The 118950-nt window shown below is 41.1% G+C and overlaps 4 protein-coding genes across 8 annotated transcripts; 2 read left to right on the forward strand and 2 right to left on the reverse strand.

Annotated features, from left to right (window-relative positions):
- Positions 1-4526: 4526 nt before the first annotated feature.
- On the reverse strand, positions 4527-7902 carry tmem167a (transmembrane protein 167A). The gene is made up of 4 exons (XM_037482954.2): positions 7777-7902; positions 6768-6877; positions 5616-5650; positions 4527-5534 (listed from the first exon to the last, which is right to left on the reverse strand). The coding sequence occupies exons 1-4, from the start codon at positions 7777-7779 to the stop codon at positions 5464-5466; spliced, it is 219 nt and encodes a 72-aa protein (XP_037338851.1). The 5' UTR covers positions 7780-7902; the 3' UTR covers positions 4527-5463.
- On the forward strand, positions 7859-35258 carry LOC119225225 (DNA repair protein XRCC4-like). Of its 5 annotated transcripts, none has more exons than XM_062562363.1 (9): positions 7918-7999; positions 9465-9648; positions 10566-10707; positions 11454-11644; positions 19290-19456; positions 19985-20134; positions 20571-20635; positions 23794-23878; positions 34431-35258. In XM_062562363.1, the coding sequence occupies exons 2-8, from the start codon at positions 9502-9504 to the stop codon at positions 23868-23870; spliced, it is 939 nt and encodes a 312-aa protein (XP_062418347.1). In that variant the 5' UTR covers positions 7918-7999; positions 9465-9501; the 3' UTR covers positions 23871-23878; positions 34431-35258. The 5 variants fall into 5 exon arrangements, with proteins under 5 accessions (XP_037338847.2, XP_062418347.1, XP_062418345.1 ...); XM_062562361.1 differs by lacking the exon at positions 34431-35258 and adding an exon at positions 24811-26653; XM_062562362.1 differs by lacking the exon at positions 34431-35258 and adding an exon at positions 25794-26653.
- Positions 35259-39448: 4190 nt separating this feature from the next.
- Positions 39449-75334, forward strand: LOC119225439 (versican core protein-like). The gene is made up of 11 exons (XM_037483302.2): positions 39449-39812; positions 40670-40844; positions 40963-41090; positions 42239-42532; positions 69028-69141; positions 69252-69365; positions 70691-70849; positions 71105-71187; positions 72942-73086; positions 73210-73392; positions 73493-75334. The coding sequence occupies exons 1-11, from the start codon at positions 39449-39451 to the stop codon at positions 73648-73650; spliced, it is 1917 nt and encodes a 638-aa protein (XP_037339199.2). The 3' UTR covers positions 73651-75334.
- Positions 75335-76990: 1656 nt separating this feature from the next.
- On the reverse strand, positions 76991-84449 carry LOC119224399 (hyaluronan and proteoglycan link protein 1-like). Its single transcript, XM_037481306.2, has 4 exons — positions 84220-84449; positions 79645-79983; positions 78510-78809; positions 76991-78338 (listed from the first exon to the last, which is right to left on the reverse strand). Exons 1-4 carry the CDS (start codon positions 84308-84310, stop codon positions 78055-78057), a joined length of 1014 nt encoding a protein of 337 aa, XP_037337203.2. The 5' UTR covers positions 84311-84449; the 3' UTR covers positions 76991-78054.
- Between the last annotated feature and the right edge of the window lie 34501 nt (positions 84450-118950).

The following is a 118950-nucleotide window of genomic DNA, read 5'->3' on the forward strand; positions in this document are numbered from 1 at the left end:
TATTTCCCTGTGTATACTCTTACAAAATGACCACAGTCCATAGGCACACTTAATATAATACTGCACAGCCTTTAGACAATTTAATAGTGCTTACAGAATGGCCCAGACGACTGTCATGATGACCTGTGACAGCAGATCCCGCCAGCAATCAAATAGAGGCAAAATAGTTTCAAAACACTAATCAGTTGTACAAACACAAACTTAAATTGCAGCCACAGTAGGATGTTTCACGTCTCCTGAATGAGCCTTTTCTTTCCCAGCCGGAACCCTCACAATCAAAATTTGACTGAGTTGATATGGTTTTAGTTGACAAAGAAGGTGCTGTGTGATCGATGAGGTGAATTCAAGCATGGTTGATGCATGTGTAAAAATCGCTGACCACAATATTTTATGCTTTTCATTCGTCCTTAGTGGACAGAGTGTGTCTTTGTTTGTGCTGTGGAACAATGCCGATTGTTGGGCTGAAGGCTCGATGCAGCAGTCTGGTGTCAGGACATTAGAGGTTCTTTGTTGTTGAGCCTAGCTCGGCCCTCCGTCCCCCATTTACAGCGCCTTCTCCCACCCCCCTCCCCCCTCCCCTCCCCCGGGGGCCAAGCATACTCCGGATCTGCCATCCCTTAGCCGTCCACCAGAGGCTCTCAGTGCAGCTCGGCCCGACATCCCCTCCCACCAACGCACCTCCTGTCATGTCCCTCATCCGTCCCTGTCCACCGCTTCACATGTCATCAAAGTCACATGTCAGCCACACTCTTTATTCCCTGTCAGGTGCTTATTGTCGCTGTGCAGTCCCTTGTTACCTGACACAGCGTCCCTTTCGGTCTCTGGAGTGAGCTATTTCACATGTCTCCTTTTGAGTCCTGAACAAGTTGCCCTACGTTGTCATTTGTGACATCTGGATGGAGGAGAGACAACAATCACTAAAGAGCTCTGTTGTTGTATTTGATCTCAACATGCCGACTCTTGTTGTTTTCTTTACTAAATCCTTGCATTACAAAGCCACGACAGTTCCCAGCATTTTCAGCCATGCAAAGTTAGGGCTGACCACATAAATGCGTCCTTGCTGTGTCTTTCGCCGTCTGATATTTCTGTTCTTCGTCAGCAGGCTCCAGCTGTACAAGAACAAGCTGCTTGTGCTGCTGCTGTGTGTGCGTTGGTCCCGTGGCAGCTCTGAGAGATGAAGTAAAGAAGTGCTCGTCCGAGCTCACGTCTGGAAGCCGGCCTGCTGGGCTCGGGTTGCCATCGGATGTGCCAAAGTGGAAACACTCCATGGTCTTCCTGGAAGTGATAGAGCAACTCAAAACAGCGGCGGACAATTCCCACTTGCGGACTCACAAATTGTAGAATGTTGAACACTAATCCAATCTCGAATCATTTTGGGAATAATGCACAAAAGAACTACTGAGTCACAAAGGACGCCTAAAAGCCTGAACATTATAAAGCTCTGAGTCTAAAGAGTCGTCAGATTTAAATAAGTGATTTTCATCTTTGTGTATTTATTCTGCTTATTCATGCTATTTCTGTTAATTCAGGCAGCAAGCCCCATAGCAATTTGTAAGTATGTCATTAAAAATACGATCAATTTTAAAGTCATTACATTAAAATGAGCTCTGTATTACGGTCTGCATCCACTTCATAAAAATAAGTAAACATCATCAGATTACTAAAGAAGACTAAAGCGATTGTTGAGATCGCCACACTTTCACGTGGATTCATGTGCCAAATGGACGTCTGTGAGTGTCAAAGACCTGCACAAATACAATGTTTGATTGTTGCCATTTTGTAACCACGGCACACTGGAACATTCAAAAGCAAATTGTCACACCAGGACAACAAAAGCTTTGTCTCATTCATTCGTGAGGCATGAAGTCAGATTTCAATGCACCGTACGTTTTTTTTTTACTCGGGTCATTAATTCAGATCATAGATTCGTCGCTCATCTCTCTGGCTTTGTGGAGCTGCCGTGTTACGCGGAGACAACTCCTGCTTGGGGCTAATGAGCATGAAGTGAGATGCCCTCTCCACAAACTGCAAAGGCCACCTTCAAAGGAGACATGCGGCGCTGCAGCTCTCGTGGCTGCAGGGAGCCGTCTGCAAAGGCTAAGTTTAATATTTTCTCATGTTACCATAAAACTTCTGGTAAAAGATTACATGTGGAAGGAGTTAGAGCATCCGAGAAGGCCGGGTCTCAGGGTGAATAGTGTACTGCGAACATGTTTAAATGATCCTGTAGGCCAGATTTGCCCCACAGGGAGGATGTTGGTGTCTTTCAGCTGGTCACACTATTCTTGTGGTTTGTTCTCTCGAAGTCTGAAAACAAAGCTTTTCTTTTCTCACTTTTCTAATGAGGTGGTATAATAAGAACTAATCCCCTCTATTCATCTGCTCTTCTCTCCTCTTTCTTTGTCTCCCTGTTGTTATCCCCTCTGTCTTTTGAATACCCTCCAAAAACAAAAAAGTGTAGTAATGCTAACAGGCTCTTCTGATCATTTAAAGAGTTGGGGTCTGTTTGGACACTGAGGTCTGCTCAGTGGGAGATGGTAGAGACTTCATTAGCCTGAATGCCTTTGAAGTCCTCCAGACAGCTACAAGAAACTCTCCTTCTTATCAAAGGAGGAAAGAGACCACCAGAAACAAATCAGACAAAATACAATCATTTGCTCCTTTGCTGCAGCGGTACGAATGGTGACATTTACAGCATAAATTGATTTTTGATGTGAGTAATTGTGGATGTTAATACAACTTACTGTGCAGAGCGGCACAATCAACAGCTAAATGTCCAATTATCTGCTGGAGGGAAATTTGCAAATGCAGTGAGCAATTCAGGAGCATTTAATGTAAATGTCTGTATCAATCATCACTGCGTGGAACAAATAACCAAAGAATCATCTTGAAATTAAACTGAATGAGTAGAAGATTGTAGAAGACTGAGGTTGACTTCTGACTTTCTGCACCAATCACATGTGCCTCTTTACGACATAGCTGACATTAGCTGGAAGTATCCATATAACCTAATGATGCGTGAAACACCACACTGTATTAGTGAGGTGTTTTGGATTAGAGGTCTACATTTCACGCCACCTAACGCTGCCACGTGTTTAGTTGGTCCTTTAATTCCTTCAAAATGAAAGGTGAAAGTGTTCATGGGCTGGAAGCAAAGTCTCTTTGTTTGACTTTGTTGTCTGCGAACATAATTTTGCATTTGCTATTTTAAATGTCATTCTATGGCAGGCAATGGTGCAAGTCTTAATAGTTTTGTAATTCATAAATTGCTACAGAGAAAAGCTTTGTGCAAATTGCAAGTTTTCATATTTGGTTAACTATTTAATTGTATTGTCTGGAAAGCTGTGTTTCAAACCCTTCTTTATAGAGTGAGGAATACACTTCTGGTGAATATTGATTTAATAATGACATCTAATACTGAATTCCAATCCACTCAGAAGCAAAGGGTCCATTTCCTTAGCTATTTGGCATCCAGTCTGATTCTGATGAGCGAACTCAAACACAGAAATCGGGACACAAATCAAGTCTCTTTTGAATCAGGAACAATCCAAATGTTCCAGAAACTGATTCACTGCCAGGTTTTGTCATCGCAATGGTGCCCACATGTGCTCAAAAAATTCACACTGATTACTAATGTTCAGGTTAGGATAATTTGTTCACTACAAATAATAATAATAACAGGGACTATCAGCTGGGATCATCAGCTGTTGTAAGTGACCTCCCTCTTCCCTACAGCTTCCCTTTCATCAGCAGGCCAATTCCTTAGGTCCTTTGCCCCAGTGATGTCTGTCCAGCAGACCAGTATCTCTGCTTCCCAAGATAGAAGAGATGACTTGAGAGCTTCTTGGTCCTTTGTCTCCTGTCTCTGCGTCACTGCCTGATAATCCAGACGTTACCGGCAGCCTTCACTTGATGCTTTATCTCAACCCTGCAGCGCCACAAATATGGGATTCACATTCCCGAACAAGGGATTGTGGGCCGGGGTGTGGGGATGTGGACACTCATCAGTGATCAGAGTATCAAAGGTGAGTGTGTCAACATGTCTGCTGCTTTATTTGATTGTGTACCACACAGACAAGGGGAATGTGTGTGGGATTGGGTTAAACATCTAATCCAAAGTGTGTATCCGAGTGATTATTCTTTAAATTACCCGGGACAAATTTAAATGCTAATGTTGTATTTCCAACGTCCTCATTCAAAGCATATCATATGATTGAAAGCAGATCAGATGATGATGTTCTTAACGTATTGTCAGAGTGTTGCATGTGGCATTTGGAATAATGTCACACTACTCGGCTTTAATGCTGCCACATGAAATAAAAAGCATTCTTCAAGTCTGCATTTAATCATGACTAACGTCTCATAAAACACCTTCCTTGAATAGATCAAATACTTTAAAGCAAAGCTCATTCCCCCTGCTCTCAATTCCGATGCAGTTTGCACTACTACATATCTGGAAGCAAATATTAGACAGGTGTAAAGCAAGGTAAAGTTGCAGGGTAAGTTCTCCCAGAAGAACCCTGTGAAGATGAGTGGTGACTAAGGTTGTCATAGAGGTTATCACAAAACCCTTCACTGTTGATCTCACGGCAGCATGAGAACATCAGATGTGACCCCAAGCAGCAATAGTTACTTTTATTTCTCCACAGCTGCAGTCATTCATTGCACGTGCAAAGTGGTCCTCAACTAGAAAAAATATAATCTCTATTCAACATGTACTTATGCATAACTGTAGTCATTAATCACACGTCAACATACTGTGTGGTATTAGCACAACATACATCAACAGGTGTGAATGGCAAGAAATGAAAAACCCCAATTTCCAAAAAGGCTCTTTTAATAAATAGCAGAAAACTGACATAAAAACATCAGCAGCTCTCTGAGGCAAATATGCACGACAATTAGCCATCTGCAGAGCTATTCTACCATTTAATTTGCTGTGGAACATCATTCTCTCTACAAACAATACAGAGAGGGCGTGGATTATTTTGAGTCACACTTCATTGCAGCTCTGTTTCAAAAATTCAAACTGGTCGATAAACATGCAGGAAGAAAAACAGCTTGAAATGTTTGGACAACTTATTAATTTGATCAGACCAAGAATATGACTTCTGTCTCTTGACTCTTAAATGGCAGATGACAGAAAGCATTTCCTTCCCCCCCCCCCCCTCATCCCCATCCGTCCACACACACACATCCGGAGTGAACATTCCACAAAAACACAAACACAAAGATAGACCTGGAAGTGCCCCGGAGGGATCGAGACACACTTTGGGGCTATCAGCGCATTCCCACCCCCACAAAAATGTTTTCTCTCTCCCCGTTGCTACGGTGAGTGGTGACAGGTCTCCATTTTTACATCTTATCATATCTAAATGACTGGAGGTCCTGTTGTGCCTCTAGGACGGTCATGTCCATGCCATGTTTTATGTTCATTTCCCATTCGCGTTTTTCTTCGGTCTGCTACTGTAGGAACAGTATACTAAAAGCCATGACGACACAGCAGCAAGCCACCCAGGGACTCTTCCGCTCACCTGGGGGGAAAAAAGAAACAGGGCAAAGTTCAGGCCTCATTGTTTAGCAAAATTTCATCGATACAAGAAAAAAAAGCTTACCTATTCTGGCACACTTCCAGAAAATTCCTAGAATCCTAAAAGAAAAAAAGAAAATATTACATGAAGAAATAATGGCCAAAAAGATAAAATGGACTTTGTTGGATAATGTGTGTGGATAGTAAAAGGTAAAAAATAACCTGGGTTTCAGGTTATATGTCTAGTTACAATAACTGTGATTCCTGTCAAAACTTTAAAAGAGGACTGCAATCACATCGCTACAAAAGCCCGGGCAGCACACCGGACGTCCAAGCCGTGTGAGGAGCGGGGGCGGAGGGCAGGGAAGTCACATTACCTCTAGGGACAGCTGAGCTAAGGCCAATGTGGCATTCCAGGCCGTCTCTTTTCTGATGATTTTGTCAGCCGGAGTGAATGTGTCCACGTGCATGTTTCGATGCAGATATTCTTCCAACTTTTAACTGAACAAAAGGTGACAGCGTCCAATTGTGACTTATTCTAATTTAATTAAGGTAGTCTTGGTTTTAGAGCTTAAAGTTAGGAAAAATATTTATTTTGCAAAAGGTACTAATGTTTTTTTGTTTGTACAAAAAAATGAAGGCTGATCCTTAGATTTGAGACCTATTCCTGCCACACAATAATCATTTGAATAATGCAGTGTACAAAATGACAGCTCATGCATTAGTCAACCAAACAATCAAGAGGGAAAATGATTAAAATGATCAAATAGTCCATCTGCCACTGTCAGTCTGATGCGTGTGTCTGGCGAGGATGTCCCTACCTGCTCTAATGAGTGTGTGTTAGAGTGCGCCAGACATGTTAGAAGTGAATCATGGAGTTTGTACATCCAAGAATAATAACAATCCAGTGATGATGAAAATGTAGGCTTTCCGCTACTTCACGCACCTCCTTGAAGAACTTATTACACACCCACTCTATTCCAATTATACACTCACGGAGTCATGTTGGTGAATTCAGTTTTCTACCACAAAAAGAAAATAAACCGCTCTCATACTGAAATACTGAACTATTTGGAATCAACTGTTGAAAGCAGAATGAACACTGATAATCTGTGTTAAACACAAATAGATTGTTTTAAGATTGGCGTATCATTGCGGTCAAAGAGGCCTCGAGGGGGTCAATAAATCATTGCTAAGACTTCAAAGGCAGCTTCGTGGCAAAGTAGTAGGATCATACCCTGTCTTGTTCTTGTCCAGCAGGCTGGGTGCTAGCGCTCTGATGTAAGCACAGGTACAGATCAGGAGAAGAATCACTGTTAACAGTGACTGGAAGTTGAAAATAGCAGACTGCAATATAAAAGAGAATTATATATTTAGAGTAGACATTTAGTGCACTTTAACAGCAACAACAGCCTGGCTTTGTGCCATGCAGCCAATTTATAAACTAAAATACAGTGTAGCACCATAGGTCAACACATCGGATTTGAGATGTTTGGTTTCATTCTTGTCACATGGTAAGCAATAAGAAACGAGTATGAAAATGAAACCATAGCTCACAGGGAAATGAGCACTATATTACTTTGAACCTTATTGAATTCAACGTATGTATTAGTAAATATGTACCATTCCATGTAGTTTACACACCTTCCTGAACTCTGTTTACTTACGGTAACATTGCATTTAATCCAGAATGCAGTTTAAATAAATTGTCTGCTTTTTAGACTTCATTTCAATAAATGATTCGGGGAATAATCAAGCTGCATACTTTATTTATGCATTTTCTTGCGAGTGCATGAAGAAAAACCTCGAAACACTAATTAATCAATAATATTTAACCGAGCCAAAGAACTATTCTGCAACTACGTGGCACACAGCTCGTAACAGTGCGACGCTCGGCAGCACTCATTAGTTTGTGGTAATGTAGCACGGTCTTTCTTATCAAACAACTCGCACTACAACGCAGCAGCAACGCACAAAGGGCTTGACCATATGTACTATTGTTATTTATGGACAGAAACATACATGTAATTAATAGGTTTCTTTTCTAAACTTTTAGCATATTTAGCTTTCCAATGCTAGCGGGCTATTTTAGCATATCATATACGTCCTGATTTACATCGAATGTTCGCTTTAGTTTTCATCACACTCGTTTTCCGACACACAGTACACTGAGAACGTGTTACGGATTATGCCTAAAATAAGCTGTAAAAGGGCAGATGCACTTCATATATGAAAAACAAGCTTACCATTTTTGTTCTGAGTCAAAACCACATCACACTTCCTGCTGGCTTGACGTACGTAACGTGACCGTAGAGGTTACGTGACGTAATGACGTACTGCATCTCTGATTGGCTGATACAGCAGCAGTCGAAGGTGGAACCTGTCAACAGCAACAATAGCGTCAGTGATTTGAGATTCATACAAAAATGCCATCGTTTGGACGCTGCAGTAGTTAAACCATACAGTACCGTAAGTGTTTTGAGAATGTTAAAACAAATCTTCTCAATGTATTCTGTCAAATAAAACTTAATTAAGCAAGTAATATCTATAACGTTACCGTAGTATTGCTGTTCCTCATGTTAGAAATAAAGTTAAGAGTAAGCTAGAGTACGCAGCACGTGTAGAACCCGGAAGTTGGTTTAATGTAAGTTATATAATGTAAATATCAATACCGTGCAGTCTGAGATAAAAGCTGTATTATACTACAAAAAGAGACTGATTGAATGATGGCCATTCTTTATTTTTAGATTTTACAATGAAGTAATTAAAATATATCCTTGACATTTCATGAAGCCTTTTGTAATATTGTTTTAGATAAGTGCTTTACAAATTGTAACATAACCCAACACGTTGTAATCACTGATATGATCAAACCTACAGCAATACTGACAAGAACATACCCTTGTTTTTGGTGATGTGACACTGACATTTTTGGGGTTCACTTTTCCCTCCCTCCAACCATACATTGCAGCGTCTTAGATTCAGTCATTAATCCCCATTGACTTCTTCCTTCACATAATTTCCTAGTTAGCTCTCCATGTGAAAAATACATTTGTTTACATAATGTTTTGCAGTTTTTTAATGACCATGCTATTGTTATTACTGATCCCTTCAAGGTCTGAGTTCACTGCTGTGTGATGTGTCTCTCTCCTGTTTGTTGCATTATCGCTGATTTATTTCCCAACAACCAGTGGAAAGGGATTTGTACTGAAATGTTTTATTGACCAAAGTAATGTTTTTTCTTTGTGGGATTTATTTATGGAAATGGAAGAGTGGCACTAGACCATCTAGCATTCTTTTTCTGTGAATGAGGACTACACCGACTCGCAGGGCCGTATAAATTCCGTTAATTTACGCTGCCAGCAGGAGCCCTGGCGCTGCTGTTCTGTTGTTCAGCTGCCGCTCCTGCATCATTTCACCCAATTTCCCCCAAAAGACTCCTTTTAATCCTGACCACAATTGCATTGGAGGAAGCATGTAGGGAAAGCCCAGTGAAAGTACAGTGAGAGGACCGGCTTAATTGTCCGAGCCCATATAAGAGACAGTTAATTACCGTGGCTATTTCTACTCTGTATGAACTCCCCATTTAGGACCCAAAATGCATAATTAGATGCTCTTTGTGACTCATTGGCCCAGTGCTTCCTGCAAAGTTACGGCTTGCAGTTTTTCATATGAGAAAATGCTGAAGAAATGACAATGAAAAGGCCCAGCGAAGAAATTACAGGGTGAGCAAGAGAACAGGATGAGGACGCCGTGTCAAAGCTCTGAGGATTTAGGCTCTGAGGATATCGGCGGTCCGGTGATCGCGTCGTGTCGATCGAGTAAATGGAAAGGAAGGCCGTCGGATTTTTTTTACTTTGAAGGTTTCACGCACCCCATTCCTGAAAGACAGCGCTGTTTATTTAATTTGAATGTCCTTCTGTCATTACCACAGGGTCAGAGTCCCTGCACAACAGATGTTACAGTAACTAATGAGTAGCTGGGCTCACTTTATTAGGTTAAAGTTGGACCCTTCAGCTCCCTCATCTCGTTTCGTCCAGCCACACCCCTTCCTGGAGCACAAAGGGTCAACTTTAATCTGCTGCGAGGGTCTTGCACGTTCACGTGCGTGTGCACTGGTGTGTGTCTTTCAAAAATCTTCTGTATTTCATTTTGAATCACCTTGGCCACCTGCTCTGTCAGCGTATTTGGATGCAAAAGCATAATACAACAAAAGTGCTGTCACGCCCTAAGTTATAGCACAGTGTCCAAAGGCGCTTATTTTCATTTTTTCAAACATGTCCAGCTTGGCAAACTGCTAATTTAGCTGTCCTTTTCCCTCCAACCTAACACATTTTGCCCTGTAGTTAAGCAGGGAAGATGTCCAACTCACTTCTCGCTTCACGTGCAAGCAGTAATCACGTGGTCTGGCCTGGAAATCCGTAATCAAGTAAAAGTTTTAGACAAAAAAGAAATGTGTTTGTAACTGATCTTTGAAACGTAGCTGCTTCTGGCAGGAGACTTGACTTGCAGCATTGAATCAATTAGCTTGAGGGCATGGTGACATTACCGAAAAAAGCTTGCTCAATGTTGTATTGGCAAATAGTGATTACCTTTCACGATAAGAGCGGGGAGCCAATTCTGCATTGGCTTTGTTATTGATGAATTAGCTTGAGATGTGTCAGGCTGTACTAACACTTATTTTCTCATACGTGATCTGCATCATTTTGTCGTGAGACATCTTTCATCTTTAGTGTAACAAGAAGTTTTACAATGTTGCATTTTCTGCCCCGTCGTGGATGTTTATATGTGTTCATACAACCGTAGATGGTTGGATAAATGTGATGGCTGACTCAAATCATATAAAGATTGTGTGTTTTTCATAATATTCTGCTATTTAAAGTTACTATGAGGCTCATCAAAAGAGGTCCAAGGACCAAACATTAACAGCAAACCATGTTGAATGCAATGCATAGAGTCCGTTGTTGGGAAAATGAATCATTAAGGCACCCTGTGATGAGTCTTTTCATTCCATTTTTTGATTTGTTTCTTGCAGGTCATGAGTGGTACAGTCAGACAGATTACTGTAACTCCTGATCCAGGCACCGCTTACTTCCTGCGAGTGGACTGGGCCTTAGACCTGGGTGCCGGCTTCACGTTAGTGCTCACTGATGGCTCCTCGGCTTGGATTGGAGAGGGTAAAGACTTCCGATATTGAAACACACAAACACAGAACAAATCAGTCACCACTCATATATGCTCGTCGCTGAGGTCTCCCGTGTTTGTCGTGCCTGGGCTCACAGTTTTCAGCTCATGTGATCCATAAAGAATCACATCTTTTGAACATTGACAGGGTTGTCACCAGATTTACAATCGATCAAACTGTGTATGCACCTGGCTGACAATATTGAAACTGTTGGTCCTTAAATCAGAGGGACAGCAGTGAACTTGTTCTCTTCTCTCTGTGCTGCAGCTTACAGGTGGTAGAGAGTAGATCCAACTCTACAAGGCTTGTCTTTGTAAGTGCAAGTCAGTGTTCTGTGTGTGTGTGTGTTCGTGTGCATGTGCATGTGTGTGTGTGTGGTTACATATGCACATGAGTACATTTTCTCTTGAAGGACACCTGGAACCATAACTGCTCCCTAGTTGTCCATCTGCAGAGTTGACAGGCAGAGATGGGGTTTGTGAGAGCTTTGTACGGGCTTCTGGGTCGTCAGGTTTTTTTTCTGTTTGATGGTTTAATTGGGACCCTTGGCCTAGTGTGAGCAGCTGTGCAACAGCTGACGACATTCCCCGTGGTTTCTGTGAATGCTTCCTTTTGAATATGCTTTCACATGCTACGTAATTAATGTTTGCCTCTGCAGTCTGCCATCGCCTCTTTAGCCTTCTCTCAGCTGTATAACTTTAAAATGATGCAACAATTAGATGCATTCCTTTTGGCCAGTTTCAGAAGATGAGGTGACAAGGGAAGCCAACAACGTGGGAGCCACAGAGGAAAGATATGTTGAGGATCTTCTCCAAGCGCTAACAGGAAGCGAAGGAGGTCCGAGAGGAGGCGACAAAGGGTTGTATTCTTTCAACATCACTCCAGATCACTGCCATCTCTCATATCAGAAGATTTGTAACGACACCTCGGTGAGCAGAAGCTTTGGTTTGATTTTACTATTATACCTATACCAGGGGCTAATTAAAAAATCATGTATATAGACCGCTGAATGCCCCATGAACTGGGCATCACTTCGGACCCGTTTTGAGGACCACAGGATCATTGAAAAGTCTGGGCTTGAAACACCTATAAATGAACTTACTAACTACTTAGTCAGTAGTTAAATATTTCCCTGTAATTGTAAATATTAGCAAATATTTTTGTGAATTAGACTGCTAATTTCATGGGGCCAAATGTATTGATGGAAATGGGCTAAATTTGTGCCAAGTACTTCCATGTTGGCTTTTTTAAAACCCATTCAAATACCCCAAGAGCATAGTCCCCAGTATGGGGCAGCTGACAAAACTGCATGTGTTTTAAAGTTGGTATACATGCACGGTTGTCTGGATAAAGTAGAATCTGACTCAACTTCAGCTGCAACGTTAACGTCGTCCCCTCTCAGCTCCCTTCTGTTTCAGGTGGATTGCTTTGTAATGTGAATGCCATTTATCTACTGTTAAAGCCTCAGAACAGTTTGGAACGAAAGGTGAACTTAATGTGTATTCCTGTGATGACGTCATACAAAGCTTCACCAACACCACCAAGTCTAAATAACTGCAACAGTTATTACCTTAAGTTACCTTTAAGTGCAGCACATCGAGATGTCTGGTGTTCTAAAGTACTTGGACATAAGTGGACATATTCCACAAAGTTTATCTGGAACCAAAGTTTTTAGAGACTGCTGTATTCCCTGGAATTGATTTGGGGGGATTGGAATCATTGTTGATGGGTACATCACTCATAGATCAATGAACCAAATATGGTAAAGCAAAGACGTGTCGAGGGATCTGTTGTTTTAAGATCCATTTGAGAGCGTTGTTATTGATTCTTTATCGTGCAGGTCTATCAGTGCCTCGCCCTTGCATTCCACACCGGACATTTCCCCCTTGTCACTTTTCCCTGAGGGCGAACACATCTAACGACATACAACAAAATAGAAAGGAAGTCTTATTCTTTACGGGGGGGCTGTTGAAAAGATAAGGATTATAGTGCCCCCACATTAAAGCAGAATCCGATTGGCTTAGTGGCCTTTAGGCCACTGAAAATAGGAGATAGGAATCACTCAGTCATCCAATGCCAACAATATAAGTCAGTCCTCTTATGGCCACAGCTCATAAACGCCACCGTGAGGTGGAGCTAGTTTGCATTAAAAGTAAACAATTAGCACATGTCTTTTTGAAATTGTGCAGCAGTGTATTAATGCATAGCACGCAGCGCTATGGCAATTCTTACACAGTTCACGGTGAGTGACAGGTTTGACTGAGTACAGGTCACATGGCTTTCAGTGGATCTCGGTGTTACTCTCCCAAACTCCGAGAGCACACTGTTGCCTCCGGGCAGCAGGTCACTTGGGGTCCTGGAACCGCTGCAGGTAGAGGAGACCAGAGGGAGAAGGCCAGGGGGTTAGGAACACTGCAGAGACCATAAAACCCTGATTTATGGGTGGGGCCGGCCCCATCCAACAATGTTGAACAACAGTTGATGAGAGCTTTTTTCTTTTCTTTCTCCAACTCCCCCAGGCTGGCTGTGTGTGTGGGTTGTGTATACAAGTGTGCATGTGTTTGTGTTCGGGGCATGTGCAGAGCCGGACCTAACAAACTAACAACATCTCATCTCCAAAAGAAATGATGATATTAAGAATTTAAATTGTGTTTTAAAGAACACCCATTTAGTCATGTTTCAAACTTCAAACACATAAAATATTTCCCAAGGTAGAGCTCAGTTTCATCGTTAATGTAAGATGCAAAATGATTTATTAGATCAACTAACATGGCCGTAGTAGAGATACTACTGGCGACATCCCAGTGGTAAAAACAATTTGATTAGGGCTTATTTTAATGGAATGATGAGTTCATTGATATTGACAATTCAATAAAATAACGTATTAAATTAAATATTAAATAAATAAATAACTGCCAAAAAGAGTAACTGGACTGCACATAATGATTGACAGTGGCCCAGTGTGCTTTTCAAAAATGTCCCCCATGCTCATATTGTTGGTGACAGTAATCATTACTGTGTGTGCAGCCTGTGTGTGGTATGCACGTATCGAATCCTTGGGGGCTATTTGCATTAAGTGCTAACTACCACCCCTGTCTAACAGCTGCTTCTTCTTCTTCTTTTTTTTTCTTTTTTCTCCCTGGTTTGCCCTTCATCCCCCAACACATCAGAGGTTTAGAAATAGAACATATTTCCCCCAGCCAGATAATTGCAGAGTTCAAAATGAGCCAAGTTCCCTTTGGGAATAAAAGAACAGGCACTAAACAGGTGTCGGACTTAACCTGACATTAATATTTTATGATTATGACCCTCAAAGTTGTAATGATGAATGTAATTTGGGTGTTCGCTGTCTAACTGCTGCTAAGCAGGTGTTTTACATGGCAAAGGCCGACATCATCTCCTCCTTAATGTGTGTTTAAATACAAATCCGTCATTGGTAGAAATATTAATGATTTACTACTGACACCTTTACTGACACTAAATGTTCTGAGGACTTTGGAGCCTCTAAGTGGAATCAACAGCTCCTGTACGTCTGTTTAAAACTGCAAGGTCCATTATTTCTTGTGTCGCCTCTCCTTTTAGCTGACCATTTTATTTAACAAAAATGACACTCACAAATTAAATGTTGTGAACTGATAGAATATGTACTTGTACATATTTAAAGCCTGCTTTTTGGCCACAATATCGATGAACAATAACACCTTTCAACCATGCACATGATCATTTATGTTTGTGTGTGTGTTGGAGGGATAAAAATAGCTTAATACATTCAATAGCCACCAGATGCTTTTAAAGGGGAGCATTCATTGGCCAGTCTTTGCCATCCCTGTCATCCTGTCATCCAAGTACACTTGATTAAGAAAAAAAACAAAACGTTTTTTGTTAATCTTGGTTTACGTTCTCATCTATTCGGTGTCTTTTTTGGTATTTTAGCAACGAATGTTGAGTTCACTGTGCATATAATTTGCCATAATATGTTAGAAAGCAACCATAGAAACTGCCTTCTGTAATTAAAAAAGAGGATAAGAGATCTCTTCATTGGGGTTTCCTTTTTGGTGATTTTGTAGGATTCCCAGTGTAAGGACGTTGTGCCTTTGATTCTCAATAATCTGTTAAGCTACTCTTTGCTGTATTGAGGCATTCAGCCACACTTTAATCTTAATTTTGTTCTGTCAATAGTCCCTTGGAAATTGTGATACTACTGTAAGCCAGATTTTTTTTTCTCTTGTCTCTCCTGCCGCCCGGACCAGGAATGTCCGTATCACAGCATTTCTCATGTGTAGTTGTAGTTTGTGTCTCTGGTTGAAAGTACACTCCAATAAGGTCTGTTTTTTGTGCTTGCAACAAAGTATTCTTGGTAGATACCTAAACATTTGTAGTTGTATCCCTCACTATCTGCATTGGTACAGTGCCACAGCCCGCCCTACGCTCATGGGAACATTCATGTTATCGGGGCTGGACTCAGTCCTCCCTCACTTCCTGCTCTTTATCTGGCCTCACGCCTCTGCATGGCGGACACGGGAGCTGATCTCCGCTCTCAGCCCACACTTCCCATATTGAGCACCCTTGCCCGACCTTAAACAGTCTCTTTGTCATCATGGACCCGGTGCCCACCCACTTGCTTCCCTGTACTGTTGGAAAAAAACAAGAAATGTTTCCCCGATTTGAGAAATAATGATAATATCAACCTGGTATTTTAAGCATGATGTGTTGTCCACAAATTACACACAGATCATTAATTTGATAATTGCAGTGATGCTAACTCACTGTTAGCATCATTAATACTTATTGATTAGTAAGGGGTTTTGCTGTCTTTTCCTCTGCAGTGATGTGTTGGACAGAGTGATAATGGAAGCTTTGTGTCCTCTTTGCCTACACCGTGTTATGGTATAATTATCACTGGAAATGTGTTCTTTTGGCTTTGTCCTCCACACCTACGTCCCCCCCCCCCCCCTTCTCCACGGGTTTGACCTTATGGTCTGGCAAGCTGTGCGGGGGACAGACACACACACACACACAAACAAACAGTCAGACCACACACACATATCAGACAATGCTGTGATGTCTGACAAACCTTTTCCTGAATCCCCCTGAATCATTTTTTTTTTTTGCATTTTAATCTCACCTTTTCTATCTGTCTGGGCTTATTATGTTTTCTGCATTATTATTTGAATGATCATTAATCCGGTTGTAATATGAAAGTCCTATGTCTAACGCTGATGAAGGCCTAACATCTTTGAATAAGTCCCTTATTGTCTGTTGGTTTATTAACACAGTAGAAAAATGTGGCAGTGGGTGCTGAATAACACACAAACAGTCTGACCTCCCACACCTTGGCAGAGGCTGGCAAATGTGTGCAGATTGACCTTTAACTTTATCTCTGTGTCTCAGGGGAGAAGCAAAAGCTCAAGAAAAGAAAGGGAGCTTTTCATCCCAATTTAGTCTTTTAACAAGCGGCTCTGTGTAAAGCTCAGCACGAGGCTTGCCATACATTTCCAGATATATATTTTGATCGGTTCATCCTTCCTTTTTCCGTGTTGCACAGTAAGCTAAAGGTAAACTTTTGGTGATGTGGAATTCACATGTTTAACCCTGAAAGAAACACAACCTTTTGGTATTTAAAACAAGGAGCAGAAGAAATAAACAGCAGCAGCTGCAGCAGTGTCATTTCCACTGTTGTCTCTGTATCTTACTTACTGTGAATGTAGGACAATGCTATGCTGTACCCAGCGTGTCAGAGTCCGGAGCCTTCACATTGCCCTTTTCTCACAGGGATGATTTAATGCCAAATTACTTTCCTCTGGAAGGTCATCAGAGATTTAGAAACAGGTAGTAAAACAGAGAGCAGGCGTCTGAGGAGGAGATGTAAGGGAGGTTTGTGGTAAGAGTTATCATGACCTCCTATCTGTGCATATAGGTTGTAATGGGTGGCCTACAAATAGTGTGCACGTGGGTATCTTTGAAGTGGACACGATGACTTAAACACGTATGACTGAGCTAAACATCAGGCGTTCTTACTGGGGGTCTTCCCTACACCCGTCTCTCCCAGTTCATTATTAATGGTGGCCCATCGTGCACAAACACTGAATCACTTTGTTAACTTACGGGGCTCAGTGTCACAAAACAATTCCTCTAAACCCCTGAGAGGAGTGCACTGTGTATGCCTGTGACATCCTGATGTAGTTACACATTTTTATGAGTTCTTGAGGATCTCATCCTCCTTTAGATCTTGGGTGGTCCCCTCTGTCTCCCCATCCTGTAAAGTTGACTTTTGTCAAATCGCTGATTTCCTTGGTTTAAACATACTGGCAGCATTGGTTCTGAAAACGCATGCCACTACTGGGTGACTTTTCTCTTAACCTTTTTCAATTTGTTGTGAATGTAATGAATGGAGTCAGTAAGGGAGTCGGTAAACTAAACATTCACCACTGACCCAGCAGATTGTTTTAATACAGCCGTCAGAAAAAAACTTGGCAGATGAAATAACACATTTTCCCTTAAAAAAGGACTGCACTGCTCGTTGCTTGTTTTGGTGAAGGAATACACCCGGATCCTGATGCAACTGATGCTAACCTCTTTAGAAGCTATGGATGAATGTTGTCCTTCTCAGTGTAGACCCACACACACCTAACAACAAGATGGATTTCTGTGCGATATGTGTACCTGTCATTCTCGCAGCTACTACGTTGCAATAATGCAGTCGTAGTGCAAGTGTAAAAAATATTGATGTACAATCCCTGCGTTTTTTTTATCTTGTAAGGATGCAAAGGCTCTCTCATTGGTTTTTATTTATTGAAAATTAGAATTATGACCTGTTGGTGGTGCTTGAAGAAAAAGTAAGATGATCATTAAGTGACATTTACTGGGTAAAAGCTGCTGGTGGCTTTCCATGAAAAACCAGGGGATCTCCAGAGCTACTAGTTGGATTTAACCCCTATTGTGGCAACAATTATTTGTTCAAAATAATTTTGGGGGGTGTGACTTAATAGAGATACTATATCCTTTTTTTGTTCCATAGATTGCACAAAGCATTGAAGATACTTTTCTATAGATTTTGTAGACAAAGGAAAAGGAAGAAAACGTACGTTTGACACAAAGAGAAAATAATACTAAGGACAAGTTAAGCTAGAGAAGCTGTGGTGTCGATTTGAAGCGAATGTCCATCTAAAAATGTTATGTTTCTTCAGTGGAGGTAAAACAGCTGCGTGGCCTGCTAGGACAGCACCGGCCCAGGTGAAAACATGACGTGACTATTTTATGAGAGCTTTTGAAGATGGTGGCTTTATTACAGTCAGGTTGCGACCTTGACAGAGCCCAGGGATGATTTAGCACCTTGTCACCTTCTGGTTTCCCAGTACATCATGAGCAGAACTTTTTTTTTGTGCGTTGTGGGGCCGTGGTGGAAATCTCCATGGTAACAAGCAGCTATTCAAATATATGTTTAAAATTGCTACTTTGATGTGCAAACTCCAGGTCAAACAGAGTTTTGCTTCCTCAGGGTATTCTGTATAGAACCATTGGCTCTAGATTTAGTACTTTTTTGCCTCTTCTTGAAAATTTGACATGTCAACTAAATGTTCAAAAACTACAGACCGTTGCCGGCTGCAAGGCCTTCGATTCACTCTGTGACTTAGTGCCACGATGATAACCAACTGAGGAATGTTTTATTAAACCTGATACCTGTCTGTGATTCCAAAAAGCCACAGACGAGAAGCAACAGAGAGGCACAGAGTGTGCTCACTTGCATATTTTACTGGTGACTTATGAATTCAGCAAATATTTCCCACAGACAGAAAAAAAATACAAATCAAAGTTTCAATATGTATCCCACTTCAAACAAAATGGGATGTAATGGTTTGTTACACCTCTTTATTGCCGTGCGTCTTCAGATGATGTTAAGGTACAAATGCATGCTAACTTTTCCTCTAAACAGGTTGGGAAGCTGCTTTACGTGCAAACGTATTGCATTAATCCATTCATTTAGGAAGCACCATTATGATTATCTCAGGATTGTTGCGCTTTTTAATGCAGCTTCTCCCCAGTTTAGCCGGGAGTTATAAAGTGAGTTGTAGCCATTCTTGCCCCCAACTCTCTGCACAGCGGAAGGTACGTTACATATCGACCAAGCTGCAGAGAGAGCACAAACTGATGACAGCCTTCTGACAACGCATTGATAGAAGCAGGTGGATGTATGAGCCTTGGGTCAAAGTTCAAGGCACCATGTAATGACAAAGAAGTGTGTCCCAGTTGTATGCCTATTGAGTGCAACAGTACTTACTTTGTAAAAGCAGCTGCGCTACTTACTGAAGGTAAAAAGAGTTGGAAGGCAGCCATAGTCTCAAACCTCAACTGTTGTCTACTCCCAGTCGGTCCCGCTCAAAGGGAGGCACTCGAAGGTCGTTCTTACCATGTTCCCTGACCTTTCTTAGCTGGCACCTGTCAAGGCAGACATTGCTGCTAAGTTATCATGAATAATGAAAGCCTGCCAGCCAGAAACGTTTATTGCCTTCGATATGAATGCTGATCTTTTCTTTTGATCTTGCGCTCTCCATTTTTTTCCCCTACTTTCTTTAGGTGCGTTTGGGTTCTGTGGAGCTGCAGCCAGCCCCAGAACCGCTAGAGCTGATCCGGGAGATGATTGGATGGTCCCTAAAGCACTCTACTTATCTGGAGTCCAAAAATTGCCAGCTGTTGGAAGAGACCCGTGCGCTGAAACGGGCGCATCAGAGAATTCTCAGAGAGTAAGAATGAGATTATGAAAGAATATGATGTGACGGAGAGCAAATGTCCTGCTTGAATGGAAAATCCTCCCCCTAATATGTTCAATGCTGCAACTTGTTTATCGGTTGTCTTGTTTGCATGCAAGCTGTCTTTTATTTATACTTCCAGCTGTTTATATGCACAGCAATCACCATGTATGACATCATCACTGGTCGCCCATTGAGAGTATGAAGGGTTCCGCCCAGTGTTACAAACTGGGCTTGTGATTTCTGGGAACTAAAATCTTTCAGTTGTACGTCTTTCATTTCATGTATAGGTTCATTTCAAATAGATAGACATTGCCAGAGACGGAGGACGTGGGTGACTAATGCCTGGACAGGGTCGAGGCCTCAGCAACATTCCTCTTGGCCTATTTATCTTGAACGGAAATCTAACAAGAAATCCTCTGCTTCTAAAACGTGCATTTGTCTTTATGTGTTTGCATGTGTACACGTCTGTCCGTGTGCATGTATGTTTTTGCACACACATTGTTTTTTTTCTCTCACCAGACTGGAACAGCAGGTTCGAGATAAAGAAATGTTGGAGGGCGATCTGTACTCGCGCTTTGTCATGGTGCTGAATGAGAAGAAGGCCAAGATCCGAGGCCTGCAGGATGCTGTCCGCCAGCTGCATCAGACAGATGAGGAAGGGAAACACAGGTCAGAACACACTGCTTGCACTGATTCTTTGATTCTCTGGCATCACTGGTCTGCCTTGCTACGATACAATTGTTTCAAGAAACCCCATTTAGCTCATTTACTGTTTTATTTGTTCACTGATACTTATGCACAAAGAGTAAATCAACTCAATGAGGTCATTGTCTCAGTTGCGCAGTTTTGTTTTAGCAGTTCAGCACAGTGCTCTGAGATCTGAGTTTACGATTGCCAAACACAAGCAGTGGCTTTTTGTTCCTTTACGAGCCTGTTCTGTATCTTCCGTCATTGAGGGCCACAGCGTGTGGATGGAAAACTTTATTGCTACCTTCCCTGTGGACAGTAATCTAAAATATTGAAAGATGATTACCCAAATATTTCCTAGCAATGCAAATCTCAAAGCTTTTTCCTTTAACCCTCCAACTTGTGTTGTTTCTTTTAGAGAGAGAAAAGAGCAGACCGTCCAGAGCATCCATCCATCTCAGGAGCCAACTATTCTCCTCCCAGGTTTGTGTGTGTGGTATTAACAGTGCAGCTGTATTGTTTCCTTTGGAGGAAAAAGCTGTTCCTAAGCCAATTCAATTAAATACTATCTCACAACTCATAATGAAAAATTAAACAAACAAAAGAAAAAATCTATTCTTTTCATTTTTGCCTGCATCGGAATATTTTGCAACAGCAATACTTGTGTTAATAACCAGAACGAAACATCTCCTTGTCCCGTTATTACGCTTTTCTCTTTGGGAAAAGCAGCTGAATCGATGCAATTCATAACAGTTGGCAAATAAGTTGTGTAGTTGTGCGTTAACATGCACAAATTTTATCTGGCAGGAATATTAAATTATTGATATCAATAGGATTATTAAAAATATATTTTCACTCACAATGTCAATAGTCAAAGTACTATTCCACATTCAGAGAGAACGGTGAAGGTTTGAAATTCTGACTTGACAAATCCGTGAATTCCATGGTCTTCGTTCTGCAGGTTACGTGTGGTAGAACGGGCAATCGATCCACTCCTCCTGTGGGATCTAAAATAGCCTTTTGTCCACCAAGAGGTTTTTCTTAAAAGGCACAAATGTTCTTTTACTAAGAACCAAGTCCCATTGGACAGCGCAGAGTGACGGCATGGGCAGATGTTCATAGTCTCAGTGACGTCATGGCTGGATGAGAAGGACTCCCTGGGGTTCCCGTGGCCCTTATCTAATGGGGCACCAGTTTTGTGACTTGAAACAGATCTCACACGGAGGTGAGACTTTGACGCCTGATGGGGTTTTGCGTGGTTTAAACCAGTTTAGGCTTTTTGAATTCCTTGAGGACCATATGGTGAAGTCCCAATAGGTGTTTGATCACAGTGTGAGCTGAAGCATCATTTGGCTTCAGGTGATAAGATTAGTCTTTCAGGGCTCCATATTTAGGCACGGTCGCAGAGCTATCAGAAAACACATGCATCAGTTAAGAGGGAATAGAAGACAGATGCAAATAGGATGCTTCAGAAGGTGATTTCAAAGTCCTTATTTGGGACTTTCCCATGGGTCCCCTGCTGTTACAACACAATATCCACTCGTTGCGGTCCAATACTGCACTCACTTACACACACTCACACACTACATGCAGAATATTTTAGTTGGGCCCATTACCGGTACTCCTTGTAATGTCAAAGGTCACAATGTGACTCAGAAATGCTGCAAACTCTTAAGTGAAACTCTTGAATTTTAGCTTTCTTTGAATTGATTTTACTCTCCCATAAACATGACAGTTTAATGTAATTGATGATGTAAGCAGGGTTTTTTAACGTAAACTTAAAAGTACACACAGGCAGAGAATATACCCTTGGGTAGCCAGGTTCTGGGAAACACTTTTCAGTGAGTCATAAACCCACCCAGCGAAGTCTGCAGTGATTGCTTCAACGTGGCCAACCGCGAGGTGGTCAGCCACTTCCTGCATCATGCAAAGCGGGCGTGATGTCACATCTGCTGAGTCATACCCCCCTGTACCACATGTTGCAATCTGCGGAGCTTTCCCACTGATCAATCTCCCCCAATCCCCCCAACCAGGCTAATACAGTTGCAAAGTATAATAATGATGACTTCAGCATGTTCCACCTTCTTAACCTAATTTTGCTAAACTTTGTTTCGTGCACTGGGTTGTAGATCACGTATATCGGTCTTGGCTCTCACCCTTTGTTTTGCAGGCCAGAAGGGTTTCACAAGGCTTTCTTGTGTTTTCAGCTTGCAAGTAAAAGTCATATCGCTTATAGTGATCTGTCTCCATGATTCTTCACCTGTATTCTCTCCGGATTCTGTGTTTTTGACATTATGGCTGTTTGTGGGATAGTTGTAGTATTTACACTTAGTCAGCTGTCCAACAAATTAGTTTCTGGGCGTTTCTCTCTTGGCCTTCACTCGGTCATGATGAAAACCAGCCATAAATCCCATTCAGTGGCTTTGTTTCAATAATGCTAATGGATTCCTAATGTACTGTTGTTCCTTCTTGTACGTCTTGTGCAGCCTTTGTCTCGTCTTCGGAATAATCTGTAGTCATAACAACCTTTTATTTAGTGTTTGTGAAATTAATATTAGCATACATTAAGTATGATGAAGTAAACCTGGTTAATTTAAGAGCCCAAGTAATCGATTATATAGCTTTATTAATCCCCAGTCCAACTAATTTGTCACCAAAAACCACTCACTCACACAACAATGGACAGACAGAAATACTCATTATAATGAATAAATAACACCATAAAAAGCATGTAGAACAGAACGATTTTCAATCCAAAACACTGGCTTTTAGGATGGACGTCAAAATAAATAATCAGTTTTCCCTGGGGAGGCTGAGCCAGCCTCTCTGATCATCTCATTGATTCTGTTTTTTATCTTCCACAAAGCACAGCATAGAAGAAGACACTACTTGAGAGTCCCTTTATTAACAGCATTAACAGGCTTTCTGCTAATGTCAAAGAAACTAAGCTTCCTCAAGAAGGAAATTGTTGAATGACCTTCACATTGGTTGTTGACCTTTTATATTAGTTATTATTAGAGTCCAGTCTCCAACCATTTGGCTGTTGTAAAGTTTGAACCAGAACACAAACTTTGTGAGACAGAGAACAGAGAATAGTAACAGTAGCAATAAGTTGACCATGCACATTACAAGTGCTATCTCCTAATCAGTATTGCGTTTGATCTAACACAACTGCTCACTCTGTCAAACGTTTTGAATGAGCTTGCAGCAGTGTTAAAGGGCAAACAGGTGTGTTTGTGTGTCAGGCGGTAAATAAACAATCGTATGACCAGGCGTGTGTGGAATGTCAGATCTCTATTCCCGATAAACGTCACAGGATTTTAGGTGTTGAGTTGTCCGGGGTCAACAGAGGTTAACTGAGGCAATGTGCCGTGACACACCAATGGAGATTTTGGAGCCCAAATCCCTTAAATCTGGAGCAAGACAGCATGCAGGTTTTAAATGCATTTGTTTAGAGCAGCTGTAAACAGGGAGACGGAACAGTGAAGGATTGTCCCGTGTTTGATTCACAGTAAGCAGGAATGCCCAAATGAACAGCTTTGAGCATTCATTAAAAAGTCATGATGTGGTGAGACCCACAGTCTCAGAGGCGGTTTACTGAACGAGTGTGTCTGTGCGTATGCGGTTCATGTTCCATGCAGGTTGCGATCTGGAGTGCCATGGCGTCTCTGTGGACCGGACCTTCTCCGATGAGGAGGACGGACAGCGGAAGGAATAAAACCTCAGGTTAGTCATAACGAATGAAGCCCATCCATCAGCGCATCCGCAAAGCCACTGCTTTCTTTAACTTACATTTTCTTCAGTTCGTATCACATACAGGACATTTCTTCAAGCTTCATTTCATGGCCTGTGAAACGTTCATTTTAACAATGCAACTTTAGAAAGACGGACTCGCCGTCAGGGCTTAAGACATCGATCAGCTTCTTTTTATTTTTTCACACTTGTCTCCTGAATGTCCGGCACATGCACACAAGGTTGTGAGGTCCTTCCACATCCAACAGCTGCATGTTTTCTCATACTGACGCTCTGCAGTCAGATGATCACGGGTCCTTGAATGTTTGCTTTTTAGGACTGCTGCCTTTTAGGGTTACACAGGGGCTCAAACCAGCATTGCGTCATGTTGGTATTCTGCTGCTGCAAGAAAATGTTCTAAAAAGCTACATTTATCACATTCGCTTGCTAAGTTTATTTAGTAACGTTAGCAGATCCACATTCAGTGATTGCATCGGGATGGTCATGTCATGTTGTCGGTCATTATTTGGTACGGACGGTAAGTTGGGCACTTATCCTACATTATTTTTTGTGACACTTTCAGATCTTCAAACCTCATAACATCCTCCCACTGCTTACATTTAGGTGTTGGCTGGCAAATAAACAACACTGAAAATGACTGCAGTGTTTAGTGTCGCTCGGTTCAAATAAGAAATGACGGCCGTAGCTTTTGAGTTGTAGAAATACATGCAATACAATACATTTTTTTAGCTTAATATTGAACTATATGTACAAATAGATCTCCATATTGAGGGATGAAATATACAAAATTTAAATGTGATTACATTTTTAATGCTGCAATAATTAGAGCAACTCTCTTTTTTCCCCTCTGCTCTGTATTTCCTCTCTTTCTTGCTGTCTTGTTTCCACCTTCCACCTCAACAAAGATATCACCCACCATGAATATGATTAAAGCCAAACATCTAAGCATCATCTTTTCTTGATCCCTCTCCGGCTATGTGGCCAGCTACTTTCAAATAGTCAGCCCTCCCCTCGATACTATCAACAAAAACAGTGGTGGGAAGGGGGCCTGGATTTGAGGCCAGACTTTGTCCCACTTTGAGAAAGCGATGGTCAGAAAGCCAGAGCATGTCACTGCCATCTGGTTTGCTTTAACTGCGACAATTATCTGCCCCTGCTTGCGTAGAGACTTGCTGCTTGTCTCTCTACTACAATAAAGACGAGCAGTGAATGACGTTATCTGTTTCCGAACACTTCAGACTGCTCGCTCCGTGCGGAGCGGCCGCAAAGACCCAAATGCGTAAGCGGCCATGTGATAATAGACACTTAACGCCCTCCAGTGCTTCCTCAGGAACTGCTAGTGTTGCTAATGATTTGGAGAACATGGTAGAGGATCTGGGACCAGCAGTATGGAAGCAATTTCGCCCTGAGCTCAAATCTGGCGGACGAGCCCCTCGACGTTGGCGCTATGCGAGACCAGAGTAACAACTACTGAGGGACAAAGGTTACACCCTGAAAATAGGGTGTCACCAAGGACGAACCAAAGCTGTGTTGTTGCTGCTTATTCATCATCTCTTGCTGATGTTTTCCTCCCTCTTTTCATTATGACAACCAACTAGAACCCATCTCTTTCATTTCCATTCTCTGAAGTAGCATTTGGACCTCCCTTGTTTCTCTTTTATTCGGTAGATGTTCTTTGGCCCAAACTTCCCGGGGGGGGGGGGGGGGGGGCTGTTAGCATTGGTTAATAGCATTGTGTTGTCTCGCTTCCTCCACCTCTGCTAGCAGCTTTAGGTCCAGAGGTCCTCACAGTGTGTCTTCACACAGACAGTAATGAACCTATGGATTCTGGATTCTTCTTTTTCAACCCTTCTACCTTTGACTTCTGGACTTTCCTGCTGTCTTTTAGGATTTTGATGATACCTCTATGTCTGCTGAAGACCACGGGTGGCCGCCTGCATAATCCCACAACACCCGCTGGTTGGTTTAGTAATCCCTAAAGGAATGTCACACTGGCTCCTCTATACATCCCTTTTGTAAGACATTTTATAAAGGGAAGCCCAGATCATTTCTGAAGGATCACTCACAGATGAGTGATGATGAGACAGTGTTATGGACGAGAGAGGAAACTACTGAACATTTCAGCTTGTTGGTTTCATTCAGCAAAGCATGCAGGATAATCTCAAACGGGTATATTTGCATAGTTCTTTTATTTTGTAATTAATCTGATAGTTTATTTTTTAAATTTAAAAAGATGTTCTAAATGTTTCCACTATCTGTTGATTTATGAATCAATCATACATTTTATTTTGGATACCACAAATGTTCCCTGTAAATGTATTAGAAATACATGAAACAGAAGGTGATACTTTGATATGTGAAACATTGTCAATGTTTTTCAGATGGGTTAATATATACATTGTGAAATGTCTCACAAGACATATTAGTAATAGTAGAACAATATATATTTTCTTGTCAGATGTATTCATTATTGGAAAGACGAACAGCATGCAGCTATGAGGAACATTTTGTTAACAAGGGTAAACATTCAAGCTGATAAATCATGACGTGCCTTTGATGGAGTTTCTGTCATGAGGTTTTATACTGTACAGTGGAAACATGTCAGGCATAAATCAACCATATGAAGATGTGTTACTATGGTTATGTACACCAACTAGTCGGTTTTATTGAGAAATTGTCAGCTTGAATAAAATTGATGCTAATAAGAATGTGATAACTACATTTTAATAAATGTTGAATTCCATTTTCTCCACATGTGAGTTGTTTTATTTATTTATTAAAGCTGTGAATTTACAAGCACACAATCTTCTTGCAAGGGCAGTCCAACCCAGTCTCCAAAAAAAGCGTGAAATGGCTACGTTGGTCCACCGTGATAAACGTAGTCATGTCACGTTTTCCCCCAAAATAACGTTACTATGTTACGTTTCTTTTGGCCCATTCATTTACATTGCTTTGCAAATAGGTCACGTGACTATCAAGTTTCCCGGTAGCAAAAAGAAAAACATGGCGGACGGTCAGCATAATCTCCGTCAAAAACACAATATTTTAAGAAAGCATCAGCATTTGTATGCATTTCGATGGCATTTCTAGCGAGAAGTATGCGTTATTCTTTCATAATCTTCTATCAGAGACTGTAGAAGACCTTCCGTTTATTCGTTTCTGCGAAGATTTGAGTGTCTCTTTGGGAAAGCGTGGCTACGCAACGCCTTTAACGGCGCATTATTAAAAAAACACTTCCAGTGGGGGCGTTATCGTAAAGAGGTGTTCAGCCTTAAAGCCACTAATCGCCAAACAAAACAAACTCAAAGCACACGAATCACATTATGACTTTTTAAACATAAATTCCCTTACTTTTATGAGTTTTCAATGAAAGAATGCATAATTTCCGGGTGTAGGCAAGCCCGGGACATCCCGAATTATGGGCAATTTTGATTTGTCCAGCTTTTTGACAGCTCCAGTCCCGACTTCCAATCACAGCCTCCTAAGTCAATGACGCGCCTTGAACTCTCGGTTGTTGTGTGAGTGCAACTTCCCCCCCCCCCGAACATTACGTCTTGTTTACATGGAAAAGGGGGGCGGGGCTTCGCCTTCAGAGCGGAGCTTCATTTCTCGCTCCACACGTCTCCTCTTTTTACTGGCCAGGAAAACGGGCGATCTATCCCACGTGGGTCTGGCTCCATTCCATTGGCTCTGACGAATCCACGGAGAGGCGGGACTTATAATTTGCCCGGCAAACGGAGAGATTTGAGCTGCATTGCTTGCCCTGTGCGTGAAGTGGCCGTGAGGCCTCCACTAAAGTCTCTCTCTATTTGTTCTGCTTTACTCAATAAAAGTAAAACCTTTACAGATATACTGTACACACACTAGGCTAACATAACGGAGATTCCAGGCTTCGTCCTTTATGTTTTATGGGGATAAAGCCTCTGTAAGTAGTTTTTTCCCAAGCAAATCTGAGTTTCTTCTGTTTTTTGTGTGTCCCATACAAATATCAAAATATATATACTGATTTTCACATCCAAACACACTCACTTATGTTCCCTTTTATCATGACAACAAGAAATTTCAAGATAAACCTTTTGCTTTCATAAATATGACAGTTTTAGTGTGTAAATGCCCAGCAGTGTACAGTCCGGGGGCCCCTATCGGGCCACTTGTTAGATGGGTTTGATGGGTTACTGACTAAAATATATGCCCCCACCCCCTAACTTGATTTAGGTCTGTTGCCTCAGGGCAACTTGTAAATATAATAGGTCAAACAAGCAATTGCATTTTGAGCACATTAACCACAAATGGATTCAAACATAAATTCAAAAATATTAAACAAAGAAATTAAATGACCAACACTGTATGTACAAAATCCACATACAAAACATGTAAACTTAAAGGGCTTGTTTGTGTCAAATTGTATGGCATACACATTCAACTGGCCTACAATAACCTGAAGAATGTCTTAAAATACTGAAGGGGGGGACATGATATCATTAGAAATGTTATGCCAGAGGGAGCACAGAATGTATTGTGGGGTGTTCAACAAGGAGGATTTTCAACCTCTACTATGTCTCCATCCTCATCTTGATCGACAGACTCACTGTCACTATCATCAGACATGCGTTATCCTAGTTTTAGTGTGTAAATGCAATTTCCAGCATGAGGCCTAAAAAACGCCTACAGGAATAAAAGGGTTAAACCAGATACAACTTGCTTGTTTGACTTATTTGACTTATTATATTTACAACTTGCCCTGAGGCAGTTAGGGGGTGGGGGCATACATTTTAGTCAGTAACCCATCCAACCCATCTTGAAACTCAGTCGAAGGAGTCTAACGCCGGAGTCACAGGGTGCAACAAAACTCTGTAGTGAAAAAAGTGAAGGCCGAGGCATGCTGGGTGAAGTGCGATCCCGGCCCTTTCGGGACAGTGTTGTGCCTGAATGCGTTCATTGAACGATAGTTCATGAACTCGTTGATATTTTGGGCGAACGTGAACTGAACGTACTGTATTAATGCCCGATGAACGTTACTGTGAACTCGTTCATTCTGGTTTCTACGGCACGTTCTTTCAGGTTAATGTCGTTCAATGGGGTGCCAGATTTCTATAGAAAACACACCGTAAACGCGCATTGATAAGTGTAGCAGAGGCGGCGTATAATAATTTTAAAGAGTTTTATGAAGTTACTGACAAGGTCGGTGAGGATGGGAGGAATCTGACCTTTCTTTGCAAACATTTGCACCTTAATGATTACTGTCCTGTTTTTCTTTTTATAATACCTTATTTAAAAAAGACCATTCAAGCAGCATGTGTTTGAGAATGTAGTGTAGGGGTGAACTCTGCAACTGCTGCTAGTGTGGAGTGAATGACAGCAACATTAAAGCAACAAAGGGGAAATGCTGTCCCCTCAATGCTAATGTAAACCCTGGTTGGATAAGGATTCAAAATTGGATATGAAGATTAAATCTGATGCATAGCTTCAGTGTTAAAACTGATCAAATAATTGCTGTCTGTGGTTCTGGGCTGTGGCAATAATAAAATAAAAAAAATAGCTTGCAGCAACGTATGGAAAAAAAGAACTAAACTAGTTCATTTTTTGGAACCGTGAACTTATTTCAAATATTTTGAACTATGAACTGAACTAGTTCATTTTTAAAATGTGTGAACTAAACTTTGAACTAGTTAATGTAGAAAGTAAACTTTACCAACACTGGCTATAGGACCCCGGAAGATGATGAACTATGCCTGGGAAGGGCGAAGCCATGCCGGTACGAGCATGATGTGCAAATTAGTCGTCAGATCAAAGTATAGTAGTGATAGACTAATCAAACCATCTAACAAGTGGCCCCATAGGGGCCCCCGGACTGTACACTGCTGGGCATTTACACACTAAAACTGTCATATTTATGAAAGCAAAAGGTTTATCTTGAAATTTCTTGTTGTCATGATAAAAGGGAACATAAGTGAGTGTGTTTGGATGTGAAAATCAGTATATATATTTTGATATTTGTATGGGACACACAAAAAACAGAAGAAACTCAGATTTGCTTGGGAAAAAACTACTTACAGAGGCTTTATCCCCATAAAACATAAAGGACGAAGCCTGGAATCTCCGTTATGTTAGCCTAGTGTGTGTACAGTATATCTGTAAAGGTTTTACTTTTATTGAGTAAAGCAGAACAAATAGAGAGAGACTTTAGTGGAGGCCTCACGGCCACTTCACGCACAGGGCAAGCAATGGAGTTCAAATCTCTCCGTTTGCCGGGCAAATTATAAGTCCCGCCTCTCCGTGGATTCGTCAGAGCCAATGGAATGGAGCCAGACCCACGTGGGATAGATCGCCCGTTTTCCTGGCCAGTAAAAAGAGGAGACGTGTGGAGCGAGAAATGAAGCTCCGCTCTGAAGGCGAAGCCCCGCCCCCCTTTTCCATGTAAACAAGACGTAATGTTCGGGGGGGGGGAAGTTGCACTCACACAACAACCGAGAGTTCAAGGCGCGTCATTGACTTAGGAGGCTGTGATTGGAAGTCGGGACTGGAGCTGTCAAAAAGCTGGACAAATCAAAATTGCCCATAATTCGGGATGTCCCGGGCTTGCCTACACCCGGAAATTATGCATTCTTTCATTGAAAACTCATAAAAGTAAGGGAATTTATGTTTAAAAAGTCATAATGTGATTCGTGTGCTTTGAGTTTGTTTTGTTTGGCGATTAGTGGCTTTAAGGCTGAACGCTTCTTTACGGTAACGCCCCCACTGGAAGTGTTTTTTTAATAATGCGCCGTTAAAGGCGTTGCGTAGCCACGCTTTCCCAAAGAGACACTCAAATCTTCGCAGAAACGAATAAACGGAAGGTCTTCTACAGTCTCTGATAGAAGATTATGAAAGAATAACGCATACTTCTCGCTAGAAATGCCATCGAAATGCATACAAATGCTGATGCTTTCTTAAAATATTGTGTTTTTGACGGAGATTATGCTGACCGTCCGCCATGTTTTTCTTTTTGCTACCGGGAAACTTGATAGTCACGTGACCTATTTGCAAAGCAATGTAAATGAATGGGCCAAAAGAAACGTAACATAGTAACGTTATTTTGGGGGAAAACGTGACATGACTACGTTTATCACGGTGGACCAACGTAGCCATTTCACGCTTTTTTTGGAGACTGGGTTGGGCAGTCTAGACAAAATGGTCCACAAAGCCGTCCATGCAGCTATAGGGGTTAACTCTGTGGGAGAGGGAGTCGGTGGCTGTGCCAGGATGAAATTAAACGTTCAGTCGCTCGCTTATCATCGTCATTCACTTACTCCGTGCACCTGTAGGATTCCCATCATCATGGGAAATAACCGGAGTCTTCCTGCTTTCCTGCCTTTGAGCTGCAGTGAGACAGAGTGATCTTTGTTTAGATTTGGCTGCACTGGTTTTCTCAGTGCTCCTCACTGTGATGTCTGATACAGCTTGGACTTACACTTACACTGTATAGAAGAAGTGGAAGCCTTGAGTCTGGCATTTGGCCTGCAGCAGTCTTTTTTGTAGGCAGACATGACAAGATGGGGGAACTAAAACAGAGTGCTGAATATTACATTTTAAAGTTGGTTAAAGTTGTAAGAAGTAGTTTAGTACTTTATTCTGCATTCTTGTCTATGCTAATCTAAATTAAACCATCATTTGCCACAATTTTCATGCTGTATTCCGTGCAATCTGATCAGAGGAGCTGCCCCCTACTGGCCATTAGAACGAAGGCAGTGGAGGTTGCCAAAAAACTGAAAATGACCATTAAAAAAACAAACATGTAAAATACTATTAGCCACTCATCAAACAAGTTGCACAATCAACTAGATGTTTTAATTCTGTAAAACCAATGGGAAAATAGCTCCTCCATTGGTTGATTTATTTTTCTAACTTACTTATTAACGTTTGTGTAAATGTGTGTCAGACTTATCTTATTTCGCTCGCAGTGGGCAGCACTGTTGTTTCTGCTGGGGTATCAGCACACATGTGGAAGTCAAGCAGTGGGCAGACCGTTTAAAATGACCCTGAATATATTTCAGGTCAATACAACCCAGCGGTCGGCCTTTAAAGTCACATATATTGTAGCCATATTTTAGAGGGAGAACTTTTCTCACTTGCAGAAATCTTCTTGCCACATTTAGTGCTTGCCTGTTTTCTAGTGCAGATTCTTTTCTGCACTGGTCTACAGGTTTTGCCAGTGGCGGAGAGTGAGTGGGATGAGTGTGTTTGCTTTTGTCACCTTTTAAAAAAAATGTTTTTGCATGTTAGAGTGCTACAGTGATTTTGTGTAGTGTTGTTACCGTTAAGCAATTTTAAATGTCTCTGAATACAGTTGTAGCACTTTAATGGTGACCAAAACAGATTTTGAAAATATCCCTTAAAATGGTAACTGAAACCAAAAAAACAGACTTTCTATAGTTGTCTTGAATTTGTCTCATGAATGCATTATGTCATAATCCTGACTTCCTCTGGGCAGAGACCAAAGCATCGACAGGCGCTCCACATTGCCTTCTCTCGTGCTGGTCTAATTGATGCCTGCCTCTCACACAGGCTTTTCTGTGGTCGAAGAGCAGTGAGGAGCATGGATCCTCTGGGGCAACTTACCACAGAGACTCTGCGTTGTCACAGATCACACATTATTACATTATTGTGAAGTATGAATTTGAAATATTTTCATCCTGTTAGCATTTAAGATTGTAGCAGAACGAAGGAGGTTAGAAAATGAAATGGGTGCTGCAACATGTAAACCGCAATTGGCAAAGATCTGTGGCTTGGAAATGGTCTGGTTCTGAACCCCCCCCCCCTCCTCCTGCAGCCCTTACTCACTTCCTCTGCCTTTGTTTCTCTGCCACCCTCTTTGATTACAGTGGTTTGATGGAAGGTGACATATTCTGTGTCTCAGGGTGCCGCAGTCAGAACTGGCCGAGGTTTGAGTGGTGACTCGGCGTGTGAACGATTCTGCCTGGCAACAGAGCACCTGTGCTGGGATTTTACCTCTCACATTTAGGCCAGTGGTCACCTCCTTGACTGACACCTGCCTGTTGATGGACACCTGGTACAGAGGACTCCTCTCGTGCAGTGGTCTATACAACAGAATCGTACAGGTGTCTCTTTCTTGTCTTTTCTTTCCCTTTTCATTATTTTGATTGGAAGTTGTAGAAACAAGTATGTTATTCAGCTGCTGCTGTCCGGGTTTCAAATAAGAACTTGCTGAGGAGAAGATATGAGAGTTTCCTCCAAGCCACATATATATATATATATCTATATATATATATCGCAAAATATGCCGGTGATAAGGGTTTTGATCCCTCAAGAAGTCACTTGGCCTCCTGCTAAAGCCCAAGGGGTTTGCTTATGTTGTCTGGGCTTCTGCACTTGGCTCCAAAGGCTCAAGGTTCTTGTCTGCCCAGAGGCCAATTCATTTTCCCATATCTTCTACTCTAAGCAGGGGCTTCCCTCATAAAAGCTTGATTCCCTGTACCTTGGGAAATCACAACAAGCTGTTTTTAGTGTACCTCAAAGGTTCGACACTGACATTGAGCATCTTGTGTTTTTACTGCTGTTTATTCATTTGTTTTTATTCATGCAAGAACAAACAGAATGGCAAATATATCAGGTGACATTACAGTGGCTCCACATTTTTTCTGTTCCATTTATGCTTGTTGATATTGGATGATCTTCCTTTTACAGAATAAAAAGAAACACTTTGTGACACGTAATCTATAAACACAATGAAAACATAGCACTATTGCCTTAAAAATTGTGCGTTTCAGTAAGACACATTCCTTGGCTTCGGAGAAATTTGACAGGCCTTTAATGCTGTCTTAGGTAGCATGGCGCCGGAGGTAAACCACCTTTTATAGGTCATGTGATACATGGGTCATCTTGAGGCCCGCACAGCGGATCTCCAGGATCAAACGCTCTTTGATTGGCTCTGTGACCCGATGATTTATGGGTACTAAAACGCAACAGGAGTTTCACGGTGAGATGCTTTACACAGCAGTAGGTTACATTTTGAACTTAACGATTTCTCAGTTAAGAAGCTCAGGTAGTAAAATGATTTAACGATTAAACTCCAGCTAAGTAGTTGTAAATGATGTTGGTTGTCAGATGGCATATTCCAAATTCATTGTTTGGTTTAAATATGAAAGCGGTGTCCTGGAGCTTTGACATCGGAACGCTATCTGTCTTTGTCAGTCTGTTATTGATCGTGGTGCATGAACCTTTGTTCTCTCCTGCATGCTCAGACTTCTAACATGTCTCACATCCCATATGTTGACAGATGTGTAATTGTCTTATTGTCTAATGGAGACGTATGGCCACAGAAAGAGGCAGGTTGTAGATATCCACACATTATCTTTAACGACTTATCGGGTTCAGGGTTAGCTTGGCTGGGGGTGCGGCTGGACAGGTCGCCAGAATGACGCCCGGGTGAGATAGGAAATTGGTCAAATTTGACAAATGTGTCAATGTGTTAGGCCTTTCCTTTCTGCCTCACCCCAGCCCTTCTCTTCGCTGCTCTCTTTCTCAGGATACGGCTGTCCAAACCAGTCCGGCCTTGCAGAGGGAAGATGTAGTTTGGTTTACTGGTGCAGAGCCCAGAGATGATTACAATGCACGCAAGTTTGGAAAGGCACTTACAACCAACAGGGGCCCTCGGGCTTTAAGGGCAATTTTCTACGTTAGAGGCTTATCTCCTGTGCTCCAGCTCTCAGCTGGTGTGAGCACCTACAGAAGCAAACACCGTGATTGTAAACAATTAGTCCTCCTGAATAGAGTCGGCAACCAGACCTACCAATTAGTTCAATTCACATGCACAATATGTCTCTCTGGCTTTCACAGTGAAGGCCACACTATAAGCATAGTACCATTGCACTTCAATCATGATGTTATCCTGTTACGATTAAAACAGGCTCAAGTGTGTTGGTGGAAAATTTGAGGATGTACGGGACAAATTGATAATGTTCACCTTGATAAGTTGCCTTTTGCTATGTGCTCTTAATATACAATCATTCAGTATTTTGTGACATACATGTACACATCTTTGCAGTTAAAATAAATACAGTTAAAATGTTAGACAAATGTGGATGAGTCAATTTTCTCTATTAAGGGTAAAAAAAAATGTATCGTTGGCTCAAAGAAGATTCCTCGTACACTGAATCCACAAAATGGACTCGTATGGGATACAGTTTACAATCCAGAAAGCGTCATCCAGGATAATGGCAATGAGACTGTTAACTTGTCCTTCAGAGTGAACACTAATGATGTATGATTCACATGTATGTTTTTTTTTACTAAAGGTGAATGACTAATTGGAAACGTTCTCTTGCTGAGCACAGACTTGATGATTAAACAAACTACAGACATATTTACAATGTTTTTGACTCTGTTTACACGAGCTAGAAGAGACCCATCCGATCTCACCCTGCTGGATGTTGTACTAAGTGCCAGGCAGAAGATTATTACACACCAGCTCTTTGGGTCGGATGGGAGGTTCTCCCTCATTCTATTGACAGAAATGTGTTCGTTGGAAGAAACAGTGACTCAGTTCCACTAGAGACATGACCGCACCACCCGCTTTCCATTGCGCACCGAATGACCGCCGCGCTGCAGAGAGGGCATCAATTTGAGACTAAATTACCAACGCTTGTAAAAAATAAAGCAATAAAAATGTTGACACGACCACGATAACGTTTTGTGATTGGCATAAATCATTTTTTTTCGCGTGATTGCTTAATAATGCTATTAAAAACAAATGGATTTGGAACTTGTCTGAAAGTGAAGATGAACTCAGTCCAGGCGATGCGAAGGATTTCAAAACAGTCTGATTGGAGGAGAAACCCCCCCCCCCTCCTCTCCGCACCCCCTCGCCCCTCCCTTCCCCCCATCCCAAGGTGTCTCATTCACTTTTTGGGGGGGCACTCAGTCCCTCCTTCCGAGCACAGACGAAATAACAGTGTGCGTTAGGCAGATTTGACCTTATTGCTTTGCAGCAGAACCAGGAGCATCTCGGAGTGGAAGCCCGACACTTCGAGCAGAGGAGAAAGGCGCACCGGCGGGACACGTTTTTGCAGTGATTTGGGAAGAAGCTCCTCGGGCACTTTTTACGCACCCATGTTACGCACTGGGACAAACTGAATTTAGGGACACATACGATAATCGTGTATTTTATGGAATAAAACATCATTAAACGTAAGTATCCATTTTGTGTTTCTGTTTGAAAGGAGCTATGAATTATAACTATTTGCACTGAAGCCAAGAACTGGTTGAATATGATGCCATTATGTTTGAAATGATAAAACACCTACATCCATTTAATTTAACTCCATAGTGTACATATGGTTTGACGCGCGCACCGTGTGATGCCGTGTTGTCCTTAGATAATCTACCAAATGTCCCGCTAATGCGTGCGGCAAGTGGATTTCAAACTGATTGCAGGTCACTCCAGAAATTAAAATGAGAATAATGAATTGACTGATCAGGTGGTTCATATATATAACAAGAATCCATGGGTTAATAAAAAGTCATGACTATTAAAGTCATGGACTTTTTATTAACTCCTTTCCGGCGGACGATATCATATCTTTGCCAACATGTTTCGTTTCATAGCGAGTAAGCATCAGTGAGCTTCACGCAGTGCTCCAAAAAGGTGGCTACAATTCACGCATGTGATGCTCAAGTGGTCTTCCCCTTTCTTCTGATTTCATGGAAACCTTTCTAAGACGTCTAAGACGAAGTTATCGTTCTACACGCAGATGCTCCTATTATACACCCCAACTCTTATACAATATATACAGTATATATATTTTCCATTATGTGGGTCCGGTGGTTTGGGATGGATTAAGACCCAGAGTAAATGGCCATTGTCATCTTATGGGTGAGGGTAAGGGTTTAGTTTGTTTTTATTACAGCTGCAGCTCCCACTGCGATCCACCACTTGTGTTTATACAGTGGGTGGACATGAGGACAGGGGGCTGACCGCTTCTGTCGTCTTGCCTCCAAGAAGCGACCGCACAAGAAGCTTTAATTATCTCTAATAGGAACTAATGCAACGATCCGGATAGTTAATGGGATATGATGCCTGTGGTTTTCAATTTGCTTGTCAAAACGTCCACTTGTTTTACTGGTTAAAGTTCTAATCTAAGTTGAGTATCCAATTGTTAAAAAGGCACTCGAGCCTATTTTTTATTTTGAGATAATATAGTGATTTTCCCATTATTTTTTTATGAAGCCCATAATAGTACATGTTTTACCACAAGTTGATTTGGCTCTTTGTGGTCTGAATGAAATGTCTAAAACATAATTGTTTTGCCTGTTTCTAGACAGGCTAAAAGGGTGTGCTCAAAACGACCCGTTTGAGGTTTTAATGCTAATGAGCCCCCCCCCCCCCCCCTGGTCCCCTGCATCCACCCTCCTCTTTGGTTTGAGCCTTGCATTTACCTCCACTGTGTCATCATGACATGTAAAAAAGTGATTAAAAATTGACATTTGTCCATCAATCTGTAATAGAAATGTAATTATTGTATGATTCCAATATTACGATTTTTATAGTCTTGTTCAGCTAAGAGGGAAAGACGTCCCCTCACCGCACGTCACTGTCAGATACAACCATGTATAGCTTTGAGCCAGAGTCAGACCCTGAACAAGAAGTTTGAGAATTTGGGGTTCAGGACTTCTCTGAATGTTTTTCCCAAACCCTCAGCTTTTTCCAAATTGCAGCTGGGCCAGTGTTCTTCATATGTTAAATCAATCCAGTGTTTCCACTGTATAGAGGCGGGCAGGGGGGGGGGGGGGGGTGTTGATCACAGTAATCCATTTTGTTCTTGTGCGTTCTAAGCCTGCAAATTGTGCTGAACTGTGTTGGGGGGATGTGGTGGGGGGAGGGCCAAGGCGACCGTAGGGAGACTCTACTTGGTCTGATGATGTTGGCAAACTCTGTAACTGCCAAACGAGTGGTTTTATTTAGTATTAATTCATTACAGGAGTCATAAAAAGACAGCCACATTATTCTGTTGAAGATCTATCAAAGTGGTATTTTCACAATATGTGGCATGTAATATAACGTAACAAGTCCATGTCTCCCATGGAACATGGATGCACTAAATATCCCTGTATAAAAAGTCTCCTAATACACGTTTCTTTTTCTCTCCAACAGATGATACCATACATTAAATATGTGCTGTGGTTATATTGTCTCTGTGAATCTGCCTCTGCAACAGGTACGTTTTGAATGAGTAAATTCTTCTGTACCTCTCCTTTCTCCCTCCCGCTTGCTCCCCCAATCTCCTCCTTTCTTTTCTTTCTTTCACTCAGTATTTCTCTTTCTTTTAACTGCCGTCTGACTCTACAGCTTATCTGCAACAAACTGGCGGATGTGTCACTGTTGCCTTGCGGCACTCAAGTTTTACCGTGTTCTTAAAGTAGCGGACTTTGATAAAGCTCTTCTGGGATTCGTCCTGTGAATCCGAGACTTTACCCAGCGGTGAAGTGAAGGGGACAGTGTTGACCACGGAGGTTCGCCTCCCAGGGCCCTTCTGGCCCCCCTGGCCCCCCTGGCCCCCAGTCTCTGGCTGCAGATGGACACCTTTCAATTAGGCTCCCAGTCTGGAAACAGCTGGTCCCCACACCTCCCCGTCACTCTAATAAGGCCCTCTGTTAAAGCACACACACTCATGCCTGTGGGGCTGTCCCACCACTCTTTCCAGAGAATTCTCTACATTGTTCCCTGTGACCCCACCAACCCCCCCCCAACCCCCCCCCCCCCCCCAAAAAAAAGGTGAATCTTCTTCCTCTCCACCGGGCGAAACATGATTCAGCATGTTGCCCTTTGTTTGTGTCTTGTTTTGTGTCTGGTGCCCTGTCTGTTGAATTGAGTGAGACTAAGAAAAATTCAGCAGCTTTAACTTGGGGGGGGGGGGAGGGGATCCAGTACCATCACATTATTGGAATCGGTAGTTTAAAGTCATTACTGTTTGTTGTCAAAATGTAACATCCTCACCCGGAAACACAATGGAGGTGTGTGAGAAGGAGATCACAAGAAGGAAGATACATGATATTGTGTGTGTTGTGATACATAATTAACTTATTTTTGTGTGGGTCTACCTGTCATTCTAATGAGGAGGAATTATTTATGAAGGAAATCATGTGACTCAGCGGTGGCCTAAGATGAAGTGATGCAAACATGACTCTGAAGGTCCCCGTGTTTAACCAATTATATCTGTAACTTCATACACACATGCTGTACATACACTGCAGTCAGTGTTGAATGTGTTCCCACACCCAGCATTTTGAGGATGAGCTTGGACTTTCCAAGAGCCATTTTCAGTCCATGATGCATGTTTTTTTTTAATAAGGCTGGGTGTAGTTTTCACAGCCCTCAATACAAATGAGTCGGGAAGTTAACTTTAATGGCTAAAATGAGAGTCAATAGAACTCAAGAGTATACACGAGTATTAAAAATATAAAAAATATTACCGTAGTAAAAAACATTTATATGTACATTAAACCCTTTTGCTTTTGTTTTTTTCAGACTCCAACGTCTTATCAATAATGAGACCAGTCACCGGATCCCTCTCAGGGAAGGTAAATCTTCCCTGCTTCTTCTCCATCATCCCAACATCGGCGCCATCGATCATTTCCAATGGAACAGCGCATCAAAGCAGAGACTACTTACGGATCAAATGGACCAGAATAGACGGAGGAATAGAGTCCACGGTGCTGGTGGCACAGAATGGCGTAATCAAAATAGGCTCGAGCTACAGGAACCGCGTCTCAGTGCCCAGTCACCCTGAGGATGTAGGCGACTCCTCACTGACGATGGTCAAGCTGCGCGCCAGTGATGCGGGCACGTACCGGTGTGAGGTCATTTACGGCATTGAGGACACCCAGGATACAGTTAACCTTGATGTCAACGGTAAGAGGGTCACCGCCCCTCCCTCGTCATAAGGAAGTCAGACTAGAGGCTTTGCATTTCTTTCCCACTCTCTGAATGTAGAGGTTGGGTTGCTGCAAAGGGTTTAATAATAGTGAAATGCAATACAAGTGGCGATAGAAGTGTAAACGACGGGAGAGAGCCACAGGCGCCCTCCTGCTTACTTTGATAGTAGCAGCTACCCAGTAGTTACACAGAGTAGCAGTCGTCACTTCTTCTTCCCTGTTCAAACCAAGTAGAGCGATGGTTAGTTCCACAGATCGGCAATCTACCCCAGTAAGCCGCTGTACGGTATTACACACGTTTATTTTATAACCTGATCTATCTTGGGTGTACATTGTCAGTGGAGATTAGTCTTTTGGTGGGGCGCTCAGTGGGTGTCCTAGGCCTTTTTAACTTGGCTCGTACTGAGGAGTAAAATGATTCCCCAAAATGGTGATGCAACATTAGTTCAGTACTCTCTGTTAGGGAGGGGGGGTTTACCAGTCCTTTTCCTGGTGTCATTATGGTCATGAATGAACCCTGGGATAGTTATAGTTTTCTATAGTTTACAATCTGCACAGCTCATCCACCCATCAATCATATCCTCTGTTTATTGTCCACAAATATCATTTGCAGTTGTCTCTTTCAAGTGTTTGCTTCTCTTCTTAGTTCATTACTATGTTCCCCCTTTCCACAGAAGCTGAGGGACTCATTATTTTACACATGCTGTGTGCTTTGTAAGACGTGACATTATTTACAGCCCTGAAACTAAGCTGATTGCTTCCACATCACTATTTTCATGTTTCTATACAAAACAAAGCTTTTGGTTGGTCATTTGTTCCTCAATTTGTTGCCAGGCGTTGTGTTTCACTACCGGACAAGCACCAACAGATACACTTTGGATTACCAGAGCGCTGTCCAAACTTGCCAAAATGTTGGAGCAACTATCGCTACATATGACCAACTGAAAGCAGCTTATGAAGATGGCTTTGATCAATGTGATGCCGGCTGGATTGCTGACCAGACAGTGAGGTGAGCTGCATTTTCATTTATGCCATAAAATAAGTTGTTTTACACAACAATGCAAATGAATGATTTATATATGCTTTTGTGGTAATTGGTAAGACGATTTGTTTTTCTATCTGCACAGATACCCAATTACAAGGCCAAGGAAAGGCTGCTACGGCAACCTACTGACGAAGCCTGGAGTCAGGTCATATGGGAACCGGAAAGAGACAAATACCTACGATGTTTACTGTTACGTAGAGAAACTAGATGGTGAGTCTTTAACAAAGTTACGATTTTCTAGTTCCACCAATGAGTTGTCCTTTAGACCAGTGTTTCTCAACTGCACCCCCCCCCCCCCCCCCCCCCACTGATCGGTTTTGGTCGCGGCTTGTCATTAAGGGGTGATGGTGGGTCCCAGAGCCAGACCATTTGAGAACCACTGCTTTAGACCAGCCACTCATACATATTATACTGTACAAAATGTTCTTGCAATGTGGAAATAAAAGTTAGCTTTCCACACTACATACTCGGTATGAAGATTTATTCTTCACCATATTGGGCTTTGACAAAGTTGTCAAACACATTGTGGTAATTGGATTTCTAAATGTCTGTGCAACAGGAAATCTTTGCCTTTCTTTTCATTATGCTGCCGGTTACTCCTGATGGACTGAATACTACTAAGAGCATTTTATGAGTGTTACCATCAGTCAAGGGGGTGTAAACTTCACACATTTTTTACATTTTCAACTTTTAACTTAATCTTGATCTTAAATTCATACAGCACAGCCCAGCCCATACAGTACATGATATATGTTTCAATTATTTTGGAACATTATTTGTGAATATGAAGTCATCAGTCAGTATTTTGACATTTGAATTGTTAGTGAACAGATGTAGAGAATAGGGGAACGTCATCCCGCCCACACCCTTCACCCTATCGCCAACATCTCACAAAAAATAAAAAGAACATGCATTTTTGACCTCACTGTCTTTCTGGGCCAGATGTCCCTGTGACAGATAGGGCCAGAAAGGTGTCTCCTTGCCAAAATGGAGTGGGCCTTACACTTGGATGGATATATTCCTATCATAATCTTTATTAATATCAGCTTAGTTTCATACATATGGAAGGAAAACAGACATGTCTGGCAGATGTGCTCTTATGTGCTTTGAAGTTTGATGACAATTGCAAATGCTTTAAGTTAACCAGAAAAATTCATTTCTATCTAAAATCTATTGTTTTAAGGTGCATCTACACCTACACCACACTGCCTTCTAAAGAACCATTTAAGAAAGAACCATTTAATTTCTGTGTGTTGAACATTGAATCCTCTGCTGTTGATATCTGCTCACTTAGAGAAATCAGATTTTGTGCCTAGTTCTACTTAACTCTTCATTATTCTTTGCCATCTTTATTTCAGGCGAAGTGTACTATGCTCCTGTGACCCGTAAGATGACCTTTGAAGAGGCAAGTGCAAAATGTAAGACGAGCAATGCTGTCCTTGCATCTCCTGGCCAGCTCCACGCTGCTTGGCGTCAAGGCCTGGACAGATGTGACTATGGCTGGCTCTCCGACGGCAGTGTACGACATCCTGTTGCAGTACCCAAAGTGCAATGCGGGGGAGGCCTGCTTGGCGTCAGGACCATGTACCGTTACAGAAACCAGACTGGATTCCCTGAACCAACCATGAAACTTGGAGCCTACTGTTTCAAAGGTAAACTCCCTCACATGGTCTTGTCTTGATGTTAGTATTGGGTATATTTGCAAAATGTCTTGAAATAAAGTGTTAACTTTTAAGTGGAGGATTGTGTATGTCATACATATTTTGGTTCAGACAGTGAAAGAGACCGATTGACGTCACAGACCATTCACTGTCAGAACCAGGCCTGCACTTGCAGGAACAATGATGTCATCCACTATTTGCTTCTGCCCCACCCTCTGAGTTATCCTGATTTCCACCCTTATACAAAGTTTTACATCTGAACTAGACAAGCATTTTAACATGCTTACAACTTGTCTCATACTGTGTCCATTGTCCTACATCTATGTATCCGCCCAATGCCAGGGTTTGGCACAAATTTGCCATGAGGAAGCTAAAACCATTGTGGAGAAACTCTGTTATGGCTATGATAAATAGTTTATTTGAGAGTTTATGAACAGTATTTGCGCTTAAAAAAAATCTCCCAGTTGGAATTAATTAATGAATTAATTCCAGCTGCACTCATCAAGGCTCCTGAAACATTATCCTTATTCAACCTCATTATTGATGTGAAACATACTAAGAGTGCTTACACTGTTGATATTATTCAAATGCCTCATTAACCACGGGAAGCCAGAGGAATATTCCTATGGATCGTTATAAATAGCGACACTTCATGGTTCACCGGATGGTAGCAGAATTATTCTAATCCCTCCCCAAAGAGATGTCTTAACAAATCAGTAACTCAAGGGGAACCCCAAATGACAGGTGAGAGCCTGCATTTAGAGAAGCACCAAAAGTAACTAACCTGTCAGTTTTTTTAGTCAGACTATCTAACTCTCTTTTCTCCTTTTTCATCTGGTTTCCGCTGTCAGAGTTTGCCCGCCGTCATTCTCACTTGTACTTACTTATCAGAGCAGACGTTTGAATACTCGGACAAAGCTACTGCGGGACTTCTAAATCCAGCCACCCTCGGTGACCCCTGAACTGGCCTTTCCATCTTTACAAATGAGAGGTTGGACAGATAAGCCATCCCCTGCCTGGCCATTTACTGCCCCTGAGCTATACTAGCTCTCGCAGTGATAAGTCCCTCTGGAGTTCAGAGGCCACACAAACAGGCCACCCTCCCCTCCTGCTCTGTGGATTGCACATCAGCTCTCTCAGTCCTGTTGTATTTATGCCCCCTGTCTAAGTGCTTTTCAAGTACCTCTGTTTGCTTGAAGTCACTCCATCACTTCCTGCTCACAATAGTATCTCCAAAAAATATTATATGTACCTACATCTGTTAAACAACACAGAAAGAAAGGTAGGCAGGAAGTTTATGCAGAGGGAAAAGGTGGATAATTGCCCTCTGATTGCTCTCTGAAAGCGCCTGAAGGAAACAAAGGCCTCAGTAACGGCGTCGGTGAGATAATGCAGTCTGTGAGGGCAGGCCCCATTTTTCCTGTTAAGGAAAAACGTGGCTCACACCTTACATCAGAGATAGTTTCATGAAGAAAAAGGGCTAGTACGTAATGGTCAACAGCTGGCTTTACGCAGTCTGTCTGGGCGAGCGAGGAAAGCTTTCTACTTTTCTGTTTATGGCTTTGTCTAAATGAGGGAGAACAGGAGGACAGAGGGGCGGGGGCGAGCATGGAGCAGTTAAAAGGGATTAATTCACTCATAAAATGGAAAGTATAGTAGAAAGTTAATTGGTAAGATTTTATTAACCATCGCTGACATATTAAAAGTTCAAACCCTGCTTCAACTGCTTCTTAATCACAGGACAACATGAAAAAAAAGCTTTCTCATCAGGGCCCAGGGTAAGAGAAAAGGACCAACACAGGGCAACTCTAATAAAACCGCAACTTTAGATTCCCTCCACTTTATGCACTGTCTAATTCCTCTATGATATTCATGTGAATCATTTCAGTCAGAGCCGGAAATGTTTAGAGAAATATTCAAAGTGCACATTCACAGAAAATAGAGCACTCATTGGCTTTGGGATCTTATTTCATTAGGAAACAAGAGATAAACTATTAAAAGTAAAATCAGAAGATAATCAGCTAGATAAACTTGGTTATTTGCTAACAGTTCCCTGTGATTTGTGTTGTTGTTCCATAACTTAGCATTGCTTTGATTGATAATATTAACGTGCAGGGTACAAACAACAAAAGGAGTCAAAGGTAAAGTCATACACGCTAAAGCCTCTAACTTTACATACTTTAATGTAGTGTCTCACTCTTTTTGTAGTACTACTATTTGACTCATAAGGCTTCACAACCAGGGTTACAAGGTGTACAAAATCTATGATTTTGATGAAACTAATTGTATCTGTTGTACTCCTCATTTAAGTGTTACATTTAATCCAAGTTAGGTGAGTTAGTCATTCTACACCTCAGCATGTCTGTATTCTGCTTTATATTTGAAGGCGTAACACTTTTTGGATGATGATTTTAATGATTTTGCTTTCTTTGCTTTTTTATATTTTTTTTATTTGTATGTGTCTCTCAGGAAGGACTAAGGTGATTAACCAGACGTCCTTTGTGGACATATCTGTGGTAGAAATCCTGACCACCGACATGAGTTCTACCACCGTCATCCCTTTACTTGAGAGCAGCACCACTCTGCTTACCCCAACATCCAGTACGTCACCAGACTCTGCAGTTCCTACAAATCCTCCATCAATGTTCTCTACCAGTATGACTCCAACTCGCCTCAGTCCAACAGGCCAAGAAGAAGAGTTATTCACCACGGTTTCACCCACCATCAAAAAGGAACACGAAGACACTGATGTCGTAACAGGGGCTCCAGACTTTAATGTTGAGGTCTTTGTAAGTGACAATGTGACCCATTTGGACTCTGCTCCCCACCATGGTGACACATTCTCAAGGCCCCAACACACAACTCAGAGCACACCTACCACAGATTCAGCTGCTAAGCCCTTTGAGGAGTCTGACGATCAGTCAATAATTAAGATTGGCACAACAACACCATTCCGAGACTATGAGGAGATTAACTTTCCAGTACAAGGACGGCCGCCTACTCCCCCAACCCAACAAGACCTGTCATCCAGCCCATTGGACAGCTCTAGTATTACCGATGAAACAACATCTCCCTCGGCTACTACCAGTTCTACTACCTTTATGTGTAACACCCAACCCAATACTGAGGCAGAGATCACCACCTCAGAATCACCACAGACTACCCGCACTTCCACCACACCAGAAGTTGCAACAGCCAGCACACCCTCAATTGAGGTTGGAACATCAGCTAAGGACATGACATCGCCCACAAGTGTACGTCTCCTTGACAAGTTTACCAGTTTGCCGGAGCACAGCGGGGACCCCTCGGCAGAGGACGTCAAAGTTACAAAGACGGACACAGATTTCGGTGCTTTCGCGGTGGCGGACAAGAGCACCACACCTGGTGCAGTGGTTGCTGAAGAACAATCAAATGAAGTGACAACCATCATTCAGGATGTTTCAGGTGAGAAATCCACAATTTCATCTGGCAACTTCAGTGCAAATGGTTCTCATTGTATAGTTCAATGATTAGATAGATTTGGCTTATAAGTGGAAATTGTGTTATTTGATCTTTTTTTAACACAATAATTGTGGTAAAAAAGTGGTACAAATTGTGAGGAGGGCCTTCCAAAATGCTATTTGTTCTAACCCCAATATTGTCTGTCCATTTTTTTGGATGCCTTACTTTATTTTACTATTTGCTACAAGTTGTTGCGCGTCGTTTGTTGAGAGTCCGATGTCTCTCATGGAGTCACTTTTGCAGTCCTTATCGTGAAGTTTGATTGCACAGTAGCTGGGAGATGGGGGAGGCCGTGCTGTCCAGGGTGCTGAAGTAGGGACAAAGTTGAATTTAGACTACAAGTGAAAGGTATAATGTTTGGAGTCAATAAGCCAAGTTCAAATGGAGGCTCAAACAATTACTGCTATTATTAGTGTATGACTCCCCTTTTTTATTCCAAGAAAATAATAAACTGTTAAACTGCTATGTAAAAAAATTAAACTTTCTGAGCTGCAAACATTGCTACAGTGACTCACTCCTTGGCCCTGAAAAACAGCTCTTGTTGGAGGAGAAATATTTGTTAAACAGCAAAGGAAACAAGTGAAAGCATTAGTTGTTGTGCACTTTTCAGAAGTTGGTGTGGCTCTATGAAAGTGTGCCTGAGAGAGTTATAATTTCGAGTCTCCTCAAGGTTATACACACTGTGTGTTCATCAACACTGTGCATATGTATTATGGGCAGTTTAGTTGCCAAGGGCACAGATTATGTTTGTTTTGTATGTAAAAAACCTACAAACTCCTGTGTGTCTGCATGTCTGGTGTGTATTTGTGCTGCAAATCCCTATGCATTTGCAGTATTTCTCTCCTTCTGTGCACATGCACCATCTAACTGGCAGTAACTGAGACGTGTTGGCAGTGTACCTGAATAAGCACTGAGTCTTCCCACAGACTGTACGCCACCACAAGAGGTGATGTCATCGCTAACGCAAAGCCTCCCTCTCTGTGAGGACAGCTGAAGGCTGCACTCGAGGATTCTTGCTAGCCTCTCAGTCTGGTCTTGTGGAAAGTATTATGGCATTTTGAGAAGTGTGTTTTCTGGCTGCATAGCAACAAAGTGCACAATAATATCAATGAATGAATATTTAATGTTGCCCAAATCTGTCAGTGTTATTCTCATGACATGTGTTTTTGATTCATTCCAGACAATTACATTGTGTTGATGTGGTGATCTTTGTTCCAACCACAATTGTCATCAAATAATGCACAGAACCACAAAAAGTTATGCTATGGCTTATTCCCAAAGCATTGATTTATTAAGTGCATTGGCAAACAGAACTGGAAGTGCTTAATGGGCTTATATCTTCTTGAGCTTTTGTTTACATATGGCGTATGCGGATATACTAATAGAGTTTCGTCACTGTGTGGTCCAGCTAGACATTGAGCAACATGTATGAGCTCAGAGAAGACAGGTGTTGGCAATCGTAGCAGAGAAAAAATTAATAGTAAAGTTGTCAAACGAAAAGAAATGGATAATGTTCGAAACTGCATTGATTGTTGAAGGACTTGACAATGTGTATGCTTAACTGGCTTCTTAATAATATTTGATATTCTCCTATGTGTTGAATGGTGGGAATCTTTTTACTATGATATTGTACCTACAATTTGCGGGACTTTAATTAATTTCAGTTCCCAGCAATCACATTGTTACTTTTGTTTAATTTCGTTCCAGTTGACCAGGCTTTACAGCCACAACATCCTCAGTCTCCCACTATACCAGTTGTTCCTGACCATCCCAGCCCCTCCATTGCCGATGGTGAACCCATCCAGCAGAGTGGCGAACCAGACCTTTCCTACCAAACGTCTGTAACTATTACTCCAACTGTAAGCTTTATAAATGATAAACATGAAATCACACTACAGCCAAAGAGTGCAGAAGAAAAAGAGGCCAAGGGTACCCAGATTTTGACAAATGTGTCAAGTTTGGGAGTGAGCGATGAAATAACCACAGTGTTTGATTTTAGTTGGACCGAGCTCTCTGTTGATAGCTCAACGGAATCCACAGAAGATCCGACAAAAACACTGATTTCTACAGAGATCCCATATATTGATGAGTATGACTCTGAAATATTAGTTGGATCTACACATCCTGATATACTCCTTGAAGAAGATGAGCTGATAAAGGACATTACACAGACAGACGCAACATTTGTTTCAGCCTCAACACTGGAGGACACAGCATCAAAAAGTACACAAAAAACAGTACCCACTGCCACACACTCCACAGAGGGGGTGAGTTATATTACATCTAACTCTGCCGACTTGATTCCTACAATAACACCAGCTGAGCCACAGATCACCAAAGCAACCACACAAACCCAGAAGGCTAAAAAGGAATCCACCTCTGTCATTCCCACATCTGTACTAGAAGAGGCAGGTGAGTCAGGGAGGACTCTCACCTATGTAAAAAATGACTCAGAAATGACTGAGAGAGAGAAGTCGAAGGAACAATCCTATGTTACTTCTTCTACCAGACTTTACACAGTCAGAGATAAAACAGAGACCACAGAGAACATGAAGAGCACATCTGCCACTCCAGGTGCTGAACACAGCACTCAGTCTACATTACAGATTGTGTATACTCCCTCCTCTGGTGATCCTGAATGGAAAACACCAACAATAACAACTCGTGACTCACAGAGCTACACTCAAGATGTGGAGGGAGGAAAAAAGCCAGAAGTCCCCCAACAATTTGCTTTCAGCACAACAGCTCCAACAGTATCTAGTGGTTTATCCTCTCTTGAACAGACAGCCAAGACTGAGGTGACACCGGCTATATATTTAGGTAAAACCAAATCATCGGCATCTGTATCACCTATTATTGCTGAAACTCCACCAGATATGGTCTCAAGTCAGGGAGGAAGTTCAATCAGCAAAATCCCTTCCTCAACTACTGAGAAAGTTGTAAGTGATGCAACGTCTACACCAGAGGAGCATGATTCAAGTGTGTATGCAGTAAACATGCTTACAACCGGCCTGCCTTCACATACTTATGCTGAGACTAAAACGTCATCTTCAAGTCTAAGTTCCACAAATACAACAGATGAACCTACATGGGAGAGTGACGTAATATCACAAACAGCAGGCAAAGATAACACATCGATTCATGCAAATGGTGAGTCTCCCACAGCCATGCATGAGCAGAGGGATCAAGATGAGACAGCAACTCTTCTCCCTAATGAAACCATTACGACGACTCCTTCCCCCTTATACAGTGCTATTGAAATGGTCAAGACAACAATCACCTCATTCTCTGAACATTTGAGTCAGTACCCGACACAAAGCACATTGCTAATTACTGAATTTCCGAAGGAAAAAACTGATGTAACAGATGAGCAGACATCAGTGCATCAAACTTCCTCACCTATTGCCACCTATACTCCTTCAGTAATAAGCAAAGTAAAACCCTATGAGTCTATTTCAAGTGGAGCCTCAAAAGTGAAAATCTCTGGTGGAAATGGAGTTACGATGAAAGGATCATCAAGTCACAGCACCGCTGTACAATTTACAGATGACCAAACTTCTGGGATGACATCAACACGACCTAATGCAGCAGCTACTATGCCAAGTACAGAGAAATCAAGTACTGGAAAAACACATTACAAAACCATTCAGGGTCCTACCACAAATGCTACTGTACCTCCTCCTTCTTTGAACAGTAAGATACAAACACCAGTATCACAAGAAACGCCTGAAATCCCAACTACTGAAAGGATATCAGTTACTTCTGACGTTAGATCCAAAACAATATCACCTTGGACATCGAAGAGCGGCATTACGGACGGAAAAATTGTAAAACCATCAGATTCAGAATCAACATTAAGGACTATTTCTTCTGGCATTACTGGGACCCTCACTCCATCTTTTTCATTTAGTACAGGCAGTGAAGTGACAATGAAACAAACAGAAAAACCCTCCTGTTCCCAAAATACAGCTGCCTTGGTACAACCCAGTACAACCACTCATACTGGTGCAAAAGAGACTTTCTCAATGACAACTTCTTCACTTAAAGAAACTTCTGTCAAACAGACAACTGAAAAATCAATTAAAGAGTTTGTAACATCTACAACGTTGTCATTGTTTAGCACTACCACGCGAGCTGCACAAGTAACAGGTCAGTCACAAAGGCCACCAGCTGGTTCAAATACCGGTGAAACAGAATTCAGTTTTTTTTTGTCCACAACAGATGATGATAGGTTGGGGGAGAAAATGCCAGAAATGGCTACTCAGACATCTGTTGTTTCAATAACATCTTCTCTAGACAGCACTGGAAAACCCAAAACAACGACAGATGAAGATGACTCCGGTGACCAAAAAGAAAACATGTTTACTATGACCTCATCTGTTTTAGCCAAGTCGACTCCCTACACCACTGAGTCACCATTAAGAACATCACCTGTTACATCATCTATTACTTCTGAAACTGAGGTTAAGGAAATTGGTAGTGAATCTACAATGGTGGAGTCCATTCCTTTCATCAATGGATCAACCAAGACACCTGAAACAGCATCATACCCCGTAGATTCTGATACTTCTGAAGACGGCACTGATGATTTCAATGAAGACTTATTTAGTAAAACATCTACAGTGTCTTCGTCGTGGACTACAGAGTCACCATCAGTTACAGATTCCAGTCGAGCTCAAACAAGTCAATTTTCAAAATCAACTGCTGCTGTAGCGTCATCAGTCTACAGTACTGAGAAACCATCAGAGTTGCCTGAATCAAAAGAGACTGGAACAACAAGTCAAACTGAGAAACTATCAGCTTTACCAAAGACCACTTCTACTTTGCCAACGACAGATGGCTCCGGTGACAAAACAGAAAACATGTTCACAATGACCTCATCTGTTGTAGCCAAATTGTCTCCCTACACCACTGAAGTACCATCAAGAACATCACCTGTTACATCATCTATTACTTCTGAAACTGAGGTTGAGGAAATTGGCAGTAAATCTACAATGGTGGAGACCATTCCTTTCATCAATGGATCAACCAAGACACCTGAAACAGCATCCTACACTGTAGATTCAGATAGCTCTGGAGACAGCACTGATGATGTCACCGGAGATTCTTTTAGTAAAACATCTACAGTTTCTTCGTCGTGGACTACTGAGTCACCATCAGTTAAAGCTTCAAGTCAAGCTCAAACAAGTCATCAATCAAAATCAACTGTTACTGTAGCGTCATCACTCTACAGTACTGAGAAACCAACATCAGAGTCACCTGAAACAAAAGAGACTGTAACAACAAGTCAAACTGAGAAACTATCAGCTTTACCAAAGACCACTTCTACTTTGCCAATGACAGATGAAGATGGCTCCGGTGACAAAACAGAAAACATGTTCACAATGACCTCATCTGTTGTAGCCAAATTGTCTCCCTACACCACTGAAGTACCATCAAGAACATCACCTGTTACATCATCTATTATTTCTAAATTTGAAGATGAGGACATTGGCAGTGACTCTACAATGGTGGAGTCCATTTCTTTCATCAGTGAATCAACCATGACACTTGAAAAAGCATCAATCCCCATTACCATAGATCCAGACAGCTCTGGAGACAGCACTGATGATTTCACTGGAGAATCTTTTAGTAAAACATCTACAGTTTCTTTGTCGTGGACCACAGAGTCACCATCAGTTACAGCTTCCAGTCGAGCTCAAACAAGTCATGATTCAAAATCAACTGTTACTGTAGCGTCATCACTCTACAGTACTGAGAAACCAACATCAGAGTCACCTGAAACAAAAGAGACTGTAACAACAAGTCAAACTGAGAAACTATCAGCTTTACCAAAGACTACTTCTATTTTGCCAACGACAGATGAAGATGGCTCCGGTGACCAAACAGAAAACATGTTCACAATGACCTCATCTGTTGTAGCCAAATTGTCTCCCTACACCACTGAAGTACCATCAAGAACATCACCTGTTACATCATCTATTACTTCTGAAACTGAGGTTGAGGAAATTGGCAGTAAATCTACAATGGTGGAGACCATTCCTTTTATCAATGGATCAACCAAGACACCTGAAACAGCATCGTACACTGTAGATTCAGACAACTCTGGAGACAGCACTGATGATGTCACCGGAGATTCTTTTAGTAAAACATCTACAGTTTCTTCGTCGTGGACTACTGAGTCACCATCAGTTAAAGCTTCAAGTCAAGCTCAAACAAGTCATCAATCAAAATCAACTGTTACTGTAGCGTCATCACTCTACAGTACTGAGAAACCAACATCAGAGTTACCTGAAACAAAAGAGACTGGAACAACAAGTCAAACTGAGAAACTATCAGCTTTAACAAAGACCACTTTTACTTTGCCAACGACAGATGAAGATGGCTCCGGTGACCAAACAGAAAACATGTTCACAATGACCTCATCCGTTGTAGCCAAAATGTCTCCCTACACCACTGAAGTACCATCAAGAACATCACCTGTTACATCATCTATTACTTCTGAAACTGAGGTCGAGGAAATTGGCAGTAAATCTACAATGGTGGAGATCATTCCTTTCATCAATGGATCAACCAAGACACCTGAAACAGCATCGTACACTGTAGATTCAGATAGCTCTGGAGACAGCACTGATGATGTCACTGGAGATTCTTTTAGTAAAACATCTACAGTTTCTTCGTCGTGGACTACTGAGTCACCATCAGTTAAAGCTTCAAGTCAAGCTCAAACAAGTCATCATTCAAAATCAACTGTTACTGTAGCGTCATCACTCTACAGTACTGAGAAACCAACATCAGAAATACCTGAAACAAAAGAGACTGGAACAACAAGTCAAACTGAGAAACTATCAGCTTTAACAAAGACCACTTCTACTTTGCCAACGACAGATAAAGATGGCCCCGGTGACAAAACAGAAAACATGTTCACAATGACCTCATCTGTTGTAGCCAAATTGTCTCCCTACACCACTGAAGTACCATCAAGAACATCACCTGTTACATCATCTATTACTTCTAAATTTGAAGATGAGGACATTGGCAGTGACTCTACAATGGTGGAGTCCATTTCTTTCATCAGTGAATCAACCATGACACTTGAAAAAGCATCAATCCCCATTACCATAGATCCAGACAGCTCTGGAGACAGCACTGATGATTTCACTGGAGAATCTTTTAGTAAAACATCTACAGTTTCTTTGTCGTGGACCACAGAGTCACCATCAGTTACAGCTTCCAGTCGAGCTCAAACAAGTCATCATTCAAAATCAACTGTTACTGTAGCGTCATCACTCTACAGTACTGAGAAACCAACATCAGAGTCACCTGAAACGAAAGAGACTGTAACAACAAGTCAAACTGAGAAACTATCAGCTTTACCAAAGACTACTTCTATTTTGCCAACGACAGATGAAGATGGCTCCGGTGACCAAACAGAAAACATGTTCACAATGACCTCATCTGTTGTAGCCAAATTGTCTCCCTACACCACTGAAGTACCATCAAGAACATCACCTGTTACATCATCTATTACTTCTGAAACTGAGGTTGAGGAAATTGGCAGTAAATCTACAATGGTGGAGACCATTCCTTTTATCAATGGATCAACCAAGACACCTGAAACAGCATCGTACACTGTAGATTCAGACAACTCTGGAGACAGCACTGATGATGTCACCGGAGAATCTTTTAGTAAAACATCTACAGTTTCTTCATCGTGGACCACAGAGTCATCATCAGTTACAGATTCCAGTCGAGCTCAAACAAGTCATCATTCAAAATCAACTGTTACTCTAGCGTCATCATTCTATAGTACTGAGAAACCAACATCAGAGTCACCTGAAACAAAAGAGACTGTAACAACAAGTCAAACTGAGAAACTATCAGCTTTACCAAAGACCACTTCTACTTTGCCAACGACAGATGAAGATGGCTCCGGTGACCAAACAGAAAACATGTTCACAATGACCTCATCTGTTGTAGCCAAATTGTCTCCCTACACCACCGAAGTACCATCAAGAACATCACCTGTTACATCATCTATTACTTCTGAAACTGAGGTTGAGGAAATTGGCAGTAAATCTACAATGGTGGAGACCATTCCTTTCATCAATGGATCAACCAAGACACCTGAAACAGCATCGTACACTGTAGATTCGGATAGCTCTGGAGACAGCACTGATGATGTCACTGGAGATTCTTTTAGTAAAACATTTACAGTTTCTTCGTCGTGGACCACTGAGTCACCATCAGTTACAGCTTCCAGTCAAGCTCAAACAAGTCATTATTCAAAATCAACTGCTACTGTAGCGTCATCACTTTACAGTACTGAGAAACCATCAGAGTTGCCTGAATCAAAAGAGACTGTAACAACAAGTCAAACTGAGAAACTATCAGCTTTACCAAAGACCACTTCTACTTTGCCAATGACAGATGAAGATGGCTCCGGTGACAAAACAGAAAACATGTTCACAATGACCTCATCTGTTGTAGCCAAATTGTCTCCCTACACCACTGAAGTACCATCAAGAACATCACCTGTTACATCATCTATTACTTCTAAATTTGAAGATGAGGACATTGGCAGTGACTCTACAATGGTGGAGTCCATTTCTTACATCAGTGAATCAACCATGACACTTGAAAAAGCATCAATCCCCATTACCATAGATCCAGTCAGCTCTGGAGACAGCACTGATGATTTCACTGGAGAATCTTTTAGTAAAACATCTACAGTTTCTTTGTCGTGGACCACAGAGTCACCATCAGTTGCAGCTTCCAGTCGAGCTCAAACAAGTCATCATTCAAAATCAACTGTTACTGTAGCGTCATCACTCTACAGTACTGAGAAACCAACATCAGAGTCACCTGAAACGAAAGAGACTGTAACAACAAGTCAAACTGTGAAACTATCAGCTTTACCAGAGACCACTTCTACTTTGCCAACGACAGATGAAGATGGCTCCGGTGACCAAAGAGAAAACATGTTCACAATGACCTCATCTGTTGTAGCCAAAATGTCTCCCTACACCACTGAAGTACCATCAAGAACATCACCTGTTACATCATCTATTACTTCTGAAACTGAGGTCGAGGAAATTGGCAGTAAATCTACAATGGTGGAGATCATTCCTTTCATCAATGGATCAACCAAGACACCTGAAACAGCATCGTACACTGAAGATTCAGATAGCTCTGTAGACAGCACTGATGATGTCACTGGAGATTCTTTCAGTAAAACATCTACAGTTTCTTCGTCGTGGACCACTGAGTCACCATCAGTTACATCTTCCAGTCGAGCTCAAACAAGTCATTATTCAAAATCAACTTCTACTGTAGCGTCATCACTTTACAGTACTGAGAAACGATCAGAGTTGCCTGAATCAAAAGAGACTGTAACAACAAGTCAAACTGTGAAACTATCAGCTTTACCAAAGACCACTTCTACTTTGCCAATGACAGATGGCTCCGGTGACAAAACAGAAAACATGTTCACAATGACCTCATCTGTTGTAGCCAAATTGTCTCCCTACACCACTGAAGTACCATCAAGAACATCACCTGTTACATCATCTATTACTTCTGAAACTGAGGTTGAGGAAATTGGCATTAAATCTACAATGGTGGAGACCATTCCTTTTATCAATGGATCAACCAAGACACCTGAAACAGCATCGTACACTGTAGATTCAGACAACTCTGGAGACAGCACTGATGATGTCACCGGAGAATCTTTTAGTAAAACATCTACAGTTTCTTCATCGTGGACCACAGAGTCACCATCAGTTACAGATTCCAGTCGAGCTCAAACAAGTCATCATTCAAAATCAACTGTTACTCTAGCATCATCACTCTACAGTACTGAGAAACCAACATCAGAGTCACCTGAAACAAAAGAGACTGTAACAACAAGTCAAACTGAGAAACTATCAGCTTTACCAAAGACCACTTCTACTTTGCCAACGACAGATGAAGATGGCTCCGGTGACCAAACAGAAAACATGTTCACAATGACCTCATCTGTTGTAGCCAAATTGTCTCCCTACACCACCGAAGTACCATCAAGAACATCACCTGTTACATCATCTATTACTTCTGAAACTGAGGTCGAGGAAATTGGCAGTAAATCTACAATGGTGGAGATCATTCCTTTCATCAATGGATCAACCAAGACACCTGAAACAGCATCGTACACTGTAGATTCAGATAGCTCTGGAGACAGCACTGATGATGTCACTGGAGATTCTTTTAGTAAAACATCTACAGTTTCTTCGTCGTGGACTACTGAGTCACCATCAGTTAAAGCTTCAAGTCAAGCTCAAACAAGTCATCATTCAAAATCAACTGTTACTGTAGCGTCATCACTCTACAGTACTGAGAAACCAACATCAGAAATACCTGAAACAAAAGAGACTGGAACAACAAGTCAAACTGAGAAACTATCAGCTTTAACAAAGACCACTTCTACTTTGCCAACGACAGATAAAGATGGCCCCGGTGACAAAACAGAAAACATGTTCACAATGACCTCATCTGTTGTAGCCAAATTGTCTCCCTACACCACTGAAGTACCATCAAGAACATCACCTGTTACATCATCTATTACTTCTAAATTTGAAGATGAGGACATTGGCAGTGACTCTACAATGGTGGAGTCCATTTCTTTCATCAGTGAATCAACCATGACACTTGAAAAAGCATCAATCCCCATTACCATAGATCCAGACAGCTCTGGAGACAGCACTGATGATTTCACTGGAGAATCTTTTAGTAAAACATCTACAGTTTCTTTGTCGTGGACCACAGAGTCACCATCAGTTACAGCTTCCAGTCGAGCTCAAACAAGTCATCATTCAAAATCAACTGTTACTGTAGCGTCATCACTCTACAGTACTGAGAAACCAACATCAGAGTCACCTGAAACGAAAGAGACTGTAACAACAAGTCAAACTGAGAAACTATCAGCTTTACCAAAGACTACTTCTATTTTGCCAACGACAGATGAAGATGGCTCCGGTGACCAAACAGAAAACATGTTCACAATGACCTCATCTGTTGTAGCCAAATTGTCTCCCTACACCACTGAAGTACCATCAAGAACATCACCTGTTACATCATCTATTACTTCTGAAACTGAGGTTGAGGAAATTGGCAGTAAATCTACAATGGTGGAGACCATTCCTTTTATCAATGGATCAACCAAGACACCTGAAACAGCATCGTACACTGAAGATTCAGATAGCTCTGTAGACAGCACTGATGATGTCACTGGAGAATCTTTTAGTAAAACATCTACAGTTTCTTCATCGTGGACCACAGAGTCATCATCAGTTACAGATTCCAGTCGAGCTCAAACAAGTCATCATTCAAAATCAACTGTTACTCTAGCGTCATCATTCTATAGTACTGAGAAACCAACATCAGAGTCACCTGAAACAAAAGAGACTGTAACAACAAGTCAAACTGAGAAACTATCAGCTTTACCAAAGACCACTTCTACTTTGCCAACGACAGATGAAGATGGCTCCGGTGACCAAACAGAAAACATGTTCACAATGACCTCATCTGTTGTAGCCAAATTGTCTCCCTACACCACCGAAGTACCATCAAGAACATCACCTGTTACATCATCTATTACTTCTGAAACTGAGGTTGAGGAAACTGGCAGTAAATCTACAATGGTGGAGACCATTCCTTTCATCAATGGATCAACCAAGAAACCTGAAACAGCATCGTACACTGTAGATTCGGATAGCTCTGGAGACAGCACTGATGATGTCACTGGAGATTCTTTTAGTAAAACATTTACAGTTTCTTCGTCGTGGACCACTGAGTCACCATCAGTTACAGCTTCCAGTCAAGCTCAAACAAGTCATTATTCAAAATCAACTGCTACTGTAGCGTCATCACTTTACAGTACTGAGAAACCATCAGAGTTGCCTGAATCAAAAGAGACTGTAACAACAAGTCAAACTGAGAAACTATCAGCTTTACCAAAGACCACTTCTACTTTGCCAATGACAGATGAAGATGGCTCCGGTGACAAAACAGAAAACATGTTCACAATGACCTCATCTGTTGTAGCCAAATTGTCTCCCTACACCACCGAAGTACCATCAAGAACATCACCTGTTACATCATCTATTACTTCTGAAACTGAGGTTGAGGAAATTGGCAGTAAATCTACAATGGTGGAGACCATTCCTTTCATCAATGGATCAACCAAGACACCTGAAACAGCATCGTACACTGTAGATTCGGATAGCTCTGGAGACAGCACTGATGATGTCACTGGAGATTCTTTTAGTAAAACATCTACAGTTTCTTCGTCGTGGACCACTGAGTCACCATCAGTTACAGCTTCCAGTCAAGCTCAAACAAGTCATTATTCAAAATCAACTGCTACTGTAGCGTCATCACTTTACAGTACTGAGAAACCATCAGAGTTGCCTGAATCAAAAGAGATTGTAACAACAAGTCAAACTGAGAAACTATCAGCTTTACCAAAGACCACTTTTACTTTGCCAATGACAGATGAAGATGGCTCCGGTGACAAAACAGAAAACATGTTCACAATGACCTCATCTGTTGTAGCCAAATTGTCTCCCTACACCACTGAAGTACCATCAAGAACATCACCTGTTACATCATCTATTACTTCTGAAACTGAGGTTGAGGAAATTGGCAGTAAATCTACAATGGTGGAGACCATTCCTTTTATCAATGGATCAACCAAGACACCTGAAACAGCATCGTACACTGTAGATTCAGATAGCTCTGGAGACAGCACTGATGATGTCACTGGAGATTCTTTTAGTAAAACATCCACAGTTTCTTCGTCGTGGACTACTGAGTCACCATCAGTTAAAGCTTCAAGTCAAGCTCAAACAAGTCATCAATCAAAATCAACTGTTACTGTAGCGTCATCACTCTACAGTACTGAGAAACCAACATCAGAGTCACCTGAAACAAAAGAGACTGGAACAACAAGTGAAACTGAGAAACTATCAGCTTTAACAAAGACCACTTCTACTTTGCCAACGACAGATGAAGATGGCTCCGGTGACAAAACAGAAAACATGTTCACAATGACCTCATCTGTTGTAGCCAAATTGTCTCCCTACACCACTGAAGTACCATCAAGAACATCACCTGTTACATCATCTATTACTTCTAAATTTGAAGATGAGGACATTGGCAGTGACTCTACAATGGTGGAGTCCATTTCTTTCATCAGTGAATCAACCATGACACTTGAAAAAGCCTTAATCCCCATTACCATAGATCCAGACAGCTCTGGAGACAGCACTGATGATTTCACTGGAGAATCTTTTAGTAAAACATCTACAGTTTCTTTGTCTTGGACCACAGAGTCACCATCAGTTACAGCTTCCAGTCGAGCTCAAACAAGTCATGATTCAAAATCAACTGTTACTGTAGCGTCATCACTCTACAGTACTGAGAAACCAACATCAGAGTCACCTGAAACAAAAGAGACTGTAACAACAAGTCAAACTGAGAAACTATCAGCTTTACCAAAGACTACTTCTATTTTGCCAACGACAGATGAAGATGGCTCCGGTGACCAAACAGAAAACATGTTCACAATGACCTCATCTGTTGTAGCCAAATTGTCTCCCTACACCACCAAAGTACCATCAAGAACATCACCTGTTACATCATCTATTACTTCTGAAACTGAGGTTGAGGAAATTGGCAGTAAATCTACAATGGTGGAGACCATTCCTTTCATCAATGGATCAACCAAGACACCTGAAACAGCATCGTACACTGTAGATTCGGATAGCTCTGGAGACAGCACTGATGATGTCACTGGAGATTCTTTTAGTAAAACATCTACAGTTTCTTCGTCGTGGACCACTGAGTCACCATCAGTTACAGCTTCCAGTCAAGCTCAAACAAGTCATTATTCAAAATCAACTGCTACTGTAGCGTCATCACTTTACAGTACTGAGAAACCATCAGAGTTGCCTGAATCAAAAGAGACTGTAACAACAAGTCAAACTGAGAGACTATCAGCTTTACCAAAGACCACTTCTACTTTGCCAATGACAGATGAAGATGGCTCCGGTGACAAAACAGAAAACATGTTTACAATGACCTCATCTGTTGTAGCCAAATTGTCTCCCTACACTACTGAAGTACCATCAAGAACATCACCTGTTACATCATCTATTACTTCTGAAACTGAGGTTGAGGAAATTGGCATTAAATCTACAATGGTGGAGACCATTCCTTTTATCAATGGATCAACCAAGACACCTGAAACAGCATCGTACACTGTAGATTCAGACAACTCTGGAGACAGCACTGATGATGTCACCGGAGAATCTTTTAGTAAAACATCTACAGTTTCTTCATCGTGGACCACAGAGTCACCATCAGTTACAGATTCCAGTCGAGCTCAAACAAGTCATCATTCAAAATCAACTGTTACTCTAGCGTCATCACTCTACAGTACTGAGAAACCAACATCAGAGTCACCTGAAACAAAAGAGACTGTAACAACAAGTCAAACTGAGAAACTATCAGCTTTACCAAAGACCACTTCTACTTTGCCAACGACAGATGAAGATGGCTCCGGTGACCAAACAGAAAACATGTTCACAATGACCTCATCTGTTGTAGCCAAATTGTCTCCCTACACCACCGAAGTACCATCAAGAACATCACCTGTTACATCATCTATTACTTCTAAATTTGAAGATGAGGACATTGGCAGTGACTCTACAATGGTGGAGTCCATTTCTTTCATCAGTGAAACAACCATGACACTTGAAAAAGCATCAATCCCCATTACCATAGATCCAGACAGCTCTGGAGACAGCACTGATGATTTCACTGGAGAATCTTTTAGTAAAACATCTACAGTTTCTTCATCGTGGACCACAGAGTCACCATCAGTTACAGCTTCCAGTCGAGCTCAAACAAGTCATCATTCAAAATCAACTGTTACTGTAGCGTCATCACTCTACAGTACTGAGAAACCAACATCAGAGTTACCTGAAACGAAAGAGACTGTAACAACAAGTCAAACTGTGAAACTATCAGCTTTACCAGAGACCACTTCTACTTTGCCAACGACAGATGAAGATGGCTCCGGTGACCAAACAGAAAACATGTTCACAATGACCTCATCTGTTGTAGCCAAAATGTCTCCCTACACCACTGAAGTACCATCAAGAACATCACCTGTTACATCATCTATTACTTCTGAAACTGAGGTCGAGGAAATTGGCAGTAAATCTACAATGGTGGAGATCATTCCTTTCATCAATGGATCAACCAAGACACCTGAAACAGCATCGTACACTGAAGATTCAGATAGCTCTGGAGACAGCACTGATGATGTCACTGGAGATTCTTTTAGTAAAACATCTACAGTTTCTTCGTCGTGGACCACTGAGTCACCATCAGTTACATCTTCCAGTCGAGCTCAAACAAGTCATTATTCAAAATCAACTTCTACTGTAGCGTCATCACTTTACAGTACTGAGAAACGATCAGAGTTGCCTGAATCAAAAGAGACTGTAACAACAAGTCAAACTGTGAAACTATCAGCTTTACCAAAGACCACTTCTACTTTGCCAATGACAGATGGCTCCGGTGACAAAACAGAAAACATGTTCACAATGACCTCATCTGTTGTAGCCAAATTGTCTCCCTACACCACTGAAGTATCATCAAGAACATCACCTGTTACATCATCTATTACTTCTGAAACTGAGGTTGAGGAAATTGGCATTAAATCTACAATGGTGGAGACCATTCCTTTTATCAATGGATCAACCAAGACACCTGAAACAGCATCGTACACTGTAGATTCAGACAACTCTGGAGACAGCACTGATGATGTCACCGGAGAATCTTTTAGTAAAACATCTACAGTTTCTTCATCGTGGACCACAGAGTCACCATCAGTTACAGATTCCAGTCGAGCTCAAACAAGTCATCATTCAAAATCAACTGTTACTCTAGCGTCATCACTCTACAGTACTGAGAAACCAACATCAGAGTCACCTGAAACAAAAGAGACTGTAACAACAAGTCAAACTGAGAAACTATCAGCTTTACCAAAGACCACTTCTACTTTGCCAACGACAGATGAAGATGGCTCCGGTGACCAAACAGAAAACATGTTCACAATGACCTCATCTGTTGTAGCCAAATTGTCTCCCTACACCACTGAAGTACCATCAAGAACATCACCTGTTACATCATCTATTACTTCTGAAACTGAGGTCGAGGAAATTGGCAGTAAATCTACAATGGTGGAGATCATTCCTTTCATCAATGGATCAACCAAGACACCTGAAACAGCATCGTACACTGAAGATTCAGATAGCTCTGGAGACAGCACTGATGATGTCACTGGAGATTCTTTTAGTAAAACATCTACAGTTTCTTCGTCGTGGACCACTGAGTCACCATCAGTTACATCTTCCAGTCAAGCTCAAACAAGTCATTATTCAAAATCAACTTCTACTGTAGCGTCATCACTTTACAGTACTGAGAAACGATCAGAGTTGCCTGAATCAAAAGAGACTGTAACAACAAGTCAAACTGTGAAACTATCAGCTTTACCAAAGACCACTTCTACTTTGCCAATGACAGATGGCTCCGGTGACAAAACAGAAAACATGTTCACAATGACCTCATCTGTTGTAGCCAAATTGTCTCCCTACACCACTGAAGTACCATCAAGAACATCACCTGTTACATCATCTATTACTTCTGAAACTGAGGTTGAGGAAATTGGCATTAAATCTACAATGGTGGAGACCATTCCTTTTATCAATGAATCAACCATGACACTTGAAAAAGCATCAATCCCCATTACCATAGATCCAGACAGCTCTGGAGACAGCACTGATGATTTCACTGGAGAATCTTTTAGTAAAACATCTACAGTTTCTTCATCGTGGACCACAGAGTCACCATCAGTTACAGATTCCAGTCGAGCTCAAACAAGTCATCATTCAAAATCAACTGTTACTGTAGCGTCATCACTCTACAGTACTGAGAAACCAACATCAGAGTCACCTGAAACAAAAGAGACTGGAACAACAAGTGAAACTGAGAAACTATCAGCTTTAACAAAGACCACTTCTACTTTGCCAACGACAGATGAAGATGGCTCCGGTGACAAAACAGAAAACATGTTCACAATGACCTCATCTGTTGTAGCCAAATTGTCTCCCTACACCACTGAAGTACCATCAAGAACATCACCTGTTACATCATCTATTACTTCTAAATTTGAAGATGAGGACATTGGCAGTGACTCTACAATGGTGGAGTCCATTTCTTTCATCAGTGAATCAACCATGACACTTGAAAAAGCATCAATCCCCATTACCATAGATCCAGACAGCTCTGGAGACAGCACTGATGATTTCACTGGAGAATCTTTTAGTAAAACATCTACAGTTTCTTCATCGTGGACCACAGAGTCACCATCAGTTACAGATTCCAGTCGAGCTCAAACAAGTCATCATTCAAAATCAACTGTTACTGTAGCGTCATCACTCTACAGTACTGAGAAACCAACATCAGAGTTACCTGAAACAAAAGAGACTGTAACAACAAGTCAAACTGAGAAACTATCAGCTTTACCAAAGACCACTTCTACTTTGCCAATGACAGATGGCTCCGGTGACAAAACAGAAAACATGTTCACATTGACCTCATCTGTTGTAGCCAAATTGTCTCCCTACACCACTGAAGTACCATCAAGAACATCACCTGTTACATCATCTATTACTTCTGAAACTGAGGTCGAGGAAATTGGCAGTAAATCTACAATGGTGGAGATCATTCCTTTCATCAATGGATCAACCAAGACACCTGAAACAGCATCGTACACTGAAGATTCAGATAGCTCTGTAGACAGCACTGATGATGTCACTGGAGATTCTTTTAGTAAAACATCTACAGTTTCTTCGTCGTGGACCACTGAGTCACCATCAGTTACATCTTCCAGTCGAGCTCAAACAAGTCATTATTCAAAATCAACTTCTACTGTAGCGTCATCACTTTACAGTACTGAGAAACGATCAGAGTTGCCTGAATCAAAAGAGACTGTAACAACAAGTCAAACTGTGAAACTATCAGCTTTACCAAAGACCACTTCTACTTTGCCAATGACAGATGGCTCCGGTGACAAAACAGAAAACATGTTCACATTGACCTCATCTGTTGTAGCCAAATTGTCTCCCTACACCACTGAAGTACCATCAAGAACATCACCTGTTACATCATCTATTACTTCTGAAACTGAGGTTGAGGAAATTGGCATTAAATCTACAATGGTGGAGACCATTCCTTTCATCAATGGATTAACCAAGACACCTGAAACAGCATCATACACTGTAGATTCAGATAGCTCAGGAGACAGCACTGATGATTTCACTGAAGACTCTTTTAGTAAAACATCTACAGTTTCTACGCCGTGGACTACTGAGTCACCATCAGTTACAGCTTCCAGTCAAACTCAAACAAGTAATACTTCAAAATCAACCCAATTTTTCCCAGAGCTCCTGACAGATGCTACCCAGTTCTCTAACACAATTGAGGCATTGCCAGCATCAGAATTTGATTCAGTAAATGGTGAAGTTACTGATGTACAGGGCTTAGGAGATGCCAAATCTGCATCAACAGATGAAACTTTCTCAGAAACAGCATCCGTCCATTCCTCAGTGGATCAAACAACCTTAGCAATAACAAATTTTAGACCATTAGTTACAAATACGTTCATTGAGGAGAGTAATAGAGAATTGATGATGGTCACTACAATGCCGCATACATTTGAAACCTCTAAACCCTTGGCAGTACCCATTGTCACTGTCTATAGCTCAAAGGAAACCTCTACTTTTATTGACATGGAGAGCTCTGGTGACTTACTTGCAGAGGATGATTTGGAGTCAAGTTCAGATGGATCTGGTTCAGGCGTATTCATTGAGACTACATCCAAACCACAAGAACAAGGTACGGTGGCAACAGATGAGACTGAAATAGATGAAACTGACAGAACATTTGACATCTCAACTGCTGCATCTTCGACTCTCTCTAGTACACATCCTGTAAGGCAGTTTATGTCATCAACCCAATCACCCCACATGACAAGCACTGAGCTCTACAATATTGATCATGGCAATGGAGTTTTCCCTGATGACTCTGCAGTAGAGGGTGAAAGTTCTGGTGCTGAACTTTTCATTGGATCAAATACATTTAAACCAATCCCAACTACTTCAGTGATGCCCACTGCTGTAGCTGTAACAAAAGAAATTATGTTTTCATCTAGTGCTGCTGCTGTCAGTCAAGAGGGATCAAGTGACCAAACAACGGATCTGTCCAATGACAATGTTATAACACAAAAAACGACTCCCGCTTCATCTGTTCACAGCATTGATAATCCAACAGCAACATCTCCTGAAATGCACACAGTTCAGGATAGCTCAATTGACATGTTTCCTGAGTCTTCGTCTTCAGCTGTTTACAACACAGAGTCTCCTGCTGTCACGACGGTCACTTCTTCAACTCTATTAGACATTGAAGATAAAAACACAAAGAGCACAGCCTCTTCCCTGTTCCACACAAAGAAACCCAAAGCAACAACATTATCGAATGAACATGGACCATCTGATATTCTAACATCGTCTGTAACTGCAGCCTCCTCCCTCTACAGCACAGAGAGGCCAAACATAACAACAGTGTATGCTGTCACACCTGCCCAGTCAGTTAACGTGTCTGTATCTGCAACCGATAAATCAACACCAAGTTCAGCCTTTACCTTGACAGAGGGAGATAGTTCTGGGGACCAAACAACTACGATGTTCACCTTAAAGCCATCATTGGCGGACAGCGTCACATTTGGGGAAGTAACCGGTGAAACTGAAACCTTGGTGTCAGTCACACCAACCTCTGATGAGCAGGTTTCCTCACAGGAGGGTGCAATTACTCCAGAAACACAAAGCCCCATCACTTATGAAGCTTCTGAGCTTCCTCTTACTAGCATTCGAGAAGATAAAGTTAGTGTAGCTGAGGACACAACCCAATCCTCCTATACAACTATGTCACTTCGTACAATTGGAGCTTCAGTGAGTGATCGCTCTACGGTTGAACTCACCACTTTAAGCTCTGTCAGTGAACATAACCCCGACAGATCCACATTGATGTCCTCCGCTATTCCCTCCATTATTTATCATAACATTACAGACCAACAGGTCATGATCATTACTCCTAGTAGCAGCCAATCTAAAACTGACCTAACGGAACAAACACCTACCATGATTCTCCATGTGTCTAAACCATCAACCAGCACAACCATCATATTCACAGAAAATGCGAAAGATGAAGATGATTTGTTCTCTGCAGTAACAGACACAATGAAGAACGGCAGCATCCCTTCTGCCACCAAAGATGATAAAATCATTGATGCAGATTCTATCGCCATAGTTCCCTCTTCTTCATTTTACCCTACCATCCAAACCGAGGAAGCTGGAGGGGTCACACCATTTACAATGACACGAAATTTGGAGGTAACAGAGGAATATGAGGGTTCAGGGACTGATAGTGCCACCTTCTCTCCTCCAGAACCAATAACTCCACATGCAAGGTCAACAAATGATTTGCCATTAAACTCAACTTCTTCTGAATATTTACCAGTCACTTCAAAACCACCAACCGTAGAAAGTGTGTCAAGTATTCAGACATCCAGTGATGACACTGTTACATCTGCACCACAGTCCAAGCCAGCAGCTACTTTGTCCACAAAGTCAAGCTCTGAAGAAACAATGGATTCATCTACACCGCAGACAGGTTTCCTTATTGGAACTCATCCTTCAAGGAAGGACACTGCTGATAATGTCACTGAGTCTACAACTGAGATCACAGCTTCCTCATCTTTGCCACCTCAAACTCTAACTGAAACATCAAACAAAAACTTGGTCCCTCTTGTGTCCAGTGAGGAGTATATTATGAACACAGTTGCTATCACACAACCCACACCTGCGTCCACTGACCCTGCCACAGTAAAATCAATTAGTGAAGCAGTGATATCTACAGCATCTTCACTGTTCAGCACTGAGAGACCAAATATTGCCTTTGATACAGTGACGGTTTCAGTAAACACACGTGATCCTCCCAACGATGCAGTATCAAATGCTGCTTCCAGTCTTCACAGCACAGAAAAGCCAACTGTCACACCATCTTCGAAAGCTACTGGGAAAGAAATATCACATGATCACTCTCCTTTGAGAGAGCATGTGACACAGACGGCTGGTTTTCTGCACAGCACAATGAAAATGGACCAAATGCTAACATTGTCTCCTCCTTACAGCACAGATACATATTCAGGTGCGGAGGGCTCTGGGTTTGAGATATCAGATACCTCGACTGCTTTTCTTAAGACAAGCACATCTGACAGTGACGATTTTGTAACAACTCCAGTTTCCCCTCAGTTCATCCGCATAGAAAAACCCACCTCAACGACCCTAGAAGATGAAAATCAACCTAGTGAGATAAACACAGAGTCAGATAAAGCATCGTTGCCAGACACTGTTTCACCTCCTACCATTGGTTTAAACTCAACCGAAGCAAATGGAGATAGCAAAAAGGACCACATGACCGCTATATCTACGAAGGAATCCCATTTTACATCAACGGTGTCTTCTCTACAAAGCACGTCAAAGCCTGTTGGGATGGTTCAGTTCGTCACCACTTTCGTACCAGAACCAAATACTACACCACCCGAGGTGTCCTTCCAACAGGCAAGATCAGATATTACGTTTACTCATCATTCCCAAACTTATATCTCCTCTGCGCAAACTGTATATGCAACCACCAGACCAATACCCGCTTGGATTGAAAATACAAGTCCAAAACTTGCAACGGACACATCTGCAAAACCTAAAAAAGAAATTGCTGGGATTGAACCATCTCCAGATACAGATGTCCAAATAGGAACTACAACAGAGAATATATATGATGGTGATATAGAGAATTTGACCCCAGATTTTGATGCAGCAAATCTCAACATAGTTGAAACAGTTCCAGATTACAACACAACATCCAAAGAACTACAAGTGTTCCTGACATCACCTGGTCCTCAAACATCTGAGAGTGAGAATGTTGACGCCTTGAGCAGTACTGGAAGTAGCTCAGAAGAAAATGCAACCAGATCCCCAGCAGTGGCATCAGCAGACCTAACTTTCTTGCCCTCTGCCTTAGCTCCTGCCAGTGTAGCGTCCTCCTCCTCCTCCTCCTCTAGTTCTGAGAGTGGTTCAGAAAGCACAGGCAGCTCAGAAGAAAGCATTGTCGCAGTAAGCACTGCTAGTGGGGAGGTTGGGAACATCACCTCCGAGCTTCTGTCCACCTCAAATATGCCCCACTCCAACGATAGCACCGGGGCGGAACGTGGATCCATCAGTTCTGAGAGTGTGTCCGGGGAAATGACAACTACTAAGAAACCAAAGATCAACAGTATGGAGGAACAGTCTCTGCCCCCAGAAGAAATCCAGACTGTATTCAAAGATGCAACCGCAGCTCCAGAGATGGAGCCAACTAGTGTTGGTAGAACATCTGAGAAAGAAGATGTTATTGGTAAAATGATTTTCACTACTCACTCAAGGACCCATACAGAGTTCACAACAATGACACCAGATCAAACACAAAGCTTGCCAGTTTTAGTTGAAACCGTAGCCACCTCCCCATCAGCTTTTTTGGAGGAGGAAGGCAAACCGGACAAAGACACACCACAAATTGGAGGAGAATCCCTAATAAGAGGGGAGGAAACAACTGTGATAACTGACACTGCTTTGGGGCGCACCATTGTCGGAGAAACTGTTGAAATTCCAGGTATGCTTCTTCAAACTGTTTAAATGGAGCACAACAAAGTATGTTGAGTGAGAAAAAATCTCCTTTAAATACAAGTTCTTCTATTTTTGCCTATTCACATTTACCAACAGGAGTGAACTCGTGTACGGAAAATATTTGTCTTAATGGAGGATCTTGCTCCAAGAGTGGCAGCATCTATACATGTATCTGTGCTCCGGGTTACAGTGGTGATTTGTGTGAAACAGGTGGGATTTTATCAAGAATTTCTCTCCCAATATGCAACAAATGAATCCTGCATTTTATTTAAGTTATTTGGTCCTTTTTTATTTATTCATGATGTCTGTTTCTTTGATAGATTTCGATGAGTGCCAGTCAAACCCTTGCCGCAATGGAGGTACATGTGTTGATAGGCTGGCTTCCTTTACATGTGTGTGCCTCCCGAGCTACTCCGGGCTGCATTGTGAGGAGGGTAAGTTTTTGGTTCATTTGATGTTTTCTCCTTTTGTTTAAATGGGTCCAGCCATCCATCTAAGCAGTCTAGTTTCAGCTATTAAAGTTACATAATAGAATATACAATTGTAACTTCATGAGCCAATACTGAATTTAGTGATGATAGATAGATTATAAGTCATTCAAATTTCTGCTAAACTCCAGAAATACAATCAAGAGAATTTCCTTAAGTCCATTCAGGGCATTATCTGTCATAAACAGAAAATGTGCTCCATGTCATCATCTCAATTTACAGCCTCTCTTTAACATAACCAGTCTGGGAAGCCTGCTAATACCTCCACCACCCTCAAAATGTGTCAACAAACAGTTGAAACATATAACCTTTTTCAGACATTCATTTATCTGCTCAATGTCAAGTGAGGAGTACGCATCTATAACCTTCTTAATATTTCCAACTAGGAAAATAGGATTAGACTAGACTTGGCATTCCTGGGTACACACTGGGTAACAGAGTTTATTCACTTAATTTACCATATCAATATACTTTTACTTTAGTGTGTCCACTTTAATTGTGTTGAAAAAGTGTTGAACTCAGGACATCATCTTCCTTGGCTCATGTCTCTTGACCAGAGTCTACTCCCTACATTTTTGTTCTGTATAACTCATCAGTGAATCACACCCATGCAAAGTACTCAGACACAGCTGCTGTCTTAGAAAGTTTTCGCAAGGGAAAGAGAGAAAAAGTAACTTGATGAGGAACCTCCCAGAGAAAGACTCCGGCGAGTATATTTTGGGACACATACCACTGTTGAGTTTAAGATGAAGGTGATATTAAGGTGTGATAGAGAAACTTTGGTGAAATAATATAAAAATCTGTGCCCATTTAACTTCTCACTTTATCCCAGATCTATTTTGAATCATCACATTGTCTTTCAGTGTTTGAGCTCATGCTCCATTAATTTACCAAACTATAATTTGAAACACATGATGCACTCTTAGTAAAACATATCTCCTTGACCTCTGTAATCCCACCATTTGGTTGTATTTGTTAGCTAGTTTGGGTTTTGCCTCCACTTCCTCATAGTGCCGTTGTTAGGGGTGTAGGAACTAATCCTTCACATTGTTTCTCTTCCAGCTTGAATTGGAAACAGCAGTCTAAAGGAACAGTGTACTCAACTTTCTTTTCAAAGTACTGTGTATACAATAGAAAATACTATGTTATGACTAGATAGTAAGTTAAATCGGTGCAGCAATTGTTAATTATAGTATATTTTATGTCTGGCAAGCTGTTGCAAAATTGTTTATCCTCAATACCTCATTCACTCTTTCTTTCTCACCCACCAGATACAGAAACATGTGACTATGGCTGGCATAAATTCCAGGGCCATTGCTACAAGTACTTCCCCCACAGAAGAAACTGGGACACAGCCGAGAGAGAGTGTCGCATGCAGGGGGCTCATCTCAGCAGCATCATGGCCCACGAGGAGCAACAGTTTGTCAACCGTAAGTCAAATGTCACAAAGGTAGTCAAAGTACAGAAACCTGTTCAGTCCTATCTTATGAATCCTACATAGTTACCGGTATGTAGGATTTAAACCCTCAACAATGTAGCTGGACAGCATATGAAGGAAAAGGATTCAAGCATCAAAAAATCCACCGCTATCTATGACTTCCTCTTGCACTTACCTCGAGTCCTAAAAAGGAAATATGGCAACAGAGAAACGTAATCTGCTGTGTTACACTCTTCCCGTTTGGCAGGTCTGGGAAAGGATTACCAGTGGATTGGCCTTAATGATAAGATGTTTGACAGTGACTTCCGCTGGACTGACGGCAGCCCTGTGGTAAGATTGGTCATGTTCTTACATATTTTTGTCCTAACAAACATGGCTCAGAGTCAATAACAATGTTTGGAGGAGATACTAATAGATACAGTCATCTAGGGAGAGTCATTTTAATTCAGGGGGAGCGGGGACTTTCTCATGACGTACTCTCCTCTGCCTCACACCGCTACACCCGGCTGGGTGACGGCTCCGGTGATAAATCTGATGGAGCACACGCTGTCAGGCACCACGTTTTAGTCGGTGTGAGTGCTTTGAAAGAGCAGCTGCAAATATGCAAATTGTTGACAATTCACTGTAAAAGAGTAGGCGAGGGAGGGCAATGCACTCTGTTCTTAAATGCAATGTTTACAAAGAGGACAGTAGTGGGAGCGTGTCTGGTGTAGGAATTGTAGCTGCTGAAGAGCCTACTCACCAGACAGGAAAGTTGCTAATTACTGTCTGCTTCCGTGTCGTACGGATAAGTAATTCTCTCACTTCAAAGTTAATCCTCAAGGAACAATGATAAGGGCCCGAGGGTAAAGAGATGCTGCTTAGAGGACCCTCGCTTGGCTGAGAGATTGAGGGACAATGAGGGTGTTTGTGACACTGCGTAGAGGAAAGTCTGGCAGGCATAGACAGGTATGGTCCCCCTTCAGCCCCTGCATCAGAAGGTCTGACCCTGTAACAGCCACTGGGGGGGAAGGGCCACCAGGCGGGCAGACACACAGATGGAAAGCACCTGTGCTCCGATGCAGAAAGTGAGTAACACTGGATAGAAGCAGTACTGGGGTTCTAGGTGGGTGGTCACCTCCAGGGGATTAAAGTACCATACAAACATAGATATAAATAACTGTGATACAATTATGTTCAGAAACATTTCGACAAATTGTATCAGGGCACTGAAACATCCAGGTTTGTGTATCTTTGGTTGTTTGTGTGTGTGGGAGATCGAAGTTTGTTTGATTATTTTGAGGAGGATACAGGCCTGTTGAGTAGTTGATGGCTCACCCATTTGTTAATTTGAAGCCGTGCAGGAAGTTGATGTGTGTTTTGTAACCATAATGACAGAGTAGCAGAGCCTCAGGGCATGTATACGGGAGTTGGGGGGGGTCACAGCTTTGAAGGCTGTTTGAACCTGAAATGTGCTGAAAGACTGCAGGTAGCATCAACTCGGATTCAATGCCACACAGCGCTACAGCTGTGTGTAGACTGTATTAATGTATATATATATATATACACGTTAGGTATGCAGCCTATTTCATGTGATAACATAACACCACTGGATTCAGGTCATATCTCGGATAGGAACTGGTGTGAGGGTCATGTTAGTGTTTAATCTATAGGAACCCTGTTACCACATGCTACTATGACTGCTCATTCTGTGGCTAAATGTAGCTTTAAGAGCTTATTCATGAATATATTGGTTTCAGTGACTTGTTTTAGTTAAGTAAATATACCCTGCAAGTGTATCAAGTCACTGGGTTCCTGAGTTTAACAAACAGTTGCTCTTTCTTTTGGTCATTAAGTTAAATCACATTGATGGGAAACTTGATGGCTGCTTAAACCGCTAAGAATCTCTCATTTTGGATGACGTCTATGGTTGGAGGTGGTGGTAACAACACCTCCATGTGCGGATTTATTAACCTTTATTGCACTACATTCTTCAGTACAATATAATGCACTTGATCAAGCAGACTATACATTTAGTTAATAGCTGCTCCTAAATTAGGCACACGTGGCCATAATTAATTCTTAATCTTCATTCTTTATTTCAGCATTATGAGAACTGGAGACCCAACCAGCCTGACAGCTTCTTCTCCTCTGGTGAGGATTGTGTTGTAATGATATGGCATGAGGACGGCCAGTGGAACGATGTTCCTTGCAACTACCACCTAACATTCACTTGTAAAAAGGGAACAGGTAAGACATATTCTCTCTTACTTTGAAATCATGGATTTAGGAAGGAAAACATCTTCTGAAAAAAAGGCTTCTGTCTAATATATACATTTTTACTTTAATGTCATCTTCACCTCTGTTTCCTAGTGGCCTGCAACCAACCCCCTCTGGTGGAGAATGCACGTTCCTTCGGTAAGAAGCGTGCGAGGTACGAGATCAACGCATTGGTGAGATACCAGTGCCAGACAGGCTTTATTCAGAGGCACGTCCCAACTATTCGCTGTCGTGGGGATGGGCGATGGGATAACCCTAAAATCACCTGCATGAACCGTAAGTACGAGAAAAAATAGCTCTGGGTGTACGTCACCGTACAACATTTTGAACCAAACCATAATCCTTTCAGAGCTAATACAGGTTTTGTCTCTAACAGCATCCAGCTATCAGAGGACCTTTATCAGAAGACATCAACACAACAGCCTCTACAGTATCAACAACTTCAAGAGATGGCCAGACGAGGCCTTCCGCTTCCAGCAGCAGCGCTACCGGGGAAGAAGAGCCAGGACTGAACACAAGCAGGAGAGGCAGTAATTAACATGTGACGTGATACAGCTTACACAAGAACACAGGGCTGATGTTTGTGTGGAAAGAGGAAAAGGATTCCCCAATTAAAAGCACAGGAGGACTAAGAGAACGTGTAGTTTTCTTACATTTTGGAAGAAGATGGAATGTAGTGCCTTTTAAAAAGATGTTGAATCATGTCTTTTCTTGTCAAGGGGCACAATGTCAATGCGGATAAAATACTTTCAGCCGTCTACTGGAAAAGCAAAAAGTACACTCATCATTCTTTTTCTAACTGCGAGATTTAATTCCTTGTTCTTAGCGCAAACTAGTAATCCATCCATGACTGTTTAATATGTCCGTAGACTGACCGACTGCTATTTAAACTCACCGTAAGTGTTCCTTAATCGTAGAAATAAGCTATTGTGAAATTAAAAGCTTACTTTATGTAAAGGAAACATGATGTTGTCGTGCTGTTCTAAGCTGGACTTCGTTTTAATCAGCATGGTTACATATGCATCTACATTAAAGTCGTAAAATGGAATTATGTTTATTCAATGGGATGACAACAAGTTATCAGAACACAAATCGAGGTGTCAACATATGATCATTCAAAGGGCTCTTAGTTTTTAGTAGAAGATGTATGATACACTGACAGAATTTTCTCTCTCCAGTCTCCAAACCTAATCAGCATGGTTTCTTGGCTTTGATACTTTTACCTCAGTAAACCTCAGTTTCTGGGGAAACATCAACAAATTGTGCCAAATCACCAGTTGTCATCAGCCTCAGCCGTCAATGGATATCATCAATGTTTGTCAAGTTTTTTTGATAGATTTCTATAGCGAGAAGTTTGACGAGTGTATCGTCGTAAGATATTTATTTTGTGTGACTTTTTTCAATTTATATGAGAGTTTCTCTCTAAGTACTCACCGACAAAGCCTTCATCCACTGATGGAAATTGATTTCTATTAGTATTTTCAAATGAAAGAAAAGAAAGTGGCTCAAGCAGCCATATATTTTATTATGTGTGGTGAGGCAATAAATGACAATTAATTGCTTCAGCATGTTTACAATAACTGTAATGCTGTTTGGAATTAAACATCGGTCCTGCTATCATCTTTCATGCTGTAGCCTGTGATGGTTTTCTGGCTTAATCTTTTCATTCTGGAAGCTTCACTTTTCTGTTATTCGTGTCCACTGAAATCAGCCTTTGAGAGAATGTATTTTGTGAAACCCTCAAAAAGACTTGAACATAACGGCTGTTCAGGCACAGATGCATATCATTTATTTTCAAGCTGCTGTTCCTTATTTGTTCTGTAGTTGCAGGTGAAAAAGGATGCTGCCATCTTTCCGAGAAGTTCTCCTCATATATTTGTATTGTATGTTCAAAGGAAACCAGCAGCAAACACAAACTGTCTAAATGGAATGCATTGAAGATAAAAAAAGTTGCTTAACAATACAATTTAGTTGTCTTTTGATCTTTAGTTTGACCAAATAATATGGCGTGCCCCATTAGCTGCAATAATATTGTGTAACATTAACAACATCTTTGTACATGTGGATGATTATGTATCTGCAGAATTTCTTTAATGGCTGTGAATGTTTATGTGTGCCCTTTAGTGTGCATATAATATTGTTTTATATTTATAACTTTTTACTTTTCAATGTGAATGTATGGGATGTTTGTGAAGAGATCAAAAATGTTCTTTTAATCACCAAAGAAATAAAATAAATGTATTATATAATAATTAATTCACTTTACTCCACATTTTTGTTGTGTTTGCCTATCAAGTCGAAATAGTTTACCTATTGTGTACTGTGCTATTGGGTCACTCACAGGATTCAGTATTGGAATAGTGGAGTTGAATGAAAGGGATCCTCTTAGTACTCAGTGTTCATAAGCATGACAGGTACGGGTTAAATGCTTATGTCTGATTCTTTTTTCACGTAAAAAAAGTAAACAAATTGTGTATAGGGATGATGTTCATTCAGAGTCAGTAGTTCTACCAAATGGACAGATGTTTGACGAGTTACGAAACGGAAATAAAAAGATATTAAGTAATTAACCAAACAAGTTTATCTTATTTAATTAATGACAACTCTGGCAGCTGATAGTATGAGACCTAACAAATTAAGGAAAAAACTTAAATCCACCCCAGTCCTGTCGTAGCTGTCCCTCACTCTGGGTACTGTCATTGCCCTTTTTCCAATTAATTTGAATTAAGAGTAGAGACCACCTTGCATTTTTCCCTCTTGGCCAATCAGCATTTGGCAATGGTCTTTCTTTTGGGCTTGAAAGAGCGAGGAAACTGCAAATACCCAGGGCACTTAGATTTTTCCTCCAATTATTGCAAACCTAATTTTAGCATACTCTGCCAGAAAACCTGCTCTTCTGAGACTCCGTTTCTGTCTTCTGATTAAGAGTGCATTTTAAATGTAGTTGGAGGGATTAACAAAGATTTTTTTTTATTTTGTTCTGTCCTACTTTGGGTTTTTTGTATTTTTTTCATTGAAGCCCTTTTTTTTACACATTACTTTATCAAAGACATGTTCACATCATTAAAGATACAGTTTTTATTGTAATTAATGAGGCCTTCTTTCAACACAACAGCCTTCTTCCCTAAAAAGAGTCTGAGAAACCATCGTATCGTGCTTCTTTTCTGTGGAGCAAGTAGTGCAGCGCTTCCACCAGCAGGTTGTGCTATCAGACTAAGCCAGAAGCCTCTCTGTCAGCAGAACACCAGGGAGAAGGGTAGATACTTTATTTTCTTCCATAGAAGCACTCACTCAACTCATCGGAAGTCTAATCATAGTGGTAGGGATTTCTTTTGAATCACAATAGTGCTCTGTAGGTAATAACATTGATTTAGTGCATGTAATGTTTGTATATATCTGGGTTGCTTGGTCGGTTCATTGTGGCTGCACACTCTTGACAGCAAGATTATTATGGTTATTGGCTCAGATGTCTCAGGGGTGATCGGTGGAAAAACCTGGCCCTCTCAGCCCAATTCTCTCTGGGATTTAACAGGCTTTCTTCGTTTGTTTTTGAAAGGAAACCCACCAAGGCTCCTCACATTTACATTTAACTGCTGTCATCTTCTTCAAGCTGACCCCATTCCCATGCATTTGCACAACAAGTATGATGCTGTTCCCTTGGTCAACTTAGTCGTGCACTTGCAGCCCAGTACTGAATTAAACAAAAATGCCAAAGAATAGGTAAACGAGAGGAGTCTCAGCACAATAATGGGTTCAAGTCAATTACATGGTCTCTAAAATGGCAGCTTTAACAATACTAATTAAAGTGTCTGTCAAACATAGGATGTTGAAACAAAAAATGTTCATTGCGGAAAAAGGAATAGTTACAGAAATTGATTTAAAAGTAACATTTTTATTTCAATCTGCTTTGTTGAAAAGGATTCACGGTGATAAGACACAAAAACATCTTCACCCTTTTGTGTGTATACATATGCGCAAGTGTGAGATGCTTTTTCTTTTACAAACAATTTGACCATATGATTAACATGCAGTAAGTATCATAAGTCAGTGTCTGGGGTTAGAAGAAGTAAAACAAAATATTATATTAGTACCTAAAAAGGGGCGCTATCATTTTGCTGTGGAAAACCTTTAGAGCTCCAGCTCTGCATGTCCAAAAGATGGACGTTGGACACAGTTTAATGACAGTGCGCCTAAGAGCCCATAACCTCTGTCTCCTCAGTCAAGGAGCAAATTTTAGCATTTGTTAGTTGTAGTTCTAGCTAGTGCAGGGAATTGTTAACTTTTTGAAAATCAGGGAATGTCTTGGTAAAAGGTTGTGTTCAGTAAAAAAGGGTAAGATGTGTACTTCTGCATTATCCCGCTGAAATCTTGCTTTTTGTATTTACAAAAAACGACACTATACAAAAAAATCAGACAGAATCTGTTTTTGTCTTTAGAAAAAAGATAAACATGTAAAAAACAACAACTGTATGTGTAACTGGGGGTTGGTCTTACAGAAACTATTGCTGGAGATTGATGGATAGTCCATCAATATACTATATTCATATATTACATTCATTTTCTAAAGTTTAAAAATTATCTCCATATGAGTGTGAATACTCCTAACCCCAAAACCCCAAATTAGATGTTTCAAAACCATCAAGTTCTCTTCTCTATCAAATCACTGATACAGCACTGGTTCCTATATTCTAACAGTTTGTGTTGAATTTATTCATTTATCGATTAGAGTGAGAAACAAATACATTTCATGGCTACAAATTTATCCTTCATTGCTTGTGGAAGTACGATGTACAGTTTTTCTTTAGCAGTTATCACAGTTTCATTAAGGCATTGAGCTCATACTAGTTACAAACCCTATTTTCTGTGTGGTGGATTGTAATGGTTGTGTTTGCTTCTCTTTGGTGGTTATGGCTTCCCTGTTCCTACCTACAGCCTCGACTACTTTTTGTAGCAGTAGACGCCATAAGACTTTTGCATCCTATCTGGGAACCCAACGAAGCGCACTGCTGCTTCTGTGGGACTGCAGTTCTTGCGGGGCCTGGAGATGGGGTAGCGGACACTTCCGTCAGCCAACCATCCAGCGTCGCAGCGGTCGTAGCCTTGGAGCTTCCAGGCAGAGTAGATGTGACCCACCTTGGCTATCTCTGCCCCATCGTTTAGGCACGCCTGCACAGCCTCGCCAAAGGTCAGTCTGTCAGGCTGGACCAGCCAGTAGAATTGTCCTGTATGCAGAGAGAGCAAAAGAGATGGTCAGGAAAAAAGATTTTAATCAGATGGGAGAATATTTCATATTCTTTTTACAGGTTTGTCTACCCAACAGGCCATGAATTGCAATGGATCATCTGTTTCAATAATAATAATAATACTTTAATATACAGTTAAAAGTTACCCACCCTTGAGTGCAGTAGCAAAACAGAAGACGTCGTAGAGGCTGTTCTGTTTGTTGCGAGTTCCATAGCTTATGAGGCCGGGCCCTCTGTTACCCCCACAAGGCCCTCTGGCTCTGACCACGGGGTAGTGCACTGTGCCGTCACTCAGCCAGCCAGCATTGCACCAGTCCAGGCCGTCCTTCCAGGCCTGACGGAGTTGATCTAAGTTGGCGACCGAAGCATTCTGATGCAGACAGGCCTTGGTAGCTTGGGCGTAGTTCAGGTTGTAGCGGCCCTCCCTGGGGAAGTACGGGAACACAGCGCCTGAGAGAGGCAGAGGAGATGAAATGGCATTACTTTAACAGGCAGTCTGTGCTTAGTTTTATGATATGGACTGAGACCCTGTTTCCTCATTACTTTTGTTTGCTGTTGACCCCTCTACACGGAATAAACAATCGTCTTATGCAAACCAGGTGTTAAGTTACGGTACACTAAATATCAGAACAGAGTTCCAGACTGCCGCAACTATGGATGCAACAAAATGTTATAATGACTTAAAGAAGAATCCGAAGAAAGAGAAATATGTAGGCTACAAGACTTGATTTCAGAAATGATCTCGTAGTTACCCATCATAGAGTTTTTCTTATTTCACGTTTCATCTCAGTACATTAATTGTGAGCTGTATTTCATGATTGGTGCACATTTTAACAGCTGTATCAAAGTCAACGCAGTAATATTTGTCTGCAGACAGGTTTAAACACACTAAATGATTAAGTGTTTCATCATGTAAGGTTCCATCTTTAAAGATACAATATTGTGATTTATGAAAATATTAGGAGTCAGTCTGATATCTGTTTACTTTTGTTGAACAGTATTCAAATGTCATCATGGCGGAATCAGTGCAGCAGTTTGGATGAATCAGAGCAAGCTGCCTGCGTCTTTTTCCACAAGAAAAGGAAATGTGGATGTTTTCAATAACTACCAAGAAACATTGATGAGAATTAATGAAATACATGCTGGTTTAACTTTTATAAAAAAAGACAAGTAAAATTACTCGTGATAGAGCTTCTAATGGATTCACAGCTGGTATAGTAACTTTTATTTTAAGGTTCAAACCTTAACTCATTTTCTAAATAGATATGAAAAAAAAAAGATTTACCCTTGGCGAGACTTCCTTGCACTTTCAAGAGTATCTCTTGCGTAAAGTCTTCAAAGCCATTGATGATCTCGCAACGGTATGTGCCCGAGTCATCAGTGGAGACATCTTTGAATGTTAAGGAGGCATCATCGTCGTCGTTCATATACACACGGTCGAGGAAGCTTCCGTAGGTCTTCTTGTGGAATCCCATTGAAAGCAGCACATCTTCATTCATGGCTTTATCTTTGGCCACTTTGGTCCATTTAATTCGCATACCAAGGCTTTCAAAGTCCTCGGCATCTTTCAATGGGAGCTGGCAGGGCAGGGTGACGTCGGTGCCTACGGCTGCAAAGATATTGACTAGAGAAAGAAAAAAGAATCATAGAACATTGTCAGGATTTGGTGAATAGGCTTGTGATACTTTTATATTACATTACATTACAGTATTACTTGTATTTACAATGGAGAATGTGATGTACACTGATTTATTTAAGTTAGAGCTATTGATCCCATGGATTGAATCCCGATTGGTTGTCTTGACTAGATTGGCGTGGAACTAATAGAGTCAGTATGAAAACACCATAAATTGGGGACCATTAGCCTTTCCATGTCATACTTTGCCATACATGCACTATGCGTTTTTTTGCACCACTTTGACAACAAGAGTTTGGGTCTATCCTGTATGTTTTAATGGACAGTATTTGGCAACAGCCAGTCTTTCGCCATTGGAGCCAATCGTCCTCTTGAGTCTTCTTAAAGCTTTTTTCAGTCCTGAAACCCACAAAATGTCATCTTAATCTGTAACATTCTTTAACCTGCTCCCTCTGTGTTTTGTTTTGTTTGTCTGCTACCAAATGAATACCCAGAAAGTGAATCAGATGACATGATACTTTGATACATCTCCTCTCTGCCCCCTTTTAACTCACAATGGCACATAATTTGTTTCTCACTATGGGTTCCCACAATCTCCTTGACCTCCGTGATCAGACCTCACAGGGCTTGCTTAGTTAAGAGGACCCAAAACCAGCAAGGAGCCACCTATGCCAGGCAATAATAAGCACCAGATGGATGGCTGTAAACAACCCCTGCCCTGACTCCCACCACTACAGATAAAGACTTGTGTACAATCAACCTCTTAAGTGGAGTCAGACTCTGCCACGCATGAGACTTGTAAGATAATATAGTAAGTACACAAAGGAGGATATACACTGGCATGTTGATTTGAAGTAGTCTGCAGGCAAAGTTATCAATCTAACGCTGTTGTTTTAAACTACAAAACTAAAAACTAATCCTTGCTCTGCTACTGATATATTGTTTATTTTCTTCCCAACAACTCAAATATGAATGAATTGTGTCTAAATGAGTCTGTCTCTCTTTTCTTTCTAAGGATGCCAGCAAATTGAAGCGCCTCCTTTTGAGCGGCAACACTAGAGCCCTGACATACAATTTGCAACATGGGCAACACAGGAAATCGTAGAGGCCGCTGGCTTTGCTGCGGTCTGCAATGATAAATCCACTGCAATGACTTCTTTTCCACCCTGTGCCTGTACTGCCCCAAAAAGTGTCTGAACTTTGTTCAGTGTTGCTCAGATCGTTAGTATTGAGCTCTCCTGCAGAAGGATTTAATTAGCAGAAGCACCCCGTGACAGACCTAATCTACCCTTCACAATCTTGTGCCAGTTTTCCATCCATTTTTTCATTAGACTGCAAACCTGTGTGCCAGAGACTACTTCAGTTAGCCATTCACCACACCCAGAAGCCTCACTCGCCTCGTGCTGGTTAACAAGAAGCAAGGTATTTTACGAGCTGGGAAACAACCTATGTGCTAATGGCAATATTTACTCGCGTCTTTGAAAGCAGAGTTTATAGCAGTTTGGTCAAGAGTCCTCAATGCCAGTTCTGTCAGTGAGAAATGACTCACAGCATCGCCATGCCTCATAAATTCGCTGCATAGGTAGCAGTTTTATGAAGGGTGATTGTGGGATTGAATGACTAAGCCCATGATGACATCAACGCCGGCTCAACAGATGGGTTGCCAACCGACTTTTAACAACGTTTTTAAATATTATACATTTCTGGATAGAATAAAGGCGTCCTATGGAAACAATGTTCTGTACAGTGGATATGATTTGTTACCCTGAAATATGAGCCAGAAGGATGGGATTTATGGAACATCCCAATGTTCAACGTTTTGCAGAGAAAAGCTTTGTATAAATTACTGTATTCACACTAACCTCATACAATACCAATAAATAACTCTTACTGCTGCAACTGTGAGGATCCCTGCAAGACATTAGTTGCAGAAAGAACGACCAGCATGTTCAAAGTAACTGCACACTCTTTCCTGCTCCTGTAGTTACCAGCAGACCTGTCCCACGGGGGGACCATGTGGGCCACACTACACTCATAAAGCAACAGCTTGTTGTGTTTACGTAGAGTCTCAGGAAAAGAGGGACGCCTTTCTGTTCTTTGTCACGCTCAACCCACATCCTATTTATGCAAGGCTCTCTGAGGTCAAAGGTTGTGCCAAATGGTCACATTATATAAAATATATATATTTTTTTTCAAACTGAAATCTTTGGAGTGGAGCTGGAAATCGGCAAGTAATTGAATGCATGTGCATAAAAAATAAAAAAACGACAGCTGCGGCCAAGACCCACTGCCAGTTTATGAACCCAGCAGTCTCTGGATGTCTCTCGCTCTCTCTCTCTCTCTCTGTGTTAAAGTTTTTAATAGCAAGGACTTTGACTCATCTGTTTGTAAAGGTCCTGACTGACTGTAAATTAACAATACATCAGTGGCTAAACTCTACTCAATGGCCTACATATTAGAAAACTACAACAGTTGAACACCTTAACATGTGTTGTGATTTACATTAATGACTGAGCAACATGTTTGATGGGTTCAAACCGTCGTCTATGAAAGAATGGACCTCATCAGAGAGCATTTAGGGGACGTTTGTTTCGTGTGTGCCCCACCCTCTGACAGAGCAGCCCGATATTAAATTCTTTGCAGTACCCCACAGTGTTGTCCTCCTCTGCTGCTGGCCTGCCGGTATCAGTATGGAGAAATAATTAACAAGCACAGCTGGGACAAACATGGGAGGCCAACTCCTACACACTAATTCCAATAAACTCTTTGCAGGCACAAACACAGTGTGGGGGTGTGCATCGCTCGCACGGATAAACAAACATCCTTAGCAAACATCTATAGTAAACGGTCATCAGCGTCATTTGTGAATGAACACAAAGGCAAAACTATAAAATATCGACATTTAATTTTTCCTGGCATCGACACATTTTAAACTGAGCCCATTTTCCCACAAAGCATTTGGCCCTAGCAACAGGCATCAGTAACCAACACCTACAGTGAGCGTTACACCAGACTATTACCTCACAGGGAAAGACCCAGTCATTTGGCTGCTGTTCAGCATGTCTATACATTTAGCTGCGGGTCATTGATCTTAACTTTCACGCTGCCTATTGCCATGGAGGATTCCCAAAAGTTCCCATTGCCGCAGTGACTCAGTAGCTCCGAGAAGGGGAAACACCCCGTGAACAGCGAGACTACACTACATACGGCCAAAAGGAAATATGGTTGGATGATTAAGCTGGCCACAGAAAGTGAGGTCGTACAAGTACAAGTTAGTGTATAGGCACATAGGCAGACACACACTTGTGACATCACTGGCTTTCTGGGAGCATATCCAAGGTCTGACTAAAACAGCTTCATCTCCGGCCAGATTGAAACTATTCTCCCCGGAGACAGATCATTTCCTCTCGTCTTGGAAGAGAGACAGCCGACCCACTCATGATTTGACATCTCCTGAGTCAGCAAGCACGGCTACTGGAAGCACATTAAAAGTCCTTCATAAAACATGAGAGCCTTCTGCTGACACTTTTTAAAGTTTTGTTTTACGTCAGTAGATCTATGCTGGTATTTCGCGACCTACAGTTTCAGCGGACATGTCAGTGTGTCTGAATTAGAAGTGTAGCCGCATAACGATGGAGTACAGGGGTCTATAAATGAATAATAATAAACAAATAGTCTTTCTACAGGTTTTTTTGTTGTTTCAGTCTGAAGAGGAAACAACTGATAAAATGGCAGAAAACTATTTTGTCACCCTAATCAGTATTACGTTCATAAAGACACAAACACCATTAGCCCAGTTTGAGCCATTGAGGCCCCTATGAGCCAACTTAAGAGTACTAAGTATTAAACGGTGGGGGTTCATTCATTGCTGCATGAATGACAGAGGGATTTGGAGTTTTCACCAGCTAGTCCCTGCTGTGGTGGTCTTTATGGAGGGAGTCAGTGAGGCACTAGTTCGTCACACTGCATGTGTGTGTGTGTGTGTGTAAGAATGTTACCCCAGAGACGCCACTGTTACCTGCTGCTACAAAGACCCTCTTGTTACACATGCCCGAGATGTGGTACCAATTTGCTCAGGTCCATTACGCGGCTCATCCTCCAACTCTTTTTAATTCATGCACGGTACGATTCTTGCACATCAACACACACGCACTGACATATAAATGGCAGCCAAACAAGACAATCACTAACATAATTAAAATCCAACTGTGACACAAATCTTACCTGTTGGTGTTGATGGATAGGGCAACAACTGACTGCATGCACTGCCAGCCAGGGTCAGGGAGATCATTGTGATGCACAGAAGACTCGTCATTTTCTCTATTTTCCACAATAGTTCAAATTACAAAACTTGAAAGGCACAAAAGTCAGCCTGAACTACCTTTTCCTTCGTTTTTAATTTGCATTTATCTAGCTGTTCCTCTTTCTGTCAGTCTTTGCAGCAGCCGTCTGTAGTGCTATTGGAAAGTTGAGACTCCTCACAGGTCCAGGCAAGTGCCTTTTATTGTAGCCTTACATGGTTGAGACCCCTCCCCTTAACCCTCAGCCCATCACCATGCTCTAGAGAGAATTAAAGAGATTCCTCTGAGAAATGCCATACACGCAATAATTAAACAAGTTTTCTATTTAGAGACATTGAATTAAACCTGAAATAAAATTATTTCACATCACTTGTCCAATGACTGCAACCATGTTATGTTTTCACTCTAACTCTTATGTCTGGTTATGGTCTCATAATAAATCTTCAATTACACAAATCACAGCTAATGTTCATAAGTTCCTGAGCCCCTTCCCCTTGACTCCTTATATTTATTATTATTACTGTCCTCTTTGCTTTCTTTGCCCTTCGATTTATTCTTTACGTACGTTTAATTTGTTTTATATTCAACATCGTTGAAGTGGCTTCACAAACATCTGTAATTAAGAACCAAGTCTGCTGATGTGCCCCCTCCCCACGATTGCACACTTGTGCAGATGGTATGAATTGTGTCAGCACGTTTCTCTCATCCCTTCCGATGCCGTAGAGGAGCAGAGACACCAGAGTGGCTCTTAGCTCAGAAGAGCTGCGACATACATTTGTGACCAGCCGTGAGCAGAGAGAGACTGTGTGGTCCCTCCTAAACGTTTTCTCAGCCGCCCGGACGGACTTTGAGAGATTGCAATGGCGGGGAGTGGTGCGACACGCTGCAGATGCTCTTCTGGACCTCTTCAGCAGTTATTACAGATGGGACAGATCAAGCTGTTTTTCTTTTTTCTCTATCTCCCAGTTTCTCTGCTCTGCCCAGTCTGCCAATATTTCAAACCTAGCAGAGATGTCAACAGCGTACACGGTGGGCCTCTGTTGTATATTCTAAAGTCCAAGCTCACCCTGGGCCCATCCTCTGTGCCCTTAACTCCAATCCCCTGGAGATCTAAGAACTGTTTAAAAGGATATGTGCCCTAGTGCATAGAGGGACATTATAAAGAGATGTGAGGACACTCTGACTCTGATCCACACAATGACTTCACTGTGAGAGCTGCAAACACCTCTGGCAGCATCTGTGAGATACTTTGAAAATGTCAAAGACAATGTAGTTCTACAACTGTAGCAATTTTGCTGTTAACAATATTATTGTTGCAGCCGTGATGGAGCCGTGAAATAAACCAGTTTGACCAACAAAGTGTTATTTGGCTGTGGCAACATGTGTTGCCAATCCATCAACAGATGTCTAAGCCACATCCGAAACTGCAAATATTTGGGTGGTCAAACAGCTAGATGGATGGATCAGTCTTTCCTTTCCTTTTTTATCCCGCCTCCGTTTGCATCTCCTGCTCATCCAAGTAGAATTTTGATAACTACGGCATGTTCTTCTTGAATGTAGTTCAAGTATATGTTTTACCTGTATAATTGAAATTCAGATTTTCCGAACAGGCACTTGGCTTATAAACTCTAAAGATTTCTTCACAACATATTACAAATGTTGAATTTCAGGATAATTGGTGTCACAAAATTTGACAGCTTGACACCTTTTAAGGATATGATTATAAATACAGAAAGACAAGCTTTATGTACCAACTTGAAATGTCTGTCTATTTTTCATTGCATTTGGCTTCAATCAATGCACCAAATATTCTACCAAACCTAAATGTATTTAATTCAAAAGTATTGATGTTTATCAATATATAAACGTATAACATGTAGTAATGTATAGTCTTTGTTACAAAATAAGCTTCCTTGGAGATTAGTATTTCCATGTCCATCAACACAGTTTTACCAGTATTGGCAAAGTTGTTGCTAGTGTGTCTCTCTGTAAAAATCTTCTCATGTTAAGAGCCTGGTACAAATTTTGCATATATCTTAAAATTGGATATTCATTATACATGCAGTTTACAGAGTACAGAATGTACTAGCCTGTATAGAAATATATTGGATGTCTTGTGACTCAGAGGAGTCCCACCCAGAGACTCTTTCTGTTGTGTCAGGGCCAAGTCTCAGGGCCATGAGCGCATTCACAGCTGGTTCTCTGCAGCCTGAGCTTCCAGCCCTTGGATGGGTGGTACGATTCATTTTAACACACAGCAGCTCTATGCGTCCCAAGCCATTAGGAAAGGATGGCGTTCGTAAAGTGAGAGTCAGCACATTTGGGTGTCTCTTGTCTACAAACAGGTTGGACAGGAAAAGGCCAAAGCCAAACGAGCATGTGTTGTCCCATGTTAGTCTCTTTCATATTAGCCAGTGCTAAACACGTGGTCCTCGTTATCTGAAATAGTGCAACACTTGATGAGACATTAGACATTAACATTTCTGAAGGTGACGCTTAATACACTGTTAGCTCCTGGTAATAAGGCAGAGATTAAACGATGACGTGAGGAACATTGGGCTTTTAAAGTTCTGGGTGGGGTGGGAAAGCAAAATGTGTTTGTAAGCGAGCAGAGCCGTTCTGACGCCACAAAGCTGTTATCTGAGGGACACATCTCTCCTCCTTTCCAGCAGAATATGGAACAAAATGAGCAAGTTGAATTTTGCATTTTGAAATTAATTTTCTGTCATGGGATTCTACAGAGATCGCTCCGCGCCAATGGCCTTCGCTCCCCTTCACTGGTGGTTCTTTGTGCAACGGCTGAAAGGCAGCGACTCGTACTCATTCCCAACTGTCAAATACAGTTGCTGGGCCCGTAGGTATCTGGCACCAACTCAAAGTGCTGATTCGAATGAAACCCGATCCGCATTATTATTAGACACTCTGCAAACGATATATCATTAGAAGTGAGAGCGTCTACGTAGTACAGGTGTGAGGTGGAAGGGTCAAACAAACACTGGACCTTTATCTAGGAGACCACTTTTTGTGTCTCATGAAACAAAACATTTACTTTATTTAATTTCTTTCCTTTTTATTCAAGTAAGTTAGCATCGACCACACTCTTTTCCAGAACACAATTAAAAAGTTTTGTTGCCTTAACCTAAAGTGCCTTTTGAAGTTAGAGAGAAAAAATACACTATGTACGGCAGCGGTGTCCGATAGGTCGAATGCGAGTCCGTGCCAGTTGATCGCCTGCCATTGAAGAAATGAATCACAACAAGTCACGTATGCGCGGTTGTGCGGGAGCTAACGGAAAACTAATGCTAAGGTCAATTAGTGATCAGTGCTTACTAACGGATGCATTTAATTTAATTTAAAAGCAATCTTGGCTGTCTCCAATCAGGGCAAGTCATCCAGTAAGCTAATCACCAAGAATGTGTGGATGTTTTTAAAAAAAAAAGCACGACAATATTCATATGTCACTTTTCAAACATTTTATTTTCAATATGATTATGCTAAATCCACCAAAACGGAGAAGGATTTTAGCCCCATAAATACAGGACTTCAACGTAATTGTTTTGTTGTGATTTGATTTTGTTTCTCTTCTTGTCTTTGGTATCCGACCATTGTACCCATTTATAGAGGTGGACCATAATTCAGTACATCTGCTTTACTACAGTAAAATGTGTACCTATACTTTACTTGGGCCTTCCACTACATTGTTCTTCTGCTCCTGGTACATTTCTAGTCAATTTGTGTCACTTTGACAAACTACAACATTGTATGATAATGCATTTGTCACAGTTCAGCTTCTCTCACTTCGTTTCACACGCCTAATCAGATCATTTAGTGCACCTGTTAGTCACAACGCCTCGTCAGCCCACTCACTGTCACCTGCGGCCGCACCTGCTTTCTTTAGTATTTAAGCCCCTGTCTCACCCACACTTGGGGTCGGATCGTCTGCACTACCATGCGTGACGCTCTCCGTAGTTCTCGGCAGATTTCCGGAAACCGTAGCCCTTGGTCCCTGACCAGGAGCTTCCCTTGAAATCCGAACGAAAGACTGTATTTGGCATCGTTGTCCTGTGTGAATGAAGCGTGGTTCAAGGCCCGCTCTGTGCCCACCACACCCTACCACAGCATTAGTATAATCCAAGACCTACAATATGGAAGAGAGACGTTTTGAGAATCAAAGAGCATTTGGGGTTTTGATACAATACATACATTTTTCTGTTAATCATATTACATAATTAGCAAAGAACTTTTTGTATTGACTTATCTTTATATAAACCTGTTTTAAAAACTGGTGTAGTATGATCTTAGTAAAGTTAGTTCTAAATAGATCACAATAATATATGTCTAACGTTTTTTTTCTGATCAGACCGTGATATTTAATTTTCAAAACATTCAGATCATGGTTAGTGTCCTGTTTGCCAGTGCACGCTAACTGCACTGATCCTCACTGTTTTAAGATTCAAGCTTCAGTATCAATCCATCACATAAAACCTGTTATTCGTGTTAACAGGTACAGAAGAAAATATTGAAATCCTTCTGTGACACAAGTAGCAGCTTGTGTCTGCTCCTCTCGGTTTCCTTGTTCTCCTCTTCCCACCAGGCCGCTTGCCTCCTTCTTTCACTGGGACAGCCAAGCTCCCTCCAGGGGGCCACTGGCTCCGAGTTAGCTGCAGCTGCTGAGGACTCACTGAGAGTCAATCCAGTTATACGACCTCTTACGCCAGTAATTTGAGTTCACAATATTGAGTCACGTAGTCAAGGGAGGTTGTTCACCTGGTCGGGTGCCTGGATGTTGGCAGGAGGTTTTAATGCCAACAACTATAGGTTTTATAGTTGATAAAATAAAGCACTGTGGAAAAACCGCATGTCATTACTTTTATTGCAGAACCATTGACGTTTTGAAAACCAATTGTTACTTAATTACAAGTCGTTCCTGTGAATGTACGTACCAAAGGGCCAAAATGTGACTGGAGTCAAATTTCCATCTGTGCGCGTGCATTCACGGCCAATAAAGCTGATTCTGAGTCTGAGAAAGTGCGAACACTAACTATAGTCTGCCAGTGTGATATCTGTGTGTTCCTCTTCACTGACATTCAAACAGTGCAGCTTTTAAAACCTTTATCTGATCGTTCTCTCAAATCATCAACACTAGTTATGCTAATGGTATTTGATTTATTTAATACAGCCAAAAAACAAATTGCCTCAAACAGCTTCAAAAGGTAGAAACTTGATCCACTATTTCCCTGGGATTACTTCTTCAAAATCAAACCAAATGTTTTAGGTTTTTTTTTCTACATACCAGACAGCACGTGATTTTCATCTTACAGAGACACGAGACTTGCTGAAGACATCTCTTACATCACAGTGATCATTTGATCACTATTACACATTTTGATGGATGGAACTCATTTGTGTTGATATACAATATGTGATGCAGTAGATGATAAGTTTTAGTTTGGATATACTGTAGTTTCATATTTTACACAAATTAATTTATCCCGACAACAAATTGTAACATAAAAAAAAAAACATTTCCCTATTTTCATATGAGTGGAAAGCTGTAAATGGCATACTGAATACTGTGAGAAGAAGGCGCCATGGAAACCTTGATGTAATTACAGTATATCTTCAGGCCTACATTCTTTCCCCTGGGCTTCCAGGAATGAATTTAGAGTGTACATTGGCAATGTTAGAGAATTCAGATTTGTCCCTGGAATACGTTTTTCATTTATGTGGAACCAATATGCATTCAGTTCTTTCTGGTAAAAGGGCCAAAAAAGTGCGTACTACCATGACTTGTAATGTGCAACTATCCAAATGATTACTCTCTTCCCCCTTGACTAGGACTGTTTTCTTCATTATTACTCTACACTAAATGACTCTTCCTGAACTATAAATTAGACCTGTTGAAATGTCTGCAGGTCAGGAAAGCTGCTGTAAATAACTTTTTTTAACTAGGTTTTTTATTTGATCTGCCATCACTCAACATCGTTGAGTGACGAATAGATCTAAGGTTGGCATTGAAATAAAAGATACACATAGGGGTTGAAATGCCATGTTGAGCCAGGATGAGACCGAATACCAGAATGGGTTTAAAAACAGCTTGAGAGGAAATTCAGCATGAAATAACAACTGCAATCTTAAGGGCTGTAGTGCTCTGTGGAAAGATATATGATGAATGGCAAATTATTGCTCCTGTACATATTTAATGAATAAGGAGTCAGCACTACAGCCACATCATGACTGATTTAAGACGCCTTCAAAAAAGTCATACAATCCATGTAGACTTCAGGGTCCCAAGTGGCGCTGAGGCCAAGGATGCGGGCGGGGTCACTCAGCCACCTGGCTGCGTGAATAAAAGACAGACATCAGCTTCAATCGCTTCTCCTGCATGCTGTTTACATTTCACTTCCAGCTGGTGGGCTTTCAGCATTCATTTTTGCAGTTTGGAAACAGATGGTCTATGAAAAAAAGACTAAGATCACAACTGTACAATGCTTGAAAATGTCAAGTGAAGTGAATCATACACACATATTCACACACTTAACTCATAAGGAGCGGAAAAATGTCAGTTAAGCACAACGTTTTTATCAATGGAGAAAACGTGCCGGAGACCAGCTGGACGTGTGTGTGTGTGTGAGAAGTAAAGTATATGTGGATTTCCAGCAAGCCGCCGGTGTAGTGATGTCATGGAGTCCATATGTTGTTGGAGGCTGAAGGTGAGGACTTGAAAAAAAGGACCTGGTTTCAAGATGAACTTAATATGATTCACTGAGTGTGTTTAACAGAGAGCAGTAATCACTCCAGAGCAGTTCCTTCATTTGTAAATAATTAGACATAACCAACCTATTTAAACATTTACACAAAAACTGACTTGTGTAAGCTGACTTGTGTTTAAAGGAATAGCACATCTCCAGCTGTTAGAAAGGGCTCTCACTTATAAGCACGCATTTAAAGCTTATATTAAACAAAAAAACAAACAGAAGTCACTGTTCTAGCTTGGAAAGCAATGGCTTGACAAAAACCCACAAATATTAAAACAAATATATATTTTAATGAAACTACTCCTGCACAGAGAAATGTGCATGTTTGTTTTAGGTCACTTTGCATGTGTTGCATTAACAGATTATTGGGCAAAAATGGTAATTTTTTCATCAAAACAACAATCGAAGCCTCACATGTAAAGAATCACGTTGTTACTAAAGGTACACCAATTACATTTACATCACAGTAGTGCTTCTCCTAACATGCCACACGCATGGAAGACTGCTGCAAACGCTGACCTCGTAGGTCAAACATTTAGTTTCCTTAAACGTAAAAATGGGACATTTATTGCTAGACGACCATAAACAGAGACAGTGTTCGGTTTGTTTGGGTCGTCTCGCGTCTGAGGAAACACTAGTCTGAAAGGGCCCGCATCCATTTGGCGGCATGAGATTTACAGCCGTAGGACTCTTGGACTGTCAAACCCGCTGCTGAGCCGACTCACCCGTGGCCCAGCTAATGGTTTGAAACAAGACCGTTGGCTATAGGCCGACCCCCAGGTCTGTCCGCAGCCCCTCCCCTGCCACACAGCATCTCTTCTCACAGAGGAGCCTTTGTGTAACGGAGAGGGATTTGTTTCCTTCCTCTTGTCTATCCTGCTGAACAGAGCCCTGTGTGAGGGTGAATTATACAAATGGAGGGATGGTTGTACATTTAGCATTAATTACTCTACCCTGCAATTGTGGTTATTACAGCCTATGTATCTCCCTGTCTGGTTTTCATTCCACTTTCGGTCAGAAATCGATCTATATTCCCATGCAACGCGCCCTGCTCCACGTGCTGTGCCATCTTCATATAAAATGTACCACCTCTGTGCTTTCCTCCACAAATTAGATAGCAAAAATGAAAAATACTTGTACAAAAAAGAAACATTTTGCTGAATCACAGAAAATATCAGAGGGGATAATAAGGCTTAACACCAGAGATTATTACTAAAGTGTGAAAACACATTTACTCCCCAACGTCTCAGGAGACGCAGTGTTTTGCTGTGATCACACTCCAAGGTGGACTTGCGTCAATGACTCAGAGAAACATAGTTTGGGAAACACAGCCCACTATGACGTGTTTTATAATTCATTTCGAAATATTAATGGTCAACAAAGAAATCAAATAAGAAATCCACTTATACGAGGAGGCCTGAACACCAACAGACCCCACCCAGTCGAACAATTGGACCGATTTTTGGAAAACAACCCATACGTTTCTCGAGGTTTTGGATGTATCCATAAACCTTTTCCTGGGGAAAGATTTATCTTAATCCTGTTTTCTGCTGATGCTGCCATAAAACACAAGAGCCTTCAAGCTATCCCAGTGCAGCAACCAGGCTATGTGGGTTCAGATAGACCACCCTACAAGTCTGTACAGACAGAACCTTGAATGGGTTTAAGGGCAGTGTTGTAGTGCAATGGCCACCCGTTCATATACTCACTGAGGTCCCCTCGATTTGATGGATTTGATGGAGGCTTTTGGCGTCAGTGTCATCTGTTCTCCTGTGTTTTGTAAACCTCTGCCTTATGTTCCATTGTTTAGTAACAAAATAAAATACATAAAAAGTATGTGTCTTGTGGGATTCCAACTAACTTTAACTGAAGATCACAGACTCCCAATTCTTTAAACATTTGACAAGACCAGGGAATTTTCATATAAGGAATATAAAGTGCAGAAACGTTCCAGAAATGTTCCAGAATTACCACTACTGGATAAAGTGACACTTCTCTTTCAAAGCAGGACCGCTTAATGCTCTCTTTATGCATCCCTTTACTGTTTCCCATTCGTCCTTTCTCTTTTCCACCAAACACAACACCCCTCCATCATAATGCTCCTGTTCTGCCCTTGAAAGCGTTTTACAGCTTTGGTTATTGTCTGTTCTCAAACAGCCGGGCTGACTGTACTGCATTTTACCAGGGACATCCTGGCCTGTAGCTGCTTCCCTCTACTTTGCAGGATGGAATAGCTTCCAGGTGTCCCCTACAGAGGAGGGCAATGAGAACATTTGAGGTAAGATTGCCCAGAATTGACTCGTGCTTTCTCCAAACGTCGGCCAAATGCTGCTCATGTGTCAGCTGCTGGTTACATCTAACAGATTTAAACCGATGCAGTGACACCATGTCTTTGGTAATCTTTTACTTCAAAATTAACGCCATCACTACATGTCCGCTGCAGGTCTCTCTTTGACAATCAAAGCATTTCCAAATAGGGCATTTCGCTGCATGCAATATCATTGCAGCCGGTATCAAAGAGACACGATGAGGCCAGGCGTCCAGGGGGAGATCTATCTTCATGTTCCCATCTCATTGAGCAGGGACTCAGCAGGATGTTACACCTGAGCTGGTGTTTTCATGTGGAAAACCGAAACGCAGAGCCAATAAAACATTTGCAGAACCATGTGTGGAACCGTTATGTTCTTAGCGTAAAGGAGTACATACCACGTGCAACAGCTTGACAGCTCAGTTCAAAGAACCGCTGTGTTTTTGTGTGCAACAAAAAGCCCTCTGAGGCAAATTTGTGTGTTTCAGGCCATACAAAACAAATTGAAGTCAAACAATGCACATGGTGTTTCAGCCAAGGATAGCGGGACGGCCTTTGTGTTTTGTTTTTGTCAAAGCATTTGATTTATTGGTCGTCTGTGGAGAAAAGGAATTTCAACATATCTAGGCCAAATGTTTCTACTTACTTAGCTTAAAAATGATGAGGTCAGAGAACCAGAACAAGGTGAGATATTTAAGTCAGATACAGTCGTGTGTTTTGTTAGCTGTGGAGAGGTAAATTGTTGTTCACTTAATGAAGAATCTTTAGTTATGCATTATGCATTAATGTATGAAGAATGACCACACCCACCCATGTGATGTTGCAATTGCTGTGAGTCACAATTTGGCCAAAATAAGAAATGTCTTACTTCATATCTCCACATTTGAGCAGTTTTTTCAACGACGGCCTTTCAACACATTGTGAAAGGTTGATAGATATGAGGCATGTTAGACATTATAGTCTAAGGTCATGACACTAAACTGCAACAGTGGCAATCTGTCACAAAGAGTAAGGGAAGTAAGAAATAACAGCGTCATTTTTTTATTATTAGTTATTGAATGTGTAATGTCAGATTTATTCAGTTTGAAGTGTGCTTTAGCTCAACCCTTTTGGATTTTTTCAATACTATGATTCCAAAGGATCCTTTTTGCCAGCATTCATCACAACCACCTTCCACCCATCACTCACACAACAAGAGTTTAGTACAGAGAATCCATCTCCATAGACACTCAACTCCATGGGGAACCGACAGTCATAAGTTGCCTGCTCTCTTGTTCTAATTACTCCGTGATGTACGCTTTGTATCCAAACTGGAGTCAAACTGAAATTAAACAAGTTGATGTTTTAATTAATTTTACTTGCGCTGCTCAGCTTTGAGGGAGTCCCTGATCCGCTCGCAGTAACAAGTGGACCCCAGTAGGACCCTGCATGATTGCATCGCTGTCCTGCCGTCTCCTACAACATCACGATTACAATGTGAATCAATCTAGTAGAGCCAGGGGAAGGAGAACTTAAATCGGTAATGTATATAGATAATGTTAAGAGCAAGGTTCCCTGTTGGATTTTCAGGGCATCAATATAGCAACTACTTCATATGGATGTCTACAAGAGCACGTTGCTCTCCTGTGTGTATTAAGAATGTCTGTCTTGTTGGCTTAACCTTTTAGTGTATAACGCTAAGCTGAAAATGTAAGTGCATGTTACATTTGGTGGTCAAACTGCCGTCGTATTGATGTAAGACTTAAGCTCAACGTTCCATCCTTTTATTGTTTTGAATGCAATCACAAGAATAACGTTATAACTGCTGGACACTCTGCTTTTTGCATTCTTCTCAAAAGCCCTGTGATGCTGACTGATGATGGGGGGAGGCGGGGGGGGGGGGGGGATTTTTTGGCTTCGGTTCGGAGACGGATTGAAAAAAACAAACAGTATTTGTCTGATGTTCTGCTGCAAATACTCAACACTGATCCATTGTTCCAAATACGGGTGGAAAACATTTGGTTCCACTTATTTTCTGAGGGGTCCCATGTGCTTCCTTTAGAATTACAGGCAGCTGGGAGGGACACCTCAGATTTGGTTTTATCTGATAATGTTCTGTTAGGATATCTTCTTTTTAGAGCAGATTAGGGGAAGAAGCGCAATTCGATGTCGGACTTTAGAGCATGTGGCAGGGCTTTGGGGTCGAATGGAGCGAACCAATAATACCAGAATGACCATGAGAACATTAACCCGACACCCCTACGGTTTTGTTAAGGCACACAGATCAGTTACTGACAACTGATGTTGTATTAAAGGAACTTAATAAAATACGTCAGTTTGCAGTGACACAAGCTGCATGGGAGGAAATAGTAATGTACAATTCATTATAGCTTAATCCAATGAATCCTTGCTAAAAAAGAGTTTATAATTAACCTAAAGTGTACCTGATGGAAACTCTCTGAACATACAAACCACACAAAAGCAGCACATGACAAATCCAGAGCCTGATCTTGTGAGCAGACAATTAATGCACAGCACCATAATAATTCTAACATCATATAAATTGCACAATGAACTTTAACATTCAGTTAATCAAAATAGAGCACATATTATTGCATGTGTCACCAAGCAAAACAGTAATCACAGAATAATGAAGTGAAGTAATCAACATGAACTAAATTGAATCCCCCAGAATAAATCCTCTGGTTACAATCAACAACCTGGTAATGTGCCCTCGTCTCTACTGGACTAATGAAGAAAAACAATTTATTGAATCAAGTTTACTCACAAGTTGTTGAGCAAAAAGACATCACAGGCAGACTGTTGACTGTGATATTTGGGCAGCTTCATAAATCTTCAGCCTGACATATAAATCCATTCACTAATGCTGCAGCATTAACATGATGATTTCAACCACAAAAAAACTGTCCCTTTGATCCTCAACAAAATGTATTCAAGCTATAACACAAATTATTCCTGGATATTAATAAAATATTCCAGAATCAATATGAAACTCAAATGTTGTACTTATGCATCCAGCAGTTTTCTTTATCAATGTTTCCTTTTGTTCGATATAAACTATTATCCCAACACACCACTCAGTAGGTCTCAGTAGGCACTTTTTTGCCTTCCTGTTACTGAAAAATGAATGAGTGTGAAAATAAAAAGAATATGTTCTGTTATAAACTGACCTGTTGTATTTACTACAAGCTTTGTTTTCAAACTTTACACCAAACAAACTTCAGTAAAATTGTAGTTTCAGAATGGACCAAACATTTACAATTGAATTGCCCGACATTCACTTAAAAATACTACAATTGATTGACTACAATTGGCACAAATAGTTGCAACCATGTTGCTCTTATGAAATGTTGTGTCAAATTTCGGCTTAAACCAGAGCGTAACTCCTTGAGCAGATTCGCTTGTGAGTGACAGCCAGCAAAACACCAACAGGAAAGCTTAGTAAAGTTCTCTGCAAAGAGAGGTTCATGCATGGCTTTAACTCACTATGCACACAGTGTTCCCTCTGTTCTGATAACTCTACGTGCTAATAAATCAGTAAATGCCAACGCATGGGCTGCACAAAATGTGCAGATTTAACTAACAGCAAAACAGGCTCACATAAATATCTTATCACACACACGAGCACACAGCACACATGAGTGTTGTTTAACGGGGAGGCAGAAACGTCCCATAAAGACAATGTGGATTCAGCTGTGAGCCAACTCAAGAAAGAAGACACGGCATGCAGTTTCATTAGCGATGAGATAACTTGACTTCACTGTTACACCCATCACAAAGAAAGGGCATGTGTTCACCCAGGGGAAACGCTCCAACCATTTTTTTATTGAAAAATGAACTTGAAAGAATATCCTTGGCTGAGCCCTTGTTTTCTAGGTGCCATGCATATCATGGTGTAGAAATGTTTTGTATTAGGACTAACACCTAGTTGTTTGAGTATTTGAAGCACACATTCTCAAAAAAAGAGAGAGGACACAATTCAGTTTAGAGCAAATGAGGAGCAGGTTCGAAAGTGTGTGCAACATGTTCACATTAAATACCGAGGAAGTGACCAAGTCATGATAATTGGAAGCAAACTTCAAAAAGAGACCCTCCCCTGCATCCTCTGCGATTGTAATGACTCTCCTTCTCACTCCCCGGGCACAATGTGACGTTCGTACCAGTCAGACTCAGTCGGCGTCAAAAAAACACTTACGCAGTCATGCTTTCTGTTCCCCAATTTTGCCATCAATCCTTTTGCAAGTTGTTTTGAATTATTTCCAGATTTTGAGAAGGACTTTTTTTGCACATGGACAGACATTTTGGTCCTCACAAAATGGAACGTATGATTGAAAACATTGATATCCATTGTCCCATTACACATGTCTTAAGTTAAGGGACGCTAAAGGGTAAAAATGGCACTAAATGTACAAAGTTGCAGCAGATCTACTTGCAGACCGTGGCAAAACAATCCCGCAGGCTTCAAGGTTGTGTCTCAACATGAAAACGAAAACAGCTTCAGCAACAACAGTTTATAGCGCAGCCTAAAAGAAGTGACATTTCTCTAAATGGTGCCTATGCTGTGCAGTCATGACAAATGAGGGGACACTGAGTGGAATCCAGGTGACATTCTTTGGCTGACTGCCTTTTCTCTGCTCACCCAGGGGAGTAATTTCACACTCTTGAGAGGCTCCTGCACACATTTTTCAAACAGAGAGAGAACGGAAGCAGCTGGAATGGATGGTAGCATTTGATTTCCCATGTGTGCCCCTGATGATGGGTCCGTTTTTGAGAAGTTTCATGGATTTAAAACTCTGGAGTATTCTGAGGATGGTTTCATGAGGTGAAATGAACTCTCTGGGCAAAAAGAAGACAGAACTTCATGTTCGTTTCAAAATGAATCTCAAAACCACTTGTCTTTGGTTTTGCCTTTCCATTCCTCTCAAAAGATTGTGTAGGAAAGCAGGGGGATACAACAGAAAATAATAATACAAAACATAAGTCTCTGATATAACGACAACACCAACGCTATCTTTTTTTCTCGCGTGAATTCTTGAAACGTTATTTTTCCTGCTTTTTGACAGGTTTATGGAATAGCGCTAGCTTGTTTTCAATTCCAACACAGTTACCACAGCCATGGAAAATGCTTTTCAAGGCCAAAATAATTTCTGTGCTAAAACAGTGTCAAATAAAAGCAAAGAAAGAGGCAGTGAACATGAGAGGCAAACAGGAACACAGGGAATCAGCAATAACATAATACATAACCATTATGTTCTTATCATCAAATATCAACCATTAACATATACTGTATATAATGCAGGAAAATAATTTCTGCTGACCAGCTGACCAATACACAGTTTATAGACTGGGCAGAAAAGCTATTGAAATGAACGAACTATTGAAAAATGGAAACAATTGAAAAGCTTGTTTTACCCTTTAAAAGCTCCTTTTAACGACCACTCAGGCTTTGGCTCAACGCACTAATTTGTATATGTGTTCAATGAATGAGCCCGTTCTATTCATATTATCCCATGATCAAACGTCAACTTGCGTGTTGTAATGAGTGTGCTGATTATTGTACTGTGCAATCACTCTTTAAGATGATCTATAGGATTTTCCGAGCATCAATGTGGTCGCCAACAACAATCGGCTATATAAGGATGTAGTGGAGTAATGCTACAGGCTTTGCATGGAGTCCTTCCCTCTCTGTCTGTGTCATCAGGGTGTTAACACAGCCAGCCTGCCATGCATGCTTTATTGCACTCTTGTGTACTTGAGCGCGCCCCACTGGCCCAACTCACACCTACTCCTCTGCACTGGACTCCTATAAATCCATCCTGACCATCGCTGTTGTTTCTCAAAAGTACCAACCGTTGGGTGTCCCTCAGGCAAACAATGTACATCTGTTAGTTTTGCTGTCGCTTATACTGTTATCAAAGTTGGCTCGTGGCCATGTTGACAGCCATTGAGAGGTAATATAAATACTCACATGCTTTTATTCAGCGCACCTTAAAACCTGTTATTGTGAGAATCAGTATCAATATTTTGTTATTCTGTCTTAATAAACAACAATCACCTCTTACCTCTGCTATGTATTCATGGCATCTGCAGAGCAGGAGAGTCATGAACAACACCTGGAAGTAAATCCCACAGTTAACTGAGTTTACAACCATTCAAGCACAATGTAAGGCAGGTCAAAGGTCAAAGCCAATCAGTAGTTTTCAATAAATGTGACAAAGCACGGAACTCTTGTCAACATTCACTCTCTCTGTCACCCTACATTCTTCCCACAGGGAGACCAGGGTCAGACAATAAAAAGGACAGAAGATTTCTGTGGACCGTCCTTCTCCCGGTGCACTTTATGAGACAAGGCTTTACAAAACTATATTACATATAATAAATGATGAGTAAACCAGCTTCATTCATCTGACACGGTTCACAACATGAATAGATATATCATTTTTCTAGTAATACACGGTTCCACTGAAGAACTTTCACCATGTAGACACAGAGCTGAGTGTAGGCACAGTCAGGTCCTCTTCTCGCTGGCTGTGATATGTGTGTTTGAACAGGCACACTGAGCGCACACAGAAATCGCAGGCAGCCTTTGAGTTACACGCCACAAACAGCGAGAGGCAGACAGCTGTGTGAATGCAGGTAAACGTGTTTCATCCCTTCCTCTGTAGATCCACCATGGGTATCACATTCCTGCAAAGGTATGAGGGTGAAAAACTTTTTGCTGCCTGCTGGTCCAAACGCCGGATTAACTTCATTCAAACAAAAGCATTAGGCCGTAGGAACCTCTCATTCTAAGCCACATAGGATGGTTCCTGCTTAGCGTTTCCCTTATTGAGCTATGATTGGCTGATCACATTGACCACAGCGCATCATCAATCACAGCCGCCTCCAGGTCCCCCAGTTTTTCTCTCCACGTATGTCTCTGAAGGACCAATGGCGTGATGGATATTGCCGCAGGGATAACGTCTATCTCTACGAGGCTGGTAATAGGGTGCGACCAGGGAGCTGACTTAAGAGAACCTAAAGAATGTGTTGAGAACAAGGAGGGGGAAGAGAGAAAGGTTAAAGAACACACCATTTAGGCCCGTATCTCTTATGATACATCAGGGACTAATGTTCTGCCATGAGTAAGATGTTTGTCGGCCTTTGCTGCAAGGAACACGCTATATTCCACACTTTTATTTTTTCATTAAATTATTGAATCCAGTTGAATCATCACCCACCAAAAACAGTATAAAGACTCTGGAAGAAAGATGAATGCAGTAGATTTGTCCAAGACATGATATCCATTCTGCCCCATTGGTTGTTAAAGACGCCCATTAACAGAGCTGCTGTGGCATATGCATAACTCCTCATAACAGTAGGTGGAGATATGGATGGAACCAGAAAACGTATCCTGTTATCCTCCAAATGAAGAGTATTGCATCTGTGCAGAAAAAAGTACTGTTTTACTACCATTAATATCAGTGAAATCTACATTGCTATATGTCTATGCTATAGTTGTATACTGTGAAAACCATTCAACGATTAGTTATGATGCTCTTGTCATGATCCTCATAGATGCATGGGTTAAGTGCAGTTTGTCATCAAGTGCAGTTGAACCTAGTGAACAGCAGATGGCACCATTGGACACTTCTTGCTCGTTCTCCCCTCTTCATACAAATGAGCTTGTGTGAGGAGGTGGTTTGAAAGGGGTCGGTGGATGCAGTCACTGCTCTCCTTATGTGCATATGTATATAAACTAATCTCTCTACTGATCTGGTATACAATAACTTTACAATTATTGTCTGAAATTTTTATTGAAAAAGACAATTTGTATTTTCAAGCACTTCCTTTGTTCTTATTCTGTTCTTATTCTAATCAACTTGGCTTCTTTGGCTTCATCAAAGAAGTATGAAAACGAGGGAGGGCTGTGTGGAGAGAGGGACTTTTGGAAGTGGTATTTAGAAACACCCACCTCACGGTGCATTACATAACGGTACACTGGCGTGTCTTATTACATAAATACATGTGTGCTATAACAATGCTGAAAGAAAGTCAAAGTAGGATGGCACACACTGCAGATGCTCTAAAACAAATCTTCACATTTAATGGTCTGCGTCAACGGATTCCCAGTAAAATTGCACAACTAGAAAATGATACATTTATCAGATCTGTTTTTGTTTTCCATCGTAGGATTTTACAAGCGAAGCGTATGATAAGCTTATAAAATAGGATGTTATGTGGTAGTTTATATAGTATTTTATATATTTGTCTATCTTCTCCTCCATAATCTACATTTAAGTCTGGCTTAAAAAGTATGCATCAGGAATAATGTTCCATTGATTCATGACTTTATTTGCTCAATAGATACTTGATATGGATACTTGATACTTGACACGCAAGTGTTTTTGCAAATACCACCCTCCTTTCTTAACTGAATATTAGAACGTAATTCATCTTTCTTGTATTTAATTAATTGTCATTTAAGTTACTTGGACCGATTTATATGTGAAATGATATGCCTCCTGGAAACTCAGCTAATCATTATATTTATAAATGTAAAAAGTGAAGTGAGTATTGTCCATTTACACCCTGTATACGCAAATAGACATTAGCAGTGCACTTTTCCTTGAGGAATGTTGGTTCGGTTGCTCGCTCAACAAACAAATGGTGCAGGACAAGACATGTTTTTCAACTTTATAACAAAGATAAGAAAGTAACTTTAGCAGGAAAACAATGTGTCCGTCTGTGGCTGCGTGATCTGGTTAAAATTGAAGCAGTTTATTTGGCTGTATGCAAACAAGTTATCTAACTAACGTTATTGTGACAAACCAATGCCAAAAGGAACAGAAAATGCAGAATATAAACTTAGATGAATTCCTTTTACAACAATTCACATACATGCACATCCAAGCTCCCCAAAAAATCTATTCAAATGTTTTCAAAGTTTTGAAGGACAATGTATTTTACCTAAATTCCCTCCCTGCCGTTCACAAGCAAGCTGACGCCAACACTTTTCACACTTTGCTGGGTTTTTATCTTTTGAGACGGGTATTTCTGAAAAGTGGCTTATTGAGTGGTTGGTTGTCTTTTTTTCTCTTATTTCTTCCATTCAATGATTCTGGATAATAATTTGTGACCGGCTGTAACACTTTTAGAGAGTAAAACATTGTGTTTTCTCAGTCTGCAATCCGAAAAGTGCTACAGCGTTTAGCGAGAGAGAGAGAGAGAGAGAGAGAGAGAGAGAGAGAGAGACCACACAACAAAAGAAATATTTAATGATTTTATTTGAAAGGGAAAAAAAGTTTAATGGAAATGGACTTGATAATAGCAAATAGCTGAATAGGCAAAGGGGAATGAATAGTGGCTTTGGTTTGAAGCCTTTGCTATTTAATAGTAATAATCTTCCAATGGATCTTTCAATTTGAATGCTGGACGGATGAAAAACTGGATTTAAACATCTAAAGTCGGGAAATTGTTCTCTAATGAGATTGATCCATTGGATAAGGGATTTCTGTATGGGGGCAAGCTGAGGTGCGACATTTTCGCCAAAAAAACATGAATTTTACTCATGGAACATTGAAAAGAAATCTGCATGAAAACAAACTTGTTGGCATCGTCTTTTTGAACAAAACACTCAACTGTCTCCTGCTACGGCATTGAAACTAGGTGATTATAAATTCCATTAGCGTATTTTCCGCTGTGAAAATCCTACCTAATGGTAGTGATTAGACCCAGTGGGTCTTCAGTCAGTTCGGAGTCCCCCTACAGCTCATCCAGCTGTGAGGTCAGTGAGATCCAGCTTCACGTCACATGGTCTGGTTAGAGGAGATAACCGTTTTTTTTTAGTTTTTTTTAACCACAATATTAAATGTTCACGGTTCATTGATTTTACAGGAATCCTTTCGACTCTCTCTGTTGAACCGTGGAGCATAATGCACTTGGGATAAAATACAATTTTGGGGACCTAACTCTTGCATTTTTGCAGTTTCTCGATACATATTTGGACCTCAAGGCATCTGTTGTGTTCATGTTGTCTTCTGTCTTTCGTAAAGGTTTATTTTCCCCTTCACCTCTTGCTCTGTTTGCTGGAAGAAGGAGTAAAGTAGTACGAAGGAACACTCTTAACTCATTTCCCGCCGCCGCTGTTGCCTGCTCGCACTGCATTATTGAACACGCTGCAGCATGGCCACGAGGCAAGGCGCCGGGTCAGACTCGCACAGTCAGGATCAGTTGTAGTGGAAAGGCTATATTTAAATCCGGGTCAGAGCTGTTTGAGACAAGCATTCGGCGCATTACCATTTGTTAATAATCTTCGAGTGGATCGCGGTTGCCTTTTTAGCATCATTGATGTTAAGTTCAGAGGCCCGTATCCCTATCAACAAGAGTTAATGGGAAAACGAATTGCAAAGCAACAGCCCGAGATTGGAGAAGTAATGTGACTTGTTACTTTTTTTTCCCTCAACCTACAAACATTGATATTGGCATTGAAAAAGAATATCTTCAGAAACTATTCCTATTGTAAGTTTTCTTGTTTTTTTCCCCAAGAAGAAACATGACGAGAATAATTGTATTGATTTTTTTCTTTTTCTTGAATTTTGATTCAGATTTTTGTCCCCGAGAAGAAATACCGCTAAGCTATAGGCCTACAAGATGTGGATCATCAAGCTTGTCCTGCCCTAGCTCCTATGGAGGTCTCCTATACTTTCACACATGAGTAGAGAAACCATCCAATATCCTGCATGGGGCCGAACTCTGAAGTAGCTGCACTGCACAGGTCGGCAAATGTCACACTGTAGCTCTCTTGATGTCTGATTTCTTTCCCTTATTTCCAACATCTGGATGTGTTATTCGTGGGGCTTTCAGTCTTTCCTGACCATGACATTCCAGTCGGGGGTGTGATGCCCATACTTAAAGAACTGTAAGGTTGGAGAGGGATCACCAGGAACGCCAAGGCAATTAATCTCATGACCTGCTCTGTGTCACAGGGAGACGTACACTATCGAAATAGCCTCACTTCAAATGGGCCCAGAAGTAGATGAAAACTATTAAGGGACTTACTTTTAGTTATTTTTTATTTAAAACTTTTTTTTATATGGACATCACAGCGGCATTAGAATTGTGACATGCAATTATGCACAAGATCTAGAGATACGGGGTTTATTGTTTGATGCAAAATGCTAATTTTTCCTTTGCCACAGCAGGCTTTTTTAAAGAGAAAAAAACAGAACATTACCCAATAAATCCATACATTTTTTACATTTTAGTTACAGAGGAAGCTTTATCATTTGCTGCTATTTTTAAAGGTTATGTTCTAACTTCTAAGACTTTTTTGGTTTAATTCAAGTTTGGATCCAAAATGGTGCAAATGAACACCTAACATAATATAATACGTCCTTTAGAATTTGAAGCCGTTTGTGATATTAATTTAAATCTTCAGAGCTTGTATCTTTAACCACCATTCAAAATAAATTGGGCACATTTTGTTTCACTGTCCTGAGAACTGTAGTTCAGCAGTGTGCTATTTTCTGCAAAGTCTAGTACAGCGCGAAGAGATGAAAAACTTACTTCAGCCGAATTAAGTATTCAAGTATTTAAATCATTATGCAGTCACTGCCACAAACCAATTTACAAGATGATGAGGTGCTCATTGCTGTGCAGAGGGTGACACTGAATTTGAAAAGCGGGTGTAATACGTGAGTGCTGTGTGTCTGTGTACAAACAAACCAGCAACTCAAGACTGAGCCGCTCGGTACGAATGGGAGGCCATCTGGAGACCGAGTTAAGATCGGATGTTTAGTTTTTCCTTCTTTTTTCGCCTGCAGGTGCATCAACTGCATCCATGTGCACACTTTGACACAGATTCTGCTTCACAGTCTGGTTTGAATTCGACATCTCTATATGAATGATGACATAAGCGTTGGAAAAGAGGAAAGAAATGTCATGGATCATTTGTTCTTGAGACTCTGTCTTTCTTTCTGTAACTGGCTGGATGCAGAAAAGTAGACGATCATGATTGACGGATAGGTTTTCCAATTGTTTGAAGGAAGGGTTTGGACAACAAGTGCCAAGTCTTTTGTTGTTATCATGGTTTTTCTGGTGTAAGATCTAATTGGTGTCGAAAGGGAGCGATGAAAGAACATTTTAATAATGTGTTTACGTCATTATAGGAACCCCCTTTCCAGCTCCCAAGTCCATAAAAGAGCAGAGAGCCACGATGAGACATCTGTCTATAGTCTCATTTAATGACCTACAGAATTCATGGCTGGAGGCCATAATCCATGTATGCCACAGAGCTGCACCATTTGACTTGGATGCGATGCGTTTGTTTGGCTCCACAGCACAAACTGAAAAATAGACCTGACAGTTAGAGAAGCAGCATTATAAAATATTGCGTGCGCAATAAACTGACAATACCGCCCATCAGCATTGCAGGAATGATGAATGGCTCATGCTTTATAACAAGAAAGGATACTTTTAAAATGATATGTAACCATGGACATTTGGTTGTGTAATGTTTGTGTCCAAACCTTTTAGGAATATTATGTTAAATGCTGGTTTCTGTCCAAAATTGAATGTAGCTTGTTATGCTACAGTCAGCAGCAAATCAATTAATTTAAAAAACTCATAAATATTATTGGAAGTCTAATACTACAAAGCTTAATGAAAATAGTCGCAATAAAATTCATTACTTTCTTCTCAACCTATTAACACAATGTGTAGCATTTGATCATTGCAAGAACTTTACTTAAAGAACAAAATGACAGACAAAGCTGTCTGCTGAGCAGATGTAATCCTGAGATTGTCCTATAGTATTTGCATACTAACCAGTCTCAAGAGCAATATTTCATTGTATGTTAAAATGTCCTGAGTAAGTAATTCATACCATACTTTGTAGCAGTGGCACCAGTATTCGTACGTTTTCTCGTTAACTTCTTTCCTGTTTTTCATATTTTCTTTTTCCTAATTTTTAGGCACTTTGTTTTAAAACATTCTGAATGCTGCAATCGTTATGGTAGTTATATCAATATAATGTATGTGGTTTAAGACTAATTTTCTTACAGAACAAATGAATTAAATATAACCAAAAAAATGAACAATCAATAAACAATAAACAACTTTTGAATGACATTTTAGTGAAATCAATAATTTTTGTAAAGCACATTTGAACGGGTAAACAAACAGAAACATCCATCTTGGAGCAGCCATGGGCTGCAGCTGCCTTTAGACTTTCTACTCTACTCGATCAACACCAGAGATCATCCAAAACATTATCCTAAAAGATAAAAGCAAATAGTAGCAAGTCAAAATCACTAAAATAACCTTTTCTTTGGGAACAAACTTGATAATTTAAGTGGAATACATTAAACTACTACAGTGCAGGGAACCGGGTGTTTGTGTGCTCAGGTGTCTTCACTATCGATTTTGAAGAAAAGTCCCCTACAGGTCAGAAAACTCTTTGATATACAAAGAGTTAGTCGCTCAGACGGAACACAGGTGACAGATATGCATAATGCATGGGAAAGGAAGGGAAGGCTGGATATAAAAAGCACACTTAGCTATTCACAGTTACACATGAACTGAGCCATACTGTACGACTTTATTAAACAGACAAAGACAAACTGAATACAGTTTCAAATACATTAACACAGGAACACAGGTACATAGCAGTATATATAAAATACACACACACACACACACACATTACTGTGAGCTTGCAGGCTTAAAGCCCCATCACAGCCGACTTGGCAGCCCTTCTCCCTCAGTCTCACGAGGCCGTCTGCGGCTGAGAACAGCTTTAAAAGAAAAGTCTCTGCTCTGTGGTTCTGTTGCTCGGCCCTGGGCCCGGCAACGAGAGCCGCAGTAAAATCGCCTCAGTAATCAAACACTACGAAGCAGGTGTCAGCAGCAGCAGCAGCACAGTGTGGTCAGGCGAAGTCCCACGGGAAACCCATTGCAGGTCCGCGTTTGTCGCCCCTTTGTTTTGTGGCTGGTTCTGCGAGTGGAGCGTGTTCCTCCGTCGCCTGATGCGTAGATGATGTCTCTAGTTAGCTGCAGAAGATTAATGATGTAAATTAATTGGCTGTAATAGTTTGTGTTATGTCCTTGGAGTCAAATCAATTTCATTGAAAGCTGGGTAATTTGGTTCTTCATTCTAATGCGTGACTTGATTTTTTTATAAATTATAGATTGTTAATCTGAGTGCTGAAAAGCACAAAAACCTGATGATGACTAGCTTTTCTGCATGTCGTTTTGCATCTTTCAGCTTATTGTTCTGTTTTGTTCGACTCGCTTTCCACATGAATCCATTTGCAGGATGAGCTGGCAGCTGTTTTCAATACACAAAGCTCTGATGAACTACCTCTCCAGCACCAAACGAGCAACAATCAGGTGAACACGGGATTGTTTAGCAGCTAAAGACATAGATGGTCCCTCGGGGGTTGGTGGAAAACAACACGGAGTAAATGGGATTTTAAACCCTAGGTGGCCAGAAACGTGTCATGCATCTGCTTGATGTGTAAATTGTCGACATCAGGTGATAGTTCAGGTTATCTTGCTCCCAGGGGTTTAAAAAAAGAAATCAATAAGATAAGAACAGTAATGGTAAAGAAACATTTTGGGTCTTTGTGGAGCTCGGGAGAATATTCCGGCTTTGTAAATTCCCTTTTCCTAAAGATTTGGAAGAAAATCCCATTCTTACACTAAACCCAAACTTCTGTGGATCTTGATGAATATAAACTGGTAATGTCAGCCGTCAGCTAAAAAGTAATAAACCGCTTCTAATAAAGGATGAGAGAAGCTGAGTTACTGAGTGAAGCCAAGCAGGGTGGAAATAGCTGACATGCGGAACTTAGGAAGAAAGAGGCTTAGCTGAGACTCAAAAGACTCTGAACAGGGTACTAAAGAGAAAACAAAGGGGACGGGGAGAAACACACACACACACACACACACAAACCACAAGTCGACGTTCCCTTGTGAGGTGCTACCTACAGTACAGAAGTTAGGACACGCACGGGACGCCTCACAATTAGTCTTTGAACATGCTTTTTAATCTCAATCTGTCTCTTATCTCTGGTTCCAGATGAGGGGAATTAGTGGCATTCATCCCGCCGCTCGGCTCGTCCTCATGCCTCAGCCGTTTCTTCACATTACGGCATTAGAGGACCATGTGGCCCAACGCGATACCGCAGCAGACCACAGCTCGTTAGCCCGATGAAGGATACGCGCCCTCTGTGCCATTGGCTTCTCGGCCACATTGATTTTGCAACTCCAAAGGTTCTTTAATCATGTTGGAATTATAAGAGATTGCTCATTGTGATCTTTAAGTGCACATGAGAACAAATGTAGTTTTCCATTCACAAGGCCAGATAAACGCACACACACACACACACATACACATTCATTATACAAAAAGGATGTTCACCTTTGTATTCTTAAACACACACCTGAACAGCCTGAAGCGAGGTGTGCAACTCAAATCCTCTTGGTCGTTTTCCCATAAGCATCTTGTGGGTTTGTTTTGGCACATTTTAAAAGGAGTTTTCATATATCTGGCATCCTCCGTAACCAGATGAAACCAATTAAAACAATGCATGCTAATGCAACTAATACATGCGTTCCATGCCTTACAAAGTTGAAGCGATATCCTACAGCATTTTACATTTAAAATCTCTCTTTCCGTCTGACAGCAGCTCATAGTTATTCCAAGTATGGAATTCCCAGAGCAAGCAATGCCAAAAACAGGAGATAAATAAGTAATTTAAAAGTGATTTGGGATGAAAACAATACAAAAAAATTGAAGATAATATGAGAAGACTGACCGAGAAAAAGATTAAAGAAGTTGTGCATCTTATCTATGAAATATTTTATCCCACTTTCTCTTTTGAATTAAAGATATAGCCCTGGTCTCATCTCAGGAGGAAGACACTTCTCAACATGGCCTTGCACCATCTGATTGCTACTTCACTAATGTCATTTTTATGCAAATGTGGATTTTCCCCTCATCTTCTTTCTCGTGTCTTAATGAAACATGTGCTCTGCTGGAAGTGTTCTCGCCGTCCACATCTAGGAGAGATCACCGGATGCCTCCTGAGCGTCGCCCATGATGCTGTTGAGGTTGACGAGCTGGACGCATCCCCATTAAAAGCAATGCTGATGATACAGGGAAAAGAGAGAATGCTTTTTCCATATCAGATGCCTTTTCACGATGTAAAGAAAAATGCTACTATAGCAATTTGCTTCCATTTATAAAATGTCTTGGATCTCACAATCCATTTTTGATGTAATGGTTTAAACCATGTGAACTCCTTAAAGCAGAAAAAGTAAACCATTATTTATTACTGAAATCAAATTTCAAGAATTAAAATGGATTCAATTTATTATACAAAATCATGATGGCCATATAATTAAATCACGTCAGTTGGGTGATCACCTGTATTTTCCTGTAACCGCACCACAAGGTCATACAGTATGTTAAAATATATGAACAACAAAGATTTTTACAGCCATTGATGGTCTCCACAAGTTGAGGATCTCACACTGGTGTTGAGTTTATGTTTTGTGTCTATTTTACATTTATTCAATTTGAAATGGAATTTAATACACACCATAATGTGTGTGGAACTACCAATAAAACATCAAGCATTGTAAATATGTTGCCATGCTGATGTACACCTCAAAACATTGCTGATATTAAATATAGCCTTAAAATACAGCGCACATGGCCATCTTACAGGCCAGGGACCCCACAAAACCCTTTTTTATTTGTATTATTTATCTGATGCATTTGTAATAAACACATGCCGTAACAACAAATCCTTCTGACACACAGAGTTCTTTATAAAGTTACCTAATAAGTCAGTGGCAATATGCTCAACAAGGCGTTTACAGAATATCAGTGGAGCACGCTATCAATACAATATTGTAAATTAGCCACTTTTGATTTTTAAAGTAAAATAGAATGCGTGGCTCTAAGTGTTGGTGCTAAAAACAACGCGGAGACACTTACAAATATTCGGTGATCCACTGAACGTCTCATGCTGCCAGCGACTCAATTTCATGCAGGCTCTGTTATTTCAAGTGGGAGTGAAGTGCTTGGGAATGAAAAGGACATTCGACATATTTGGTTATGAAGCTGTGTAGTTAAAGACAATCCTGGGATTCATGAGATCATTTTGAACATGACTCTTTCACACATAGTGGTTACCCTGCATGTTGGAAATCATCACATTCACACACATCAGTGAAAAGAGACCATTTCTCTCTGGATGTTTCAAGGAATATACTGCTATACATATTTGTGATGGGTGACTGTGATACTGAACTAATGAAGCCTATTTGAACTGTAGGATGAACTGACAGGTGTGAAAGTGTGATTATGTGAAAGTGACATGAGGTGTGAAATCAAGTGAAAGACTTTTGGTCAGACACCGGCATGCTTACAACACAAGAATGACGGGATATAGATAGAAGACGGAGAGCTGACAGTCAGATTGTCTCATGAAGAAAATATACTGAGAGGATAGCAAATAAAAAATGTTCTGTTACAACATTTTGATTGATATTAACATGATATGTTGACATCACACCCTGAATTGTTTTATTTTATAGGACACAGGGCTTGCAAAGATAGGGTGAGCTACTGTATACAACCTAAAGGTTATTTCATTGTCATTCTTATGAAACAAAGGCAGAGAATCCAAATGACTTGATAATTAAAATGTCATTAATTTGTTTCGTCTTATCAGAACTCACAGGCAGCTCTCATTAAAGGCCTGCGAGGGAGATAGAGTTAGCGTGTTCCTGGACCACATGCTGCCACCGCTCTCACATCAGCTACCTCAATAATGTGATATATATATAATAACACTGCATAGCATTTTCACAATTAGTCAATTATATTTCCTCTGTGTAATACTGGGATTGGTTCGCAGAAATACTCGGCAAGTGCAAATAACTCATTAAAAAAAGTAAATTAGGATCCATGATTACTGGCTTTGGTGATTCACAACCTTTACAGCTCACACCGACAAGTGTTCACATTGGAGCATGCAGCTGCGCTTGTTTCTACAAACATGTTGTAAATTGCATATTTATCTCTTATCAGTGGTGCATGGGCTGCCTTGCAGATGACTGGGGTTCTACTCATAACCAGTTGTTATTCTTTCTTTTGTTTTTTTGTAAAGATAAGTTGGCAAATATGAGAGACTTGGGAATCAACTCCGGGTAGAAAGCAAACAACAGATTTCTTTTTTTAATGATATGTGTTGCAGCTGCCTTTTTTCAAGCTGTGGCAAATCCAAAGAGAATTTTGTACTCCTAAGCAAAAATGAAAACTATCCGAGAATTCACCCAAATACATGCTGCACGTGGAGCAGATCAAACGACGGGCTGAGGACAGGTGATGCAGCCAAGGCACATCATCGTGTCCTGGTGCCTGAGCGCCTGGCAGCAGTTGTCCTGGTGATGTTTGAAACCGAAGCCAAACAAAACAGGTCGCTTTGTTGCTGGCCCCCGACCTGAGCACACGAGGGCAGCTGCTGGGGACAGATGTTGCTGTACGGAGGGTAATGGTGGGATTTAACTGCCCGTTTTATAAGGCTGGGTTGTCAAGGCAGTGGAGGCGCTGCTCAAGCAGAAAAACACACACCGCTTTGAAGCTCAGACAATGCAGACGTGCTGGTTCTGCCCCAACAGGCCGAAGTATTAAAACACAAGACAACTGCTCCGCGGTTCCTGTTGATGATTTTCCTTCCCTCGTGGTTATCCAAGAGATCTCTCTTCCAGCACACGCCAGCAGGCCAGCTACTGGTGTACTCATCTGACACGCTAATGTCAGTGGGATGTAAGATGGTCTTAACAAAAAAAGCCTTTTTATTCACAATTATTAAACAAGGAAAATGCATGAAATAGAGAGTATATTCTATTTGATGAAGATGTGTACTAGAATATCACCATTAGCAGCCAGACTGATACATCAGTGACGTATATTGTTATCACTTCTCCCTTGACTGTTATATTCCTCTAATTCTGGTATTACACCTACAGGAACGAAATGTTTCCTTTTTCTCAAAATAACCCTTAAAAAGCAACGAGACTCTACAGCTGGCTCCGTCACAGCACCACGCGGGCCAAGAGAATGTTCCGCTTGTAGTTGAATTAACTGTCATATCACATCTGCATCACCAGCAGTGGTGCTGACTCCTGTGTTGAAACCCCTCATTAGTGTTTCAGTGCACTCTGATTGCTGATTGACCAGATTGCGATTGCCGGCATCAAAGCTATTTCCTCTTCCCAGTCACATCCTGGCCCATATTCTCCTTCTTGATCTTCTCCTGTCTCTCAAGCTTTAAGGGGTTTTTAGGGTTTGGCTCAGGTCGGACCTGATTCCTCTTTATTCAGGTCAGCCTTCTCCTGCTCTGACTTCAAGGTTCTTTTAAACAACCCAAGAGATAAAATGAAACTTTGAAACAATGCATTCACTTTGGCCAAAGTGAATGCGCCTTTCTGATGTTATCAGAATAATGTTGGATACGCTTGGGACAAGAATCTACCTGCTGCTTACAACCATTAACCAGCAATCACTGTTTTTTCAACTCAATTGCAGCACTCTATATATATATAATATATGCATGACTAACTGCAGAGATGAGCTCAGTGGTTATTCCTTTTCATTTCCTCCATCTCTTTTTTCTCCTTCCTAATGTGGATTTGGAGTCACAATTTTTCACTCTTGATAACACTACTGACTCGCGTCCTGTGTTTTTGCATTACGTTTTAATGACATGCAGCATTCATTGGCAGGGATGTGAGAGCGGTTGATTTGAAAGACTCTCTGAAGTGAAACGCAGCGCCCAAATGGTTCATTGGGCTTTCACGTCAATTTGGTATGATCTCTGCCATCTCCAAATGTAAATAAAAAAAGCTTATGCAAATGGGAGGATTTCATATTTCTGCGGGGATTCCACTGTTTGTTTACTCATATGACTCCCAGGGAGGACATCTGCGCTTTTCACATGAAGGAGTTAAGAAAACATACTGTGTGAAAATGCAGATAGCGTTGACTTATTTTTGCATTTGATGACAGGTTTTGACCATATTTTTGGAATAAATGTGGACAGATATGATACAGATACAGATGTAGTGTCATGAAATATAACCACAATAATACAAATAGAAAAAAGTGATTTGTGCACGAGGTGAGAAGCTGTTTGGATACAGTTTGAATTGAGCTCAGGCCAAATTTGTAGCTCACATCAACATGCAAATTCAAGAAATCCCAGAAAACTGCTCTTTGAGGTAAACTAGTTATTAACTTCTAACACTTCATGACAAATATATTTGAAATCAACAACAACTGTATTATGTGCGAGGCAACACGGGATGAGGAGATGGCCACCGCGTTTTACACCGCGTGTGTCTGAGAATGGAGTTGACACTTGTCTAGATAGTTAAAATCTGTGTAAGGGGTGCGCGGATTAGTAAATAATACAACTTAATGGAAAAAGGAAAACACTCAAAGCAAAGTAAGGTGTGGAAACTGCTCCTATCACACAGAAACTCGGATGGGGAAGTTGGAGGTTGCTAATCTGGTCTTTTAATCGTTAAAGTCGGTCACCGATCTCACTCGTGGCGACCGATGTAGCAACACAACATCAGCAGCAGGATGGAACGCAAACGGTAATTACTACTCAGCCTTTAGCAGACCTGGAGGTCCCGTAACAACAAAACTTCAAACTTAGATGCAAACAATAGAAGGATATATAAACATTCTTGACCCTTCTCTGCCCAGACAAAAGCCTCTTACTCTGAGATAACTCTGTTACGGTTGACGTTTCTTTGAATTTCTCTATTGAACTCGGCGCCACTGCTCCAAACTAAGCGGCAATCAATTCTGGCGGGGCAATTCTTTGGAAGTGAACGGAATTTGTCTTCCTTACGACCGGCAAATGTCAACTAGAGGGAGGAGACGACGGGGCACGGAAGTTATCCGTTACCTTCAGGATCCAAAAGCTAAAGCATCCAAAACAGTCTATTTGTTTGTCCATCATCTATCACAATGATTTAGAAGTCAGTCAAAAGCCCTTGAGTCCTTAAATTAATTTTATTTAATTCTGGAAACCTGTCTTTTAACGGCTGTGGCGGTTGTTTTTCAGTTATCCATTACAGTTACAATTTCCTTTTTGTTTGGATATGCTCAACATTTCAAAAAGATGAACTCTAACACAAAACAGAAAACTCCTGACACCAAAGTGGCAGGATTTGACAACTCACTGACGTTGTACATCTGTGTGTTATCAGCAAAGAAGCCATTGCATCCATCGGAGCGACCCAGTGATTCAATCTGTGTTGATGTCAAATGTCCTTGGGATTCTGATCATGAATGAGATAGTGTGCTTCTCCTCTAGATACCAATACCACCCTTCAAATAGACGCAATGGGGGCATCCTTTCAGGTGCGAGGTTAGAGGACACGCTCAACATGGCACATTAACAAGAAAAAAAGAGCTATTAGAAGTGAAGCTCTAGAAAGCTAGAATAGTAGATATGTCCAAAGCTGTTGATCTTGTTATTTTAGAGCCAAAAATGCATTATAAAAAAAAACAATAAAGGGAAATTGCAAATCTAAAGGATGCATGGTCAAAGTATTGTTACATATACACAGCGAGAATGCTCCAGGCTTCCCAGCAACCAATATCAACACTGAATATATCCAAACCACACTATCACACTACTCTTATTTGTATTATTTGATTCTAATTGGGTCCACAGAGCATGAATGTTTGAACTACTAGACGAAGAAGTAAATTTAAAACATTGAAGCCTACAGGATCAACAAAATATAAGAGCTTCCATAATTTATTCCAAAAGGAAATACTAAAAAATACGTCTTAAAATCCCAAACTCATTCAAAATCAGTAGTGGCAGCAGTGGACCAGTGTGTGTGTGGCAATGACAGCAGCTTTCTCCTCAGAAAGACAGAACGAGAAAGAGGCTGAGCCACAAGAAAATAATGAATTGAATGTTTGAGATTTCCTATCAAACTGTTTTGATACAATGCCCTCAATATTCCCACTTTAATGAGGACAGGAAGAAGTAAATACATCCAGCTGTTTTTTCATTGTAAAAGTGTGTTTGCCAACCATTCCATAGTAACGTGATTATCTGTTCTTTAACATGTTCTGTATCATGTTATACAGTTTGTTAGATTGGTGTTATATGAGAACATGTTAATACAAATCCAAACCTAGAAGGTAAGTGACATTAAGTTTAAAGCTCAGCATGAACAGCTGACTTTAGGAAGTGCACACTCCTCTATTCGGCCCCAGCCAGAAGCTCTCACTCTCTTGTGAGAGCTTTACCAATTAAATACTGAGTAGTTACACAATATCTCTGTTCCGGCTTCTGCAATTTGGTAAAGAGGTGACTCTCATTCTCTAATGATCTCACGTTGCTATTTGACATTGACCGCAAACTGTTCTGTCCCATTTTGTCTTCTTACATGTTTTATCTTGTGTTCATAGGTCACTGAAGAGTGATGAGTGCATAGAATTTGGAGCCCTCACTGCTGTGGCCACGGTTTGATTATTAGTTAGGAAAGACTTTGGTTACAAACTGCTTCAGCTGCAGCAAACAACCTCCGGACTTTGAGCAAAGTTTATATCCAACGAGTCTAAGAACTCCATGGTATCTTTTTTGACGTAATTAGGCTGTTGTACATGCATCCTACTCCCTTGTTTCATCACTTCATCAAGATTTGTTTGGGAAAACGTCTGCTGCACGATACACATGTGAGAAGGTATCCGAGCTGACCTAGATCGCAAAGGACTACAGTTGAATGGTTGCAGAAGCTTTTTAGTTGTAATTTCTGTTCCACTTGATTCTGCTAAAGGCACAATCACTAAACCTAAAATAACTTTTGCATGGGTTTCATTAGAGAGGTGAACAGCACACACAAGAATAGCCCAATTCTGCCAAAAAACTCCCCACAGACTGCACAAACAAGATAACAAGAGAGATATCACAGGGCACTTGCAGCTTATTTGCCCTCAATAGTCATTGTGACAAACAGAGAGCTGCAGAGACAAATTCCATATTATATTGACACTATATATAGCTCAAACATTGGGTGGTGCTGCAATGTTCCAGATACAAGCGCTCTGGCTAAGGCATGTTTCAATTTGTAATCACAGCTTTCAAAAATAGGGTAAAAAGTGACAATTGTGTAACACCATTGAATAAACATTGTTGCGAGACTTGTCACATGGAACAAAGCTTATTACGAGCACTATGAAAAGTGCTCATTTGAACTGAAACGATTATTCAAATCAAACAAATGAGTTACATTTTGTCAAAGTGACTGTCCTCACTTGAAAAATAAACCTTTTTTCTAATGTTTCTGAAGTGCCCTGACCGAACGCTTGATGATTTCCTTTCATGTGACCTCTTGTGAAGAGAAAGACTTTTGTGCATTTCCGCTGAGTTGGATGAGAAAAGCTGTGGAGAGTGGGTGGACCTCATTATTTAACCACAAAACCATGTAACTGGACAGAAATGTATGAGTTTCTTTTCCAAAGCATTGATATTTTCAAACCTATTTATGTATCTGAACTGTTTCTGTACCGCAGGGGGGAGGTTCATGTTATACTATGTTTTTTCATAGGTTTTCCTGGCCAATCCTGTTATGACCTTGTCAGCACTCAGGGGAACAGCAGGAGCATATTTAATGTGAAACAGCCATGTCATTTCTCACTTGATAATAACCCTTTACAACATTTACCACACAGCTGTAATGAGAAAGATAAATCTAATCTCTAAACATTTCTACAGATATATTTTTTGCACAACAGATTACATTGCATTCTCTGTGTACATTTCTCTCTTTATTTAAAAATAAGGGTTCTGAATCATCATTACATGCATGTCTTACTATCCCTCTGGCTATGCAACCTCCCACCTGAAACCTCAAACAATTCAGAGGGAAACGAAGTGTTTGAAATCCATCCTTCAAAGACTTTGTACATTTGCTATATTTTTAGGTCCTCTGATGCCGCTGTGTAATATTTTAGCAGTTTCCTCTCTGGAGTTTTGTGTTTGTGAAGTACTCATTTTAAGTCAAATAATTACTGCGGCTTAGAGTTAACCACTGATCTCTTTGGTTAGGATTTAGTGCTATCATTTGCTGCTTTCGCTCATTTGTTAATGTAAAGGGTTTGTGCGTGTTAAAACAAATCAAATGATAAATGAAATCCTTGTTTTTAACAAAGAACAGTCTTACAAATCAAGAAGCAACACGTTTTACACAAAGTAAAAGTTTTCTCAGTGAGAAGTTCCTGTCTTCACGGAAGTCATTTTTCAAAAGAATGATTCTTAGCAAATACTTCCACGTCAAGTTTACACAGTGCGGTGGTGCTTTCAACTCACTTCATCACTCAAGCTGAATTTAATTAGTGGGTCTCAATGAATATGACTCACCTTTTGATCGCAGTAACATAATTACCTGCTTGCATGAGAAAAGATTAAAAGGGGTAAAATTAGAAAAAGAAATGAAAAGGCAAAGAAATAGAAACATGTCCAAGTAGCTACGCAAATGTTTGAATTAAGACGGCAAACAATCAGTGGTTTGCTCCACTATGCTTGCATAATAGCTTGTTGCATTAAAAAAGTTATTGAATCAAGATGAAGAAGCATAAACAGAATATTGTAAATAGAAGGTAGGAAGTGGGAAATGAGAGAACAAGAAGTCAAATGCAAATACCGTATTTTCGCGACTATAAGGCGCACTTAAAATCCTTTTTTTTCTAAAAAAAACGGCGCGTGCGCCTTGTAATCCGGAGCGCCGTATATATGGCTCAATTGGTTGATCCATACTGGTTAACGAGGATCCATTGGAGGGAAAGTCTGGTGCCAGCAGCCGCGGTAATTCCAGCTCCAACAGCGTATTGTAACGGACTGTGTTTTCATGTTCTGGAGCGGCGTTGCACTTTACAGAGTTTTGGGATGTTCAGTGAAGGGCGCACAATGTGACGTCACTCATCTTAGTGCCACCTATGGGGACGCGGGAATTGTTGTTGTTTTGCAGAGCGATGGTGTGTTTTTGTTCGGCGTAGGCTACGGCCGACAGTAGCCTGTTTCTCGACAATAAAACCAGAAGATAAGCACATTGTCCAGAGATTCATTAGCGAGAGTCGCTACAGTACATTAAAGCTCGTAGTTGGATGTCGGGATCGCGCTGACGGTCCGCCGCGAGGCGCCACCGTCTGTTCCAGCGCTGCCTCTCGGTGCAAGATGCACCAAAGCATTTGCCAAGAATGTTTTCATTAATCAAGAACGAAAGTTGGAGGTTCAGAGATATTGTTAATATCCACATTAACGTTTGAACAACGTTTCCATGGGAGTGAAGAGTTTTCAGAACGCGTAATAACGTTTGATTTAGCACAGCCCGATCTAGTGGATGCATAACGCAGCCCCAGTCAAACGTTTTACTGCAGTTACTTCTATGCGCCTTGTGATCCGGTGCGCTCTATATATGAAAATAGTTCTAAAATTGGCGATTTATTGAAGGTGCGCCTTGTAATTCAGTGCGCCGTATAGTCGCTAAAATACGGTAA

The sequence above is a fragment of the Pungitius pungitius genome, chromosome 5 (genome assembly GCF_949316345.1).
Source record: "Pungitius pungitius chromosome 5, fPunPun2.1, whole genome shotgun sequence".
NCBI classification, from domain to species: domain Eukaryota; kingdom Metazoa; phylum Chordata; class Actinopteri; order Perciformes; family Gasterosteidae; genus Pungitius; species Pungitius pungitius.

Bases quoted from the DNA above. Each gene is read 5' to 3' on its own strand.
- tmem167a (XM_037482954.2), bottom strand. The intron at 5,651-6,767 runs GTATGATCCTAC...TTTTTCTTTTAG, and splicing joins CTGGACAAGAACAAGACAGG to GATTCTAGGAATTTTCTGGA. The intron at 5,535-5,615 runs GTAAGCTTTTTT...TTTTCCCCCCAG, and splicing joins CTGGAAGTGTGCCAGAATAG to GTGAGCGGAAGAGTCCCTGG.
- LOC119225225 (XM_062562363.1), top strand. From the start codon at position 9,502: ATGAGTAGCTGGGCTCACTTTATTAGGTTAAAGTTGGACCCTTCAGCT. The intron at 11,645-19,289 runs GTGAGCAGAAGC...TACTTTCTTTAG, and splicing joins AGATTTGTAACGACACCTCG to GTGCGTTTGGGTTCTGTGGA. The intron at 20,636-23,793 runs GTTTGTGTGTGT...TGTTCCATGCAG, and splicing joins GCCAACTATTCTCCTCCCAG to GTTGCGATCTGGAGTGCCAT.
- LOC119225439 (XM_037483302.2), top strand. From the start codon at position 39,449: ATGAGACCAGTCACCGGATCCCTCTCAGGGAAGGTAAATCTTCCCTGC. The intron at 41,091-42,238 runs GTGAGTCTTTAA...TCTTTATTTCAG, and splicing joins TTACGTAGAGAAACTAGATG to GCGAAGTGTACTATGCTCCT. The intron at 42,533-69,027 runs GTAAACTCCCTC...ATTTACCAACAG, and splicing joins TGGAGCCTACTGTTTCAAAG to GAGTGAACTCGTGTACGGAA.
- LOC119224399 (XM_037481306.2), bottom strand. From the start codon at position 84,310: ATGACGAGTCTTCTGTGCATCACAATGATCTCCCTGACCCTGGCTGGC. The intron at 79,984-84,219 runs GTAAGATTTGTG...TTCTTTCTCTAG, and splicing joins CTATCCATCAACACCAACAG to TCAATATCTTTGCAGCCGTA. The intron at 78,810-79,644 runs GTAAATCTTTTT...TGCCTCTCTCAG, and splicing joins GCAAGGAAGTCTCGCCAAGG to GCGCTGTGTTCCCGTACTTC.